The 143,067-nt window shown below is 44.7% G+C and overlaps 23 protein-coding genes and 1 non-coding gene across 24 annotated transcripts; 9 read left to right on the forward strand and 15 right to left on the reverse strand.

Moving 5' to 3' along the window:
- Window positions 1-2,565: 2,565 nt before the first annotated feature.
- On the reverse strand, window positions 2,566-4,659 carry EV420DRAFT_1500783 (cytochrome P450; the record flags this gene model as incomplete). Its single annotated transcript, XM_060471029.1, has 9 exons — window positions 4,284-4,659; window positions 4,196-4,224; window positions 3,930-4,139; window positions 3,456-3,875; window positions 3,223-3,399; window positions 3,063-3,170; window positions 2,850-3,010; window positions 2,718-2,792; window positions 2,566-2,659 (listed from the first exon to the last, which is right to left on the reverse strand). Exons 1-9 carry the CDS (start codon window positions 4,468-4,470, stop codon window positions 2,566-2,568), a joined length of 1,461 nt encoding a protein of 486 aa, XP_060340245.1. The 5' UTR covers window positions 4,471-4,659.
- A 6,337-nt stretch (window positions 4,660-10,996) lies between these two features.
- EV420DRAFT_t18 lies at window positions 10,997-11,066 on the reverse strand. Its single transcript has one exon. It is a non-coding gene; the product is annotated as a tRNA-Asp (tRNA).
- A 3,102-nt stretch (window positions 11,067-14,168) lies between these two features.
- On the forward strand, window positions 14,169-14,366 carry EV420DRAFT_1241562 (uncharacterized protein; the record flags this gene model as incomplete). The annotated part of the gene is made up of 1 exon (XM_060466641.1): window positions 14,169-14,366. A coding segment is annotated over one exon (198 nt), but the record flags the coding sequence as incomplete, so codon positions are not given.
- A 5-nt stretch (window positions 14,367-14,371) lies between these two features.
- EV420DRAFT_1298878 (uncharacterized protein) lies at window positions 14,372-14,998 on the forward strand (the record flags this gene model as incomplete). The annotated part of the gene is made up of 3 exons (XM_060468362.1): window positions 14,372-14,378; window positions 14,437-14,517; window positions 14,570-14,998. The coding sequence occupies exons 2-3, from the start codon at window positions 14,452-14,454 to the stop codon at window positions 14,996-14,998; spliced, it is 495 nt and encodes a 164-aa protein (XP_060340247.1). The 5' UTR covers window positions 14,372-14,378; window positions 14,437-14,451.
- Window positions 14,999-15,139: 141 nt separating this feature from the next.
- On the reverse strand, window positions 15,140-16,738 carry EV420DRAFT_1757971 (uncharacterized protein; the record flags this gene model as incomplete). The annotated part of the gene is made up of 6 exons (XM_060480532.1): window positions 15,140-15,626; window positions 15,680-15,749; window positions 16,034-16,267; window positions 16,320-16,500; window positions 16,549-16,578; window positions 16,648-16,738. 6 exons carry the CDS (start codon window positions 16,736-16,738, stop codon window positions 15,603-15,605), a joined length of 630 nt encoding a protein of 209 aa, XP_060340248.1. The 3' UTR covers window positions 15,140-15,602.
- Window positions 16,739-19,003: 2,265 nt separating this feature from the next.
- EV420DRAFT_1473515 (uncharacterized protein) lies at window positions 19,004-19,926 on the reverse strand (the record flags this gene model as incomplete). Its single annotated transcript, XM_060469143.1, has 5 exons — window positions 19,004-19,083; window positions 19,135-19,202; window positions 19,232-19,528; window positions 19,584-19,626; window positions 19,656-19,926. The coding sequence occupies 5 exons, from the start codon at window positions 19,924-19,926 to the stop codon at window positions 19,004-19,006; spliced, it is 759 nt and encodes a 252-aa protein (XP_060340249.1).
- Window positions 19,927-24,258: 4,332 nt separating this feature from the next.
- Window positions 24,259-26,488, reverse strand: EV420DRAFT_1298880 (carbohydrate esterase family 16 protein; the record flags this gene model as incomplete). Its single annotated transcript, XM_060468363.1, has 4 exons — window positions 24,259-24,364; window positions 24,418-24,785; window positions 24,841-25,145; window positions 26,296-26,488. The coding sequence occupies 4 exons, from the start codon at window positions 26,486-26,488 to the stop codon at window positions 24,259-24,261; spliced, it is 972 nt and encodes a 323-aa protein (XP_060340250.1).
- A 5,917-nt stretch (window positions 26,489-32,405) lies between these two features.
- On the forward strand, window positions 32,406-33,759 carry EV420DRAFT_1664293 (uncharacterized protein; the record flags this gene model as incomplete). The annotated part of the gene is made up of 5 exons (XM_060478956.1): window positions 32,406-32,562; window positions 32,609-32,985; window positions 33,036-33,113; window positions 33,165-33,344; window positions 33,392-33,759. The coding sequence occupies 5 exons, from the start codon at window positions 32,406-32,408 to the stop codon at window positions 33,587-33,589; spliced, it is 990 nt and encodes a 329-aa protein (XP_060340251.1). The 3' UTR covers window positions 33,590-33,759.
- Window positions 33,760-34,883: 1,124 nt separating this feature from the next.
- EV420DRAFT_1258601 (uncharacterized protein) lies at window positions 34,884-35,324 on the reverse strand (the record flags this gene model as incomplete). The annotated part of the gene is made up of 1 exon (XM_060466901.1): window positions 34,884-35,324. The coding sequence occupies one exon, from the start codon at window positions 35,322-35,324 to the stop codon at window positions 34,884-34,886; it is 441 nt and encodes a 146-aa protein (XP_060340252.1).
- A 6,950-nt stretch (window positions 35,325-42,274) lies between these two features.
- Window positions 42,275-42,757, reverse strand: EV420DRAFT_1473518 (uncharacterized protein; the record flags this gene model as incomplete). The annotated part of the gene is made up of 2 exons (XM_060469144.1): window positions 42,275-42,468; window positions 42,511-42,757. The coding sequence occupies 2 exons, from the start codon at window positions 42,755-42,757 to the stop codon at window positions 42,275-42,277; spliced, it is 441 nt and encodes a 146-aa protein (XP_060340253.1).
- A 12,489-nt stretch (window positions 42,758-55,246) lies between these two features.
- Window positions 55,247-55,627, forward strand: EV420DRAFT_1634885 (uncharacterized protein; the record flags this gene model as incomplete). The annotated part of the gene is made up of 1 exon (XM_060476381.1): window positions 55,247-55,627. The coding sequence occupies one exon, from the start codon at window positions 55,247-55,249 to the stop codon at window positions 55,625-55,627; it is 381 nt and encodes a 126-aa protein (XP_060340254.1).
- A 7,661-nt stretch (window positions 55,628-63,288) lies between these two features.
- On the reverse strand, window positions 63,289-63,981 carry EV420DRAFT_1634886 (uncharacterized protein; the record flags this gene model as incomplete). Its single annotated transcript, XM_060476382.1, has 1 exon — window positions 63,289-63,981. One exon carries the CDS (start codon window positions 63,979-63,981, stop codon window positions 63,289-63,291), a length of 693 nt encoding a protein of 230 aa, XP_060340255.1.
- A 229-nt stretch (window positions 63,982-64,210) lies between these two features.
- EV420DRAFT_1634887 (uncharacterized protein) lies at window positions 64,211-64,972 on the reverse strand (the record flags this gene model as incomplete). Its single annotated transcript, XM_060476383.1, has 1 exon — window positions 64,211-64,972. One exon carries the CDS (start codon window positions 64,970-64,972, stop codon window positions 64,211-64,213), a length of 762 nt encoding a protein of 253 aa, XP_060340256.1.
- Window positions 64,973-66,172: 1,200 nt separating this feature from the next.
- Window positions 66,173-67,508, forward strand: EV420DRAFT_1473521 (uncharacterized protein; the record flags this gene model as incomplete). The annotated part of the gene is made up of 5 exons (XM_060469145.1): window positions 66,173-66,482; window positions 66,540-66,674; window positions 66,939-66,999; window positions 67,054-67,324; window positions 67,410-67,508. The coding sequence occupies 5 exons, from the start codon at window positions 66,173-66,175 to the stop codon at window positions 67,506-67,508; spliced, it is 876 nt and encodes a 291-aa protein (XP_060340257.1).
- Window positions 67,509-70,553: 3,045 nt separating this feature from the next.
- On the reverse strand, window positions 70,554-70,832 carry EV420DRAFT_1256790 (uncharacterized protein; the record flags this gene model as incomplete). Its single annotated transcript, XM_060466790.1, has 1 exon — window positions 70,554-70,832. One exon carries the CDS (start codon window positions 70,830-70,832, stop codon window positions 70,554-70,556), a length of 279 nt encoding a protein of 92 aa, XP_060340258.1.
- A 2,772-nt stretch (window positions 70,833-73,604) lies between these two features.
- On the reverse strand, window positions 73,605-73,988 carry EV420DRAFT_1634891 (uncharacterized protein; the record flags this gene model as incomplete). The annotated part of the gene is made up of 1 exon (XM_060476384.1): window positions 73,605-73,988. The coding sequence occupies one exon, from the start codon at window positions 73,986-73,988 to the stop codon at window positions 73,605-73,607; it is 384 nt and encodes a 127-aa protein (XP_060340259.1).
- A 7,761-nt stretch (window positions 73,989-81,749) lies between these two features.
- On the forward strand, window positions 81,750-83,021 carry EV420DRAFT_1473523 (uncharacterized protein; the record flags this gene model as incomplete). The annotated part of the gene is made up of 3 exons (XM_060469146.1): window positions 81,750-81,903; window positions 81,942-82,617; window positions 82,646-83,021. 3 exons carry the CDS (start codon window positions 81,750-81,752, stop codon window positions 83,019-83,021), a joined length of 1,206 nt encoding a protein of 401 aa, XP_060340260.1.
- A 9,123-nt stretch (window positions 83,022-92,144) lies between these two features.
- EV420DRAFT_1473524 (uncharacterized protein) lies at window positions 92,145-92,750 on the reverse strand (the record flags this gene model as incomplete). Its single annotated transcript, XM_060469147.1, has 1 exon — window positions 92,145-92,750. One exon carries the CDS (start codon window positions 92,748-92,750, stop codon window positions 92,145-92,147), a length of 606 nt encoding a protein of 201 aa, XP_060340261.1.
- A 1,829-nt stretch (window positions 92,751-94,579) lies between these two features.
- EV420DRAFT_1616583 (uncharacterized protein) lies at window positions 94,580-96,077 on the reverse strand (the record flags this gene model as incomplete). The annotated part of the gene is made up of 4 exons (XM_060475133.1): window positions 94,580-94,819; window positions 95,009-95,268; window positions 95,334-95,620; window positions 95,674-96,077. 4 exons carry the CDS (start codon window positions 96,075-96,077, stop codon window positions 94,580-94,582), a joined length of 1,191 nt encoding a protein of 396 aa, XP_060340262.1.
- A 4,109-nt stretch (window positions 96,078-100,186) lies between these two features.
- Window positions 100,187-101,276, forward strand: EV420DRAFT_1473526 (uncharacterized protein; the record flags this gene model as incomplete). The annotated part of the gene is made up of 4 exons (XM_060469148.1): window positions 100,187-100,248; window positions 100,308-100,659; window positions 100,733-100,828; window positions 100,875-101,276. 4 exons carry the CDS (start codon window positions 100,187-100,189, stop codon window positions 101,274-101,276), a joined length of 912 nt encoding a protein of 303 aa, XP_060340263.1.
- A 3,259-nt stretch (window positions 101,277-104,535) lies between these two features.
- On the reverse strand, window positions 104,536-105,224 carry EV420DRAFT_1473527 (uncharacterized protein; the record flags this gene model as incomplete). Its single annotated transcript, XM_060469149.1, has 5 exons — window positions 104,536-104,667; window positions 104,758-104,843; window positions 104,882-104,940; window positions 105,005-105,026; window positions 105,158-105,224. The coding sequence occupies 5 exons, from the start codon at window positions 105,222-105,224 to the stop codon at window positions 104,536-104,538; spliced, it is 366 nt and encodes a 121-aa protein (XP_060340264.1).
- Window positions 105,225-105,681: 457 nt separating this feature from the next.
- EV420DRAFT_1473528 (uncharacterized protein) lies at window positions 105,682-107,200 on the forward strand (the record flags this gene model as incomplete). The annotated part of the gene is made up of 2 exons (XM_060469150.1): window positions 105,682-106,815; window positions 106,850-107,200. The coding sequence occupies 2 exons, from the start codon at window positions 105,682-105,684 to the stop codon at window positions 107,198-107,200; spliced, it is 1,485 nt and encodes a 494-aa protein (XP_060340265.1).
- A 13,453-nt stretch (window positions 107,201-120,653) lies between these two features.
- EV420DRAFT_1473530 (uncharacterized protein) lies at window positions 120,654-122,289 on the forward strand (the record flags this gene model as incomplete). The annotated part of the gene is made up of 5 exons (XM_060469151.1): window positions 120,654-120,747; window positions 121,115-121,315; window positions 121,377-121,500; window positions 121,557-121,810; window positions 121,928-122,289. The coding sequence occupies 5 exons, from the start codon at window positions 120,654-120,656 to the stop codon at window positions 122,287-122,289; spliced, it is 1,035 nt and encodes a 344-aa protein (XP_060340266.1).
- A 6,156-nt stretch (window positions 122,290-128,445) lies between these two features.
- EV420DRAFT_1227917 (uncharacterized protein) lies at window positions 128,446-128,787 on the reverse strand (the record flags this gene model as incomplete). Its single annotated transcript, XM_060466520.1, has 1 exon — window positions 128,446-128,787. A coding segment is annotated over one exon (342 nt), but the record flags the coding sequence as incomplete, so codon positions are not given.
- Window positions 128,788-143,067: the final 14,280 nt, after the last annotated feature.

Consider the following 143,067-nt stretch of genomic DNA (forward strand, 5'->3'; position numbering starts at 1 on the left):
AAAAAATAGGCTCTCATTCCTCTACAATGAGTGGTGTCACTGAGAATCGAACCCACCTTGAATTTTCCAAAGTTAACCGATAAGCAGCCAGAGATCTGTGGGTCTGCTTCTTCAGACACGGTTTGTCCGTTTGCCTCGTAATTTAGCATTGAGAAAATCTTGAAGTTTCTTCACCCTCAGTAGAGCGGAAACGTACAGGAATGATGCTACAATCATATCGTAAACATGCTGAAGGAATTACCCACAATTAGCATCGAAAAAGAATCACAATCCCTCGATACAATCATACCCTTGTGGGAGTCGAACCCGTGCTATACGAGCTCCATTACCAAGCTTGACAACTTGATGCTGAGTAACTCGTGAGATTTCCATAAGGGTAACACCTACCAGGGTCGTGTTCCGCGCTGAGGGCAAAGTCGTAATATGGAGAGAGTACGTGCTGTAAAGACTCGTGTTGTGTAGTAAATATACACGACATTGAATGAATACTCACTGTATATTGGGACAAGGTCGTATAATTTGAAGATGAGAAAGCTCCAAATATTCCGACTCTTTTTTGAGATCAGCCATAGTACAAAAAGGAAAGACGAAACCCACTAGATGTGGGGCTTTATTCAGTAAATAGCACCGTCACACGGGGCCCAATGTGGCTCAGGTGAGGTACAAGAACAACGCTAAAGGTTGTCGACGAAGTTACGAAGCATCGTGGGGGTCCTAGATCTGGCCACCGTATCTAGGAGCATCCCCTCTATCATACCTGAAGAGAATTGGCGTATGGGACCCATAGAAGACAGTATCGTGTCGGTAAATTTAAGTAGAGTGTAAAATTATTCCGCGGTTAATGCGGCAGCTGTTCATGGAAATCAGATTGACGTATCCTGCCTCTCTCTCTCATTGAAATAGACACGCTGATGGGTGTAGTCCCGGAGTCAAAGCGTCGCCGATCTCTATGAGTCGATAAATGCTGGCGTTGTGGAGGTGCGCATTAACGGACTGGGTTCATTGAGTTAGCCGTAACCGTCTACCCTTGCGATAACAGATGACGACAATTCGTCTCGTCTGGATCACCGAAATCAACCATGCAATGACTTATCGCAGGATTCAACCTCCTCGTCGCAAATTGGGAAAGAAGTGCATGGGAGGCATGCATTGAAACCGTATTGGGTGGGGAATATATTGCACGAAGTAGTTGGATGCGATGATGCGACCATAATTAATGGAACGCGGTAAGGTATTCCCGGGGATTCAGAAGGATTTCCGCGAATGTGGTGTCCTACAGACAAATGAGATCTGTGTACAATAATACGAATGAATATGGATGCATCTTTACTTAAATCATGTTATTCTCTGATTTGAGATTCGGCGGCGATGTGAAGAGCAGATTCAGAGCTCCTGATAGCCTTTCTCTTGGAGTTTTGGATGAACGAGCGTATCGTCGTCTCGTCACTCTCCCCGAATTTTCCTCCCTGTGGAATCCACAAAGAAAAGAACCCCGAGGCAAGTGACGACAGATGCAGACACGGGAGAGATGGAGAGAAAGTCGCGCTAGATGTAGACGTAGTATTTGTTGGTAGATACACATTGCCGTGGATACTCGGTAATGACCCAGAGCAGGGTGTAAAACATGAAAGTGCACGCGCGCGGTGGACGGAAAACACGTAAAAGGGACCCCAGAAGCCCTAGATAAACGACTACATATCCATCTTCCCGAATGACGCGTAGGTTCCAACATGGATAGGAAGTATGAGCACGGATGGTTGTGGTTGTGAAGAGAACATGAATGGTATCTCAGTTGTCGCTTCTTTTGCTGTGTTCTCTCCCTTTTCCTGTCCCACCCTAGGGCCTGGGCCTGAACGATAAGTAATTGTCCCGCATTCGCATTCACACGCATCACAAAAATATTCTACGAGGAGATAGAACTGTACGAGGAACAGAACTTTGCGATAGTTCGGTTGCGTAGGGAGCTTCGTTCGTTGGTGAGTCTTGGTATTCTCTCGTGTTTTCCAAGGTTATCAGTTATTGATGGATTTTTGCTAGATACGTCTTATTCCATTTCCTCGCCTATGTATTACAAGGGCCGATAATATTACCTATATGTACACAATCCTAATATGTATCTCGCTACCTTATGTCTGTTCTCACCTTAAATGATGTATGATAGATAGTTCTGATACCGCCAATGAAAATAGTTGTCTTATTCTTTGACAGTGCTGCTCTGAACTTTAAATGGTGCGATGCCACTGTTATCTCTCGGATATGGACAGTTCCCTTCTACATGGGGTTTCATTCCGCGAGAACTGATCGTGTGCTCGAATAGCGATGACCGTGATAGACGGTGGTATTGACTCAATGCGAAGCAGCCTGCCGATAAGAAAGAAATGAACATAACAAGGATTTGAGATAAGAAAATCAATGTTATAATGATGCCAAAAGATGTTGAAACTAGAAGATAAAGTTTCTGGATTCCGACGATCCTATGCGTTTCTGATGGTTCTTACTGATGATCCGTAACGCCTCAATTTTCAGACGGTTTTCAAGACGACTATATAACAACACGCAGGCAAATCAACCCAGCTCCTGATATTCTCGAACGGTAGCATGTAAATGTCGTCCACAAAAGATGGGCAAGAAGTGTGAGCGGTAAGTTAAATCTTTCGGGCTGTGCATGGTAATATTCAGCGACAGAACTGAGGAAACGAAAGGAGAAAAGGGTGTACCTTGTCTCATACATTTCCATATCAAGCTTTCGAAAAAGGTTCCCGAACACAAGGTACAGTTCGCACCACGCAAGGCTGAGAAGACGAAAATAAGATTCAATACCTCTGATAATGGCCCATCATTGTACTCACTTCACGCCCAAGCATGACCGAGGACCTTTTGAGAATGGTATGAGATACTTATCCAGCGAGGGCAAATCAGTTTGAGTCCACCGATCAGGGTTGAAGGTCTCTGGCTGAGGAAAGATATCCTCGTTCATCAACATGAAATAACTCCCCACTCCGACGATAGTCTACGAGATATTCAGTCCATATCTTCTTCAAAGAAAGTACAAGGCAACCCACCCCTGCAGGAACTGAAACCCCATCAATATCCATATCCGTGCGCAACAGCCTCGGAAGGGAAACCGGCACACCAATACTCATCCTCAGCGATTCTTTCACTACCCCTGTCTGATGCCAAGGTTGATGAATAGTTATCCTTGGGAAAAGTACAACGACATACCAGGTAGGGTAATTTCTCGAGAGAATCATATGACATGGGTGATCCCTTTTCCGGCCACATAGCTTTCAACTCTGCAATGAGCTTCGCTCGGACAGAAGTGTCGTTGAGAACATAGAAGAAACCAACACTCATTGCATTGCTTGTAGTATCAGTTCCCGCAATGATGAGCGTTTGTGCCTAGGAAATAAGATCCGAAAAGTCAGTTACCGACCAGTAACACAGCATAGGCTTACCTCAGCCAACAATGCCTTCCTCGAAGGTATCTCCTCGTCGTCCAACAAATGATGATAAATCGTGTCATGGACAGCGTCAAGCACCCCAGGATCGGCTAGGATCCCATCGACTTGTTTCCCGAGCACAGTTTGCAGTCGGAAGAAGCCTACTGACTCTGGGTTCATCTTTGTCATCAGCCATTCAGGTAGATGGTGCAAAAGCACGAGGATAGGGAAGTGTCGTACTGCACTCATGGTGGCTGTGGCACCCTCCATTCCCTGGAGAATGGGATGGGCGAAGCCTGGGTAGTGGAGCGCATCAAATGATTCAGCGAAGCAGTATGCGGTGATGATGTCCATAGTCGTGGCTTTGAAGGCTTGGTGTAGATCAACAGGTCTACCGCGATATTCTTCGGCGAAGATACCCGTCAGCGTATCGACCTTGCAAAAACTGTTAAGCTAGAGTTCAGTCAGACCATCGAAAAAGAGACATACCTTCGCCTGGATAACACTTTCCAGTTTGAGAATCGACCGCCGCGAGAAGAGAGGGTTGAGGATCTCCCGTCTCTTTTTCGCCAAAGTGGGATCAGTGAATCCAAACACGGATTCATCAACGTTGAAGCACCAGTAAAAGTTCGGGTCTTTGATCACGTTTGAATGACCAGAATATATGGAAAAATATGCCTGTGGAGTGTTGAAGTGTAGCTTAAAATGATATCGATGAGTCTTTTGCATTATTTCAGGTAATGGCAGACGCTAACCTCGTTAGGCGATATGCGGACCACCGGACCTTCAATATCTTAGCATCAGGAAAATACCCTAGACAGAGAAGGTTTTTAACCACCTCACCATAAATCTGATGTAGACGCTCCAATTCTTTGACGAACATCCCATCTCGAATTGTCTCCCAGTACGTTACATACCACGACGTGAGTGCAGCAATTTTCGGTCCGGGAAACCCTCTGAGGGGATGAAACACGAGCTTGGATAGGACACGATAGATGCACCAAATCACTGTTGCAGCAAGTAGAAACATGACTGTGGGAGATATCCGACATCGTCCAGCTTTATAGCAACCGATTCAACAAGTTTCTCCGAATACCACCGTTCGCACCAAAGCTGTCTCCATCTGTGTTCAGATACGGGAGAAGCATCTGAAATAGATGATGAAGGTCGCGTGAGTGTTGAATCAGTGGACGCGTGAACCACAGTTCAAAGTCAGCAATGGTAGGCAATGATAGTCATGTGCAAGGCAGTGACGTAAGAGCAGACCGATGATCAGAACCATGATAGCGTTTTCCGGGAGATGCCGGGGCAACCTTTCGCTCCTCGATGATTGCAACTAAGCAATGTATAGGCGCTTTCACAAGCACTTGAGGAAAAACTTGGATATTTCTCCCTCATAGTTCCAGGACCATTTGGTCCCTTATTTCCATCATATCTTCTGTTCAAGCTGGGATCTCTCTCTTTCTTACCGGCGGTTATCGCATGACTTTTACTGTTCCGAGCCTGTCGCAAATGGAGTGCGCCCATCGGACCAGATTATTCGCCCAGCTGATCTGGGAAGTCATGCGGTGCGATTGCTTCCTGTGCAAAAGAAACCTATTTATATAAGTGTCTATAATGTGCTCCCCGACGAGCGCACATTCCAAGGACTGTTCGACTTACGGTAGACTTAGTGTTACTTAGAGCGAGACTTTTTGATATAACATTTTGTTTGGGTCTCGTTTAGTTAAAGTTCAGTGTATGACAAAACGAGCACTTTGTGGTTTGGGCATGGGCCAGATGTCCAGCAGCATTTGTTCTTAAAAGGAAGGAAGAAACACAATGCCGAAACGTCGACAGTTGTTTGGTTTCAGGGAAATGCCGGGGATACATAGGCTAGTGGTGAACCATATTCAGGAAAGCCGTAAGACTAAAGGTAGAGCATTCGAATTCATGATGCGAAGAAGTCAGAGAGACATGATACGTACTACAAGGCCGTACTGCAGCTCAAACACACCAGGCCGAAGGGAAATGGCATCGTTCGCGATAGCTCAAATAGGTCATTTTACCGGTACATAGAACATGCATGATAATACCGGCGGGATCCCAGTTAAGTGGTGACGCGCCCCATACAATAGACCCCCTCCACCACATCGTCAAATGAATATCCACGCTTCTTTGCAACGGCGGTCGATTGGGCGAGGACACGCATAAGGGCTCGAAGCAGAGTCCGCGCATCATAGCATCATAGCATCGACTTTATAGCTTCGTGCTAATATTTCAAACGATCAGACATGCGCAAGGACGCTGATTCGTACACAAACGTTCCTTTACATAGAATTACCCTGACTGCCCATATCCCGCCGGTTTTCTTCCTTTTGTCAAGGGGGACTTGTAAACAAATGACTTGCAGTGTACGGAAGTGAGATTTTCTACCTGTGTTCCTCTCAATGCTTAGATTCGTTTGAGATTCGTCCCTATTCTAAGTATCATAAGACAAGGTACCGCACAATAGCCGAGGGCGACGCTCGACAAGGTAGACATCCATCTATTGTTTGCCACCTGACGTACACCTTTCTTCCTTGTCTTTCAACTGAGAATTGTATTCAAATCCCAGAATTGCGGACCCTAGCTCGCGCACACGTTCCTGCCGCTCGGTGCATAACATCCTGATAGTTACAGTACGTTCTTTCTTCTCCCTTTCGGGTATCTTTGCTCCCTTATCATACAGGATTATACACCTCCGTCTATCTAAGGCTCAGCTGGGAATCGAACCCATATTGAGCTCACCCAAGTTAACCGATAAGCAGCCAGAGATCTGTACTTTTCCTTCATCAGAAACGAGTTTGTTCATTAGACTTGATGAAATCGCGCAGTTTCTTCGCCCTCCTTACAGCGGAACTGTACAATGGCGATATTGCAACCATATCGTACACTCAAGGTGAACGAAATATCCACCTATGTATGGCATTGAAAAATAATCAAGGTGATTCAGAACATTCAACAGCCATATCCTTGTGGGGGTCGAACCCGCACCATAGGACCTCAACAAGCTTGACAACCTGGTGTTGAGTAACTCATGAGATTTCCCTAAGGATAACACTCCCCGGCCGTGTGCTCCGAGTTGAGGATAAGGCCATAATTTGCAGAGAAACACATGCCGGAAAGACCGACAATATGTATTAAATCCAAAACGACGTCGAAAGTTCATTCACTAGGCAGGAAATTAGCGAGATCTCAACGTCTCGTCTGTCGTCCGAGATCAGCACCGTACGAAAGGAAAAGAGGAAAGGCACCAGATATGAATTCTTTCTTCAGTAAACTGTACCATCACACATAGAAGAACCTGTTCTGGGTTAGGTCCACCCATCCACGCGCGCATGGTGTACAACAACAATGCCGAAGTTCTTGATGGGCTCGCACGGGCCACGGTGGGAGCGTTGGTACGGTTCCCCCGAGATCACGTGCACCATTTCTGTACATTCGCAGCTAGACCCGCGACTATCACCAGCGATTCCACATTCTCTCTATCGGTCCTAGAGATACGGTTCCAACGGCATCGACATTAGTTGTAGATCCGGTCACCGTCTCTAGGTGCATCCTCGTCATCATACATGAAGAAAACTTGCGTATGGAACGCATAGAGGAAAGTATCGCATCGGGAGATTCAAAGCGAGTGTAGGGTTATTCCGCGGTCAATGTGGTAGTCGTTCGTGGAAATCGGGTAGACATAACCTGTTTCGTCGAGATGGACACGGTGTAATCCCGGAGTACAAGCGTGATATAACTCTATGAATAGATGAAGGTTGGTGTTGCAGAGAGACGGACTGGACGTAACAAAATTGACCTAGGAGTAACCGTTCACATTACATGGCCAAACTCCTCTGACAGACGACGATAATTCGTCTCATCCGGGTCACCAAAATGCCACGCCATGATCCATCGCGGAGTTCTACCTCCTTGTCGCACACCTGGAAAGTACTGCATGCATTGAAACCAGATGAGGTGCGCAAGATATTGGACGAAGCGGTATGCAGCAATGATGTGATTGTCATTGGTGGAGCTCAGCGGTGTTCTCGGGCAAGAATTTCCACGAACGGGTTGCCCTGTTGACAGATTAGGCGTGTACAAGAAAGAACGAAAATGAGTATAAACGCACCTTTACTAAGATGTGTTACTCCCTGAGTTGAGAGTCGGCGTCCCTGAGAGGACTCAGGAGCAGGTTCCTGATGGCCAGTCTTCTTCGAGCCGTGTGTGAACGTCTGCATACTAGATTCCTCGCTTTCATAGGGAGCGCATAACTAGTTATCTTCCTTACGGCCCTTTGAAATAGAGGAATCCCCATGGCAAGCGACAACTGATGCAAACTACCTCTTTTCACACCAAAGGAGGACGCAGAGCATCGAAGGGCGGAGAGAAGTAATGCTGGAGGCAGACGTAGCGTTCCTTGGTGGATAAGCATAGGCATAGCATCTCCGGTCAGGCCGAAGCTAAAGTTAGCATGTGGGTAAGCCGCGAAAGGGTGTCGAAACATGAAAGCGCACGCGCGCGATGGACGGAAAACACATGAAAGGGGCCCCAGGAGCCACAAATGAACGGCTGCATATCCATCTTCTTGAATGATGCGTGGGTTCCAACACGGATGGGAAGTATGAGCGCGGATGGTCGTGGTTGTGAAGACGTGAAAGGTAACGTGCGTGCGGGCCGAATACTCCGTCGTCGCTTCTTTTGCCGTGCTCCCCGAGTCCCGTCCTCACCTTAAGGAATAAGTGTTCTGCGTCCAGACCAGATCCACCGTCCACATCCACATGCATCACAAAGAGACTGCATCGGCTTTGTCATATCTTCAGGGAGGATATACAACCATGTGACGATAGAAACATAGCGTACAGCACTCGAAGGACAGAATTTATCGTGATATGCAGGTACTTCAACAGTGTACATTGCCACATCTGAATTTCGAGAAATGGCACGCTGTCCGAACTAATTGCAGCAGGCCTTGAGAACCCATGCAAAATAATACCAGAGGGCTAGGAATCGAACCCAGATTCAATGCTGACAAGCACGCATTAACCGATGTGCTACCAGACGCCGGTAAAAGGGCATCGGTATATGTTCAAGATCTGATGTAGTTTGGTGCATGTCGCTGGTGAGGTTCGTGTCACGCATCGTCAGATCACTGAGGTGAAATCAAACATGAATTCTTCGATGCAGAAGTAATGAAGAATACTTGGACTGTATTGAAGTGTACAGGCAAGCAAGGAGGGTATCCGTCTCCAGTTACAGTGCCACCGCTCGGACAGACAGTCGTACTTTTTGTGATATGGGTTGGCTGAATAAATTCTATAATCCAAAGATCTGATATGCATAAACTTACCTCGAATTGCCGCATATGGCCCCAAATGATGCAAAATTACTCATTCATCCTCCTCACATGCCTGGGGAACTCCAACAGCGTGTATAGCGACCATGGTTTACTTCATACGACAGTGCACTGGGCGCCCAAAGTGGAAGGTAGAGCGTCGAAGGATTAGCTGAACGCGACAATATGGATTTGAAGGCGCTTTGAAGTCTCAGCGGAGATCGACGACTCGACGTGGTGGTATTCGGTGAGTACTTGAGTATGTCCAGTAGCATATTGACCTTTTGACAATTAAGGAGGATAAGAGGACCCGAACACAAATAAACTTGAACACGCCTTGGCCTGCATGATAATTCCCAATTTGCGCTTTGAGGTTTACAACCAGAACGCCAATGGTGTCGATATTCTATCTCTTTTTCACCAAAGGGCGGTCTGCGAAGCTGAGTATGAATGCCTCGAGGCAGTAGCAGTCCGGGTCCTTGCAGTTATCAATGCACCCACGGGTTGGACAAGCTAGTGGACATTCTTCAGGCGTAATCAAGCCATTTTTGACCTATGAGTTGTCAAAAAGAAAGGATATCTATCCAGCGAGCAAGGCCGGAACGCAGGGCCAGAAATCCCATGCAACGCCTCAATCCATCATCGACATCCATTACAATAGTACGGAATCCTTGAGACGGTACAAGTCCTTGGAACATTATATATATCCGTCTTCCAAAATGACCCGGAGATTCTCGTGTGGAACAGCCGTGGTTTTGGTGTTGGTGGTTGTGCAGAGAGAGGCAAAATGTATATTGGTGATCCCAATACGGGCCGGTTCCGTCTTGCTTTCGTCCTTACTACTTGTCCAGAGTTCATCCTATGCCCAGGACTCATAATCAATAACGAACATAAAATCATGTGCATAAATCTATGCCACGTTAAATTTGAACTTGCACGCAAGATAAAAATGAAAAAAAAGAATGTTGTTGGTATGCATACCCTCTGGCTGGGAGTCGAACCTAGTTTTCGCACGTCAGACTCCAGAGAGATGAAAGATGGATGATACACACGCGTACTAACTAATACACTATCAGAGACTTCCTAAATGTGTACCATAGGTTAATGGCAGAAGCGAAATAGAATTCCATACTTACCTGGGAGTTATGTATTCAATAGAAAATACTTAAGATGATTCCTACGGATACAGAACGCGCAGAGTCTCACTTCGTTCCCAGTCTACTCTATTCCTCTCTCGGTGAGAAGAATCCAAGCAAAGTTTTCTCTAAGGTTTGTCTGGTATACGATACCTTGCACCATTTGCCTAGCTTCAGAGGCCCGTTCATTTTTCTGCGCGGCTTTCACCGTGGGCCAGTAAACCAGGATTAAAAAACAACTCACCGAACCGTCTTTTCCTAGGTAAAAACGAAACCTTGATGGTATGCAAAGCACCGTCTGGGAATCGAACCCATCTTAACCAAGTTAACCGATAAACAATCGGTGATTTGTGCTTCTACAAGAGTTTGCTGCTTCGCCTTGCAGATTAGCATTGAGGAAATCGCGTAGTTTCTTCATTTTCATTATCCTGAAGGGAGCGGACCATACAGCAGTGAAGTTACATTCGTATCTTAAACTCAGGGTGAACCAATTATCCGTCCTTTGTATCAAAAAGAAAAAGAAAATTAGAAAAATTTCCGCTTATATGTGAGTGGGAGTCGAACCCATACCATAGTACATTACTCAACTTGGTGTCGAGTGACTGGTGATATTTCCTTAAACAGGTTCCTCGTGGTGACATGATGTGTACTTCCTTTTATGCGATTCACATGTACTGTCTATGTGCATGATAAAGCCGGAAGCGGAGTATCGGTGATGGAGAAAGTAACGCTGGAGGTCGATCTGGTGTTTATCAGTGGACAACCACCAACGTGGGTCCCCGGTCAGGCTGGCGCTAAAGTTAGCGTGCGAGTGTTGCTTGACGAGCTACAGTGGAGAGTCAAAAAAAAATGAATTCTCGCATGCTCCAAAGAAAGAAGGACCATGGGAGCGTTGGATGAATATCTGCATATACATCTCTCTTAATGACGCGTAGGTTCCAACATGTATAAGAATTATGAGCGCGGATGGTCGTGGTTGAGAACGTCAATCATAACCGGTATGTGGGCTGAATACTCCGTCGTCATTTGAGCTGCATTCGTTTGGGATGCGTAAAAAATAGTACCTGACACTGGGAACACTCTCTGGCTAGGAATCGAACCCAGATTCAATCGCTGACAACCGCGCGCTAGCCGATACGCTACCAGAGACTGGTAAAAGGGCAGCGATATATTTTCAAGACCTGATGTAGTTTGGTGCATGTCACTGGTGAGGTTCGTGTCACATATCGTCGGATCGCTGTCTCTTTTCGCTGAGGTAAGGTCAAACATGGATTGTTTGATGCGGAAGCAACGAAGAGTTCTTGGACTGCATTGAAGTGTATGCGAGCGAGGGGGGTATCCGTCTCCAGCTACAGTGTTCCGCTCGGACAGACAGTCATGCTCCTTGTGAGCCAAAATGGCTGAATAAGTTCCACAACCCACACCTGTAATACACGTAGACTTACTTTGAACAAACGACCACATATCTGCCCCAAAGACGATAAGTCATCTCATTCCAAACAACAAAGTCTGTTATACAGTCGCCCAATCTCTCGGGATTCATCCTCCTTGTCATATGCTCAGGGAATTCCAATGGCGTGCATAGTGGCCGTGTACTCCCCGATATGATGGCAGACTGGGCGTGCGAAGATTTGGAGTGAAGCATCGAGAGTGTGAGCAGCAGTAGTAATGAGTGAGAGAGTAATTGGATAATCTAAGTATATAGCAGTACAAATGCGAGGCTTTTATACCTTTACAAGTATTCTAGTATGTTCTAAGAGTGTCCTAAAATTGTAGCTAAGTTAGTAAGATAGAAACTTCGAGTATATACTTAATATTTCATGGTGGTGTGGGTAAGGTCTGGTGACCGGTCAAAGGCACGTGTGCCGATGGGTGTTGGCTTGCTCTGCTAACAGAGAGGCTAGCTGAATGTGATGACAGGGTTTTGAAGGCTCGGCATAACCCATAATGGACATTGTCGAGGAATATCAAGGCCATGTTTGGTCCTATAAGCTGTCAAAAGAAAGAAAGGCAAGTGCACGAGGCAAGAATGCACAAGAAACCTGATGTAGCACCTCAATCCATCAGCGATCACGCATCATGGTGGGAAACCTTGAGGCAACAAAGTCCATTGGAATAGATAAACAGCCAGGTAATAGTCTCCCACAGTGGTGCGAAGATCCTTATGTCGAATAGTGAGTGTCGGTGGTTGTTGTGGAGAGAGAGGTAAAAAGTATATTGGACATCGGCGTGCGGCCCGGTTCCGTCTAGTGTTCAATCGAGAATACCACTTATTGGGATTCTGTCCTACTTCCGTAGCATTCATGAGCAATAGATGTACAGCTAACAAAGAGCAAGGTGCATCAATTGTTGGAGTATCAAGTGTCGCGCATCGCAGCGCAGTTGACGTCGAGGACTTCAGTTGTCAGGCAAGGAAACCGTTCTTCTCTGTGACCTTGTTTACTATGTAGTATTACTACTTCTATTAGGTGTACAGTTGTAGATAAATAGACAGACAAATGATGATGACCCTCGCCTGTTTGTGAGGGTTCCCTGCTATATCCGGGTGAGCGGCTGGAGAATTACCGCTTATCTCAACATCAAAATCTAAGGCAGGCATTCTCACCAAAATAAAGTGAAAAGATGCGAGACTTTGCAGCATTAATCTCTCTGGGTGGGAGTCAAACCCAGCTTTCGCACCTACCCCTGGAAAATTGGAATACCCTGATATGACAGGTGGGTGTAGTAACCGATAGACTACCAAAGATTTGTCTACGGGCCTAAGTGGAGAATTGAGATGTCGATAGGGGCCCATAACAGCCTGAGATTCCGGGCAGGCATGGATGCAATGTGACTCTCCGACGAGAGAAGATTATTCCTATGGATACCGCGTGTCTGGAGCCTCAGTTTTCTCCCAGTCTACTTGATACCTCTCTCTCACTGCCAAGCAAGAAGAAGACGGATCGGATTTCAGGCATATTTTTTCGGCATTGATCGGCAGTCAGTATAAGACTTTCTGTACCATTTGCCTAGCTTGTTCCTCTTCCCGTGCTTCACACCCATGACCACTACATGACTTCAGACAAACAGGATAGAAGACAACTCAGTGACATAAAAACGCTCACGCTTGACGTATAAAGCTCCGGCGAGGGATCGAACCCGGCCTGTGTTTAAGCTAGTAGATAAGCTATCAGATCAGCACTTCGTCCCGCTCCTTTGCTCCTTTCAACGCTCATCTGGAACCGTGCCTCCCCAACCTATGCCCATAGAGGCGTTTGCATCCTCCTCGAATCAGTTACTCAATACTATCGCAGTTTCATTCCTTTGAGCTTGTCGTACCAAAGGAAAGCTGGCCTAGAACGCAGAATGGAACTGATATCGCGTGCAATAAGATGTCGCGGTGTAGATCATACTTTGACAAAAATTGTTCATGTGGACTACTTCTTTCGCTAGGAACTAATAACCAAAATGCCGAATACGAAAAAGGACCAAACATATTGTTCTAGACACAATATTATCCTGTGGGGAATCGAACCTGACAGTTACCACAAGACCGCATCTTCACCGATCCACGTACATACCGCATTTTTCTACTCATAATCCAATTACTCACTGCTGAGGACGATAGAAATCGGATCGATGGCCTACTCGGAATCTGTGTTTGCATGTTGAAGAAGATGAACCTCGCTTCGCTCCGGACCTTACGCAATCCGGATATTCCTTCCAATGCAACTAAAGAGAGTTGAACCTGACAATCGTGGAAGCCTTAGTAGACGAGACACATTACGTCATAAAATCGACGGGTTTGGTTGCCTTCTAAGCATGAATGGAGCAGGACATGAAAGAACAAAGAAAGAACTAGACCTGTGACCGGTCCCTACATGAGCAAGCGTCGATGGTAGGGACCTGTACGGCTGAGTTTGAATTCCCTTTGATAAATTTAGGGAATTGCCGGATCCCAAAAAGGTCAGAGAAGGGGCTTCCATATTTAGGTTTTACTGGTGATCGTAGTGATCTCGACGCGTTTTGACGCGTTTTCTTTGTTTACCACCATCTCGTCTCTTTGTTGAATGCACTGTTACCATAAATCACCAAATGGGAACAATATCTGGTTCTAAAACTATCTTTGAATCTCTCGACGACATCAGGAATGCTGGCTTTGATGATCTCTCTCAGTACATCACCCATTTTGTTGATGCGGATCGCGTTCCATCAACGTACATCTCTACGCTTTCACGAGACCAACAGATCATCTGCTACCGTCTCTTTCTCTTGGCTTACCTTGTGACCTGTGGAAGGGAGGCACCTAGAGAGATGCAGCTTCGAGCAGCATTAGCCTCGTATGAAAGAAGGGACTCGGCGGTTATTGCAGGGACAGGGTCGGGAAAAACCCTTATCATCGCTCTTCTTATCTTGTCGGACCACCCTTCGAATGGTGTCAGCATCACGATATCCCCTCTGAAGCGCCTTCAATTGACCCAGGTACGTAACATTAGCTGCTTGGCAACCGTAATTGGAGCTCATATTGCGGACTACGTAGGCGAGAGACTTTGTTATGAAGTACAAGATCAATACTATTGCAATAAATGATGATACGTCACGGAATCAGTCATTCTGGGATGTACGGTGACCTTCTGTTACGTTTATATACTCAAATTTACGATGTTCGACAGAATATGATATTTAATGGCAAAACCAAGACGCTGGGAACTGTCAAGCACTTCATTGTAACTACGGAACAAATGTTCAAATCCAAGGAAGGATATCTCACACGATTTGGTCATCTCATCCGGACGCTGGCGTTTCGGAAAACAATCAGGCGTGTTTTCGTAGACGAGGCTCACTTCATTTATTTCACTGGTACTCCACAGTACAACGTTCCCGCATTCCGACCATCCTCGGGTCGCTTGAATGAGATAAAAATACTCCCCTCCATTCCTTGGCAGGTATTAACAGCGACGTCGCCACTTCATGTTCTCTCGGTCATTGAGAGTGCTGTCCTTCGCTTGGAGTTTGAAGTTGAGAGGACATGTCCAATGAAAGAGGGGTGTAAAATACACCAGAGAAGGACTTGGATCGATTTCTATGGCTGGCAGACATGACGGACAGGGAAAATACACGAAAACGCGTCGAAACGCGTCGAGATCACTACGATCACCAGTAAAACCTAAATATGGAAGCCCCTTCTCTGACCTTTTTGGGATCCGGCAATTCCCTAAATTTATCAAAGGGAATTCAAACTCAGCCGTACAGGTCCCTACCATCGACGCTTGCTCATGTAGGGACCGGTCACAGGTCTAAGAAAGAACGGAAAACGAGGCCCGTATTTCTTGGCCGGAATTGAACCCATACCACGCTGATAAGACAGATCAGCTATTGGCCCTTGATGAGCGCAAAGAGTATGCAACCTTGACTACGTTTTCGGGAGAGAGCATCCTGGGAAGACAGCAGATCCGAATTCGTAAAACCTCCGTCGAGAAATCACACGATGCCACAGGAAAGAAACATATCCAGTTTCATACGAAGAAGCTATCAAATGGAGGTCTAAAATGCTACGCTGAGAACGTCTGCTCCATTATGCGCAAGAAGACGAGCTCTTGACGATCTTGTTTGTGTTGGAGGATCTGGTTAGTCAATCATTAGAAGGAAAAGCGGAAACATAATGAATACGGCAGATTTGTCCAAAGACTATCGCACGATCTGGGCCTATGTTGTATCCCTCTCAGCAGCCTTATGAACCGAATTAGATTCACAATCCATTCACGCACGCAATAGGGACTCACCAAACCGGCCTCTTTCCACTCGTCGTCTCTAGGATCATCCTTCTCGCCGTACTTGGAGGAAGGTAACCAACTACAGAAGTGAGAACGATGCGATATGCCAAGTCTAGGATTCGGGAAGCATATTAATGCGTGACAGAGCTCCAAGGCCTGCGGAGGTCGACGTAGTATTCGTTATTAGGGAGTGTGAACAGCAGGATGACATATGTAACACGTCTGCGGTCAGGGAGGCGCTTTCCGCTGAGATGTGACATCTGAATACGTGTATATTGACGCTGACATTATCTAGGAAATGATACGTCAGTTACCCACAACACCTACACGCAATACGCGTGGACATACCTCCGAAAAACGCACCTCACTCCTCCAAAAGATGACGATAATTCAAATACCCTAACTCCAACCGCCCTGGTATTAACGTTCATTCTCCTCATCACATGCGAGGGAAGAAATGCATCTTCTTTAACAGGACAGTGGACCAGGAGCGCAAGAGCGGAGAGTCGATCGAGGGATTGGGCGAACGTAGCGATGTTATTCAGGCCTGGGGTTGGTGGAGATGATATTCCCAGACGGGAATTCGGTGAGTCGAACCTGAGACAGGTCAGGCGCATATATGAATGCGTACATACACGCACGAACGCACCTTGTATCGTACTTCCGAGTTCCAAAGACTGACACCACAAGAAGAGAAAAACGCCATCTTCGGCCCAGGCCCCAGAGTGAGGTCTCTGAACTCGAAAGATCCATCCTGACATAGAAGTGTAGACACTCTGATGTCTGGGACACGTAAGTAGAGTCGTTGAGGGATATCCGGTTCGCCTGACCTGCAATTCATCAGTGGGAGCAAGAACATGGAGAGAACATGAACGCACAATAAACCTGTCTCACATATGCTAATCCAGCTTCTCAAGGTTTCACACGCACGCGTCAAGTCGTCAATCGCTATCGCGAGCCGTAGTAATGGTGTGCACCGGAAAACGCGTCCAGTATGCTTTCAGGGCTGTCATAGAATAGCTGCGGAGGGGTCTCATCGATGACGATATTGCGTAGAGGAAACGACATGTTGTGGACGGTGGTGGTCGCGAAGCAAAGGGCGGGCGGCGCCTCAAACGGATTGGTCATCGGCACCCGGGCCGTTTATCCTTCCTCTTTCGCCACCCTATATCATGTCGTCCGTTTTCATCTTCAGCTCACTTTTCTCACTTTTTTAAAAACCTCGCTTCTGTCAAACATTCATTTGCATAATTATTGTAGACGACATGGATACTAAATGATTTTTGTTTCAATGCATTAAAAATACATCAGTAGTCCTCACGACAAGCCCAGATGGGAATCAAACCCATCATGCGTATGGCATGCTTACCGATACGCTACCAGAGCCCTGTTCTGGTAGTGAGAGTAATTTCTACTTGGTGGGACGAAAGCTTGAGACTCGTGCAATAATATCTTCGCTACTCTATGTGTTCATTGGTTTCCGCCAAGACTTGCTAACTTTTAGGTAGTAAATGTCATGACATTCCTCGAAAACTGGTACATTAGACTTATTTTTGTGAAAAATGATGCTGCCCTGTATCAATAATCATCCCGTGAGGCGTCGAACCTCGTAGTCTGGTCTTCGCTAATGTGTCATCGCCTCACATGCTTGTATGCCGATCAAATTCACAAAATTAGGTGGGGAGGGAATAGGAAAGAGATTAACAAACTTTAGCCAGATCTTGTGAGAACTCCGTCACTTATAAACATATCAATTCGGATCGATCACCGTAGGGGGTCGAGATTAACAACTCTATCTGAAAAGGCGCACGGCAAAAATATAATATCTAAACTTGCACCAAAGATAAAATGGAACACTTTTCCTGCGCTTCTACCTCTCTTGATGGGAGTCGAACCCAGCTTTTGTATGTCAAGGGAAGGAAGGCCGAATGACTGGCCCGTGTCCTCATCAATACACTACAAAAGAGCTTCCAAGTGGTTTAAGGTGACTTAGAAGTTCAAGTCATCGACACGAGCTGCAAGGGAAGAGAAGATTATTCCCATGGATATGGCGTGCCCCTGGCCTCGACTTCTTCCCAGTCTACTCGATACCTCTCTCTCGTATTGCTAAGCGAGAAGAAGACTGACCGAGTTCGAGTCTTGACTAAGCAGTTCAGGTAGATCACTTCGCCATTGGTCGGCGGTCAATATATTATTTCCTGTACCATTCGCCTATCTTTTGAGGTATGTTATTCTTCCCATGCTTTACAAGTACCGACTTCAGAGAAATAGGATAGAAAATAACTTAGTGACGCAAAAAAAACCCCGCATAACAGCTAAAGCTCCGGCCAGGAATCGAACCCAGCTTGTGTTCAAGTTTCCTGATAAGCTACCTGATCGGGACCTATTTCCTCTCCTTCGATCCTCTCAGCACTCATCCGGCACCATGTGTTTCCTGCCTATGATCATAGATGTACTCACAACGACATCCATTAAGTACTCGATAATATAACAGTTTGTTCCTTGAACTCGTCATTCCGAAAGAAAGCACGGCCGGATCTCAGACTGGGACCCATTTTGCACGAAATAAGCCACCATTGCGCATATAATACCTCTATGAGAATTATGCATGAATCTTTGCATGGATTACCTCTTTCACCGGGAACCACTCATCAGAATGTCGAATACAAAAAAAAAGACTTGCCCTCGGCACATTATCCTATGGGGAATCGAACCCGATAGTTACCACAAGACCATGTATTAACCGACCCGCATACATATTGCACTGTTTCTCATTCATTATTCAATTGCTTACTGGCGAGTGCGATAGTCATCGTATCGACGGCCTACTCTGAATCTATGTTAGAATGTGTACGCGCGCACTCCGGAACTTACTCAATCCGGATACTCCTTCCATTGTCCTGAAGAGAGTTAAACCCGATAATCTTGGACGCGCTAGTCAATCTACTCCATCATACGGAAGAAGCTCTTTCACCGTCTTTCCATAGACTAGACACATTCTGTCATAGAATCGACAGGTTTGGCTGTCTTCTAAGCCCTCAGAGCGAATGGAGCATGGCCTCCAAAGAAAAAAAAAGATGAAAGAACACCTGTATCTCTTGATGGGAATCGAACCCATGTCACAGTCGTGAGACAGATGTGCTACCAACCTTTTATTGGCGCAAAGAGACGCGACTTTGATTCCAGACCGGCTTGCATAGGAGATTCTGACAACGTTTTCTAGAGAGAGCGTCCTCGGAAGAAAGCGGAACCGAATTTGTAAACCTCCGTCGAGAAATTATAAGGGAGAAGTCCTATTTCGTATGGAAAAGCTATCAAATGTAGGCAAAAATACTATGCTATGCTGCGAATATCTGCTTCATCATGCGCAGAAACGCATGCTCCTTCACCGTCTTTCTTGATTTGCGAGGGATCTGGTTAGTCAATTTTAAAATAATTTAGGAGAAGGAAAAGAGGAGACGTACTGGATACAGCAGATATCTCATGTATCACACGATCTGGATGTACTATGCCTTCCTGCTGGTAGATGTGCCTCTGAACAAACTAAGATTTGAAACCCACCAACACGCGCAATAGAGATTCACCAAGCCTGCCTTATGCAGCCGGTCATCGGGGATCATTTTGCCATACTTCGAAGGATGTAATGAGATAGTCCAACGAGAAGTGATCCAGACGATCGTACGAGATCGTTCGCATGCGTAACTACGATCACGTTCCAAGTGCCGTGAAACGCCCAGGAGGTTGATGTAGTATCCTGCATTAGGAAAAATGCGTAGTGGGTCGACCCATCTGTGGTCACGGAAGCACTTTGCGTGGAGATTTAGCGCCAGATTCCGTGTATCGTTGATCTGACACGATCTAAGAAAGGCCAATTCAGTCCTCAGGACACCAACATAAATACACGTGGGCGTACCCCGATAAAACGCCTTGCTCCTCCAAAAGACGGCGATAAATGACTATAAATCGTTTAACAATATGCTACTACCAACGGCAGGTCGCCGTCGGGTTAAGAACCATTTTCCTCGTCGGAGGCACGGAAGGTGGACACGAGAGGGAGACAATGCAGATGGAGTACAGCATGCGTGCATGCCTCCCTTGACCGGATGGTGAATCAGGATCAGGAGCGCAAGAGTGGAGAGTCGGTCGTCGAGGGATTGGGCGAATGTAATGGTGTGATTCAAGCCTGGGCTCAGTGGAGATGATATTCCCAGATGGGAACTTAGTGAGTCGACCTTGAGACAGGCCAGGCGCGTCATGTATGTACACACGAGCGCACCTTCGCCTAGTATTCTTCAATTCGAGAGTTGACCATTACGAGAAGAGCAGAATGTACTCTTTTGCCCAAAGCGACATCCATAAACTCCGGTTACTGGGACACGTATTTGCAGTAGTTGAGGGATATCCGATTCGCCTGACCTGCAATTCATCAGCGGGAGCAAGGACATGGAGAGAACATGAACGCACAATAAACCTGCTCTCACACATCGTAACCCAGATCCTCAAAGCCTCACGCATACACGTCAAGTCGTCAGTCGCTATCGCGAGCCATAGTAATGGCGTGCACCGGAAAACGCATCTAATAGGCTTTGGGGGCTAGCCATGGAGTCGTCTCACCGATGATTTATGGCATGTAGGGGAAACGAAGTGTGCTGCGTGCGGGCGGTCGTGGTCGCGAAGAGAACAGCGGATTGGTCATCGGCACACGGGCCGGTTAAGTATCCTTCCTCTTTCGTCACCTCGTCAACTCTCTTTTCGTTCGTAGCTTATCTCTCTCGTTTTGTACACTCTCTTACTTATTTGGATAGCATTTTCACCAATTTTCCCTTTTCCAAGGTGCACAGCGTTCTTGTTCGCATTACTTTGACATTTCACCGGTCTTCAAATATCATGGTAACGATTCAAGGACAGGCTTTCTTTGCAATCATTCCGTGTATTTGACTGAAAATTGTTACCGTCATTTCACCACAGCACTTGTCACTGACAGAGAAACAAAATGAGCTTAATCCTTCTCGACAAAACATCGAGGACCTCAAGAAGTATTAGCTGGGGATCGAACCCTGAGCTTGCACGTGGGACTGATGAAGACCATTAGGCATCCGTGCCATCGTCACCGGATAGAGGAGTCTCTCGGTGCATTGTTCCATCATCCCTTATGCCTCACGTCATCCTACATCATGACATGTACCATCAATCTTGTTCTTGCATTTGTCACACCTACTTGTCGAAGACATGGATACTAAGTGACATTTCTTGTTCTCATCCACAGATTCAATAAAATGATACACGATCCTCGTACAAGCTCACCTGGGAATCGAACCCATTGTTCGTATTGCATAGTTACCGATACACTACCAGAACTTTGGTTTTTGCCTTGCGATCCATCTCTACTTGTTGCCAGAGTGAAATCCTCCGAAATATATAAGATTATCCTTACTCCTCTGCATGTTCATCTGCTAGTAGCAAAAATTAATACCTGTTACCTCTCGAGTAAGAGACATCGCTCTCCTCAGACGTCGGTGTGAAAACAATAGCGAGACCACAGTGTCATTTTCCTGCAGGGAGTCGAGCAGTGCTGTTTTGTCTTAGCCAATGCACCACTGCCTCTGAAAGGTACTAAACTATGCTAAGGAATGCGAAGTGCTACACACACACACCCTAACACACTCAATAATTGCGGTTCAAAGGGGTAAGTTACACCGGGTTGATACTTGTACTGTGGATACTAGTTCCGGGTTGACAATGAATATAATTTGTTTGATTGCAATATTCTGAAGCGACACAAATCTGAACTTTCTGTGTTACCGAACACAATCTGATACCAACGGGCTGCCTGGTGCAGTTTCCTGAATGCGTACTAACTGCCTGGTGCGGTGTCTGAACTGATACTGTCTGCCTGGTTGCAGTTTTACTGGTACTAACACGGATTCTGGACTGTACTTCTGACTTTCTGAATGGTTCTTGCACACAAAATGTGACCAGGTCACTAAATACTATTCCAGGTGAGTCTAGGACTCGAAGCTCTTAACCAAAGCCCATACTAATTTGCTTGGTAGCGTTCCGGGGGCCAGAAACCTGCCTTCCCGCTAGTTACATGGACAGTATTTATACTATTCTACCCTATCTATATTTCCAATCTTTCCAGGTACTATTACTGCACTTGCTGATGGAGCCGGGTGGATATGAGCTCATATCCCGGCTCCCAGGTGAACCCGATCATGATCTTGTGCCACAACCTGGTGTCCTGGCTCATGATACTAAGTTTTACCTGTACCGGGGCAGAGCCCCTGGTGTTACGGTTCTTGTTTCTCATCTACCCGGTGAGCCAACCGTCCACCTGAGAGACTAGGGAAGCTGCCAGGTAAGTAAAGCCGTACGCGATCGTTCTTTGTTTTGTTATTCTTACTTTCGGACCGATGCCATCAGGCGGCCATCAGTGCCGGGATGCCAGGTCGGCTGGTACCATGTGCATCGACCCGCCTGGACCTTCGGTTACTCGGGCTGAGTCATCGGGTCACCAGCTCGTCACCCGAGGCATAGATATTGTATGGCTAAGTCCCAATGGTTTACTACGCTGGTTACTTCCCGATTTCTTGTCTTTTCTTACTAGTATAGGTAGAGATACAACTTGTAATGTTGTAAAATTGAATTTTACATGCCTTTTACAAGTGTGTACGCCCTGTAGGCATATCACCTCACATGAATGCATAAGAGATAAACATCCTCTAGATAAGGTCCTAGACTGTGTGACAACTCCAGCACTTGTATACATATCACGTACAATTGATGGGGTCGAGCTCAACAGCTCTATATAAACTAGCGCACAGCATGGATTTTATATTTTATTTTCGGAAGAATAAGATAGGATACCAGGGAGATGAGTACACATCGAGATAAAACAACAAAAACAGCTGTGTTTCTTCGATCAATTACTGGCTGGGAGTCGAACCAATACATGCAGAGCCGTACGGATACACAACCAGATGTTCTCTTTATGCAGCCCCAGTTGCACCTTAACGAGAACAGGGCGTCAGCATGGAAATTTGCATTGTGAACCGTTCCCGCCCTCACTTTCTAAACGAAATGGAAGCAGCTGCGCAAAACCAACTGAAATAAGAACGGTATAACTACGGTGACAATTGCTCCTAATTATCATGGATTACGGAGCGGTGAGGAGTCCTTAAAGGAAGGATACAATATTCTTTTCACGAAAAAATACCGCCTACACGCATCTTTCATTCCGCGCGCAGGGAATCGAACCCCGCAGTTTTGCCTCGCATGCTTGTATGCCAACCCGACGTGCAATTACAAGGGAACGGAATGTGCAACGTGATGAAAAGAAAGAGCCAGTGGCGGTTCAGTAAAATCATCCTCGCTATTCTCGAGCCTTCCGAATCATAAGGAAAAGACCACTCGGTTATACTCGTCTATTGTTTCTGTAGGGAGTCGAACCCGACAGTTACGCGTTAACAAATGTACAATGGCGGAGGTTATCATACATTCAATTCCGGACACTAACAGGGACTGAACATTCGGAGCGAACCCAAAAGATGACGGAGTTATTTTTACAGTATGCGTCTGGTTGGGGAATTGAGCCCATAGGCACCAAGTAATACTAATGCACTACCAGATCTGCCCTCGATACGAAGGTTTGCCATTCCAAAACAACCCTTCATCCATTTTTGTTCTGTCATATTATACCTTATACTTTATCTCTTTCGTTTACAAAGGAACCAGATGAATCCTAGAAGCCATGGTACATCCCTGCCGAATATTTATTCCCCGGAGGAGGTAACAAGACGACCTGAGGTTCACTTATCTCCTCAGTAACACATCGGCTATTACACAACAACGCTATGTTCGATTCTTAGTGTGAGAATACTGGATTGTTTCAATGTGCATTTTTACTCTTCAAATTTCCAAGCTAGGTGCAAACAAAAGCATGGAAGAGGCGAAATTCGTTGGATTCATCACTGTGGGAATGAAACATACCTAGGTAGATATACGACCAACCGGTGTGCTATCAGAAACGTATCTTCTATGTACCTACTCACAGCCGGAATACAATTGCAGATCGTGTAATGTGGGGCTTGCGATAGATGCCTTTGCCTTAATATTACCGTTCTTCCTTTCTAAGATCTTCTCTCGTTTTATATTGTTATACATACAGCTATCGACTATCAGATCTTCTCTTTGCACAGCCCCTGGCAGCACTGTGTTGATTGGATCGTGATTTAGATTGAGACTTCCTGCTTCTCTTGTATGGGAATATCGACCTACAGTGTTGACATCCATATACTACTTTTTTCGGGAAAAAAACAATTCCACCCTGGATCACTATTATCCTGCAGGGAGTCGAACCCGACAGTGTGAAATTAACCGTTCCCTGGAACACGCCTTGATACCAACCCGACTTGCACATGTACGTACAATGGAACGGGATATGTAAGATAACAAAAATAACGATCTGTAGACCGGTCATCCTCGATAACCCTTACCCCTTTGCCTTAAATTTACCATACCTTCTTTCCGAAATCTTCTCTCCTTTTATATTGCCATACAGACAGCTATCGAACCTCGTATCTCCCACATCATGAAATCCACGTAGCCCATTTGCTCTCTTGCCCTCTCGCAACCTTCGCAATCTCCCTCGCCACGATCCTATCCGCTTGCTCACTCGGATGCAACTCGTCGTACCTACACCGGTCATACGCGTGAAACCCAGGAAATAAAACATAGAAACAGGATACACCCACCACAGATAACTATCCCGATCTGTCCCAAACACCGTCGTGCACTGTAAACTCCCAGCCTGACCTTCCTCCGGAGCTATGCAGGATAACACCGCACCCGTCACGTTGAACGGCGCAGTCCCGTTCAAGTACTCTGCTGGATTATCGTGTATGTCTTGGAACAGTCCGTGCAAGTCAAAAATCCCGATGTGAGCGCCTGGAACCTCTGGTACTACCGCTCGGAGCATCGCACGAGACAGTGCGTTCCCACTCAATACTAGCTCGCGAATAAACACGCTCCATTCGGTTGTGTTGCGCGGTCCATTGAAATAATGGTTCGGGTACGAGTTTGGAGCATACAAGATTGCTTCGTTCAGTGGTACCATCTACACACGGTATGTCAGTTTTTCGGTATCCGTGATGGTAGTTACAGTTACCCACATTCTGGAGCAAAAAAATCCTCGCTCCATCCTTATACAAGACCCGAACCCAATCCAACATACAGCCTACCACGTCAACTATCGACGCATTATTGCTCCCTGTAACCAAAGAATACACTCCGATATCATTCGTCCCGATCCATTGCGTATAGAGCGTCTCCTCCGGGTCCAAAACAATCGACCCGTTGTGCTTTTCCGCGAAATACAACGGGAGCTGACTCTCGAATATGGAGGGAAAGGGGCGGAAGGGGGCAAGAAGAATTCGACGTGGTCGCCTGCGTGATTGCGTGGTTGCGTGGTGCGTGGCTGCGTGGTTGACAAATTAAGGGACTTCGATCAAAAGTTGATCAAGTCCATCAAACGCGACTTGAGTCGACGCGTTCCGTTCTTTTCTGTTAGTACTTGCATAGGATTAGCTGGATTGTGAATTCCTGAATGTTTAAATATGACAGCTTTAGTGTGATATTGAAATGCTTCAAAATATGGTCAATATCATGAAAATATCATTCAAACTGGATTGCTAAGTTTAAGAACATCAAAAGTATTGTAGCTGAAGTAAATAATTTTATGAGTATCCTAACAGTATAAAAAGGCCTTAGAGGTGATCTGCCAAGCTAGAAGCAATAAGGTACACAATGTGGGGTTCCCAGTTGAGCGGACATGATGAGAAGAATACGGAGTTCTACACTTGATATGAACAACACCAAAGAAACAAGCGAATTAAGAGGCAATTATACAAATGATACACTTTCTGAGGGCAAACTTATATGGGTTAGCGTGGTGCCTGCGAGGTGCCTGCGTGGTCTGCGTGGTTGCGTGGTTTGTCAGCGTGGCGGTGCGTGGTCAGCCTGCGTGGTGTGCCTGCGTGGCTGCGTGGTTGCATGGCTGCGTGGTACGCCAGCGTGGTTACTTGCGTGGTCAAGGTATATTAGTACATAAGGAACGAAAATTCTAGGGAGAATTAAATGACCAATTTGGTTAGTATTAGAGCATTCAAGGAGTAATTGACGTGATGTCAACGTTGAATTAATGTTCATAGTGTCATAACATCTTTGGATTAACGACTTGATGCAGGAAAAATGAGAGAGTAGCTAAGTTTTGATATTTATCCTTCTCATAATCATAGATACATGCATTGAAGATGCAATGGCACCTACAAATCCGAGATTTGAAGGTTTAAAACCTTTAATGGGCAACAATTGAGCATTGAAACATTTTCGAACAAAGGTCTGTTTCTTGCAGACAATTTACCAATGAATAAGAAATACATACAAGTATATGTTTAATGAAGCATTCTTATCATTGCGCAGTATATATGTACAGTCAAGGCAAGTTCAACTCAAGTTCAACTACGGACTTTGCGTGGCCCACGTGGCCATGCACCATGCACGCGTGGTACCACGCAGGTGACCACGCTGAATTTCTAGTGCCCGGCGGAAGGTTATATTGTTGGAACATGTTGCGCCGGCACGTGCGAAGGGGAACAGTTGGAGGTTGGCGTACCCTGCAGCGTAGACAGGCCACATTGTTCCCCCGTCGCCCATGGTGGTGATGTCAGTGTAGCTGTCGCCGAAGGTGACGAGGTTCTTGACTTGGATTGTGAAGGAGAGAAGGGGAAGAGAGAGAAGGAGGGGGACTTGGAAAGACATTGGATACTGGTCGTGGGTTGGTTGAATGAAAGGAGGTGTTTATGAGGGGAAGTTTCTCCGAGATTGTACCCATGACCATCGCGAGCTCTTCTTCTGCGGTCCGTCGTCGCAAGTATTCCGGAGAGCCAGTGAAGAGTTATTATTGTGTTGTACCACGAGAATACATATTCAAAGGGAAGAACAGGTTCAGAAATAGGTTCAACAGCCAAGCGACGGTAATCCGCATACACCAATCCGTGCAGTTTTAAGGGCACCTCATGTTCCGTACCGTCGAAGGACTCTGGTTCCTGTGGCATGGTCATGACAGGTATCAAGCGACTTTCCTGAACACGAAGATGCGATAGCATCAACAACCTGCGTGATGGATATCAGCTTGGCCTTATACAGCACTTTTTACGAGGGTGAATAATGGCGCGTGGGTTTAGTTGGTGTCGGAGTGTGAATGGGAGGTAGGGGCTGTGGATTAGCATAGAGAAATGAGTCGACAAACTCGTCGTCTGATACTATCATTTAGGAGTAGTTATAGATGGAAAAAAGTGCGAGTTGACTTACCCTAAATTTCCTTTGTTCCCTCGAAATGCTAATACCAAGTGTATGGTCGACGAAGCAGAAGAGTGAGCTACTGGATTCGCCATGGAAGAACAATTTTCCTTCCGAGATCTGAGCATCCAGTTTGTCAGTCGTTACATGCACTGTGTAGGAGAAGGAACTAGAGCGAAACCATAGAGTGTCGTGTCTGCGTGTGAAGCAAGGCATTACAAGCGAGAGCAAAGATGCTGCTTGCTTATACATCATGGTGAATTGTGACGAAGAGATGCGGCTGACATAATGTTGTGGATTACCTCTCCGGTGGTGTAGTGACCTGGGTTCGACTCCCTGCGAGAGCATGCTTTATTCTTTCATCCCTGTTTTTATTCTCTAGTTTTATGAGCACTTACTTTGTGGATCAGCGAGCAGTCTTATTCTAAGGGGTAAAAAACACGAACACCCATCCTCTGGATGCGGCCATGGCCTTTCTTTCCAGACATGAATTTCAGTACACAAGACAGCAATAAGATAGTTCCTGAGTAACGTATTGGCTAGGCGTGCGATATTCTGGGTTTGAGTCCCAAAAGGATAATCAGATATTATCCAGTTTCTTTATATTTTTAAATGTTATGTGCCATGATCTGGCGTGTTCCATGCGCTTGGAGGAATGTAGTGCTGTGAAGGATGGGGTGCAAGGCCGCAGTTCATTCAAAATTGGTTTCATTCAGCATGTTCAGAGATATTCGTAATGATTTCGATTTTGAGGGTGTATTTTTACTTATTGTCTTGCCAATAATCCAAGCCAACAGCAGATTCGTGTACTCTTCTCATGCGGAAACAAAAGAGCTGAAAAAAAGCAGCACAAAACAACTTGAATGCATGCAAAAATTAATGAATATTGAGTACAAAAGCAGGATGCATCCTTAGCCTTTCCCCTCATTGATTTGTGATCTAAGTGACGATATAGATGATATGTGCACTCTCCTGAACACGAGGTTTTATCTAAGTAAATTCGCACTTCCCTGATAGGCCCATAGTAATGCGGCACAAGTTCTTCTCCCTAATCTACATAAACGGAATCAGGGTGCAATTCCAAGCGGGAGAGCCGCCAAGATCGGTCCATGTCATCCATTGTTATTCTTTGCGTGACCTATGCTACTTTTATTAAATAATTCGAAGGAAAATAAAATTTCACGCTTTCCCATCATAGAAATCTCTGTATGGGAGTCGAACCCATCCATGTGCACTAACCAATATGCTACAAGAGACACTTTACATTACGCCCATATCTTCTTTCACCATTGAAAATGTTCAGACTGTCCATACTGGAAAGGAAGTGTACCATAATCAAGGAAAAGGAAACGATGGAGAACGCACTTTCTAGAGTATAATGATCAGCCATGCAGTGAATGATAGATAATAACTTACCTGGGATGCTCGACTCATGAGTCTCGCTCAATTAAATAACTGCGACTTCCCCACAGAGTAGGCCTGAGGCGAGTATTCACTTTCGCCCCACTAAATGCTAATCCACATTCTCCAGTAGGCCGTGGAAGATAACAGCATTTTGTCGGCAATAATAGAGGGATTTCGTGCGGTTTGGTTCCTGGTATACCATTCACAGAGTCATCGATGGTCAGAGTACTCAGTAGTCGCCGAGGAAGGAGCAGCCAGATATGTTGGAATAACGACATTGTTTACCTTTCTCTTGTCGTAGCAAAAAAAGGTTCCTATTTCCGTTAAGATGGTATGCATCCGTTGGGGAGTCGAACCCCACAGTTATACGGAGGTGTTAACAAATGTACTAGTCCACATTACATATCCTATGATTTTCCGTCCCTCAAATAGCAATAATAATTGAAATACTAGTTTCTCTTTGCAAGCATGTATTCGGGTTTGTAACCGGGGAGGGGGGGAGCGAGAAAATGGAAAGTAAAGAATAGGAATACCTCCTTATGTTCCAACTCCATGTCTACTGATGAAAACAAAACGACATCATTACAGAGAGGAACACAGATGAGAAAACTTCCGGACAAGAACGGAAGACTACGCATTCAAGATGAAGAACCCATTCATTGCAAGACAGTCAAAACGTATACCTTACCTATGGAGAAATTCCCTGTACTTTAACGTTCGCTAGAAGCAGGTGAGGCCGGATGAGGAGAACGAGCAGCTCTGGGTCGACATACATTTTCTGACACAAGTACCGAACGATCGATTCGAGTTGTCATCATTATTGATGAGAGTAATACATGCCATTCCATTGATTGTCTTCGCAAGGAAGAGACCGCCTTGTTGAAATTGCGGCTTTTCAAAAGATAACATCCCAAGAAAGCGGTTCTACAACAAAAAAGATTGCACCAGGCGAGGACACCGCATGATAAAGACATAGTACAGAGGGATTCAAGGTCAGGGGCCATGTAGATGAACTGGAATCACTGCGACGAGAATATTGCTATAAGTTAGGGATTGTAGAACGCAGGTCAGCCTACCTAGGAGGCTATTGGCCCTTTCCCTGATTGAGAGATTCTTCTCGGATGGTCACATCAATCCCCAACCCACTCCCATCACAAGAGACTTGGTAACTCTCCTCTAGCCAGTAGAGGGAGGATATCATTACCTCCATGACCCGATCCAAGCTCTGTAGTGTCTGCTACTATTGATAAGCCATATTACACTGATAGAGAGAGATAACATACTTGACATCGTAGCAAAAACAAGTCAGAGATATACAGGTAGCTCTCTTTGACTCGGCGGACATTTCAGCGGTCTGGAAGGGCTTGCAATTGTGTAGGATGGTGATTCATTCCTTTGAGTACCTGCTGTTAATGTTATGGATAATAGGCATGTAGCGTTAGTCAACACTCACCGACTATTTACCTTACTAAGCATCACGTAGGCTATAGAAATTTCTTGCATTTTCTTTCCTTTTCCTTTTCCTTCCTTCGATACTCTTCTAGTATATTCCTTAGTTATTTACCTTCTAGAATCTTCATCTCGTAGAATATATATATTGAGTATCGTAGTATGCCTGATTAGCATCTAATTTTACTTCTTGAATTCCTCAACCCAGTGTGAACTTAAGTAAAGAAGTCGGTTATGCTAAGCGCTTGCCGAACGTCTTGCTTACCGACTACGCCAAGTGCTTTTCGGATCTCTTTAGCTATGCCTAGCGCTTGCTAACTCTTGGTTGGAGACTTCTTGGTAAAGTTGAACTCGTTATATTCTTCATTCTCTTTGGCATGGATTTTTATTAAGTACTACTGCTTCGTACTTAGTCGGAATTAGCCATAATCCTAACAGTTAACAATGATGCTCACTTGAAGAAAACGAGCAGCACAAGCCAACATACACACAATTTTCATTTCATCTCATACACATAGGTGCCAGGTGGATGATGCTAGCGGTGTGGACCAAGAGGCGGTAATTGAAGGCACATACAGAGAGGCTGGTAGCATATATGCGGTCGCATTACTCTGGAAAAGGTGAATCAGAAGGAAATTATACTGGAAGTGTATGGAGTTGCCGATACACCCATAAGCCATGAGAGACATTAACACCGCCGTCCGTGTCTTTTGATATTTCTCCAGATGGTATCCAATCAGTGGCCTTCCACCGGTTGTGAGAGTAAAGAGCGAAGATATTCCCCATGCACAAAGGAATCATTGAGACCCGGCGCAGAGGAACAGAGATGGAAGAGCTCATATACATGGAGCTGTCAAGATGTGGGAGAAGGGACTGCGAGAGGCAAACATCGAGGGAAGGACAATGTTAAAACACTGGTATTTAATACGAGGGAGTGAGAAACAGATGAGATTACAAAGATAGGAGTTTTTGGCTGCATACAGGAGGGTAGAATGCACATGCTATAGGGAGTTGATTAGCCATGTAGCTAATTATAGACAATGACCTACCTGGGATGCTTGACTCACTCATGTTATCTATCGTTCCAAGCTGACATCGACTTGGTGACATGCCCAAAAGAAACATTTCTGAGGGAAGCGAGCACTTTTACCTCTCCACATCGCATCTAGCTTTGGTTTGAATAGGACCCATCATCTTCATTTGAGGACCATGCTATCCCACCCTCGACGTGATGGAGGACGCATTAACCAAAGCTTCGAGTGTGGCCATAGAAAGTTGCCTGGCACGTTCGAACTGAGAGTGAACAGTGCCTGATTACATGCACCTCTTCTAGCTTCCATGACCTCTTATCACGTTCATGATGGGAAATGGGTATATGCATGCAGTCTTGTTGGATTCGCATCTTGAGGTCAGCGGGGTTGTTACAGAGGCGAGCCCATGGAGGAATGTTGGAGTAGAAGAAGCAATTCGATTGACTTTGGGTGTCGGTGCAGATCGGGACACATGCAGTAGGGGGTGTGCAGGATGTTGCCGACAGAAATTGCCTCAGAAATCCAAGGTGGTTCAGATTAGCCATAGAGCATAATCGTCATCAGTTATGTGTGCAGATATGAAGAGAGGATTACATACCTAGGCACCAAGACCCTCCTTTCCATATAAGAAGCTGAGTCGACAAATGTTGACAAAGTATGCATACACCATCAACGAAAGATCTCCTCTTCTTCCCTTCCCCTTCACTCCTGGCATGTTTCATTTCCCCATCATCCTAATGCAAGACAATGCATGACAACAAGTAGAAGTGCATGATGTGAAGCAATACTTGTCTCGTGAAAACATGACACCCTCTGCAGCGCATAATACGATGTTCTGCAAAAATGGTTGGATTTTGTTTGCTGGGAAGATTCCTCATGCTGGTGTTATGTTCAGATGGTGGTGATAGTAGCAGAGAAGCATGATATGCTGATGTAACGATATCTGATACCTCTCCATTGGTGGAACAGTTAATATACACTGTTCAAGGCGGGTTCGACTCCCAATGAGAATATGTACCTCTTTCATCCTCTTTTATCGGTAATATGTACTTGTACTCAAATTCATCCTTACTGCTCACTTCTAGTTATGAGCTGACGACATCAGTTACCTCTCCAATGGTGTAGCAGTTAGTGCAGGTGCTATTCAAGTCAGGTTCGACTCCCCCATGAGAGTATGAATGTGTTGTCTTTCATTCCGTTTTGTGGCATAGGTGAGTAGTGCAGGACCTGTCTGATTCCTGGATTTGTATTTTATTACAGTTCTTGTACCTAAACCACCCAAGTACAAGGTTATTCTAGGTGAAAATGTTCTTACCTATGACTATATGTGTCACAGGATGGCCTCATCTCTTGAGTAGTAAGTAGTAGTATGTAAGTCTCAGTCTAAGATCTAAATAATAGTTTTTTATTCTTCCATGTCATTATTGTCATTTTTGAAAATGATGACAGTAGCAAAAAAAATAAAAGTTTAGTTTCAGCCATGTGAGGCAATGATGTCATCAGGGCAAAGGGCACCAAGAGGCGATGTTCCGACTCTCTCTTTCTCCCTTCTTTCATCCCTCCTCTGTCAATTCTCCCCTGTGTATGCAATTTCTGATACAAGCTCTCGGCACTCTACTGAACATGAAGATGATGATAATGAATACCCTAGTGAGTCCTTATATCTGCTTGAATCTAATTTACTAACCATGACCAGCATCTGCCTACAATGACGGATGCGGCATTCACTACAAGGTCAAACTCATACCAAAATTTCCTCCTCTGAGGGCTGGCAAAAAGCGACGGTCAAATGCAGTATGCAAGCCTGTCAATGCAACTTTCTATGCCCATGAACTCTCAGTCTTGGGTGAAATCCTTGGCTATGCTATCCAGTCTGTGAAGCGTGATGAAAGGACTCTTGATTTCAAGGTTGTTGCTGGTGAATTATATGCAAAGAACTTTATGGCTACATGGATGGTGCCCTGCTCAGCAGACAAGGATATGCCTCTCGATTCCATTGACACCTTTGAAGATATGGTCAAGCAGGTGGAAAAGAAGGTGAAACTGGAAGTCACCTTGGAATTGGTTGAAGATGTACGTTACTTTATTCTTGTAGCGCATATATTCACTTTCTACTACTAGAGAATGGTGAGGATGATGGAGACAGTTCTGACAATGAGGAAGAAACTAGCAGATCAAAGAAGAAGAAGACAGGCAAATCTGTGAGTACATACTGTTCTACTGTATTCCTTGCCTCACCAGGACTTTATTAGAGGCCTGAATGCACAGCACACGAGCTCGAGATTGAGGACAAAATTGTGAACTTGCAGATGGCACACCTGTGTCATGATGTTGAATGCTGTAACTATAGGAAGCTTTGCTGGCCAGATGCGATAAGTGGGAAGCATATCTTTCTCACTGCTATGCACCTTGATACTTGGGCTGCTGCTATAGTGAGCCCTCACCCCAATTCTCGCAATGATGCTTTCATATTGTACAGGTCGAAAAGGTTGCTCAAGTTGATATCGACCATGTGCTAGACACCAGAATGTTCCAGCTCGGCTGTACTGCTGTGGATGATGCCCTTCTTCAGTGTCGCAAGGTGACCTATGCTCCTGCCTCTGCTCCTCCTGTGACACCGCCGATGAATTTTTACTTCCTGAACTTCCCTGACATCCTTGGAGCTCCAGCACAATGACTTCAACCTCTAGAGCCATCCCAGAAAGTCAACTTTGCACCAAAAATCGATCTCGCTACATTCTGTGCTTGCTATACACTTTCTGAGGATATTTATGACAAGTTATCTATGTACCAGGTTACCGGACCACACATGCTAGCCTATCTGTCAGATGAGATATTGGCAATGGAGGCATTCTTACATCCTGCTCAGTTAGGTGATATCCACAATGCAGAAAATTGGTGGAAGCATTCAGTAAACCATTAGTTATCATTATGTACATGCTTCAGTCAATGTAATAACCTGAATGTATAAAGAATTCTTGTGCTATATCACTGGTAATGATGTCACAAGCTTGATACAGTTCAAAGTACTGCACTCTTAACTGGTAGAAGCTGATACCTTGATGATGGAGATGTGACTTGATTACTGACCATGCCTGCTTGATGGGATTGTATTCAGAGGAGTAGGGTGGAAGGAACTCAATCCTGCAGCCTGATAGCACAGTTAACATCATGGCAACAGTCTAATGAACAGATATCTCACCATATGTGTTAAGGATTAGAGTAATTTGAGCTAATACACAAGGTAATGATTACTCAAGTAAACCCGAGTCTGAGCAAGGATGTCTGAAAGCCAAGTTCCAACCACCAAGAGGGATCCATAAGGGTGCTAACAAGCGCTAGGCATAGTTAACGGGGGTGTCAGCAAGCACTAGGCATAACTGATCAGGGTTGCTTATATCGCACAGTTAAGTGGACATTCAAAGATGAGTAAAATTAGCATAAGATCCTAATACAATGGCAAGTATGATAGTTATATACCACTAGTAAGGAAATGAGTCATTATTATTCTAGTATTGGCAAGAAGAAAGGAGAAAGTAAGAGAAAGTAAGAGAAAATGGGAGAAAATACCAGTAGGCCAAGGTCAAGGCCGAGAGTAGGCATGTGTTGACTCATGTACCAACCAGAAAAGACATGAAATCCATGACAATATGCCCTAACCAAATTTTCAATCTCTTCGGAATGATGAATACAAGCATTATCAAGAATTAGGACACTTCGAGGACCAGGATAGGGAGTCATGAGTGGAAGCTAATCATGCAAGGATAAGCTGAGATAGTAAACATGCAAAAAGCAAGACAAACCATGCTTTCATGGAGATATGAGATGAACTTCTCATGGTCAAAAGAGCCTTCTACCACCTTTGTAGTGATAATACCATCATTTAGTGTCAATGCCCCACAAATACTGAAGCACTTGTTGTGAACAAATGGCTGAGTGACAGGCACATGCTTTCCCTGGGAGGCCCTGGCTCACATCCGAGAATATGTGCAGTCATCCTTTGATGCCTCATCCATTGCCACAAGATATGAAGCTGGATACTTGGTGATGCGTTGTATGAAGCTAGCACATTTGTCAGGACACTTTTCCTTCACCATCTTTGTGATTTTTTTGACACTATAGCTAGCATCTTCAAATGCATGGTGGATGGTAGTAAGACAGACAGTGATGTTGCAATAGCATTGAAGACGTTCTTGATATTCATTGAGGAATTTTGAAGGATTGTGCTGGGCTAGAGAGAGAAGGTATGCTATATCTGCAGCAAGAAGCTTTTGAGGATGCCCACAACTGAGAGCTTGTTCCTTTGCAACATCTCCAGTGAGTTGGAAATGACACTGAGTGCGATAGAGTGTTGATAATGAGAACCCTGTCATGCATAGGATTTCCTCAGCAGGATCTCCTCTTGCTCTCATGCAGAGAGCAGTTCACTTGAGATCATCACTGATATGGCAGTAGACCATGCAGTACAAGGCTAGGGGGCTGAGTATAATGATGATGGTCAGAGGGCAAAGTGTGCGCTAGTATGCATGACATCATTGCTTTACATGGCCAAAACTAAACTTTTATTTTTTTCACTACTATCATCATTTTCAAAAATGGCAATAATCCCCTCGAGGGTAGATTAAAAGTAGACCACGGTTATTACTTTCATATCCCTCCACAGGGAGTCAAACCAAACTAAGTATGTGCACTAACCGGTGCACTATCAGAGATGCATTGATATCAACATGTAACTACTTCTGGTAAGTCCCATCCCATTTATAGCTATAAGTGAGTATATGCATGAGGTCTAGCAATTTGATCGATGTTGGGTGTTTGCATGGGAGCAGGACATGTGCAGGAGGTGTCGTGCAGGATGTTGTCATGAGAGAACTGCTCAGAAATCAAAGGCAGTTTGAATGAGCCATATGCATGCAGATATGAAGGAATATTACATACTTAGGCACTATGAAACTCCTTTCCATGCAACAAACCAAGTCAACTATACCATCAATAGTCATATACTCATTGACAAAAGCTCTCTTCCTCCTCTCTTCCTAGCTCCTCACATGTTCTGTTTGCCTATCATCCAGATGCAGGTCAATGTGTAAGGCAGCCACAATATGGATGGAATAAGTAGCTCTTTAAGCATGCACCAATGTGCCAAATGTCCAGACACCTTCTCCACCATGCCTCATGAGATTTCAGTGAATGCTCAGCAAAGATAGCAGGATTTTTCTTCATGGTTAAATTCTCAGTGCAGTTGTCACATTCAGAGCATTGTTGACAGTCATAGGAGTGGCGGGAAGATGAACAAGCCTGATTGACTGATGTGACAAATATCGGTTGTTATCTCTCTGATGGTGTAATAGCTAATACACAGACCTTTCAGGCCCAGGTTCGACTCCTGATGAGAGTATCAATGTATTTTCTCTACATTTTTATTTGTGATACTGCACTCAAACCCATCCTTACTGTCCACTACTAATTTCTTATTTCCTGCTCGCAACCAGCCCTTGTTCGTGGTATTTACAAAACAATGATAAGTAGGCACTTAAAATAATAGGTTGCATACTGGATTCAGACATGCTCTGACAATGCATGAGTGGTGTGGGGGGACTAGCTTGCACACTCATTAATCTACTGCCTCATTAGTATACACAATGAATACTAGGAAATATTCCATTTTTATTCTTCCAAGTTGCATTCATTGGTAGCATTCCTCTACTAAGGAAGAACAAAAGTGTATGTGTATGGAGCATGCTACATCTCTGTGTGGGAGTCGAACCCACCTGTGTGTACTGACCACTGACCAGTGCACTACCAGAGATGGTTAATACATAGGCAACCAACACACATTTAATAGCAGGACAGAATTCAGTAGGTGAAAGGAACAGAGACATGAAAAAATGCTAGAATCAGTACCAGACTTAAGCTCGAAGCAATCAGCCTTTACAAATCAGTCTAAATATCGACCCTAAGGTCAGATACACCTACTAACATAGTCAGTGAGTTAATAATTCTTTTGTGATGCCAGCTCACAGAGCAATGCAATTCTTAACGATACCTGCAATTTGAGTTTTAGAACAACAATCCTCATACAATTAAAGGCATTTGACTGTGACAGCAAGATTTCAGTTGGACAAACACCCTTTCTTCTGTAGGTTGGGAGTGGGTCTCCTAGACTGACATATTCCCTTGCCAATCACCTCTCCTGCAATGTAGCAGTTAGCTCATGCACTGCACCAGCTGGGTTCAAATCCCAGCAGGTGCTTAGTTGTTTCTCATTATCAGATCTCACTTTTATTTTTTAATTTTCTGAATTTGCCCCGGCTTCAATTAGGGTAGTCCATATTCTGACTAAGAGCCAATGCATCAGGTAAGCAGGAGGCAATATCTTAACTACCTTCAACTCCACAATGGTGCCACCCATGCTGGATGTATTGACAGGAATTCTTAGAGATGCTACAAAGAATAATCCATTGGTGGCTTATTAGCAATGTATATGATGTGTGGGTTTGAATCCCAACAGTGGAATAAGCATGTTCTTTCATGTTAACATTTTTGGATGACACGGAGGATTGAATGGCACTGCAGCTTTTCCAGAAATAAGCAGACATTGTATTGTTGAGAAGATACTAAAAAGTACATTACTCACATCCCAACTGAAAGATTCTATTGAAGCATACCTGTGAGGTGCATACACATAAAGAGCTGCTATCCAGAGTGAAAGCTCAGGAACTCATGACATGTACGTCGCAAATGTAAATTTATATCCTGCAGGTATTGATCTCACGTTGGATGTGCACCAGCAGGAGAGTATGTGTTGTGATGGATTAGATGTACTGGTAGGAAGCAAGGAGTATTACACTATGACAAGTTTTATGAGTACTTTGTTGAGTGTCGAGCAGTTTTATTATATTATTATGAGGGATAAAAATAACTAACCATCTGTTGCATGTCATTGTGGCCTTTCTTTCCAGACATGAATTCAAGTACACAACAAAGACAGCCTTTTTGTAGTGTATCAGATGAGCATGCGATATTCTAGGTTTGAGTCCCAAAATGATAATCGGATACTATCCAGTTCCTGTATATTTTTAAACAATATGCACTTTGTTTCATGTGATGCACCCTCAGCTTTCCCCCCCATTCATTTATGAACTGAGCAATGCACAGAGGATCTGTATGCCACCCAAACATGATGTTTGTCTCTGAATGGCTACAAACATTCCTGGTGAGCCTGTGGTACTTTGATATAATGTTGTCTCTCTAGTAGCACATCGGTCTACACAACAAATGCTCAGTTTGATTCCAAGTGGGAGAGTTGTAAGGGTGAGTTACAAATTTTTAGTCTTTGCATGAGCTTTTCTATGTTGCTTTTATTAGCGGAATGAAAATAAAAGCAGAGTGGTCTCATATATTGTATATTATGGAATCCTTCATGTTCACTACCTACCAAACTCAAGCTTGAAGAAAGTTAGTATTTCCTTTGCGATGCCACTGATTTTGATATACCATGACAAGAGAATAAGAAGCTAATGGAAAAACACCATAAATTCTGTAACAATGTGAAGCTAGGTAGGAGTCAAACCTATGCATTAGGGCACAAGTTTGTCATCAATATGAGAGGTGCATTCATGAACTTGGACCACTGACTACTGGTGTTGAAGAAGAAAACAAGACAAAAATTGCCATCAACAAACAAGGGAGGGACCACACCAGCTATCATGATGAAGTCAAAGGCATAAACAGAAAAGCTTGTGAGGAAAGGAATTTGTTCATTGAAAGGTGGTATAGGAGGGTGATTTTCCTCTGACCACCCCTTAGCTGCCATCCTGAACAAAAGCCATTGGAAATATGTTGTGAACGGGCATTCAATTGTCATTGGTATTGATCTCATGCTGGATGCACATCAGTGGGAAGATATGAGCTGTGGCCAATTAGATGTACCAGTAGGAAGAACTATAACAATCCTCAACATTGATGATGGACAGCAGGGCATGTGATTAAGAGAAGTGATGCCAAGCTTGGAGATTCCTTCCCACCTTATTATGATGATGGCATCTGCTCCCTCTCAAGTATTCTATCAGGACTACAAAGGAAATCCCTATCAGATGAGCAAAGAAATGCTGAAAATCACATACTGGTACGATATGAGCTCGCCATTAATATTAGTTTGAGATGATGTAAGCTGTGGGTGAGGGAGGACATGGATTCCTAGGGTGGTGAATTAAGAGAGTCGAGGTAAATTCTACCAATCTAATTGGGGAATGAGTGACATACTGAACATATGCAATTTCACTACCTGTTGAAAGGCAGATATATGTGTGCTACATATAAACTAGGATGTTGGAGAGATGCAAAACGTCCTGAACATTTGAGAGAACTGGGTGACGAAGCAACTAGAAGATAGCTTGTCTTCCTCCTCAAAGAATAGTACAGGGTCTGGGCTGTATGGTGATCCATCCGCATCAACCTCTTCAGCTTGACACCATCCTGCCCTCAACAATAAGCTAGACTTGATGTGGTGTTGTAAATAACATGGCCATGGAAGAGAGATACATGCAGTGCAAGGTGTATGCATATGGAGGGATTGTAGCATATGTGAAGGATGTTGGCTCTGGCCTAGCACAACCATCAATGCCCCCATAACCATCTCTGCCAGATAAGAGATCCATGCATATGGTGATAGTGAATGTTCTATGAAGAACAGCCTCTAGCAATGGTGAATGTGCTTGTATCCCACTGTGGACCAGAAGTGTTAATGGAGAGTACATCATAAAGGATGAGGAAAAAACTAGAGAGACATAGGTAGTTTGAGAGCATGTGGAGATGATGCAACAGTGATATTCCATGGAGAGGGAGAAGCATAGGGTTTACAGCTACCTCCTTATCAAGAGACATCCCATCATCAGTGATATGCAAGCATCCATGATCAAAGCTTTGATGCGCTGATGTGCTCAGTAATGGTGAGTGACAAAAGGCTAGTGAATGGATATGAACACCACAACACCAAAACCCTCTACTACTCTACATTAATCACCAATTATATTGAGTTCAGGTGTTTCAAGTATGATAGAAGCACTCTGCAGACTTCAATAAATCAGGGAAAGGTTGTTTAAAGATGTATATTTGGTACTAGTGAGCTACAAAAGATGTAATACTCACACTAGCAGAGTTTTAAGACATGATTGGATGAATAGTGACTTGGGTTGAGCAACTGCACTCGGTCTAACTCTGATACTTTGAAACTAGTGGCACCCTGGGCCAAATACTGGGTCTCACAAGCAGTCTACACTTGACTAGTGGCACCCTAGGCTCGACTAGTGGCACTCTTAGCCTAAGAACAAATACTTTAACTCTGAGAAAATACTTTAACTAACTTCGAAATGCTCTGAGTCACTCCAAGATGGAATAGCAACTTTAAGACACTTCAATTCATTCAATACTATAGGTGATGAAGCAACTAGTAGACATTTCGTCGAGGTTAAGCACAAAAGCCTTTAATTGGGACACTAGAATACTGACTAGTAGGTCACAATCATGGGGATGGCTTGCCTGCTTGCTAGGCCACCCCTTCTACTACTTATATACTACAGAGAAAGGTACAGGATAAATATAAATAGATTCATAGGAGTAATATTGATAAGAATATCTTGGCTAGTCATGAATAATGGTGAATAGTCATGCCATAGTCAGCCTAGGCTGGTCTTTCTGTTGGATAGTGGGTCTAGAGACTCTGCTATTGGTCTTTTCCATACCCTTTGCCCAACCATGCTCCACTAGTGACATGGCTAAACAAATAGTCAGGCAACCATGCTTGTAGGAACTGCTTGATCATGATTGGAACACAGCCTGGCTATACTAGTACCAATTGTATTAGATCTGTATCACACTAGCTGGATCTGGGCTAAGGGTTATGTCTTTACTCATTTGTTTCTAAGTCCCATCTGAAGTGCTCACGTGACTAGCTATCTTGACTTAGGCATTCATGCCCAGATTGGTCCACTAGTGACTGAATGGTCGAGGTCTGTGTGGGTTCTTACTTCTTGTTTGGGCACTAGCAGCTGCACTCATTACTAGTGACCATATTTTACTGAGTCTCACTAGTTCAGAGGCACTAGTCTGGTCAGCTAGTAGGTCTGACCCACTATTGGTGTCATTCCTAAGTCCTGACTCAACTAGTAGCATGCTAACTTGACTATTAGTTCGAAGCCTCAACTATAGCCCTTGTTGTTTAACTAGTATTGGATAGACATGCAATAGTATTGTTATAAAATCACAAAATCTAGGTGTGAACACATAGATGGCATATCAACATCAAGGTGTTCTGCTTTTGCTACTTTCCCCTTGTTACAATTTTTCCTTTTTATCTTTTCAGGGCTTGTCTTTATCTTATCAGTGCATCCAAGTGCTTGGGTCATTGTATGATTCTCTTTATTTCACGCATGGTTACTGAATGATAGTAGTCTATTATTAGTATACTCCAAGTGTATTTAAGTAGAGCCTCAGCTGGCCTAAACCCCAGCTTCAGCTAAGGTTTAAACACTCAGTCCTATTTGCTCCCTGCTCCATGACTATCTAAGTTGGTTACCTGCTCATTCCAGCAGGCAACGCAGACATTGTGAGTGACCACCAAAGTGCGAGTGGCATTCTCTTGTTTGACCTTGTTTGTAGAGTTGGTTGCTAACATTTAGCCAAAGCTTGCTTCGCACGTCCTTCATTGTTGTCAAATGATGGTGACTGATGAATGCCCCTTTTATTGCTTAACCAAACCATCACTGTTACTATAGCCTTCGGGCTCTTCTGTGCAGGCACCCTGTTGTACTGGATTGGTAGGATATTCTCCTGCTGCCGACGCAGAGACTGTGCACAACTTCCATTACAACCCATCCCTCACTTTCCCATCCCATACTACATCTACCCATATCCCCATATCCTAGCACCTCCCCAACCAACCCTTCACAATGGAAGACCCATCACACCCATCCTAACCACAAACTCCAGTCGATCAGGATCTGTCAACATCGCAGAGTCCATACCAGGATCCCAACACTCCAGTGCAGGATTCATGCCTTTCCGTCCAAACTCAGGGCTCCCAGGCAGATCAAGAGAAGAAGAAGAAGGGGATCTTGTGGACCTTTACAGAGGCAGTGGATCCATTGACAATTTTGTCATGTCATTGGGGGACAAAGAGAACCCTGATCCCCATCCTGGAAGCTTCTACCTCTCAGTGCTCCAAGCACATGAAGAGGCAGTCGCAAGAATCCATAACTGTAGAAACTCAGATGGAGGATCTTACCATCCTCAGTCCCTGGACTGCTCAACATGGAGTGGTACCAAGCCTCAGCATCCTTCTCAGGGGAGATGGACCTGAGAATTACCCCCGAGCAATGTTGACAGCTAGATTGACTACCTCACTGCCTGAGGCCCTTCCCCTGAGCCCTATATGCCCCCTGATTCCCCCACCAGTGAGGATGAGCAGCAACAAGCCATCTGGGATTGGATCGAGGCCAACAATGACCTCCTCCCCCTCCCAGAAACCATTGCAGGGCCCTCTCAAGGTGTCCCCACCTACCCCCAATATTCCAGTCCCCTTAGACCAGATTCACCGACCCTTGGAGACCCTGAGTGACCTTTTGTTGCCAAGAACCAATGAGTCACAGAGGCCCACATGCTTGCCTCCCCCATCGTCCCATTTGAGTGACCTTGGACACATGTCCATCTCATGCTCATTGAGTCGGGCTTCAACATTGAGTCTGCCTGGCTCCCCCCAGAAGTCAAGGCCCATCTGGAGGCTGGAGGAGAGGCAGCAGCACTCCAAATAAGAGTCAGAGAGCAGGGAGAGGCCCAGTGGCCACATGCTTTGGATGGCACCATACCCCACTGATCCCCTAGCCCAACCTGGGTCACCCATGCAGGACACCCAGAAGCCAACTTCGTACAAGGAGGGTACAGGGTTGGAGAACCTGAGATGGTGGCCACCTACCAAGGATGCGACACCACCAATATCATATTTGTTGAGACCTATTGTTTGACAGCCAATGTCTGGAACAAAATCCACCCTGAAGATCCGAGATAGCCAGGTGCTCCTTACTGATGGCTGGCACCACTTCTGCTCTCTCCTGGATTCAAACTCCGAGCCATGGCACAAGGAGCTGATGATGGCCACAAGGATGCCAACATGGCTGATACCTCTACGAAGAAGCCATCCCAGTTGCTGCCACCTCCCATCAACCATTGAAGTCGGCCTAGAGGGTACTCAAGCCCCCATCACAACCATAACTTGCAGTCTCTACCCAGACCACCGAACCCCACGTTACTGCCAGGACCACCTGGCGGGAAACCCCCAAACACCCCCCCTGCGATGGGAACTCATGCTGGCAGACCCAAATCCATGGGGCTTGGTGAAGCCCAAATTGATCAACAAACCTGAGCAGTTCCACAGGAAGTCCACTGAAATAAGGCAATTCTTTAACCAGTGCGAAGCCTATTTCGCCATCTTTGCCTCCCACTACTCCCTTAATGACTATGGACACAACCCGTACCAGGTAGCCTTTGCTACCTTGTACTTCAAGGACAAGGCCCAAGAATGGTGGGACCAACAAGAGCACATATACTGAGACCCCGTGTGCTCTCACTGGAGGTACCCTAACTGGGAGGATTTCCACAATTGAGTCACAAACTGATTCTGGGAAATCACGAAGTTGGCCATCAAGTGCCAAAAGTGGAAGAAGCTACGACAGGCTAACTTTTCCTCGGCCATCAAGTTCTTCGCTTGCTTCGAAGAGTTGGCCCTTGAATGCAACGAGTTTGGGGACAAAAAATCAATGTTCACAACAGTAGAAGATGTGGTATGACCCACTGTCAAGAACACCATCATGCATGGGGACAACAACTGACCAATAACATATGCTGAATGAAAGGCCCAAATTGAGCGCATCAATGCCAACTACCGCTATAATGTTGCCAATCAGGGTGGTAACCTTAGTAAGTCCTCCCAGAACAATTCTGGTCAAGGCAATCAAAACAGCAGAAGATCGTCTGGAAAAGCCAGCAGTTCTGGGAATTCCAGCAACAAGAAAGATGTGTTAGGAATGACATACAGAGGAGCAGGACAGCTCATGGAGATCGACGAACTCCAGAACAAGAAGCTTTGCTTCCGCTGCAGGCTTCGCAACCACATATCGCACGACAACAAGTGCTCTCCTGACAAATCAGAGTGGAAGAAGGTAAAGATGCTGCCCAGGAAGAAACCAGATGCAGCCAGACTTTGACAACTACTCGCTGAGGCAGAGAAGGAGGAGGTCAACAGGGCCAAGACAAAGATTGAGGAGGTAAAAGAGGAGGCCACCAAGAAGTAAGTGATTCATCTCAGGCAGCCAAGGACTTAGTTTCTTCTACATCTAATGCTGGACAGACTCATCGTGTTTCTGTAGATACATTATGCAATCATAATCATTTTGCTGTGCTCAATGTCGAAGAAAGTAAGGAAGAATTGCCAAACTCAAATGGGGTAGAATCCCCACCTCTTCAGAGGCAATGAACCTGGAGGGTCTAGTGCCAAAGGACGGTGGTTGCAAGAGTGGCCTCGGAACCATTATGAGTCAGCACCTGTGGGATGCTGGTGAACTGCTTGAGAAGGCTGGTGCAGAGCCAGCAGGAATGGTGGAGGCCTGTAGCGTAACAGTGCTCCTGGATGAAGGTTTGACAGTAACTGACACTGTTTCTGGAAGCAGGAGCAACACCAAGCCTCGGATCAAGCTCCCAGGTGGTGGGAAGACCAAATGAGGCACCCCTGACAGGGTTGTCACTGGCAGAGCCGTCCCAGTATTGCAGAACGCATTCGCAACAGAGAACGGACATCCCCAGTCTGGGTGCCCTGGTCAAGAAACAGGGGCAAACATCATCATCAAGCCCAATGGAGAAATTCAAGTGTTTCAGGTGCACCTTCCCTCTTCACATAATGGCACTGGGGGCTCGTGTCCCTCAGTGGGTGTTGTAGAATAGGATGTAATGAAGGTGGTACATGCAGTGGTAAACTGAGAGACTCAACCATTTGAGAGAGATTAAGTTAATAGGTCCTAAAGCAATGAATATTGGAGGCTAAGATCCCCGGTATATATACTACAAGGTATGTACTTCTAGAATATACTACTACCTACTGGTGTCCATGTCTGACTCATTGCTGAGTGAGCAGACGAATGAATGACTCGAGGAGAAGAGACGTGAAGGTTCTCATGTGGCTTCAACTCTAATCCGATTGCCGGATTGCCACATGTGGCTGGCACATCTTCGACACTCCCCCTCAAGATGGCAATAGGCCCAGTTCATGGACAAACTTCTCATGCTTGGGTCTCGGCAGCACTTTTGTAAAGATGTCAGCAACCATCTCATCTGTGGGGCAGTACACTAGATCGATGATTCCAGATTCCACCTTTTCTCGAACAAAATAGTTCTGCACATCAAAGTGCTTCGATTGTGCATGGTACTGTGGATCCCTTGCGATGGCAATAGTAGACTGGTTGTCCTCGAATATCAGAGTAGGTTCTTCCTGGATAAACCCTAATTCCGCTAAGAAGTTGTGATTCCAGATGGCTTGGCATGCTGCATGTGCTAGCGTGGTGTATTCTGCTTCTGTGGATGATAAAGCCACAGTCGACTGCTTCTTGGATGACAAAGAGAACGCTGCACTGCCTAGGAGGTATGCATAGCCAGAAGTGGATCACTGGTCATCGGGATTGGATGCATAGTCTGCGTCTGTGTAGCCGGCACTGAGAACTTTGTGTTCTTCATTTACTCGGAAGGTGAGTTTTAAGTTCTTTGTTCTGGATAGATACCTAAACACTCACTTCACAGCTGCCCAGTGTTCAGGTCCTGGGTTGTTTGAGAACTGGCTCAACAACTGCACAGCATATGCGATGTCAGAGCATGTACAAATCGCAGCATACATCAATGAACCAATTGCAGATTGGTAGCCACTGCAGACATTGGGGTTGGCTCCTTTGTGGATACGTTGCTTGTGTAGGATAATGTTTGGGTTGAGTGGAGTTGTGACAGGTGATGCATTGTGGAGACCAAAGCATGTGAGTATTCCATCGATGTATTGTTGCTGGGATAATGAGATTGAGCCATTATCATGGTCCCTCTCTATTTCAATCCCAATGATCTTCTTTGGCTTTCCTATGTCCTTGATGTTGAACAGCCCTGCTAACTCCCTTTTTATTCTGTCTAGATCCTTGGGTGTTTCAGCAAAGATTAACAAGTCATCAACCCATGCAGTCAGGAACACTGTCCTGCTGTCTCGGACACGTTTATAGATGCAGTGGTCGACTTCGAGCTTTGAGAATCTGATGGAGGTGAGTTTCCTATCAAATTCACGGTTCCACTCGCGTCCTGACTGTTTTAGTCCATACAGGGTCTTGTACAATCTGCAGACATGTCCAGATCCATCATTGTAGCCTGGAGGCTGGCACATGTATATTTCTTCCTCGAGTTCTCCATTGAGGTAAGCCCCTTTGATGTCCATCTGACCAATTTCGAGGTTGTTGATGGTGGCTATACCTAGTGCAGCATGAACAGATTCGAGACGAACAACTGGTGCAAATGTTTCAGTAAAATCGACTCTGGGCATCTGCGAGTAGCCTTGTGCTGCGAGATGGGCTTTATAGCATGACACGTTACCATGCTCATCATATTTCTTCACATAGGTTCATCTGCAGCCTATGGTCTCACATCCCTCTGGTAGATCCTTGAGCTTGTAAGTTCCCATCTCTCCAATCATTGACATTTCCTCTTCCATGGCCTTTTTCCATTCAGGCCATTCTGCTGATGCTTGTGTCTCTGCAAGGCTTTGTGGGAAGTCATCACGATTAATGTGCTCGCCATCACCAGTGAGATAACTTTGGATCACGGCAACATTGGCTGATTCTGGAGGGTGCTTGGATGGGACTGATGGAGTTTGTGGTGGTGCTGCCTTTCGAGCATTGGTGTTATTGAGCTTATGGTAGTCATGATTACCAGTGATATGTGAGGTGCATCGTAGTGTTTCTGGTGCTGGATCAGGAGTCTTTTCAGTTTCAAGCTGTGGTGGTGTGGTTTGCTGACTTTCTTCTTCAGCTCCCTTTGGCAATGGCGGATTGTCCATCTTCACTGCCTCCCCCTCAAGCCGCACATTGTCTGTGCTCTGTTCTATGGCCTTGGGCTCAGCAAACTCATAATTCCAGGATTCACAGATCTTTTGCAATTCAGGATCATAGTATTTGATGACAATTGGGTCCTCAGTGAATCCCATGAAGGTATATTTCCTTGCCTTGCTCGAGTTTCTGCCGAGTTTTGACAGGCTCTGTCCTTCCCTTTTGATCCAGACATCACATCCAAACTCCCGGAGGTGGGAAACATCAGGTTTCTTTCCCATCCATGCTTCCTCCGGTGTTTTACCATCAAGGGCCCTTGTTGGTGCATGATTTCTGATATATGCTGCATACTCTATGGCTGTTTCCCACAGGAACGAAGGTATGCCTTTGGCAATCATCATAGCACGTGCAAGCTCAATGAGTGTGCGATTGAAGTGTTCAGCTATGCCATTAGATGAGTGTGCGTATGGTGCTGGTGTGAGTAGTCAGATCCCTTTCTTCTTCAGCCATTGTTTGACCTCCCCACTAGTGAGTTCCTTTGTGTTGTCGACATGTAGTATCTTCGGCATGAACCCATGCTGTGTTTCGATGAAGGTGACATATTCTTTAATCTTCTGGAATGCTACTGACTTCAGTTTCATGAATTCAGGTGTACATCACTGGGTTGCATTGTCCGTGAGCGTGATGTTGTATTTAGACTTCTGCAGGGACTCAACTTGGGCTGGTCCCCAAATATCACCATGTGTGGTTTCCCCTGGTTTCTTGCTTCGATGCTTTGCTTCTTGTGGGAATGGACGAAGGGCCATCTTGGCTTGAATACAAGCTTCGCATTGACTGAGGAGAGGTGAGTCATCATCAACTGTGAATCCTTCCACCAATCCCTCTCTCTTCAATCGCTCTAACCCTGACTTTCCCAGATGTCCCATGCATTTGTGCCAAGCATCCCATGTGTTCTCAGTTTTGACATTGGCAATGTTTGACTGCTCACATACAGCTTCGCGTGCTCAGGCATCCATCAAATACAAACAGCGTGTCTTCTTTCCTTCTGCCAGGATCTTCCTGTCCTTACAGAGGAACTGGACTATGCCATCCTTGAATGAAGCTTCCATGCCAGCATCATCAAGCCTGCTGATGGAAATGAGATTGTTTATGGTGTTTGGTGCATAGAGTGTGTCTTTAAGTTGGTGAGTAACGGTTTTCCCATTTACTTTGCAGTCTAACAGGACTGTCTCTCGGCCTAGTGCTAGAACAGATGCATTTCCAATGCCTGCAATGGATGTGGCCTCAAGTGGTTTGAAGTCTACGAAGGTTTCTTGGCGATTGGAGATATGCCAGGTTGTTCTGGAGTCAGATAGCCAACTGTAAGTGGAAAAATGCAAGTCAAATTGGGGTTTAGACTCCACATGGTAAGCTGCTTCGATGACATCATCCTTCACATTTCCTGAATCCTTTGCCTGATTAGATCTTTCCCTCTTCTTTCCCTGCTTCCTGCCTGGGCCTTTCCCTTCTTGACTGCCACCCTTGGACCAACACTGTGCTGACATGTGGCCTCGCTTGTGGCAGTTCCAACACTCAACATCATCAGAGACCTTCCCTGATGTGGAGTTCCCTTGACTGTTTCCACTGCCAGTCTTTCCATTACTGTGCCCATACATGGCAGCTTCACTCCCTCTGGATTTCTCAATCCGTCGACAGTTCTCTTCAAGAATGATGGTGATGAACTCATGTGACATGACTGTTGGGTTGTTCCCAGTGGATCCTAGGTACGCCAATGTAAACTGGTCCCAGGATTCTGGTAGTGATGATACAAGCAGCATCAGGAAGTCTTCATCAGTGACAGTACTCCCCAACATGCCAAGCTCTTCCTGGATCCGGCGCATTTCTGTGGTGTGCTCTACGATGTCTGTTGACTCATCAGCAATGGTGTGGTAAAGTCGGCAGTGGTGCACTAGTATTCCCAATTTCCCTCTAGCTTCCTTTACTAATTTAAGCTGCATCCACATCTCGGCCAACGTCTTTGCTCCTGCGATGTGTATCATCTGTGAGTCGCTCAGCGTGAGCTTGATTTGGGTCTGCGCTTGTCCATCTCCCTCTTCCCACTTCGTGATCTTCTCCGATTCTTCAGCTGTCAGTGCTTTGGCATCTGCCGGAATTGGTTTCTTTGATGTCCCATCAGCGTACTTCAACAGGGCTCATTCTCACAGGATTGCAGTGATGCGATGCTTCCACAGAACCCAGTTATGCTCCTGGAGTAGCTCGATGCGGAATAATGATGAGGGTGTAGTGTCAGACATGATGTATGTGGATGGATTGTAATTTGGTGAGGTAATTGATTACGGTGAGTCTTCTGTAGTTTAGTTATGACCAGGGCCCATAACCTGTTGTAGAATAGGATGTAATGAAGGTGGTACATGCAGTGGTAAACTGAGAGACTCAACCATTTGAGAGAGATTAAGTTAATAGGTCCTAAAGCAATGAATATTGGAGGCTAAGATCCCCGGTATATATACTACAAGGTATGTACTTCTAGAATATACTACTACCTACTGGTGTCCATGTCTGACTCATTGCTGAGTGAGCAGACGAATGAATGACTTGAGGAGAAGAGACGCGAAGGTTCTCGTGTGGCTTCAACTCTAATCCGACTGCCGGATTGCCATGTGTGGCTGGCACATCTTCGACAGTGAGCAGGCAGGAGGGACCATTATGTTCTTCCATTCCTTCTCACTGCCCAGTCACGCTCGAAGAAGTGCCAGACAAAGAAGACAACTTTAGTTACCAACAAAGCCTGAAGAAGGGACAACTAAGTGAAGTACGACCAGCCTCAGAAGGGATTCAAGAACCACAGAAGACCCAGGCGAAGCCTGTGGAGTACGTGGATTTCTGGCTCGAGCTGTTCGGACACCTATGGACTCATCAAGCATTACAATTAGCACCAACTATGTCTCAAAAGCTCGCCATCTTGAATGGCTGGGTGCACCCAAAGCAGAGACCCGAGGTTAACCCAGAACTAGCCTTAGAACTAAGTGTGAAAGCCGGGGAGAGCCTAGAGGAGTATCATGACAAGTGAGAGTGGCTAGATGAGTTGAAGACTCCGCCAGTGTACATATGCAGCAGGAAGGGCAGGAATGTGTCAATCAAGCTACAGCTTGAAACCCTCAACATTCATGACACCCATCTTGTAGATGCCCTTGTTGACAGCAGCTGTACCAGGAGTGCAATTGACCAAGCCTGGGTACAGAAGCGGGGAATCAAGGTGTGAAAAGTGGCCAGACCCACTGCAGTATACAATGCAGATAGTACCTGCAACAAAGGAGGAGACATCATGGAGTATGTGGACATTCACCTCACCATCGGGGACCACCACGAGCGAATCGAGTTAGCCGTAGTAGACCTCAGCACCACTCCAATATTTCTCAGACATGATTGGCTTTGAAGACATAATCCAATCATAGACTGGAAGGCTGGGACAGTAGTGTTGGCCCTATGCAAATGTTGAAAACTGGCATTCTGGTTGCCGGATGCAGATCCAGAACAGAAGTGGGGAACGGAGTATGAGGAAGGGGACACTCTTCTTGTCATCAACTTCGAAGAAGCCTTCCACATTAGAGCCATGGGCAGCAAAGCCAATGAGCTAGCTGCCAAGGCCAACAAGGACAAGAAGGAGAAGATGTTTGAGGAGATAGTTCCTGAGGAATACTGGGAGTTCATAGACGTATTCACCAAGGAAAACTTTGATGAACTACCACTGCATAAACCATGGGACCATGCCATTGAACTAATTCCCAATGCCAACGTGAGCCTAGATTGTAAAGTTTATCCTCTCAATCCCACTGAACAAGAGGAGCTCAATAAGTTCTTGGACGAGAACTTAAAGACCGGTTGCATTCAACCATCAAAATCTCCTATGGCTTCACCCTTCTTGTTCATCAAAAAGAAGGATGGCAAACTTTGACCAGTCCAAGATTACCGAAAGCTCAACGAGATGATGATCAAAAATTGATATCCATTACTACTCATCTCAGAGCTCATGGACAAACTGAAGGGTGCCAAGTACTTCACCAAGATGGATGTAAGGTGGGGGTACAACAATGTATGCATCAAACAGGGAGATGAGTGGAAAGCCACATTCTGAACCAACCGAGGACTATACAAACAAACCCCTGGTAATGTTCTTCAGACTAACCAATTCCCCGGCCACCTTCCAGTGGATGATGAATGATATTTTCAAAGACCTGATAGCGGAAGGAAAAGTAACTGTGTATCTGGACGATATCCTCATCGCCACCAAAGATAAGATGGAACATGGACATCTAGTCAAGGAGGTACTCAAACAACTGTGGGAGAACAAGTTGTTCTTAAAAGCCAAAAAATGCGAATTTGAGGTGGAAGAAACAGAATACCTAGGAGTTATCATCAGCGAAGGCTCCATTCACATGGACCCTATCAAAATTGTGAGAATCCTGGACTGGCCCACTCCTCGCAAAAAGCAGGAATTACAATCGTTCCTGGGCTTTTGCAACTTCTACTGATGGTTCATTTGGCATTATAGCAAACATGTCAAACCCCTCACCCAGTTGATGGGAAAGACGGAGTGGAAGTGGGGCGAAGCGCAAGATAAAGCCTTTCAGGCCATCAAATGACAATTCTGAGAAGAGGTAGTCCTAGCAATTCCCCTAGATGAAGGAAAATTCTGAGTCAAGGCCAACTCCAGTGATGGCATGGTAGGAGCAGTACTGTCTCAAGAACAAGATGGAAAGTGGTGACCAGTTGCCTTTATGTCTAAATCTCTCTCCATAACAGAGCATAACTACGAGATCTATGACAAAGAACTGCTGGCGATCATGCTCGCTTTAGAAGACTGGTGACACTACCTAATGGGTGCCCGAGAGGACTTTGAGATTTGGACGGATCATTCCAATCTCCAATATTTCTGCAAACCCCAGAAGCTCAACCGATAACAAGCATGGTGGGTAACAGAGTTAGCAGAATATCAATTCACTCTCCACCACAAGCCCAGAGTGCAGAATCGCAAAGCAGATGTGCGGACCACCCTCAGGGGAAGGATGACAATCAAGACATCATCCTACTTAAACCCGAAGTATTCCAGGTGTCAATCATGCCAACAGAGGAGGAATTACACCAACAGATTCGACACCACTGCAAAGACCAATGCAAGTGGGACGCTGGGATCACTACCTCCATTAACCATGAACAAGGCATTTATCACCAAGACAGATTACTCTACCATAATGGTCGCATATACGTGCTCAAGGTATCCCAATTATGGGGCTCCATCATCACACAACAACATGATCACATCACCACCAGACATCCCAGGATAGAAAAGACAAAGGAGCTCATTCTACAAGACTATTGGTGGCCAAAGATGAAGAAGGAGGTAGAAGCTTATGTGAAGGGATGCGAAGCATGTCAGAGGATGAAAGTCAATTGACAAAGCAAAAGGACACCATTACATCTGAACAAAGTACCTGCACAGCCCTGGGAGCATATTTCAGTAGACATGATAACCAAACTACTGAACTCTAAAGGGTATGACTCCATCTTAGTCATTGTGGACCGGTTCTCCAAGGCAATAATCCCAATCGCATGCACTGAGCACCTGATGTCATCTGGCTATGCTAAAATCCTACTCCAACATGTCTATGTCCCATATGGAGTTATGCCCAAGAAAGTTATCTCTGACCAAGGATCAGTGTTTGTGTCCAAGTTTATGAAGGAATTTTATGCCTTGGTTCAAATACAAGGAAATCTGTCAACCACTTATCATCCCCAGATGGACAGACAGACTGAATGAGTAAATCAGGAAGTAGAGCAGTACCTGAAACTCTTTGTAAACTCCCACCACAATGACTGGAGTGATTGGCTACCATTAGCAGCCTTCGCACACAATAATAGAGTTCACTTGGTGATAGGGTTCTCCCCCTACAAGATAAACTTTAGAAGGAACAGACAAATGGTACCTGGCAAAACGAGTTGGGGAAATGTCCTGGAGGTGGATCAATATTTCCAGAAATTGCAGGAAATGCAGGAGAAAGCAAGGAGAGCACTGAAAAAGGTGGCAGAGCAGATGAAGAAGAATCATGACCGGCATGCAAGGAAACCCATGGAATACCAACCTAGAGACCTCGTCTGGTTGGACTCCACCAATCTGCATCTACCTATGCCCATTCGAAAGCTAGGAGATAGACAGGTCAGACCATTCCAGGTAGTGGCAAAATCAGGAGCTTCAGCCTATGAGCTAAAGTTGCCAATGAACTGGAAGGTCCATAACTGGTTCAACGAGGCCCTGTTGTCCACATACACCAAACCCATATTCCTAGGACAACCCTGCTATGAACGACCACTGTTGAATCTCATCAGCAACGAAGAACAGTACAAGATAGAGGAAATAGTAGGAGAAAGAGAGAGAGCAACCAGGTGAGGCTGAAACTGCAAGACAGTAATGGACTACCTAGTCAAGTGGAAGGGATACCCCCCGAAGAGAATTCCTGGGTGACACGAGCAAATCTTGCTAACATGGAGGAGTTGGTAAAGGAGTATGAAGAATGAATCCAGAAGGTGCAGTGGACTAAAGGGAAAAATGGCAAGATGATCAGAGTCGACAACAAGATTCCCAACCCGTTGACATGCGTGCAATGCATTCATACATGTAATTTTGCGAATTCTGTGAATCCAAACATGTGTCAATCCACTAAGTAATATTAGAGTGCATACCCGGCATGGAGCAACACCTGTTGAGGCAGAAGCAGCATATAATAAAATAATCCGAGTGGAGTGCATGGCTTAGACTTAGAGCAGCACACTGGTGTCATTTAAGTGTGAAGTCTCAGTGCCCTGACTTCACACCCTATGCATCCCTCAGCAGCGTCTTGCTCAAATAAAATACACTGAGAAGATAATATATTTATGGAGCTCCGTGCAACATTGATCTATGATGCATGAACCCTGCCAATCTGGCAATCACCGAGAAACATCATTCAGAACTGAGGACCACCCAGTCTGAGCCCCTGAGAGGGCTTCAGCCGACACGAGAGAAACCCTGTACCCAGAATGAAATATTGAACTAAGAAAAGGTTGTGCAGCAACCAAATAAAAATACCAGCTCACGAGTGATGTGCACAACAGAGGAATTAAAAACAAGGAGCCAATTAGGAGAAATATTCTGCATGATGTGGCAACTCTATACCTTGCCAAGAAGAAAGAGCAGCATGTTACCAAGCACTAACTCGGATGACTGACTCAGAATATTAATTAGTGACCATGTGTTTGACATGTCATGGAGGGGAAATGACTCCGGGATGGGGTGTATCTATTCTCCATTATTTCTATTTATACATTTAGCTGTAAATAAAAGCACGGTAGTTAGGAGTAGGTAGCAAGCTTTCAGACCCCCACAGTTGTGACACAAAGCAGAGAGCCTAGTGTGCAGCCAAAGGACTTGTGTTTGTAGCTTTGAGCAAGAGAATATTATTGGATCTAGAATTATTTTGAAATGCTTGAGAGGTTGGGAGGCATGCCTTGCTCGTGCATGATGCCTAGCTTGATTCTGGACAGTATTTGATTGTGCTCAACTCGGAGAAATATTGTATTGTGATAACTTGAATGTGCATTTGTGTTTGCAGAACGTGTTTGTGAATTCTGAGTTGTTGCAAGTGGCAGAGGTTCGAACCCTTTGGCTTGTCAATACTCTTTGAGGGTTTTGGTTTATTCCCAAGTAGCATAGGCTCAAACCCTGTGGCTTGTGGATGTGTTTCGGTGTTTCTGTGTCTCTGGATCGCATAGGTTTGAACCCTGTGGATCTACGAAAGGTTTCTGAAGTGTTTTCTGCTTAGAGCACAAAGCTTTAAGTTGTGTGTAGTTTGTTTGACAGGTTGTGGCCACCTGTGTGTCACGTGCAACATCAATTGAGGGTTGTACGTTCTTGTGGGACATTTGTGGGCTTGGGAAATATTACTTTTGCCTCAAGGCCGAGCAATACATATCACTCACCTCCTGTCCTAAAAGCATTTGGACTTAGAGAATTCTTTTGAGCTAGCATGCTATTATATCTTGAAGAGTGCAAGACATCTTTTAATTCTACTGTTATTGTGTGCTTGCATCACACATCTCCCCCAAACTACTGAGATTCTGTGTGTGTGAGTGTGAGAGTGGGTGTGTTTAGTGTGTCTAGGCTATCGCATTTCGAGCTTGGCATGCACAGAGCCTCTTCACCGTATGATGTACCCGACAGCTTTCAAGAATTGCCATGGGACATCGAGACTCCACATGGATCCACCACAGAAACCGTAAATCCTCCATCCTGGATGTCAGCCTCCAATCTCTGTGAACACCTAGCCCCAGTAGCTGATGCTCGAGGCTCTGAAGGGAAAACTTGTGCATCATCACCAATGCCCTCCATTACCTCCTCATTCCTACATCGCATAAAAATGACAGCTGAACAAATGGACTGGGAACTAAAGGAACAAAATGCCCAGTACCTCAAGGACAACAATCTCCAGGACGATAAGGAATGGAAGTACAAGCCGTACATTGATGAACCTATATACTCCTGTGGGCGGAAACACAAAACCTAAGTGCGGTATGTGCTAACAGACATGGAATCTGAAGGATGGTTCTAGTGAGTCTAGTTGGGGCACCTCCATGCGGTGACTAAAGCCTCCTAAGTTCGGAAAGATAAAGGAATTTCTCTACTAGTAGTGTAGAGGGCTGTAGCAAACTATAAAATTCGCAGGAAGGGAAGTAATTGGGAAAGGGATCCTAGAAGAGGCCCTAAAACGAATCAGTAAATGTACAAGGACTATACCTTGTTCTTGTTACAACTCTAGCTGCGAGTGCAATGAATAAGAGCTCTAAAGAGGCTGTCCAAGTTCTAGCTGCGAACTCAGAGGCTGTAGCAAATTATTAAACTCGCACGGTAAGGTTGAATCGAAGTGATGAGGATTGGTCTGATACTCGACGAGACTTTCTCTGGCTGTGAGAAAGAGAAGGCGTTGATGGGAGGGATGAAAATGCTGTCTCCTAGCTGCGGAAGCAAGCGAATTTGTTTGCGAAGCAAAGCAATAAAAGAGTTTCCTAGTGGCGGGACTCCTAATTACTTTGCATAGAAGAGAGGGATGGGTTGTAGGCACAAGTAACCATTAAAGGTTCACCGTTGCTTAGAGAAATAAAGGTTCAAGACGAAGTTCTAGCAGCAAAAATGTCTTTATTGTGCTACTTCAAGGGTGTATGTTGTATGGTGTAGGTGTTAGAGATCGAAGGTAAGCGTAGAGAATAATCTGGGGTCTCCCTTATTCGCTCTCTCAGGCTACCAACTTGCGAGCTTAAATACTCGTTACACTGGCTAACTAAGCTACCTTACTCTAGCACTAATATTACTATGGCATAGATTATTCAAGTACTTACTTAGCAAAGGTTGGTAAGTATGCACAGTTACTGTGCCTAAGACTATACTAATGTGACTAAGAGTTCTCACTAACCAGATCTCCAATACTTCGATGAATAATTTTCTACGGCTGCGGCTGACTTGCCGTAGTTTTAGCTATGCGACGCGTTTTGCAAGGCTGCATGTGGATAATTCGTGACCGCAGGGATGTTTCATGTGTGGTGGCAGTGCTAGTTCTAGACTACAAGGCACAACGTCCGTGGGGAGAAGGGAAGGATCGATAGGGCCGATGCCGATGACATCATACGCAAATCACTAACTTCGCATGCTGAACACCAATTGACTTGGTTTAAATTGCATCTTGCTTGCAATCATTGAATTAGGGAAAGTCCGCTATAGGGACAAAGGTGATAAATTGTAGGTTGTGTCTGCAATTTCAGAGCGCACAGAGCCTAGAGGCTCATCAACGTTCCAGACCCAAAATTTGACAATGACCGAGTCTGCAACTCCTTCCTCAAACATTACAGGGAGGAGATCAAAAATTCAAGAGCAGAAGGGCGACAGTTTGTGGAACCCCCCATACTTTTTGACCCACCCTCAGAAGAGGAAGAGGAAATGGATGTCGAAAATCTTCAAAAGGTAGTTGAAAATTGGTTCAGTGATGCGGAAAGCATTGAGGAAATGGACAGGTACAAGTCTGATGGCTCATTCAGGATGAATGAGTCGTAAGGAGGGGGTAATGTTATGATTTTCCCTTTTTATCTTTTCAGGGCTTGTCTTTATCTTATCAGCACATCCAAGCGCTCAGACACTTCACACGTTGTCAACGCTCAACTCTCGCATTGTAGCTGCAACACCTGGTCATCGTATGATTCTCTTTGTTTCACGCATGGTTACTGAATGATAGTAGTCTATTATTAGTATACTCCAAGTGTATTTAAGTAGAGCCTCAGCTGGCCTAAACCCCAGCTTCGGCTAAGGTTTAAACACCCAGTCCTATTTGCTCCCTGCTCCATGACTATCTAAGTTGGTTACCTGCTCATTCCAGCAGGCAACGCAGACATTGTGAGTGACCACCAAAGTGCGAGTGGCATTCTCTTGTTTGACCTTGTTTGTAGAGTTGGTCGCTAACACCCCTGTCATTCTAAAAAGAAAATTAACATCGTGGATAACCTCTGAATTCACCTGTTGGGATTCGAACCCCCCAGTGTGTGCACTATGGATAGCTGATATGCTAGGAAAGGTGTAATCAAACTCACAGTATAGTAAGATTATTTTGACTCATGTGATTTGGAGCATTGATCTTGGATCATACAGTTCTTGAGTCTTTGGGACTGTCTGTAGTCATAGAGAAATCAAAAATACAGCTTTCTGTCATATAGTCATATGCAGGGTATACATGGTGATGTGCTCAGTAATGGGCAGTGTGCAAAATGAGACAAGTGTCTAGATCATCAATCTAAATACTAAATCACACACACACACACACTATCACCAATGTATATAAGTTTGAGGGTGAGTACAATAGAAGCACTCGCGATATACTTAGATTTAGACAATCAAGTGGGTTTTTGTTTGAAAACAACTTCAATTCTTCTATCGATGTATTTTACACAAAATACACTAGTCTGCGACAGCGGGTTTTATGAACGTGTTTTGCAAGATATAGATGAGCAAGTTATACTCCTTTTAACGTCATCTAGAGGAGGTTCTAGTGGACACTTTAAATATTCAAACAACCAAAGACCCAGAGGTCTACAAAGAGCACAAAATCACTCTGCGAAGAATGCACAGGTTCTGACTTCAAGTACATGACTTGCAAAGAGTACACAGGCTCTAGAGTTCCTTGAACTCAACCATTGTTCAAACTTAAAGTGTTCTAGGGCTTATTTCACTTCAACTAGATGATGTCTTTTGACTTAAGGTCAACTCAGCATGTCTAGATCGCTAATCTCGGAGAGGAAGAGCATGAGGCCTTTGTCCACAGAGCAGTTCAAATAACTAGCAAGGTGCAAATGTGGGGAGGACTCTACTTCCTACTTAACTCTTCTAGATTACTGGAGTGACCCTTATGGGTTGACTTTGGTAACTTAATTCACTTCAGTTGAGGATATGCAATAAAACCAGTGATTGATTAGGTAGCTATACAGGCCACTGGCACAAATGCAGGGGAATGCTTTCCTGCTGTTATGTGTCTAGTTGCAGCTAATTTATATGATTCATGTTCTAGGTATAGGAGCCCATATCTACAGTAATTATGGTACGAGCTGTGGAATTAATACAAATGGTGAGTCACTATTCCACAAGTATCACGTGATTCCATAGTTTCTATTCAGTTTGACACGACTGCACCACATTATTCTCTCATCAAGGAGTGCCCTACTGGTCCATGGGTGCTCCTTCTACCATCTGCAAGGCTTGCCACACCCCATATGTATTGAATACTGCAGTTTGCACAGGATCTCGAGGCTGTAACCACTGATCATGATTGACTGCAGGTCCGAGATTATGTTCTGTTGATCACTGTGTGATCAAGGTCAGTCATCTCAGTACCCAACATGTAACGCACTAACTTGGATTGAACAACGTTTGCCTCTAAACTGTCACTCGCGTTCGGTGATTCAGTGTGATAGAGGGTGTTGCAATCGCTAGGTTATGAACAATAGTTCTTAGGCACGAAACAGGGAGTTTCTGCGTGAAAAGTTAGGAGTGTATAACTTTAGCCGAAGCTGGGGTGTAAGACCACAGCGAGGCTTGTTTAAATACATTGTGGTATTTACTAGTATGTACCGCTCCTGTGTCTCGGTGCGTGCAGTCCCAATGCAGCACTATCTTCTATGTCCTCTGTATTGTATGGCGCTTGGTATAGGAGAAGCCCTCCTGTGAGTAAGGAGACTAGTGTCCATAGGACGCGGTCTTCTGAGGAGTGTACGTGGTGGCTTGTCCATCCTAGGGCGTGATCACAGATGACCTAAAGAAGCGTGACTGGGTGAAGAAGGATCTGGCCCATAGAGTGTGATCGGTCTATGGGCCATCAAACGGATCATGCATGTGAGCGGTAGATCCAGGGACCTATCAGAGAAGACTGATGGTTATGTTGTGGCAATGCTCCGATGATGCGGTGTGAGCGTGATGATGCCAGAAGCGCTCCTGCAAGAAGGACAGCATCTGTGTGATGCTGCCTTCTACAACGTATGGTAGCGGAGCCCACGACAGAGTCCCAGTGATGTGGTCCATGGCACGAGATGATGCTGTGGGGGCATGTGACCAAGTGGGTCATGAATGATACAGGTCAGGTACGAGGAATGATGATGAGAGTCGAATGACGAGTTGCTGACTTGCCATGATAAGATAAGATAAGCGAAAAATAGGGGTGAATTCATGACACAACATGGCTATTGATTCTTCCAAGGTTATTCTTTTCATAGACTGAGTTCATCTTGAAAGCTGATCTGGTTCTTGACTTAGCAATTCTTATGGATAGGTTCTTTCCACTCATTGAGGTGATGAGGCATCTAGTTCATTCAGTTCTTCAGCTTCTTGGTTTTTATACTTCACACCGATGAGTCTCTGAGATTTGACTGTAATAGTCTTGTTTAGGTAGGGCTTGGCTTGGCATATTGACAGCTGGTAGAATTGACTCATCGAGATGTCATTTCTAAGTTCATTCTGTACTGCCATGCGCTCTATCTTTATGTAGTATTTAACTACCAGTGCGAAGCCTCCACTGTAGCTCTCTGTACTGCTTGTAGACTGCATAAATTAATGTAAAATCACAAAATCTATGGGTAGCCTGATACCAGGCATATCAATGGGTATCTCTACATGTCAGAAACATACATTCATCTGTCACCCATTAAATTATAATAAATAAACTCAAAAAAACATGTATAAATGCTCTGCCATGCTTTCCCTGGGACTCGAACCCATGTCACTGAACCACCATAACCACTGGACCATTGGGAGAACAACAAAATGGGTACTTATTTCCCTGTAAAGTGTCCACCAGAATGCAAAAAGATGATGGTACTACCACTGGGGTTGTACACTTTCAGTGAGGATCAAACCCAGCTGACACAGTGCATGTATTAACTGTTATACCACCAGAGAGTTGACAATTGGCAATGATGTCACCCCCACAGGCTCTTCTCTTAGCTTCCAGCATTGACATGGCTGCATCATCTTCCAAACTCCCCAGTGCTTGTTGTCCTTGTGCACATCCACTAGCCCAGTCCTGTGTTGATGGGTTTTGATGTCACCAACATCCCTTGATCTTGACTGCTAGTGCCTGTGTTGTCAATTCCACATAATCATCGCATATTGATGGGAAGGACCCCAGGTGTGTTATCCAGTGCTGTTAGTTATCCATCAGGATGCCTGATTGACACCAGTATGTGACACTCTTAGTCTGTTCCTGATTACTGAGCCTGTTCATATCAGGAAGGGAGCATGCATATGGGACCATTCACAGATGAGGAGTGAGGATGCTAGACTCTGATCGAATTGTCCTCAACTCCATTTCACCCATGTTGCTTTCATCCAAGCTGAAATTCTCATGGTCTAAGAGGACAACACACTCTCAATCCTCAATTCTACTGGCTCAGCATCGGCATTCCAAGGAAGAGCTATGCTGTTGGGTGAGAGAAAGGTTGGAGTGCCTAGGTATGTTATCCTCACTCCCATCAATTCATTTGCTGATAGTAGCAGGTGATCTGCTATATTCAATGTTAATGATGCTGTGTCCCTATCTGGAGCAACATGAGGAGAATCGAATCAGTGTTGGGGACATCCTGTGCAATTAGCTTGATGCCACATGTCCAGTTGCTCCTTCAACATCAACATTCTCAGATGGACTTGTCTCTACTATAATCCTTATTTGCATGTCCACCATACCACAAGTACACACCCACCCATCTCAGTGTTTTCCCTCCTCCATATGTCATTCTGCACTGAATGTTCAGACTCCTCAAATAAAGCCCAATCCTGTTTGATCACAGTGTGGGGGTAGGAATGTTTTGGATGTTGGATCAAACATAAATGCAACCTGCTGCACACTCACTATATCTCCATGGCCTCTCCCACCTCTACAACATTTGCAGTTCCCCTCCAAGTTCAATGCCACCCTATCAACTCACACTGATGCATCATCCATTGGTGGCTCACTGCACCTTCAACATTAAATCATTCTGTTGCCTTCTCAAGCCAATGGTATGTGATCTTTTGCCATCATATAGTTGCCACCAGCCACATCTCCTGACTTTCTTTATGCTGCTTCATCTCCATGCCATCCCACTGTGCACACAACTCTCAGCCCTCTTCCACAGGCATATATCCACATTTGTTCATAGGGTATGCCCATGTGTGCCTCACATCCTTCTGCACTTATTGAAGTTGGGAACTATTCTCCCCATGCTCTCAGGTGTGGCATTTCCAATGACTACCTGAAATAGCAGTCTGCATGCAGTATTTGGCATTGTCCCTTGGCTGCTCCAGGTGGCACTCCATAATGCACCAAATGCCCATTTCTTTGCCATCTTTGCACAATCCTTTATTTATTATCCATTAAAAGCTACCTTAATTCTGTGGCATAACTTGTTATTTATCCTGGTGGCTCCTCCCCAATTTATCCCACTGTTTCTTGTGATTTCTTCGTGATACACTCATATCCTGTGTATAAATTATATCCATGTATGCTATCATTTGTGAGAAAGACATCGATCTTATTTAAAACCAGTAATTAGAACATTGGGGGACATGATGGTGCTGTATAAAGTGAATGAACCACATCCACATCTGATCTATTGGTCAATGGAACACCATAGAGCTGGCAAAGATCATCAAGCCTAGCACAGGGTAGCAAAAGAAGAGCATTGAGATCATGGACATTAAATCTCTTGGCATCAAACTCATCAGCCGGTGCCTCTGAAGTAGTAACATGTTGCAGTTCTGTGTCTGTGTCCATTGGTAGATTGACCAGAAGGGCAGGATTGACAATTGACATTGAGGTATTCCATGATGAACTGGACTCAGGCATAGCATCCAGGCATATTTGCAATGATTGTGTCCTGTCATATATAAAAAGAAGATCAATGATTATGATGACATGTGAGTGATATATGAACCTTTTTTCTCAAGCATCTGGCTTTGCCTTTTTACCAGGCTGCTCTCCTCCTGAATATGGATCACTGTGTGTCTTCTTTCACTTGCTTTTGATTGGTACTTGTATGACTGCAGCAGTTTCTGTCCATGAATGATGATTTGTTGCGATTAGTGTTGCCACGGCTTGGCTCGAAGTCGTCGAGCCATTGAGCAGAGTCGAAAATGTACTGAGCCAAGTCATGGCAATGACTCAGGCCCAGAATGGCTCCGCTGGGCTACAACTTGACTTTTGGTGGCTCGAAGCCAGTCGAGTCATTGGCTGTACCCAATTAGAAAATATATTTCATATTCTCTCTCTTTTGGCTTCAGTGAAGGATATAAAGCAGGTTGAGGCTTATAAGGATCATATTTAAATGTATCAACTCAAGAATGACAATTAAGTTATATAAATGATCTCTAAACTGTACACAAAAGCATAAAAGTGAAAGTTTACTCCCATTTTGAGATATCAGCATGTACATTGGGCATTGAGGTTTGCCCTTGAATATGTGGTGTAGGGATGAATGAAGTGCAAGGATTATGTGGAAGATAGTGTGGAAGCACTGGTGGCCAGCTGAAATGAAGAAAGAACGTATCAACATAGTATTCAGTCATCTCCTTCTCTAGCTGCCGAATCTCGGTCTCAGTCCAAAGCCAAGTCATTCTATTCTTTGCTATAATTTCCAGCTTCTGTCCCACCCAGGTCTGCATCAGTCAGCGCAATGAACATAGATATGGAGCACCATCAAACCAATTCAGATGAGCAAAACCCATATTTGCACTTCTGACATCAGCAACCATGATGGGACCAGCAAAGCAGCATGATACAGCAGTTTCACAAGCAGTGTCATGATTAGGTGCAGCAACTTGCATCATATGGTCCAGCTCTGCAAGCTCCAAATGGAATTCCAGCTCTGAAATCTCCCATACAATCTCTTGATGGTCTGCAGCTGTCAACTTGACAAATGGCTTTCCTCTCCAGAAGATGGATTCTTTTTCTGTGGTTCCTAAGTCCATTTCAATCTCATCACAGCATCCTTTGAGAAACTCCCTCATTTTGTCCTGCTGTTTAGCAGCTTTAGTGTCACTGCTTTCTTGTTGGGATGCCATGCCAAGGTAGTCAAGTGATATGAGAGTCTTCCAGCTATTCTGATCCATAAGAGCAGGAGTGTAGAAGGTCGATGAAAGGTGAGCAATCATGGGAACGTGAATATGTAGCCAGAACTTGAACATCATCTGTATTTTATGGGGATTCTCGGCAGTAGTAAGACAAGAAGGAGGAGGCAAGGCATATCCACATGGTTTTATGCCGACAGATCCAATGCAACAAGATTTATCAAACACAAGAGTGGATAAGCCATGACCCCAAACAGCCACAACAGGTGGAAGGAATGAATGTGCAGGCATCTGATCAACAAAACGCTTTGAAGAATATGACAAGTTATTATTCAGTGATTGCTGAGAGTCTAGAAAGATGTTAAATTTGTGTGCAGAAGACTGAAATGCAGAGAAACTAACAAGGTGACATCTTTCAGCCTTTTCTTGATGATATGGGAGACAATGTTGGTGCAGGGATGGGAGGATTAATTAATGGAAGTGAGCCAGTGCTTTGTGTCCAAGTAAAAACATTTGGGAATCAGACATGGCTATGTGTAAACCTGTCAAAGGCATAGTATTTTTTGGCAGTCAATCCATGACCTTTGAAGATAGGGCAGAACTTAGCATGATGCTGGTCAAGGGGCATGAAGAAATGCAGCTCTCGGAAATGATCTGTCTTGTCGATACGGATGTTTGGAAGTTGATCAATGTGCTGAATGATCCACACTGGAATCCCTGCATGGAAAAAGCTCTGCACAATCTGAGCATCATTCGTAAATGCTCCCATCAGCTCAGGATCTGCTTTTTGTGGCACTGAACTGTCTGCTGCAGTATCCATATGGGGTTTATAGATCAACATATAATCTATCAGCACCTGCAAATAGAGTACAACATGCTGAGTCTCCTGCACACTTAATTGCACCTTTTCAAGAGACATGGGAAGGTGCTGAAGGTGTTCCAGAAGGTCATGGAGCAACACCATATAGCCATGCTTTAAATCCTCAGCCCCTTCAGAAAATGTTGCTCCCTTCCCACATTCTATGGTTTTATCTACCCATTTTTGGAACCAGACAAACTTATGATGGAGTAGGAATCTGGGACCCCTACATTCACCAGCAGAATCAGCTTCGTAGAAGTCAGTCTTGCCTGGAAGCCAGTATAGCAGAGCATCGGGATGGGAATCAGATGGGTTCAATAGTGCAGAACGAATAATGGGGAAATGACAATGTTGAGAGATGTATGGTTGAGGCCAAGACAGAGGGTCATCGTCCCCATAGCAGAGATCCAAATGAAGATACATGACTCAATTGCTTCCAAGTGGCAGGGCGCATAATGCACTAGCATTCGGTGTGGTAACAATGAATTTATCATACAAGCTGCCCAAAGCTCCATCGAAAGCCAACACTTCTGTAAGACAGATCAAATATCATCAGTTTAGGGTTGAACAAGAGGGTGAGAGTCGGACAAACTTGCATTGGGGTTCCTCTTGTGGAGTAACAGCTCTGGATACAGTTTAAGATTTTGAAGAGAAACATCAGGCATAATTCTAGAGGTAGCAATGTTATAAAGTGAAATGAAATAAAAGAGAGTATACTCACGAACAATCTAGGGTACTGAAGATGAAGTTAATACCAATCAGTCAATCCTTCTGTAGCTGAGAAGACCATTATAAGGAGGCCTATCAATGGGCCAATGGTGGATATCACACCCTCGCCTAGCAGTTACATGTATCACTGAAAAGAAGAGCATCAGACTAAAGAAAAGTAAAATCCACCGATGCCTGGTACAAGTGGAAGTGGCGACAATATATACAGCCACAGATAAAATAGAAGAAAAAAGATACACATACCAAGACTTGAAAAATTTGAGCGTTTCATTCAGAATACGTGGGATCGAAGTCTTGAGATGAAAGAGCAGGTCAAACATGACGTGCATGTGATAAAATGCTTTGATAAACAAAGTCACATCATTGGTGAACAAACAATGAAACACATCGACTTGTCACTCACCATCAATACCATTCACCCTCAGGACTGTACATACTGTCATCCCTACAGTCTGTACTTTGCATTGAATGCTTGATGCTTCCTTCTCCACCATCAAGGTTTCTGTTTCTTTCAAGCATTGTACTGACCGCCACAAGTCCGAAAGATTGTGACACCATACTGTCCAATGTCCATCCCCATACTTCCTCGGTGAGTCTTATGGTGCATGTTCAAAATTTTTTTAATTCCTCACCTTCTCTGAGTAGCCACAGCTTGTGTTGCACATAACCGAGGGTATCCAATGCCATATAATAAGCTCGTGAAGGTTGGTTGTCAGTGTTTAGGAAGATGGTATGTGATGTGATTTATGCTTGTTCGGAGAATGTACACTCACTGTTCTAGTTATTATTGTTTATCATAGAAGTGTTTTTTTTGGCCTAAGTCGATTTTACAACCCCAATTTTGCATATATAAGGCTGTATAGGATTGAAGAAAACGGCATCCCTTACCTACCCATGGCTACTAGCAGAAAACGAAGTGCACCAAGTACCAATGCTGGATCTTCCCAGAACACGTGTCATACTAGAAGTTCACATAGGGAGCCTCATGTTGAGCCGGCACCTTTGTTGGGTGCAGCCGACACACAGATGTCTGCACCTTCTGGATCTCATACTTATTCCTCTGGTTCATCCGATGGACCTGTTCATTCTGATACTTCCTCGCATCCAGAGCTTTGTTCTGTACTCCTGCCAGTGCCTGAGCAGCCACCTACAACTTTGCAGGTACCACCCATGCCTAGCATGCAAACAACGTTTCGCATTCAAGGTGAGTACATCCATGTCTTACACTTCTCGTATTCATTATTATCATTCAATACATTAGGGTATAATCACTGTCAGCCAGCTCCAACAGCACCCATGCAGTCACTTGCACTGGCACCTCCTCACTCTCCTATGCAACCTCCCAACCCCCAAGCTTTTGAGCATTGTCGTCCCACTGAATCCATGCCAGTCCCAGGTCCTTGACATGGGCATTTTGAAGATGATCAGAAAAGTTCTGACGAAGATTTCCCTGAGCCACCACTGCCACCATCATCCTCAGAAGACAAAGATGATCATCCTGAAACCCCTTGATGACCATCAGCATCTTGCCAAACACCACGGACACCTACATCTCGATGTCTCCCATTAGCCACAGCACATTGACTCTCTAGAACTCCAGGCACCCCTTGACAGCTTGCTCATGCTGCTGCTGATCAGAACAATAAAAACTGTCATGCAGCTTGTGATATCTGGTCTTTCTATGTGAAGACAGGGGACCGCCATCATTGCGCATCTTGCATGTACGTATGATGCCATTTAGTATTATCAACAGCACAGTAACTCTTTCTTTTCAGCACCGAAGACTTTGAAGACAGTGATAACATTGCAAAGCAATCTGATTTTGGGCTGAAAACTAGCACCAATATCCTACAGTGTCACTTACTCGACTTCCATGTTACTGCATGGTTGACAAAGTGTGAACAACTGGGCATTGAAGTTTGTACAAAGCAGAAAGCATACCGGGATGCCATTAACAACTTTCAAATTGAACAAGGCAAGCAACTACCATCATCCGGTGGCACTACACAGCATCCATATTCAAAAGAGTCATTCATCGATGCACTGGTCAGTTCAGTTGGATTGTTGCTGATGACCAAGTCTGTAAATATTTCTTTCTCTGATTGCCTGTATGCCACTGACAAAATCCCAGTCCATCAATGTTATTGAGAATCCACACCTTCATGCCATATTCTTGATGCTACACGAAGGTCTTAAAGAGTCTGACATTCCACATCGCTATTCCCCATGAGCCCGTATCCTTCAAATATGGGATGAATATATAGATAACCTGTCATCGGAATTGAAGGTAACTATTTATGGGCTCTAAGAACTGACACTGTCTCAACTAACTTCTTTTCAATGTTAGGGATCTATGGGACGCATTTCTTTCATGACTGATCTTTGGACAGACCTTAATATGCATCCCTTTATGGCAATCACCTGCCACTGGATTGAGAACAAGATTGTCAATGGTCGAGCTATGCTTCACCTATGTTCAGATTTGATAGGTTTCCATCATGTTCCTGGGCATCATTCAGGGGAACACCTTGCCAAGGTATTTGTATACATTCTGGATCACCTTCACATCATGTCCAGGATTGGCTGGATTACTTGTGATAATGCGACAAACAACAATACGATGATGGACCATCTGGAGTTACTGTTGCTATGGTGGTTTCCAGATATGCACTTTGAATGGGTGGATAATCGAATTCAGTGGGCATTTTCCATTGTATGTCAGGGTTGTTTCTCAACTATCTTGGACAGGTGTTTTCCTCACATTGTGAATCTTGCTTGTCATGATGTCAAGTGAGCAATTGATCAAATGCAGTATGGGTCTGGAACTAGGGGTGCTTTAGTTAATGTGACTCAGAATCCTATTGCCACCCTGTGCACACTAATTAAAGCAGTAAGTAGATTGTCATTCTTCCATGGCAAAGATGCTAAAGTAAACAATTTAGGTTTGTTCATCATTGCTTCATTGTGAGGCCTTTTCCAAGAAAGTTGCCCAAGCAAAACTTGGTTCTCTTCAGTTGCTTCATGATGTCGATGTTCAATGGTGTTCCACAGATATCATGATTGAGTGAGCACTCCTTCTGCATCAGGTATGATACTGTATATTGCTTCATTTCTGCTACTGAATATATGTATCTGCAGCCTATCCTTATGTTTCTGCAGTGTCGAGAGCAATGTGATCTTCAAAAACATCAGCTGAGTGACAATGAATGGACAGTTCTTCAACTTTTCCATGAAATATTATGTGTAAGGCCTATTTATTTGCCTCATTGATCTTTCTGACATGGACATCAAGGTTCCTCATGCTTTCCAACAAAGGCTGTCAGCTGAGAAAACACTGACACTTTGTGATGCCCTTCCATCCTTCTCTGCATTTGTTTTGTGATGGCATTCACTTCAAGAACAGATGCCCAAAATGAAGGATATTATTCAGGCCAGTCTCGAAAAGCTGGAAGACTATTTTCTCAAGGTTATGCATATCCCCGCATATAACTTTGCTATGAGTAAGTCTCATTTCCAATTGTCATTATATTCTAACATGTCTTGCAGTCTTGAATCCAAAGATGAAGTTACATTGGTACGAGTGCCATGAACCGCATAAATTGGAGTGGGCAAAAAATCTATTTATGCAAGAGGTATTCTTTTGATGTTCTTGTTTTGATATCAGACTGATGTCTAGTATAGCTTCAGCGCTATTCCTCGGCTCCTCTGATGTCTGCTATCCCTTCACAAACATGTGACTGGACAGATGACATTCTTGAGTTCAACATCCCAACTGGAAACTCGATGCAGAATATGCTTCAACAAGAGTTTGATGCATACCTTCTTGATCTGCAAGTTTTATCAAGCACGTTATTATTTTAGCAGGTATGTATGCTGCTACGCTCCCTGTTTCTTTGCCCTACTTATATGTTCACACAGGAAAACTATACATATTATCCAACCATGTTTTTGATGGCTATGGATATCCTCCCAGTCCAAGGATCATCTGTGCCTTGTGAGTGAGTTTTCTCATCGAGAAAGCAGACAACTATGGATCGCTGATCCTGTATCATGCCAGAACTCATGGAAGCACTGCAAATGCTGAAATTTGGCATGAAGCACAATGTATCAGCACTCAATTTTACATGACAGTATGATAAAGAGGCACAGACAGCTGCTTTGGAGGCATTAATGGAAGATGAAACAACAGTTCCTGTTGAAATTAATGAGTTTGTATGCTCTCTGGACATCTTCAAGGAAGTAATTGATGTTGTGTAGTAATTGTAATATATATGTTTCCTAATTTAGTATAAGCCAATGACTCGGTAAAAGTAAATGGCTCAGAGCCAAGCCAAGCCAAAATCATTAAATTGTTTTGACTCTGAAGCTGATCCAGAGCCAAGTTGCATTGAGTCAAGCTGAGTTGAGCTGAGTTGAGCCATGGCAACACTAGTTGCGATCTTGACCTTCTTTAATGGAATCATTGTTGAACTTGTTGCTGTAATTCCTGATGTCTGTGTAAAATCGGAAACTTGCTGGCTTAACATCTGGAGATGGGTTGTATACTGAGATGAGCTGCTAGTTTTTAGGTGTGTGGCAAGTATCTGGAGCTGGTTCACAACTTGTCATGCAAATTCCTTCTCTGCTGTTGGAGGAAATGAATCAGAAATGATTCCTGAAGTTTTTTCAACTGCATCAGCATGGAGTGATGGCACAGATGAAGCCTGAATGGACAGTGAGAATGATGGCTCAGCCACTATGGCAGCCTCTGAGAAGTGTACTTGCATGGTGCAAATATGCTTGCAGTATCTGATAAAGGGAAAGGCATGGCAGGTACATTGATAGGCATCCAGGTCGACAGTATAGTGAGTAGCACAATCAGTTTGGGACCAGACAAAGAATATGTGGTTGAGATCAGGATCAAGAGTCATTTTGGTGATATCAGACTTTAGAATCAATTGAGTGCAGTCTTCAATGCTTTTTCATTCCTTCAATTCAAGGCTAAGATCATCAAAACCAGCCTTCTGTTGCAAAGTGGTGGTCACTCCTGCTTTGCTTCGATTGGGATTGTAGCGTAGTTCCTTTGAGCAATTGAACTAGATTGATGTTGGCTAAGAACTTGAAAGAGAAACTCGTGAGTGAGCTTATACAAAAGCGAAGAGCAATTTCCTTTAATCAATTCAGCACTCACTCAGTCCAAATGCAGTACCAATACTGAGAGCAAGCACTAGTTAGATAAGAGTAAAAGGATGTCATTTACATGCAGCAGCCATGCAATGATAGCTCTGCATCTAATCTAATCATACAGGTAATCATTATCATAATGCATCATAATCATGATGATGTAAAAAAGAAGAAAACAAGACCATGGAAGAGTACCTTCTTGAACTGCCCTTCCCACCTGTTGCTGGTGACACTGAATAAAGTATGGAATAGTGCACTTAACAAAAATGTATATCAGATGGTCGAGTCTCCGATTCTGTTTATTCTCAAGGAATTTTCCTTTGAGAAAATGGTGCCATCTGCCAGAAGAACAGTCACATGTGTTATAATAGAAATGTATAAAAAAATCCATACACTTCAACCAGCATATTAGTATTGCAGTCATCAAAGATACTTCAGCCCTGATGATGTACTGTGGAACACAGCTCTGTTTCCCCCATCCAGTTTGTCTTGAAATATTCAATCATTGATGGCAGGCATTCATCTGATGACAAATGCAGAATTTCACTCCAGATTTGATCAAATCAAGCTTGTGTTGGTGCATGGAGTAAGCTCTTGAGGAAAGACCAGAGATCAGGGAAATGAGTCAGAGTGAAGTGTGCTTGCCATGCATGTAGCACATGCTACCAGCAGAGAAAGAGATCAGCCTTGGGATATACAGCTTGAATTGCATTCATCTGTCCTCGATCTTTATCAGACATGAATTCCTTCAGGAGAACTTCTGGACTTTGATCACATATCAATTGAAGGTAGAACTTGATTGTATCTTGAGTCCTGTTTGATGGTAGCATCCATGCTGTAGGCATACCTAGACATGCAAAATACAAGTTAGAACATGACCAGATACTAAAAATGTAGAGCAATGCACCATGTTCCCAGTCATCATGAACAAGCAGTGTGAATAGGTTCATATTCTTGTACTGGTTTGTGCAGTGTGTTCTGTCAATAGCTGCAAATCTACCATTCCCATATTTGCACCAGCAAGCATGCTGATATAGGGTCTAAATAATCAAAAAGAAGCCACATGGATCTAAGCTAAATCTAAAAGGCATAACATCTAGGCTAGTCTTTAAAAAACACAAAGCATCCTTCAGTTTGAAGCATGCTAACCCACTTGACAAGTGATTGGCCATCATCTGGATCAAGATGCATGATTTCATTCAAGACTTTCTTCTGGATACATTGAGCATCATGAGAAGAAAAGTGCTCATCATGACTAAGAACCTTTTCTCAGAGTCAGAGCTTTGGATATAATTTGATTCAGCAAATGCATTACCATGAATATGTTTGAGCTAGGCAAGTGCATATCAAGATGTGTTCTGAACTTAAATACGGTAGTGATCTCTTACCACTTCAGTGACATTCATCCACTGCAGACCATTTCCTCAGCTTCATGTCATGTCTCTCAGGAGATATTGGTGTACAAAATGTTCTCCTTCCCAGTCTCATGGGAATGCATCTCATTGTACTTGTCATGTAATAGATTTGTATCTGGATATCACTTGACCTGAAGTCAGGAAGGGCCACCATCAAGAAGCTGTTTAACAGGCAACCTCCAATCCCAGTTAGCAGCTTTTGCTGATTTCAGACAGTTTTTCTTAGCATCCCCACCTCCTTCTCATGCACAGACATACATCCATGTGTCAATCCAAGCTCAGTCTTTGATAGGCTTCTTGTTGCAATGTGTTTTCTTGAGATTAAATTTGATCTATTTTGCCTTTATCTTGCTGTTCAACCATGCCTGAAACTCAATTTCTGAGGCACACTCGAGTGAATAGCCATGGGATTTGTCAAATTTGAAGTTATGAACAGTTCCATGATGACATGATAGCTTGTGAGGACCCCCAGTTTCATTACTTGGTTCATCGGAGACATAGAAGAGTCTAATCGGACTCAAGTTTGCAGGTGACTGATCAACAGTATGGGTCAGACTGATAGGATCAGGAGTCTGCAGGGTGGCAGAGAATGATTGCAAAGTGGCTTTGGTTTCAATCAGTGGGGTGATATCAGGTGTCGATGCATTGATAGAAGGCAGCAGAGGAGGCACAGTGTGATCAAGCTGAAATTGCCCTAAGAACATGATAGCAGGGTAACAGAGTCTAGCAGAGCTGACAGACATAGTGAAAATATTCAGAATATTCAAATAATACCTTTATTAACATGTTGGAAAGACAATGAAATAAGGAATATACAGGAAACTATTGTCTTGAGGCTGGTGTTGCAACTGCAGCCTATTTATGCATGTAATTTTGCAATCTAACACGTTTTACATGCACACTGAGATATAGTGAGTGAGCAGACTAAAAATCTGCATCGACACTGATGCTAGACAGTGCACTGATATGGAATATAACTTATGGCATAGGAAGCAATGGGATTCTAAACAGGACCAAGTGAAGCTATGGAACTAACGAGAGATCTAAATATAATGTAAGGACAAGAAATCCTTGATTTCTTGGTTTGGGGGGGAGAGAACTTGGCTTTGAGCAAACTGTGAGTTGAGCAGAAGTGAGACTGGCAATGAAACCAGTCCTGAGATGAATACCAGGATGTAGAGATGCGGGAAGCTCAAACTCATAGCGGTGGAAGCCGAGAACTCAGTTGTTCAGGGAAACCTGAAATCTGAGCAGCTGAAAAGATGTAGCTGCAGTGTCAGACCAGGCGCTACCCATCTCAAAGTGAAGCTCCCAATGAGATGGGATGGTGTGCAGCAAGTACTGGAACCCCCAAACCAGAGCTGAAGCTCGGGATACTTCAAAGAGATTCATTTTGTAAGTAACAAGCTAAGTTTGACAGTAAGAGTACATTATTCTATGGATATGGATGCAGGCAAGCAGTGTCTAATACAAAACTGTTCAAAGGAGTTCTTCAGTTCAGCTATGCAAGTGGGATTGTATGACTTTGTGATCATGGCAGGAATAAGGTCCTCTAGCTTATGCCAATAGATTAAGAATGCTAGAGATTTCCAATGGCCCTGCTTGGCTACCATCTCTGGAGGAACGCCTGCCAGTAAGAGCTCTGTAGCCCCACCTGGCATGAAGCTATGGCCATGGATGAAGTCCAGATTCAGTGGTTCCCAAATTTTGTGACATCAGTCAAGAAACCAATCCTTAGTCATGGGTGCCTATGATGAGTCTGAGGTCTTGAAAGTGAAGAGTGGAGCATTGTCCAGGACATCTTTGTTGGACTTCAGATGAGCACGAAGGGCTTCAACTGGGCATAGGTTCTCCCTGGAGGTAAAGATGAGGTCCACACCTTCCTGCTGTTCCATATTGGCCCAAGGAATATGGAACTGTGCAGACTCTGCACCTCCAAAGTGTCTGCAGAAGGAGATTTGGACTGATTTGGCAATGTGGAGCCATTCATCAAAGGCATTCCAGGAAGGGATAGTCAATTCTCCTAGATGGCAGCAGCCCCAGAAGGCACATAGTGCTACTGCCCAGATGGCAACATCAAAGGAGTTTGACATGTGCAAGCCTTCACAAAGGGCAAAAAGATGTTCGAGCATGACATGATGGTGTTTAGGATGAGATGGGCAGGCTCCACATTTGGCAGCAGCTGTTTTGATATGAACCACAAATTCTTCACCACCTGACCACTCTGCAGAGTTAATTTCATGCCAGGCTCAAAGGCCTGACATCCAGGCACTGATAGTCTTGCCCAGGGTTTTGGAAACTGAAGCATCAGCCACAAAGGCTGCAAGAAGAAGATAAGAAGTGGGCATGCATTCTGATTCTGGGATGTTATGTTTGTCAGCAAATTGGTGAAACCAATGATGAGCCTAAACTTCCATGGCAATGGCAAAAACCAAAACTCTAGAGGAGTTTGTGGCAAATGGCGTGTAGCAGCAATAAAGGCTTTGTTGTTGTGTGAGTGTTTTGGTGCACCTCTGTGTGATGAATTCCTCAAGAATGCAAGTATACACTGTGACTTTGCAGTCAGTGGAGTAGTACCCTTAATGAACGAGTACTAGAAAGCATTGGCTGTAAGCCAGGAAGGGTCTCAATGTATGAGAAGGAACAGAATCTGGTATAACTGGGAATACTGGCAAACCATGAATGAAGCGATGGCAATTAACTAGTAAAAGCCGTGGGCAGAATTGGCAGAATGAATGGAAATGCCATCAAAGAGAAATACTGTTGGCAAGATAACAAATACCATGATGGCAAGAGACAAAGACTGTAGTCAAGAAACTGGCAGTAAAATGAAGTCAGACTGACTGGTGGAAATATGAAAGGGAACTAGTGGCGGCAAATGATGAACAGAACTGAGTGATGATGAAACTAAAACTGGGCTGAGGTTAACTGTGGTAAAATGAAACTGATCCTGATCCTGAGTCTACATGGATACTGAAGCTGACAGCAAGATAACAAATACTGAGACTGGTGATCCTATGCTGAAACTGATGGCAAGATAACAAATACCATGACTGAAGGTCCTATACTGAAACTGTTGACTGAAATTCTGTGACAGACACTGCTGGCAGCAATAACAATCCTAATCTGTGTCCACATGGGGACATAACTGTACTGAGCTGAACTGGGGTGAAATGATGGCGATGTAGAAAGTGAAGGCTGGTAAAACAATGCTGGCTGGTGAAAGTGAAACAATGCTGGTGGAATAAAAGATAAAAGCAAGTTGTGGACATGAAATTCCGTGTATTGGTGCAATATGATCGTACACCAATACCGTTAGAAGAAAAGCCATGACAGAGAGTATAACTTGGAGTGACTATGTTGTTATTGTCTATCTCCTAGCAAGTACAAGTGATAACGGTGGTCGATAACGTGGATGATGGCTAGTGTCCAGTAACTTGTGTCTAGCAACTACCTATTTTCCATGGTGTATACTAGCTTTTATACTACAATTCCGGAATAAATTTAAAATACTTGAAGCGAGTCCTTAGTAAGTCCGTAGTACATAGATTGGTAAGAAATGATGCCAAACACATGTTCCCAAGGTTCTAAAGTAACAGCACCCACATGGTTTTACTGTGTACTGTGGTGCGAAAGTAACAGCACCCATATGGATTTACCGCATATAGATGAAGTGATTAGCAAGAATGCCACTGATCTCCGGAATTTTGAGCTGCTGTGTTGCTGCGGCAAAGTACATTGAAGCAAGTGTACTGAAGTAGATGCTTGTGGCAATCTCTTGGCAGTAGAACAGCCTTAGTAAAGACTGAGGAAAGGTCATGGCATTAGAGCTAATGCCACGGAATTGCTATCTGAGCTGCGGAATTGCAGCTGTGCTAGGCAATCAGATGGGATTCTAAATCCATGAGATCGACAATCAGGTGCCTGGCAGAATTAATGAAAGGGGCACGTAATTGATGTGGGGTACAAGTGGGGAAGGATAATTGGCGGCATTAAGCAATATTGCTGGGATTGAAATAGTAGGTTTGTGTGGTGGCTGGAGAATTAAATATCTGGTAAAATCCATGAATTCTGAGTGTACAGAGCCTGGAGGCTCATCAGCGCCTGATACACATGGGCACTGGCCCAATTTTTGCTTTGTGCCATCACATCCTTGTTTCTCGTTTCAAAGTTATTTCACTTATCCTTCTGCATTTCAAACCAATTGCCTATTGCATACGCATTGTATTTTGCCAGGATTGAAATAGTAGGTTTGTGTGGTGGCTGGGGAATTAAATATCTGGTAAAATCCACGAATTCTGAGCATACAGAGCCTGGAGGCTCATCACCGAAGTAGACCAGCACCATAATTTTGGAGAGTTGAGACTTCATGTGTTGTGTGAATTAAGGACTGGATAATAGCAGTATCGTGAGGAACCTCATCGTAAAGCTTTTGGTCAAATGAAATAGAATGGGGTGATGTCCAACAGAAGAGCCTATCCTCCGCTAGGACAAAGGGGTGGTATACATTATATTCAATTTCACAGCCTTCACGAGGCTTTCTTGCTTTTGTTCGGTCAGATGGTAGACACGGAGGAATCACCAGGGGTGGTGGTTCCCTACTGCTAGCCTCAATAGGACGTACTGCTGGAAGGGTAGTGGACCTGAATCTAATGAGAGTTAGCAAATTGAAGGGGGGGAAGAGTGCAAGTCAGGTCTAACCTAAACATGGCAAATGAAAGGTGTGAGCTCATCTGGGAGCTGGAAGTACATTCTAAGCCTCATTTCTGGTGGGCCCAGATCTCTGTGTGAGATTGGGTCTGCCAGGTTCTTGGCAGATTCAATGTAGGAGAGAGAAATGTTGAGCATGGTGAGTGTTAACTGCAAGCCATGGACTATATTTAGATTACTGGTACATACCTGATTAGTCTATTTTTTTCATCACGGCATCTCAGTGTTCAACCAACATCTTCACACTGAGATGTATGTGTATACTCACTATATTTCTATTATACTATTGCTAATTGTACCTATAGATATACTTCATACTCATACATATTCTATAGAATCCTTTTCCTCTCACAACTGTGCCTTCCCTTCACATACACCCCGGTCCACTGCTCAAGAGGTTATAGGCCCCAGTGATATGAATACCACCTCCACAGTGAAGCTTCTCAACCTGCCCTGGCTCAAAGATGATGGGAGCAATTGGATCCTCTACAAAGAGCAAATACCCAATGCAGCAACCTCAAAGGGACTAAAACATCACCTCACTGGAACCGCAAAGAAGCCAGCTGAACTTTCTGAAAGGAATGGGGACTATTACAAGCTGGGAGAACTTGCACCACTGTCCGACGACGAGCTTGAAAAACACCTAAAGCTCCAGGATGAGTATGACCAGAAGCAGGCCTTGATGTGAGAGATCTTTTACGAGACAGTCTCAAACTCTACATTCATGCAAATAAAGAACCAACCGAGTGCAGCACATGTATGGGCTGCACTCATAGCCATCTTCGAGACAAAAGGGGACCTCATACAGCAAGATCTCCTCTCGCAGTTGCAAAACACATGATGCCCAGAGGATGGTGACATTCATGCACACCTCTCAAACATGGAATGCATGGGTGAGGAACTTGCTGGCATGGGCACTGTCATCACTGATCAGTCATTCTGCATGTACATTCAACAATCTCTTCCCCCCCAGTTACCATCCAGTCCTGAAAATGCTCAGCATAGCAGCTAAGCTAACAAGCAAACCCATAACAAGCACCGTGCTCATCCAAGAAGTCTTGGAAGCTGCCGACGAGATGAAAGTTGAAAAGAATATCGACGAAGGAGTACAGAACTCCGCTCTCGCAGCAAGTGCTAGGGCTGCAAAGGACAAGGGAAAGGGAAAGAAGAAGGGAAAGGAATCAAAAGAGAAGAAAAAGAAGCACTGCATGAACTGTGGCATGGACAACCACATCTTCGATGACTGCTTCCGTGAGGGAGGAGGCAAAGAGGGCCAAGCACCTTGGGACTTGAAGAAGAAGAAAGATGGCAACTCGGCCAACATTGCAGGCCAGTCCTCAAGCTCTGAAGTCAAGAGCTATGGCTTCACTACAATAATTGACGATGAGAACATGGAGCTTAGCACCACGTCTGACTCTCACGCCCATGCTGAAGCATTAGCTGCCTTGCGCATATGCTATGACAGTGAACTCGTTGACATGGGAGCCAGCCACCACTTCTCACCTGCCCAAAGTAAAATGATCAACTTCATGGATATCAAGCCAACACCCATCCGCACCACTGATGGACATTCATTCAATGCTATTGGCAGAGGAGACTACATCACATACCTGCCAATGGGCCATGGCAAGCCAGCAACCAAGGTCACCCTCTACAACATGTACTACTCCCTGCACCTAGTATTTATGCTAATATCAGTCAGCTGTCTTGATACAGCAGGCTATTCACTTACAGTTGAAGATGGAAACTGTTATATGAAAACCCCAAAACCCGACAGACACGTCATTGGGATCATGCCCAAAATCAATGGACTCTACCATGTACAAGGCTCCACCAACCATCACCATAGCAAATCCCCCACAGCAGCTGCTGCTACCCCTCAAATCAGTATCTCGCAGTTCCACCACATGACAGGACATGCAAGCCATGAATCCCTGAAGCAGAGCATATGTAACAGGGAGATTATCACCCCCAACGTTGACCTAAACTCCAAACCGGAGTTCTGCTCAGCATGTGTGCAAGCTAAAGCTGTGATGAAACCTTTCCCAAAGCATAGTGACAATGAGTCAGCCAAGAAATATGGTGACAAGGTCATGGGAGACATATGGGGACCAGCCAAAGTCAAGTCCCTTGGTGGTTCAAAGTATTTTGCACTATTCAAAGATGTCACAACGAGGGAGTGCCTACCATACTTCATGAAGAAGAAATCGGAGACATTGCACTGCTACAAGGAGCACGAGGCCTGGATGAAAGCCCAACACAGAGTAGACATTGTGAAGATATTCGGGTGTGACCATGGAGGAGAGTTTATGAGCAAAGAGTTCAAATGACACCTTAAATCTGCAGGGACAATACATCACCTCAATGTCCATGACTCGCCATCCTCAAATGGAATGATGGAACAAGAAATGCACACTGTGCTTGAAGGTGCCTGAGCCATGATAATTGCAGCTGGGCTGCCCAACTATCTGTGGGCTGAAGCCATAGCCTACAACTGCTGGCTGAGAAACCGGCTCCACCACAGCACTCTCGCTGATGAAAAGACAACCCCACATAAAAAGGCTACACAAAAGAAGCCCAACATGTCCAATCTGCACAAATTTGGGTGCACCATGTGGGTGAAGCAACTTGGACAGGGGAAACTACAGCCTCGTGCTGATCCTGGCCAATTTGTAGGCGTTGATGAAGAGTCAAAGGGTATCTGGGTCTATTGGCCTGGAAAACATTGTGTCAGTGTTGAGAGAAACATCTACTTCAATAAAGATGAAGACCTGAGCAAAGAAACCATCAAAATTGAGGGGGAGTACAAAACAATTGTCAATCCTGATGGATTCCATGCTACAAATGACACTTGTGACAGCCCAAAAGGGACCAAAAACAAGGGAGACGAACCTGCTGCACCTCAAACACCCCCTACAGACACTCAAGACACTCCAGAAAACCCGCTGTCACCACTAACACCTCTATCAACCCCACCATCAAGCCCAAATCTTGCACCACACCAACACAGGGTCCAAATTGAGGACATTCCTGACAAAGATGACCCCCCAGCCTGACCCCAATGAGGCTCATGCAAGCCAGAGGGTTTCTACAACATCAACCGAATGTCAAAGGCTGCTGGTGTCACTGCATGTGTCCTTGAAGATGATGGGAGCCTTGAACCTGGCAGAATGGACTATGATATGAGTGAGGAAGAATGGTTTGCCAACCTAGTCGAGTCAGCACCAGCCACAACCAACAGAGAGCCAGATTCCATACAGGAGGCACTGAAGAGACCACAAAAACAGGAATGGAAGGACGCCATCAAGAGGGAGCTAAGCCAAGTCAAAGGCTTACATATGTATAACATAATCCCCACTCCACCCGGGGTCAACATTGCTAAAAACAGATATATGTTTCATCTCAAGAAGGATGATCAAGGCTGTATTGTATGATACAAGGCCTGGCTCATCCTAAAGGGGTTCTCTCAAATTTACGGTGTTGATTTCCATGAAACATTCACTCCAACAGTCCGTCTAACTACCCTACATGCATTACTATCTGTAGCTGCTCAGAAGGATGCCAAAATACACCAAGCAGACATCAAAAATGCCTACCTCCAGGCCGACCTCCATGAAACCTTGTATATGGAATTGCTGCCGATGTATAAGGAATTCAGGGAGATCCCCAACAGACTCAAGGGAAAGGAGCTATGCTGTAAACTGCATAAGCCACTGTATGGAAGTAAACAGGGCATGCATGAGTGGTACCAGAAGCTGAGACAAGTATTCCTCATTCTTGGATACTCCATATGCCAGGCTGATGAAGCAGTGTTCTATAAATTCAGCAAGGACAAGTACACCATTGTCACCGCTGCTACAGATGACTTCACAATCATTGCCGACTCCAAAAATGCAATAAACCTCATCAAGAAGCAGCTCAGAGAGCACTTCGAGATGACTGATCATGGCAAGATCAAATGGCTGCTCAGTATCAGCATACACCACAACTGTGAGGCCAGGACCATCACCCTAGGCCAACACGTGTATGTTGACAGCATCATTGAATGGGCTGGCCAAAGCAAAGCTAGAGAAGTTGTTACACCAATGGAACCAGGAATCGATCTGAGCTATGACTCACCTTTGGTATCCACCACCGTACTTCCCAAGGCAGAGCATTCCCTCTATTGTGAGGCAATCGGCCATCTTATGTATGCCTCCTTCACCACATGACCTGATATTTCCTATGCCATGTCAACGCTGTCCTGTTACATGCAGGAGCCAAGGACTACCCACTGGCATGCCATCCTGTGAGTATTCAAATACCTGAAAGGAACCCAGGACTACAGCCTTACTCTAGGAGGGAAGAACATGCACATATCAGGCTATTCCGATGCAGACTGGGCTCAGCAGATGCATAGGCACTCAATTTCGGGCTATGCCTTCTTCATAGGGAACAGAATCATATCCTGGAGCTCTAAGAAGCAGCCAGTCATCACTCTATCCAGTACCAATGATGAGCCTCCAGGCTCTGTATGCTCAGAATTCGTGGATTTCACCAGATAGCTAATTCCCCAGCCACCACACAAACCTACTATTTCAATCCCGGCAATATTGCTTAATGCTGCCACTTATCCTTCCCCACTTGTACCCCACATCAATTACGCACCCCTTTCATTAATTCTGCCAGTCTTCTTTCATTAATTCTGCCAGGCACCTGATTGTTGATCTCACGGATTTAGAATCCCATCTGATTGCCTAGCACAGCTGCAATTCCACAGCTCAGATCGCAATTCCATGGCATTAGCTCTAATGCCATGACCTTTCCTCAGTCTTTACTAAGGCTGTTATACCACCAAGAGATTGCCGGAGCCTGCTCATTGTATGCTTGACTGAAGTGTGAGTCACATCATGAGTTTGACCTTGTTTGTTGTACTAGTGGCTTACATTTAGCCAAAGCTTCTCTCAAGGATCTTCATTGTCAACCATGACAGTGAACATCACCTATGAGCAGTACAGCATCTAACACATTTAACATCTTCGCTGGTTTCCTAACTGCCATCATCATACTCGTATTCTGTTTCCTATATGGATACCTCCGATATAAGCGATGACACCATGCCAGAGTCCCGCAGACCCCTGCTCCTGGGAGAGTATACTACGGGCTCAACGGACAACCTAGACGCACCCCATTCCACTATCGAAATGCCAGCACCTTCAGATTCAGACACAGCACTTCGACGTCAAGGAACGAGAACGTCCACACCAACATCCCAGTCCAGTGAGATGAAGAAGATGTGGAAGGAGAGGTTTGGATTGGCGGAGTCGAAGAGCAAGACGATGCCAACAGAAGGGAGCAGTGGGTCCTCACAGATGGGATTCTTCAGGCATCTGCAGACCCCTCAGATGAAGAATACGGGATCACTGAAACCAGGGTCGACCTCAGCACCGGCGGAACCATCGTCGGCCCAGGAACTCATCCCCATTCCACCTGCCTCTACCTCAGTACCGAGCGAGGGGAAGAAGTTGTTATGGCCTACCACGGATTCTCCCCTCATGCCCCTGATCCAGACGAGATCCCACAGCCAGAAGAGTTCTACTCACAGCAGCAGCATGACTGGGCGATCATGGATGCATGGCACCAAGCCAACCGGCTCCTCCCACTCGAGGATGGGGAGATACCAGAGTTCGATCTCCAGTACCCAGACCTCAGTATCGCAACCGGGAGAAGCAACACCGTGACAAAAGGGGGAAGCCCAGCACCTGACCCTGGAGAAATATCCGATGTTGATCCCAGGGATACCTCCGGCCCTGACTCTTATGACTCATGGGTCACAGATAACGGAGAACATAACCCCTACACCCTCCGAGACGAGATCGCCGACCACCACCTCAGCCCATATGGAGAGTGCCGTGGAGACTTATGCTGCCGGCTTCAAGCCATTGCTGAAGACCAGAGGCAAGACTGGGAGACCCCCAAGCCCCTCGTTCCCTATGTCAGGTGGACCCTCGGAGAATATGGAGAAGAGCCAGAATTGGCCAACTTCTTCTTCGACAACCCGGTCCATTCGGAGTGGGACATACTCTATAGAAGATTCCAGGACTTCGCCCATGGAATACGAAACCAGAACCATGCCCTCACCAGAAGGGGAGGTGCCCACGTACCAGAGGGACAAGAGTTCCCCGTACTATCGTGACCCGAGGACCAGCCCCTCTATTTCTGGCCTCGCAATACTGAGACCCGCATCTGGAACTGCTGGTACCTGTGGGAGCACGCTGCCCTCACCGACTACCGATACTGGCTCCCAGAACCCGACACAGAGGAGTCCACTCCATATCCCCAATCAACTCCCAAACCTTGCAATGCAGAAACTGGTAGCTGAAATGGGATGGCTGGAGCTTCTGGAATGGCAGGGAAGCTCCCTGGCCAATGAAGGATCTTGGTTGATCATGGAAGCCGCAAAATTTATGTACTGAACTAACCTGCCAAATGAAATCCGAGATGCCATCTACGAAGACGAAGTCCAGTATCACGCAGCAAATCTATGGAACCAATTACATAATGACCACACCACCATACTATGACCATTTGAACAACGAAGTTACCCACCATACCACTGGGCAACGATTCCTAAAGTGCCCGAACTGAAAGAACCCTCATTACCCCTGGGGAGCAGACTTCTAGGAGGGATGCCAACCGAAGAAGGGGAAGCCCTGCAGGAGCCCCTCCCAGATGTGTCCCAACACACCACAAAGAAGTCCCGGCCCCATCGACCACCGCCTACGCCCCCCCCTCCACCAACGCCCCCATACAACCCCCATCATGACTACGACCTATGATCACTACCGGAGCTGATAGATTTGGAACTACTGCCTGACCCGCCGGGACCACCTCCAGACAGCCCAGAGCTGTGGGAGCTAGAATCAGCCGAGCTCCCGTGGGGGGCAGTCAGGCCAAAAATGATGAAAACCCTGGCCCCCTTCTCAGGGGTCTCTAGCGATGTGAAAAGGTTCCTATCCGGATGCTGTTAGGATCGTGCCAATAGGATTGCGGCAGTAAGTGCACATAGCGGAATGCCACGGGATGCATCGGGCATAGGTGAAGCTATTAGCAATGTCACCCCTGAGCCGAAGCCCTAAGATGGATACGGATGGAAGTCCGCAGCGTGGCAGAGACGAGGTAAGAGATAAGTCCAACGGATCGGAGTTCCGCAGACTGGAGAACGAGAGTTAGACTTAGAGTCAGAGAGAGAGAGATTGGGCTGAACCAAGTTGATATTTGAACTGAGTATCTACAGTGTAATTCTAAGGCTTATATACTAGTTAGGAGTCCGATCTAGTTCCTACTCAGAGTGGTCTACATTCTAGGGTTGTCGGAGGATGTATTCTACCGGTCGGTAGCCGATGGGGTCCGATGACATGTTCACTACCGATGTCGGGCTATTGATAAATTAATATGGAGAAGTGAAATATAAAAAGGAATATGAAATGGAATATGAAATAGAAACTGGGAATCGGAATCCATAGGATTCCGGGCTGTGGCTTGTTGGGTTGAGTGGGAGTCGGGTTTCTGTCGGCATGCTCATTACAGATGCGAAGACTACTTCAACATATTCCCTCGGGAATTTCCAATGAGTGCGAGGGGATACGCACCATCCCAAATAGTATTCGCCACCTCGTTGATGGAAGGGAAGGCACTGGAATGGTGGATTCAGAAACAGGAACGCCTGTACAATCCCATGCGCTGTCACACCCGATACCCCCAGTGGCCGAGCTTCGATGCAGAAGTCAGGGAAAGGTTCAGGGAAGCGGCAGAAATAGAACTGAAGAAAGTCAAATGGAAGGCGTTACATCAGGTGAACTACAAAAATGCCATCAAATTTTTCCAAGACTTTGAGATGCTTGCTATCGAAGCCAAGAAGTTCGGGAATGAAGAAGAAATGACGGACACCATAAAGAAGGCCATTTGCACTAAAACCAAGGACATCATCATGCACAGAGATAACAATCGACCCCGCAACTACGAGGAATGGAAATGGAGGGTGAAAAGGATTGATGAGAACTATCACGTTCACATGGCTGAAGAAGGAGGAAAACGACCATCGCCGAAGACATACGCCTCGAAGGCCAGTAACCCCAGCACCATAGACCACAAGAAGGATGCCACCGGCACCACCTACAGAGGGCAGAGACTCCTGATGGAGATAGACCAGCTGAAACAGGCTGGGCTATGCTTCCGATGCGGAGGCCCCAGCCACATGGCTAGGGACAACAAATGCGACCCCAACCCCTCCAAATGGAAGATCCCGCCAAAGTCCAATCTATTGAAGCCTAACCCTAAAGCCAGGCAGTACAAATTATCCAAATCAATGATTTGCGCCATGTTGAACGACCTGAACCGACCAGAAGACTTGGCAGATATGACTCGGGTGGAGGAGGTAAAAGACAAGCCGGCAGGGAAGTAAGCGATTCAGTCATGCCGGCAAGGACTTCAGTTTCTACTACACATGTACGTCTCACAGCACATTTGAATATACCCCTGTTGCCGTTAAAGACTACAGAAACTAAGCAAGAATCGCACAACAAAGATGGCATAGAAGGGGATTACCGCCATCCAGAGGACAATGAACCCCAAGGACCTTTGGGTCCGATGTTGCGACTGCAGCCTATTTACGCATGTAATTTTGCAATCTAGAGTGTTTTACATGCATACTGAGAAATAGTGAGCGAGCGGATTAAAACTACGCGTCGACACTAATGCTATGCGGTGCAATGATATGGAATATAACTTATGGCATAAGAAGCAATGGGATTCTAAACAGGACTTAGTCACAGCACTGTACCTGACGGGCATGCGTGATGAGAAGGCCAAACCATATACCCAATGCCTTAGGCTCTAACTTACAAGCACACTTGTGGGAGCTAGATAAAACCTTGAAGATTGCACTGACACTGAGAACACTTAGCGCGCTCGCTAACTGTGACATGCCATACCTGAAAATCTGGGGAAATCCTTAAGCGAGCTGACAGATATCACCGGCATGAGCTTGGGCAATGGGCTTTGGCCGAAGTCCGCAAGCCTGCGTTCCATTGTTCTGAGTCCCATTGTTCGAAGACTCACTTGTTGCCGTGTCTACGAGAAGCCTCTGTGAATCCAAGAAAGAAGTCCTGAACAACATACGCCAGAACTGATAGTTCCGTGTGCCTAGACCTGTCGGTCGCTAGAGAACAAGCCCACGGGTGTCGGGAGAGCACCTCTTGGCACGCGTTTAGCGAGCTCACTATAGAAATGAGACTAAAACTGGGAAGCCTGACTCGGATGCTCAGTAAGGCAGTGGTGGCAACATGCTACGCATGTAGGAGTCTGGGTACTGCATGACGTTTGTAATTCTAATTCCCCTGTAGTATAAGTAGACTGGTTACAGTAGGTAGAGGCGAAGTTTCGAGCCCCCGAGTTCCCGTGCACGCGTTGAAGGCGGTACTGTAACAAAGGATCAGTTTGTGACTTCGAGCTGTGCATAGAATTAGCGAGCTCACTCAGAGAAATACGAGATACCCTTTTGATAAGACTTTTGAGAACTTAATCAGAGTGAATACGAATCAGTGATGCTGTTTCTGTTCTGTTGAGTGTGATAAGTCTGTTCAGAGAATGTGTTGAAGTGGAAATCTGAGATCTGTTCTGTTCTGTTCTGTTCTGTTTCAGTCTGTTCCATGTCAGTTCTGTCGAAGTTCCGTTTCTGAATCTGTTTTCCGAGCACTTCTGAAGTGTTCTTGAGTCGAGATAACCTGCTGGAGTTAGTTGGAGAACCCCTGCATACAGTTGTGTAGCGAGCGGGCTAAGTCAGTGCTTGCCTGTGGTGTTCTTTTAGCGAGCTCACTAAATTTTCGGCATGTATTGCCTCTGTTTCTGTTGGGATCAGTGTCCCTTGTGTATTATAACGCAAATCTGCCTTGAAGGTTGTGTCGCGCCAGTGAACGACCTTCCTGTAAAAAGTTCCTAGACTTAGGAAGTCATTAGAGAAAGCTTAGCTTCACTAAGAGCGCTGAGAATAAGAGAAACTCTTCAAGATATTGAAGTATAGTTGGATCGCATTAGAAATAATCGCTCCCCCTAGAACTTACGAGGGTGATTGTAGTTTGTGTAGTTGTGTGAGTGTGTGTGTGGGTTTTTGAGGTTCACCCTTTAGCCCACTCACTATTCCACAGGTGCCCACAGCCAGCCTCTTCAGCGCTAAGTACTCTCAGTGTCACTGCAATCTTCAAGGTTTTATCTAGCTCCCATGAGTGTGCTTGTAAGTTAGAGCCTAAGGCATTGGGTATAGGGTTTGGCCTTCTCATCATGCATGCCTGTCAGGTACAGTGTGGTGACTAAGTCCTGTTTAGAATCCCGTTGCTTCTTATGTCATAAGTTATATTCCATATCATTGCACCACCTAGCATTAGTGTCGACGCATAGTTTTAGTCCGCTCGCTCACTATATCTCAGTATGCATGTAAAACACTTTAGATTGCAAAATTACATGCGTAAATAGGCTGCAGTCGCAACACTGTCACAGTATTTGTTATCTTGCCAATGGTATTTCTCTTTGACAGCATTTCCATTAATTCCGCCCATGGCTTTTACTAGTTAATTGCCATCACTTTGTTCACGGCTTGCCGGTATTCCCAGTTATACCAGATTCCGTTCCTTCTTGTCTATCAAGACCCTTCCCAGCTTACAGCCAACACTTTCTAGTACTTGATCATTAAGGGTACTACTTCGCTGACTGAAAAGTCGCAGTGTATACTTGCATTCTTGAGGAATTCATCACACAGAGGTGCACCAAAACACTCACACAACAACAAAGCCTTTATTGCCACTACACGCCATTTGCCATGAACTCCTCTAGATTTTTGGTTTTTGCTATTGCCATGGAAGTTTAGGCTCATCACCAAGTCAGAATACATCACCCTAACACATGCATCAAAGGAGCTCATATGGATAAGAAAGCTATTCACCAAATTGATCCACCCACTTGCCCAGCCAACCACACTGTTCTGCGACAACCAAGGAGCCATTGTGTTCTCCAAAGACTCCACATTTCATGCATGAATGAAGCACATCCACATCCAGTTCCACTTTGTCAGGCAGACTGTATCAAAATCCCAAAGCCTGATCAAGTACTGCCCAACAGATGATATGATTGTGGATGCGTTCACCAAGCCCACCCTTGAAATGGGTCAAGCTTGCTAAATTTCATGCATTGATGGGTCTGGCTCCTTCGGATGGCTAGTGATTAGGCTTGAGGGGGAGTGTTGAGCATGGTGAGCATTAACCGCAAGCCATGGACTATATTTAGATTACCAGTACATACCTGATTAGTCTATTTTTTCGTCACAGCATCTCAGTGTTCAACCAACATCTTCACGCTGAGATGTACATGTATACTCACTATATTTCTATTATACTATTGCTAATTGTACCTATAGATATACTTCACACTCATACATATTCTATAGGTACAGTACAGCATTCAACCAATGTCTTCATGCTGAGATATATACTTTATACTCATACATATTCTATAGAATCCTTTTCCTCTCGCAACTGTGCCTTCCCTTCATGTACACCCCAGTCCACTGCTCAAGAAGAAAGCATAATGCTTCTTGTTGTCAGAATGACAGCACTGCATTGAATAGAGAGATTGACTGAAGTGCTTCGACTGCGACCCTTCTCAAAGGTGCCAATGACTCCTTGGTTGTCCAAGTTAGCCAAGACAGTGACGTCCCTCAGATCGTTAGCTTCAAGAATGTATACAAGGAATTCGACTGCTAAAGCCTCAAGCCACCCGATGTTCCTGCCTTCTGATTTCCAGCCTGGACATAAGCTCCAAGCATCCCATCTTCCATTGACTACTACCCCAATACCCCAGTCTGTCGAGGCATCTACTGAGATGTCCCAGTCCAGCTGTGGGCCTTTGGGATCAAACAAGCAAAAGAGGCCTGGCATGGAGAGGGTTGATTCCCACCACTTGAGATCATGAATCATCAGGCTTGTTGGGTAGTGATGAGAGTAACAATTCTCATTAAAACTGGATGCGAAGGAGAAAATTGAAGGAAGGTGGGAACTACCAAGAGGGTAGACAAAGGCAATATGTACTAAGGATCCCTGCAGGGAGAGGGTAGGTGCAAGCAAGGCTGGGTGATTGGAGTACAAGTCGATGAATTGGTGCACATGGTGCAAGAACTTGAGCCTCTTGTGCTCAGGAAGAGAAGCACATTTGTTTTGAACGTCCCATTGAATGCTGATGTAAATGAATGTGGGGGCAAAATCAGACCACTTGGTTTTATGCTAAGGAATGCTAAGCAGTTCAATAAGCTTCTTAGCTGAGGCTATGTTGTAATGCACTAACTTGGATTGCTTGACGTTTACCTCCAAACTGTCACTCACATTTGGTGATTCAGTATGATGGAGGGCATTGCAAACACTAGGTTAGGGACGATAGTCCTTAGTCTTGGAAGCAGGGAGTTTCTGCATGAAAAGTTAGGAGTGTATAACTTTAGCCAAAGCTGGGGTGTAAGACCACAGCAAGGCTCGTTTAAATACATTGTGGTATTTACTAGTATGTACCACTCCTGCGTCTCAGTGCACAGTGTCCCAATGCATCGCTGTCTTCTGGTCGTATGGGACTTGGTATAGGAGAAGCATATCTGCAAGTCAGAGGGATGGTGCTATCCTCAGATGAGCATACGTGGATCCCTGTCATCCTAGGAGAAGCCTTCCTGCGAATAAGAAGACTGGCATCCATATGGCGCCATCCTCTGAGGAGCATACGTGGTGGCTTATCCATCCTAGGATGTGATCAGAGTCAACCTAAAGAAGCGTGACTAGGTAAAGGAGGGTCGGGCCTATAGGAGTGTGATCGGACCCGTGGGCCATCAAACGGATCATGCATGTGATCAATCAGGTCATGAATGGTGTGGATCAGGTATGAGGAATGATGACGAGAGTCGAATGATGAGTTGGTGAGATAAGATAAGATAAGTGAAAAATAGGGGTGAATTCATGACATATGTTATAAGGGTAGTCAAAGCCTGAAGCCTCATCCCCAGCCAAAGAGAAATGAAAAATGTTAAGATCATCGACCCATTTGACCATGGGAGCAACCTTCTCCATTTCCCAAATGTCCATGACTGCATTTGTGATGGTGCCAGCATTGCCCTCTGATGATGCACAGCCAAAAGGGCAGCCATGGTCTATGAAAAAGCCCTTTGAACCTTGGACTATGAAGTATGGCTTGTGTGCCAGTAGGATAGGGCAAGTGCGATGAAATTTGGCAATATCCAGGGTCATAGCCTGGGTGCCTGGGGGAGCATGTGAGATCTAAGGGACTTAATGTCAGAAGACGAAAATTAAATCAAGCAGTTGTTGGGGAAAGAAGTTTGCTAATGATGCTGTGCCATAATGGATAATGGCATGTCCAAATGGACATGTACAAATGTAAAGGCAGTACTAATGTACCACTGACACGTGTGCAACACATTCATATGTGTAATTTTGCGAATCCTGTGAATCCAAATGTGTGTCAATCCACTAAGTAATATTAGAGTGCATACCTGGCATGGAGCAACACCTGTTGAGGCAGAAGCAGCATATAATAAAATAATCCGAGTGGAGCACATGGCTTAGACTTAGAGTGGCACACTGGTGTCATTTAAGTGTGGAGTCTCAGTGCCCTGACTCACACCCTATGCATCCCTCAGCAGCATCTCGCTCAAATAAAATACACTGAAAAGATAATATATTTACGGAGCTTCACGCAACATTGATCTATGATGCGCAAACCCTGCTGATCCGGCAATCACCGAGAGACGTCATTCAGAACTGAGGACCACCCAGTCCGAGCCTCCTGAGAGGGCTTCGGCTGACACGAGAGAAACCCTGTACCCAGAATGAAATATTGAACTAAGAAAAGGTTGTGCAGCAACCAAATATAAATACCAACTTGCTAGCGATGTGCGTGACAGAGGAATTAAAAACAAGGAGCCAATTAGGAGAAATATTCCGCATGATGTGGCAACTCTAGACCTTGCCAAGAAGAAAGAACAGCATGTTATCGAGCACTAACTCAGATGACTGACTCAGGATATTAATTAGTGACCATGTGGACTTAGAGAATTCTTTTGAGCTAGCATGCTATTACATCTTGAAGAGCACAAGACATCTTTTAATTCTATTGTTATTGTGTGCTTGCATCGCACATCTCCCCCGAACTACTGAGATTCTGTGTGTGTGTGAGTGTGAGAGTGGGTGTGTTTAGTGTGTCTATGCTATTGCATTTTGAGCTTGGCGTGCACAGAGCCTCTTCACCGCATATGAATGTATTCAAGGAAGTGCAAATGCGACAGGAAGTACGAATGTATGAGGGAAAGTATGAATGTACAGGGGGAAAGTAAGCAGTAAAAGAGACTCACGATATCAGCCACCTGCGCCGCAGAGCCAAAATGCATTGGGAATTTCTCCATGTCAATGTAGTTATTGGTGGATGGAATGTCCTTGGTGCCCTTGGACAAGTTCCTGACCACATGGAGTTTTGGTTCTTCTCCTGGACCTTGCTCCAGGATGTTTACCAAGAGGGGGGAACACTGAAAGGGACCCAGAATCTCCTCCACCTCAGAACAAGAAAAAGGGCCTGACATTCACCCGGCATCTGCTTCCTCCTGGAGGTATTCATCTATGTAAGCCTTGTGTTCAGAGGAGGAAGTTCAGTTTGGGAAGATAATAGTGTGTTGGAGAGGTGGAAAGTCACCCATGGGAAAGCCATTGCATAGTCTGTATACTAAGTTGGGGTGGAGATGAGAAATGCTATGCTTTTTGAGGAAGAAATCGAAGGCATCAGGATTATACAGTGTAACAATACGGTTTCAGATTGGTGAAGGATCAAGCTGAGGAAGAGACTGATTTAGGCTCTGAGATGCATCACCATGCAAAAGCATGATGGTCAGAACCCTGGCAGAAGGAACAGATGTGGACTGGGGAGGAGCCATGGGAGCAATGGGTGCCTCTTTCTGGTGAGATGTTCCAGGAGATGCAAATCCTCTGGTTCTGGTTCCCCACCTTTGGAGCGATACTACCTCTGTCTCCTGGGACAAAGACAGCCTTGGTGGGCTGGCCTGACTCAAAGGAGCTGAACTTGCATTGATGGATGTGATGTCCCCTTCTGGCACATATAAGGCAGATCACGATGTTGGGCGAAGGGATGCTGGTGTCACTCCTCTGAAAGGACAACATGATCCTTCCTGTGCCTTGGCAGAAAGATGAGGCCAGGGAGCAGGAGCTTTGCTGAGAGGCAAGCTGGTTGTGCATATGGATGTATTCCTCCTCATGTTTGCAATCCCTCTCATCATGGAGTCATTCCTTGGTCTGAGAGAGTCCTGAAGCATAATAAGCTTGAGAGAACTTGAAACCCTTGTCCGAGTTGTGGTAGTTGACTTGGAGCTTTATGTCTGTAGCCAAGATCACCTCAAAGATGAGTGAGAAGTCAATAAGGTTGTGGAAGAAAAGAAAGTGGTCATCCCAGCATTTGGTCCAAGCTTCGTCATGGATGCCACTTTGGGAGGTTCACAATGAAGACATGAAATCAACAAAGTGGGGGGCAGCATCTTGCCATTGCAGCTCCATAAGGTCCACCTCCTTCCTGAACCTAGGGTTAGAGATGTCAAGCACCATGATTTTACCATGGCCACAGTCCTGGATCTTCTTCATGGGCAGGGTATCTTCCTCTCTCTGGATTATGGTGATGTTAGCGAGGGTGAAAAGATACAAGGGGATGTACTGCTTAGCATCTGCTAGGTGGTAGAGCTCTGAGTGATAGCCATCGAAGTGGAATGAAGAGCCTGGCTGATGTTCCACCTCGCTGCAATTGAAGATCTTCTTGCACTTTTCAATGATGTCTTCTGGGGAGTCATCTCCTGCATCTCTCAATCTCTTCTTCAGGCCCAGAATCCCTGAGAACAGCTCCTTCAACTTCAGAGTTATCTTGGCAAGTGCCTGTAGGAATGAAGAAGAGCCTTTGGGGGAAATGGGTGGAGTGGGTGAATGCTGCAAGCCTTCTGTAGTCAGCAGGGAGGCAAGCGATGATGTGGGCAAGCATTCTGGGTCACCATGCTTCTCCAACCTGTCCTTGTTATCAGCCTTTACCAAGACATTTAGAGCTCTCTTGCACATGAGCGACCAGGATGTGAATCATGCCCTAGAATTGTCGCTTCCATGGGTCTTGTCCTTTCTCTGCTTGAGAGGGCTGGTGGGAGGTGAATCTTGCTGAGTATCGAAGCCAGGAGGTGCTAACATTGAAGACTAATATCAAAAGAGAGCAAAGAAGTGATGGAGCGACCAGGATGGAGAAAGCAGAGAGAGAACAAAGCAAAAATACTCTTGCACTGAATGGTGCAGAACAATCACATTGTTTGGCTTCCTCTGTTGAGCCAAACATCTGGCAAAATGCGACAGAATGCTGGGGCAAAGATCTCTCTGTTCGCTACACTTTACTTGGCTGAACACAGAGTTTGAGCTGTTTGTTCCTCATGTCAAACTTGTGTAGCACTTAGTCACAGCACTGTACCTGATGGGCATGCATGATGAGAAGGCCAAACTCTATACCCAATGCATGCCCATCAGGTACAGTGCTGTGACTAAGTCCTGTTTAGAATCCCATTGCTTCCTATGCCATAAGTTATATTCCACATCAGTGCACTGTCTAGCATCAGTGTCGATGCAGATTTTTAGTCTGCTTGCTCACTACATCTCAGTGTGCATGTAAAATGTGTTAGATTACAAAATTACATGCATAAATAGGCTGTAATCACAACAACAGATGCAGAGAGACAATGACAGACCTGGATCAAATTGTCTTTGATTTCATTATGTGCAATTGGCTTCCACTCAAGTGTAAATTCTCACACTGCAGTGTATGAGAGGGCTACATGCTCACTATGAAGGTAGGTCAGGTCAAAAATCAGTGGCCTCCCTTAAACAGGTTGATGATAGGTCAATCTCAGTAGAACCTACCTTTCGTAGGTCATTTGTTTTGACCTAATACAGGGTTGCATTTTTTGATCATATTGGGCCCTTTTTTGTAGGTTGTTTATAGGTCGAAATTAGGTACCTAGGTATATATGTGTCTGATTCGGCATGCACACAGATAGCCTGATGTTAGCACTCCTATATATATTTCAATTGTGGCTTGCTTACACACTACATCGTTGATCTCCCAAGTTCGCACATTGATATCATGTATGCTAAGTGACTACCCTATGTCACAGTCTGGCCCCAGGCCAGGTTGAAGCCAGCTACAGTCAATTTGTAAGCATGGGACTATTTATTTATATTTCATCCCGAATCCTCATAATTGGCATGTTGCGACACATAGTCCTCAAGATGACAGTGTCACGGCTGCAGCAGGCAAAGGCCTGACACTTATACAGGGTCTGCATTGTCCTGAGGCTCCATACATCTAGCATTTTAGGTGATGACTTCAAATTTTAATTAACCTCACCATTGCTCAGCTACAGTGGGCTGGCAATGGCACTTTGATCCAGCCCTGAAACTGGTGATGCATACCACCTAGCCCCACTGACGTTGCAGCCAGTTCACACAGATGTGTCCAACAGAGAAATCATCAGTGATTCAGAAGCTGAAGATGAATACCGAGGGCTTTCCACTATGGAACTGATGTCCCTCGATCTTGACTTCTCATGGAGCTTCCATATGCTTCTCCTCGAGCTGGATGAATATGCATTCGAGTTCAATCCTGCCACCTTGAACACATCTGCCTTATGACAGGGTCTGAAGGGAGCACATGAGTCACTGGCCATGCCAGAGAAATTGGCGAGCTGGATCGAAGCTGGTGATATGATGCAATGGAATACAGCCATGAGAGAGCATAAGATATGGACCTCCTGGTGCAGACGAACTAGGGAAGATGTCAGTGCATGCCATTGTACATGTCATAAGGAATGATTGACATTTATTATACAACATGGTTCTATCCTGTCCTATCAGTCTAAATCTCTATCATCTTCAGAATATACCGCTCGAGCTAAAGAGCCACTTCGATCCATGATAGCCCACTTGGTCTGTCCACAGGGTACTCTTCCGACCAGACATTGCACTGTGGTGATATCTGTAACATGCTGCTGACCCAGCGCAGTATAGAAATGGATGTCGAGACCATCTATTTTCTCGGATTCTATACACTTACAGCTCCTGATGGATGCCATAATAAATGATGATTCAGGCTCCAGCAGACCAAGTTCAGGACATGGAATGGGAAAATGCACAATGTAAATGTGTTCCAGTCAGCCATAAAATGTCTTGCTCTGAAACTCGGTAGGAAGATTGCGCCGTGGAGCGTTCTTGTCAACAAGCATCTTGTACTGTAGCTGTTAGTTAGCCAATGAGAAATCTATACTTTGAATAAAGCCTACCTGAACCCAAGAGGCATCTCGGCTGTCATCGTGAACAACACCTAATTCAGATGCTCTCATTGTATCACCGGCATCCAAGTCAATACATTGAACCTGTCCCCATTCCATGACATTGGCCTGCTGAAGATGTCGTTTGACTGTACCAAGGGGGCACTTCAGGCGAGTAACCAGTGCCCCCTGCAGTGCAGTAAGGGATGAGGCTGAGGGCCACTCTGAGGCTTTTGGTGGGAGAAGCTGACATGTTGGATCTGCCGTACTCTCTTTGTCAAAGATCTCATCACATGATAAGCCACAGTTTACTCACAGGCCAGTAGGTGAAGGGAACCCATTGGTGCATGTTGAGAATGCCATAAGGACAACTTCTCCGCTACATCATAATAAGCTTTGATCTGGGTGAGTTGTGCATCTTCGAGAACATGCCATGCAAGCGAAGCAAAGGGATACCGATGGCTGTGAATAGCCGGTTGTAATGCACCACAATACCATTCCATTGGAAAGGCCCAATAACACCAGACAGGCCCAGTTGCACTGATGCTATCAGCGATATGTAAGAGCACATGGATGGTCAGTGGACATGTTGACAGGCGGTCAACATTATACTGATAATAAATTCTAAAGATTATCCATTAGCGAGTGAGCATAGTAGTCATGCAGCAAAGATTTACTTCTCATAGTCTTCAACCCAGCTTGCAAAGCCAGTCCATATATACTCAATCTCGGTGTGCAAGATCTCGAATTGTAAGCAGACATTGAGCAGTTGGACAAGACGTATGAAATGATTGTAGTAGCACTCTGCTTTGAAGCACCGTTGAAGGAGAACTGGCCCAAGGTATAGCACCCAAAATGACCACATCTCAGCAGATATGTACACACCATCACCAGCAATATTAGGCACACGTGCCCCATAAGCTGAGGGTACAGTTGATCCTGCCTTTGCAGTAGCCTCACCAATAGCCTTCCATATGCTCTTGTCCAACTCGTAAGACTCTGTCCCCTCGTCAAGACCCTTAAACTTGCCAGTCCAATGAAGGACCAGATTTTTAAGGAGATTCTCCCAAATCAGATGCATGAAATTGTAAGGGAACGCCAGAGGGAACTGCAATGAGCAGAGAAAAAAGAGTATAGATGGGCCCTTTATTCCTGAGGCCTTCGACTGCCGGTCTGCTTCAGCATTTGTCGATGCAGACTCAGCAGATTTTGCCTGCTCATACATCTCATCATGCGAGCGAAGTGGAAGTTTGAGCGGGTCATACTCTTTGGTGGCTGAGGGTGAATCCATCACATCCGGGTGATTGGCATGGTACAATGGCACATAATGTGTGTTTGCAGATGAGTTGGGTACTTTCAAACCAGTGATCTTACACATGCGACACAGTGAGAAACCATTATGATCCTTCATGCACATAACCATGGAAACAGCAGGTATGTCCCCAAATACAAGGATCAAGTGTGCACAGAGACAGAACATCGATCCTGAGAGAACATCGAATATGGGAATTCCAACTGCTAGCCGTAACATCTCCTGGACAAATGGTCATAGAAATGAGCAGGAATCCTTTGGCTTTTTGGGACCAGGGATGACACCAAGGGAGAGAATGTTCTCGAGATGAAAGCGGATATCATGAGGGAGATTATAATTGAAGAGGATGAGAGGCCAGCATGTATGCTTTTGATGCTTGAATGGCCCAAAGTCATCAGTGGACAGGCCTAGGGCTATGTCTCGCCAGTCACCAAAATACCGATGGCAGTAAATGCGTTCACCAACCTGGACAAACTGGCACAGCAAGTTGCAGTAAATGCTACCATCAAACATGTCCTCAACGTTTCCCAACTTATGCTGGTGGCCCTTTGCACGATACTGCATCGCTTCAGCCATCTTTTGATTCATGGCAAAGGCATGAAGTCAGGGGATGAGAGGAATATACGTAAACTTCTTGCGAGCCTTGCCATCTGCATGATAACGAGGTTCTTGACAAAATGGACACTCTGTTCATTTCTCATGGGACCCTGTATAGCAGATGCACGAGTTTGGGCAGCAGTCATACATCTCAGGTTCAAAACCTGCCAGGAAGGCAACATGAGAGCAAACACTATCCAATTTTGGCAGTGGTGGGTTAGAGGGAAATGCGAAGGGAAGCTTTGCAAAGTCTCAGTCTGTCGTGTGTGTCTGAACCTTGTAAGAAAAGGCTCAACAGATGGCGAGGTCATATGCATCAAGTTTCTCTGCTAAACACAGGTCTATGAGAAAACGAAGCTGGGTGCTATCAAGATACATACCTATGCTTGCAAATTGCTGGTAATAGCCTGCTCGAAGCTCATCCCAAGCAGACAAATGGCTGTCTTTACCAAACCCACAAAACTTGTCCCAGTCAATCCTCCCAATATTGTCGAAGTCATCATCCTTGTCAATGGCATGGTTGTCCTCTCATGGCAAGATTTCCTCATCCTCAGCAATGTCCTCATCATACTCGTCGAGATCATCTAGGACCTCCCAGGCAGCTTCATGCAAATTTGCAAGTCTCTCTGTATCCAAAAATCCTAGTGACTCAAAATCCAAATCCAGCCCGACACCAAAATCCTCTCCGAGTTCCAGGGAATCATCTCCATCATCCTCAACATTTCCTGTGAGCCCATGAACATCCTCCAAGCAGCTGTCACTTTCTCTTTCATTCCCATGCAGAGTTCCAGCATCACTACTGGTATCAGGAGCAGTATCAGCAAAACCTAGGTCGTCGTATTCTGCTGCCTGATTGCCTGAGGTCAAGTCCATGTCAGACTCATCCTCGCTGGTTGTAGTCTGTTCATCATCACCGCTGTCAGTCACTGCCTGGACTCTATGTTGTGAATGTGGGGATGTAGCTGGATAGGGGGTGTAACGAGAGCTTCGGTGCTCATGCTCATGCCTACAAGATGTGCTTTTCTGGCAGATGTTGCACCAAACTGTGTTTTGTTGGGAGGATTTTTTGGGACCCATACTTTTGGAGGAGATGAGACAGGCTAGAAAACAGAGAGAAGCACATGACTTACACAGAATTTGAGATGTATGTCTCAGAGTTCAGCCAGTGCCCAAGTCACGTTTGGTTGGTTGGTTTGTTGATTGGTCTTCAACATTGACTCTCTCGCTGTTCATCTCCATCAATATGGCTAACCGCCCACTCCAGGATAAGACTAACCAATCTCAAGGGCACAAAACAAGAAGTAAAGTCTCTAAAGTGCCCACTAACACCCAGACATCTGCTAGGACATCCACTGGAATGGACGATGCTGCCAGGCCTACCCGCAACAAGAAAGATGCTACTGTGCAGCTAATGCTGGAGAGGATGGCTAGGCTGGAAGGTGAGTAATGGCTGCAGTTGATCATCTGAGTATGCTTACTCTCTCAAATATCAGCTCAAAGTTCTGACATGGCCACAGAGAATGTTAGACTCTGACAGCAGCTGAATGAAGCAGGAATAGGCAGGGTCAGCAACAACATTGATGAGCCTCAAGGCTCTGTATGCTCAGAATTCATGGATTTTAGCATTATAATAAATGCCTTGTCCACTTAGCAGACTTTCACTAAGTCAACGATTGCAATCACGGCAATATCCACTCTTACCGCCAACTATCCTTCCCAGCTCGTATTCCGTATCAATCTGCGCCACTTCATTAATGCTGCCAGGCACCTGATTGCAGATCTCACGGATTTAGGACCATCATTGATCGCCCAGCACAGCCATCAATGACATCAGCATCAAGCATCATTTAGAAGAATGCCACAGTCAAAGTACCAACTCCATGGCAAAAGACCTAATACCGTGACCTTTCCACTCACTTTACTAAGGCTGTTACAATGCCAAGATAATGCCGCACACATCTACTTCAGTGTACTACCTTCAGTGTACCTTGCCGCAGCAACACAGCAGCCCAAGAGTCCATATGTCAGGGGAATTCTTTCTGATCATTAAGTCTATATGCGGTAAAACCATGTGGGGGCTGTTACTTTAGAACTCTGGGAGCACATGTGTTTGGCATCATTTCTTACCAATCTATGTACTACGGACTTACTAAGGACTCGCTTCAAGTATTCTAAATTTATTCCGGAATTGTAGTATAAAAGCTAGTATACACCATGGAAAATAGGTAGTTGCTAGACACAAGTTACTGGACACTAGCCATCATCCACGTTATCGACCACCGTTATCACTTGTACTTGCTAGGAGATAGACAATAACAACATAGTCACTCCAAGTTATACTCTCTGTCATGGCTTTTCTTCTAACGGTATTGGTGTACGATCATATTGCACCAATACATGGAATTTCATGTCCACAACTTGCTTTTATCTTTTATTCCACCAGCATTGTTTCACTTTCACCAGCCAGCATTGTTTTACCAGCCTTCACTTTCTACATCGCCATCATTTCACCCCAGTTCAGCTCAGTACAGTTATGTCCCCATGTGGACACAGATTAGGATTGTTATTGCTGCCAGCAGTGTCTGTCACAGAATTTCAGTCAACAGCTTCAGTATAGGATCATCAGTCATGGTATTTGGTATCTTGCCGTCAGTTTCAGTATAGGATAGTCTCCGTGTAGACTCAGGATTAGTATCAGTTTCGTTTTGCCGTCGTTAACCTCAGTATAGTTTCAGTCTCAGTCCAGCCTGGTCCCAGCCATCGTTTTGCCATCACTAGTTCCCCCTCATATCATCGCCAGTCGTCTTATCTTCGTTTTACCACCAGTTTCTCATTTCTCAACTACAGTCTTTGTCTCTTGCTGTCACGGTATTTGTTATCTTGCCAATGGTATTTCTCTTTGATGGCATTTTCTCTAATTCCGTCAACATCGCCCACGGCTTTTACTAGTTAAATTGCCATCACTTCATTCATGGTTTGCCGGTATTCCCAGTTATACCGGATTCCGTTCCTTCTCGTCTATTGAGACCCTTCCCGGCTTACAGCCAACGTTTTCTAGTACTCGATCGTTAAGGGTACTACTTCGCTGACTGAAAAGTCGCAGTGTATACTTGTGTTCTTGAGGAATTCATCACACGGAGGTGCACCGAAACACTCGCACAACAACAAAGCCTTTATTGCCGCTACGCACCATTTGCCGTGAACTCCTCTAGAGTTTTGGTTTTTGCCGTTGCCACGGAAGTTTAGGCTCATCAACGTTGATCACAGTGAGAGCAATCCTGATGAATCTGCTGGCGCACAACATCGTGGTGGGCAAGACGAGAGTGTACCAGGCATTGGAATGGTGCGTACTAGCACAGAAGGTCAGATATGATACTATTGCGAAACACATGGTACTAACAGCCAAACAATATATCTATCAACATCATCAGGTCACCGTACTGTGGACCTGTTTGATGATGATTCCAGTGTCAATCTGGAAGGCTCTTCACATGTTCATAATGCTGATGGAGCTCAGAATACCCCAACATCTGGTGCAGCCACTGAGATTGGAGCAATTAGAGCTCCTGCGCACCCTATGCACAGCGTGCCTGTCAACTCTGGTCGCAAGGGAGGAGGCCAGCCAGCCCTGAAAACTGGATCGGAAAAGAAGGTACCTAAACCTCATGGACAGGCAGGAAAGGACTTCTTGATTGCAGAGAAAATGGGCTTAGCAGGGTCGAGGAAAAAACGAGATCGCTACAATGCCCTGCTGGTGAGTGACCAATATATTTGCTGACAGATAACTCACCATGTTTGATCCATCTACACCAAACGTGCCGAATCAGAGAAGTGCACGGGATCTGACACTGAACGCGCATCTCCCTTTTGAGCGCAGCTGGTGTGATATCCCTGCAGCTTCAAAGGCAACTCTTTTTGCAGTTGTGAGTGACTTTCTGCCTCACAATAATCATGCTTACCACTGCTCAGGCCCAAGATGTCCACCCTTTCCTCAGTCATTTCGAAAATGATTGGGCAACCGAGGCAATTGTCCACCAGTATATGAAGAATAAGCGCAAGACCCTTTACAAGGCTGGTAGCCTCGAAAAGCCCAAAGGATACAAGTATCTCAAAGAGAATGCTGCCAAGCGAGACCAGTCGAAATCACACAAGAAAACAGCCACCAAGAACTATGAGGCCAACAAGTTGGAACACAAGAAGGCCAAAGAGTACCAGAGGCACTTGAAGCGGATCTCTAGGAAGGTCATGGAGGATGAGGAGAATGAACAGGAGAAGGGAGATGAATTTATTCAAGGATCATCCAGAGATGGAGATGAAGATGTCGACATGGCTGATGAGGAGAATGACAATGACATCGAAGGTGGAAATTGATCCCACGGCACCAATCAATGATGTCACATGTGACCCATGGTGAGCTTCATTTTGTCACAGTCCTGTGTCACACCAGACAGCTCACTTCCTTATCTTGCTTCTTGTATCGTTTAGCTCACTGCACCCTGAGTCCACACACAACAATAGAGGAATCCATTATGCACTCCATTTACTCCAGATTCTAAGTCTCATTTTAGTCCCATGTACTTGCAGTCTTCAGGGAATGTGATATATATATATGCTATACATGATTGCATGCTATTTACCCACCTAGAAAACCCAGAAAGGAGACAATAAACAACCAAGTAAATTGACCAGTAAGAGGTTATCTTCAAATGACCTGAGGATCAACCTGATTCGGGGTTTTATTGCAGAAATTTTTAATGCAAATGGTCATAGGTCAAATGTGACCAAGATAGGTCACTTCACAACCTACCAATGCCTAGGTCAGTATTCAACCTGGCTAGGTTGTTAATGCACCATTGTCAGGTTTAAAAAGCGCAATCATCAGGTTGGAATGGGATATGATTTTCAACCTAGGCAGAGCGCTCAGAGGCTCTCATCTGGCTCAGCATTAGCTTTCCTGGAAAATCAAGAGAAGCATGCTGCAGGATGAGTGCAGGGTTGAAGCTGAAGTGCCTAGGTGTGTTATCCTCTGTTCCATTGCTGTGCTTAATTGATAGGAGTAGACAATCCTCTATGCCATGTGTGGAGCAACACAAGGATAATAGAGTCACTGTCAACCTTCATCCTACCCAATTTGCTTGATGTCCACACATTCAGTCATCTCTTCAGCATTCTCACATGGACTCATCTCTAGACTCTGCTACAATCCTTATTTGCATGTTGAACATACCACAAGCATATATCCACCCATCCCAGCATTTTTTCTCCTATATATGTCCCCCTGCATAGCGTGTTCCCTATAATCCATACTGCTGAACAACAGTAACAAATCATTTGATGGCCTCCACTCATCAGCATTTGCAGTTGTTGGATTGAGTATACATGCAGGTGCTACATCATATTATTGTCAAGACTAGAGGGTGAGTTATGAAGAAAGAGGATTAATTACTGTCTCCTGCAGAGACTCTACTCATATTTATACAGTTTGAAATTATTCTAGAACTGTCTACTTTACTAAGCATTAGTCCTTTGAGTACCTTCTCCAGCTTTCTATGCACGAGTTATTGAGTTCAATGGTTATTCCAGATATTGCCAGAATGCTGAGAGGTGACTGACTCATCACTGTGTCATGGACTTGGTGGTTGGTCATGTCACACTCAGAATTGATTTCCTTCAACACTCCCCCTCAATTTCAAGGGTATGCACCTAAGATGTTTTGACTTAGATGTTCATGCAGAGGCATTTTTGCCAGTTTGCAGTCCTTCATTCCCATTCTTTCAAGGACTTTCTCTAGGTATGCCTTCTGGGTTAAGGTAATAGTGCCTTTCTCCCAGTTCCTTTCTATCTTCATGCCTAAAATGTGATTTATTTCACCTATGTCTGTCACATTTAGCTTTGACTTGAGTTCTTCTTTTATTTGGGTCATGATGTCATTGCTCAGAGCCAAAATTGTCATATCATCAATGTGCATGGCAATTATAATTGGTCCCTTGACAGTCCATTTTAGATACACACATTGATCATTGAGTAAGTGATTGTATCCAAGCCCCAAAAAGGTGTTGTTCAGCTTGATGTTCCAGACACATCCAGATTGTTTTAATCTGTACAGGGTGAGTTGGAGTCTGGCTGATTGTACAGTTCCATCTGAATATTCTAGTGGCTGTAACATGTAAATGGTTTTATCAAGTTTGCTGTTTAGGTATGCACCAGCTACATCTGTGCCATGCATGATCAGGTTATTTTGGGTGGCTATGGCTAATAATAGCTTAAAGGTGTCAAGTCTGACAATGGGTGCGAATGTCTCAAAAAAGTCAACTCCAGGTATTTGTGGATACCCTTTTGCCACTAGTCTGGCTTTGTACTTGACTATCCTAAGCTTGGCCTCTTCTAAGGTTAAAGGCTCATCACTGAAATTCTCCACAGATTCTAGCAACAAGGCATAGTCTCAGTGCTTTGTTATAGCAACATTAGCACTGTCAAGTGTAATGTTTTCTGTTTTCTGTTTCTGCCCTTGTGACTGGTTGCTTCAAGGTGATAAATTGTTAAGTAAGCAAGAATCAGGCATATTTGATACTGATTTAATTTGCTCTGACTTTTCATGTGGTTCTATGAGCTTTCCACACCATGTAAGTGCTTTTGTTTTAGGTGGTGATAGGGATTCAGGAGTGATATCATTATTTTGATCATTTTGATTGCTCGGATCAGTGGCTATTTTTAGTGTTTCCATTTCTATGCCTCTGCTCTGATACAGCTTGACTTCACTAGTATTTTCTCCCTCAAGCTGCATAGAGGATGGTACAAAGTATTCCTCTTCTGTTATGTCAGCTGTATTGTAGAGTGGGAATAATATATTTCTTGAAGTCTGGATTATCTTAGAACCTGGGTACCAATATCTGTAGGCTTTAGATTCATCACTGAGCCCCACAAATATACATTTTCATGACTTCAGGTCAAGTTTTTGCTGTTTTGCATCCCGCTGTAATACCCGGCATGCAGAGCCAAATTCCTGTAGTGTGGAAATATCTCACTTCCTGTTCCAAAATGATTCTTCTGGAGTGATGTCATCTTCTGATGCTCATGTCAGTGATCACTGATATGCCTGCCAAGTGTACACTCTTGAACATGTGTCTAAAATTCAATTCTAACTACTATACAAGCTGTATTTGTAACTTTCGTAGCAAGTAAGTATAGACAAGGTAACCAGAAAGCAACACAAAGGGGAACAGTGGGACTTAGACAGGGAATGTTTAAGGCTCAGGCAACAGACCTGGTGACCTGATGACTCAGCCTGAGTGACCAAAGGTCCAGGCAGGCTGATGCACATGGCTCCAGCTGAACCCAGCATCATGGCAGTAATGGCTGTTTGATGGTACTGGTCTGAAAGTAAGACAAGAGAGATCACATATGGTGTTACTTACCTGGTAGCCTCCCTAGTCTCCCAGACTAGCAGTTGATTTGCCAGAAAGGCAAGAAACATGAATTATGGAACCAGGGGCTCTGCCCTGGCCTAGAGTGTCATGAATTCACCCCTATTTTTTGCTTATCTTATCTTATCATGGCAAGTCAGCAACTCGTCATTCGACTCTCATTGTCATTCCTCATACCTGATCCGCATCATTCATGACCCGCTCGGTCACATTGCCCACACGGCATTACCTCGCGCCAGGGACTGCATCACCAGGACTCTGTCAATGGGCTCTGCTACCAGACCTCGTAGAAGGCAGCGCCATATGGACGCTGCCCTTCTTACTCGCAGGAGCACTTCCTGCATCATCACGCTCACACTGCATCACCGGGGCATTGCCACAACACAACCATCAGTTCCATCTGATAGGTCCCTGGATTCACCACTCACACGCATGATCCATTTGATGGCCCATAGACCGATCACACTCCTATGGGCCAGATCCTTCTTCACCCAGTCACACTTCTTTAGGTCGACTGTGATCACATCCTAGGATGGACAAGCCGCCATGTACGCTCCTCAGAAGACCGCGCCCTATAGATGCTAGTCTTCTCACTCGCAGGAGGGCTTCTCCTATATCAAGCACCATATGATACAGAGGACATAGAAGACAGCGCTGCATTGGGACAGCACGCACCGAGACACAGGAGCGGTACATACTAGTAAATACCACAATGTATTTAAACGAGCCTTGCTGTGGTCTTACACCCCAGCTTTGGCTAAAGTTATACACTCCTAACTTTTCACGCAGAAACTCCCTGTTTCGTGCCTAAGGACTATCGTACCTTACCTAGCGATTGCAACGCCCTCTTCACAACTGAATCACTGAACGCGAGTGACAGTTTAGAGGCAACCATTGTTCAATCCAAGTTAGTGCGTTACAATTAGCCGAAGCTTGTATTAATACCCCCATCGTTGTTCAACAACGGTGACCATATTGTCTTGCTTGATTGCTGTCACAAGCTCGTCAGCAACAACACTTCTAAAAAGCTACACCCCACAGAGAGCACCGACCCTCACTACCCCATTAGTGAGCGAGTAACGAGCTCTACCTCAACTGCACTTGTCGTTTTCATTAACAGAAGGACCGCAGAATCCGGAGCATTCAAATAAGGAACCTTTGTCGTTATACGACGAATCCTCGGGGTTGCTCACCCCTACAGAAATATTTTGTACTCTCATCATCACTCAACGATGGTGACTGTATGAATCCAATAGGCTCTATCACAAGCCGTACCCCCACTCTAGAAACCTTACTATCCCTAGTAAGGCACCCCTTGTACCGCAGCACTCGATCCTATCCACAACCACGAAATGGATCAACTCCCATTTGCCCCAACACCAGGGACAACCTCCAGACCCAATACCCCGGAAGTCCCCAAGTCACAAGCGAATACTGGGAGAATGTCGAAGGATCCTGGGATGATCCTGATACCCCCATCGCCTCCGACGTCCAACAGTTCTACACCGACGAGTACAACTGACTCATCGAGGAACAAACTCTGGAAGAGGGTAGTGGAAGCAATGGTGGCAAGGGACGTGCGACAGAAAGAACAAAGTGGCGAAGAACCACCTTCGAAGGAATCGTTACCCCTTTCCTCTCTGCCTGGGGAAAGGAACGAGGAGGTGGACAAACCACAGTCGGGAAAACCGACGCAGGAGGACATCGAAGAGATGAATCTCCAGAGTCATTTGGAGATGCTGGACCAATGCTCTACGCCTCAGAGCTCGACGGGGGAATCTACTCCTCCACCAGTACTCCAAGAGAGGCATGGGGAGTCCACACTTGGCCGGACGTTCCCTCCCAAAACTCATGTGTCAAGGAAGAAGTCTCCAGTTGGAGCCCAGACACCGGTTCCTCCTATGAGACAGAAGTCATCCGGCTCGAATCCGAAGTCGCCTCAAAGAGATCCGCTTGCCTCTGTAGCCAGGTATATCAATGGTATCACCAAGTCACTCTACAACTCGCACGAAGAATCCATCAATTGGCCAGGAAAGAAAGAGGAGTGGCCAAGGAAAAAGGGATACTGGATTGGGGATCGCTTATTCCAGTGGATTCCTGGATCACCCCTGAAGAGGGATCCTGGGACCTACCCCCCATGCACTCCGACTCAACCGCCAATGACACCTGGCACTCAGTTGCCAGGGATGGCTGGGAATTCCCCTGGCCAGACACCTTGTACGAGGCCATATGGCCCAATCCCATGGCTCGAACGGCCATCAACGAAGACCTATGGGACTCATTTTCCACCCCCATACTCCTGGGAAGGGAATACCGAACAATCCCAGAAGAAGAAGAAGAAAGTGAAGATAGTGGTACCTCCACCGACACCCCCTCTGACACGGACGAAACCGTCCATGTCTTTGGTGCTGAATTTCAGCACTGAAGACATCTTCAATACAAAGAAACCCGGGGGAGACTGGACCAAACCACACCTACCATCGGAGGTGTTTTGGACCACGTCTCTGGACCCCGAACTAGGAAGGAGAGTCCCCTCCCCTTCCCAATACAGAGGCGCGTTGTGCCCTAAAGCAGCAAATGAAGAAATGGAGAGGGATCGTCTCAAACGAGAAAGACGATGTTTCCGGTGTGGACACACTGGACATGTATGGAGGAACCGCAAATGTGACCCACAAAAGGAGTGGCTCGTCAAAAACTGGGAAGGGCGGAAGAGCCGCTTCACACGACAACAAATGGAATCCATGGAGGAACAATGTGTTCGCTGCGGATTCCCTGGACATACTAGATGGGATAACAAATGCCCCTCTGACAGGTCCCAATGGCGCTCTGCTTGAAAAAGCAGAGCCGAAACCCCTTGACAACAAGTGCTGAGGGGAAGGCGTTGGCAAAGGACTAGGCAATTTGCCTAGGTCAACCAGGACTAGTGCGTTTTCAGCAGGAAACAAGAAAGGAGTCGATGACGGACCAGGCAATTCGCCCTTGTACAACAGGATTCAATTTTCTCTCAGGTAAAACCCTACTCAAAAAATTTGTATTAAAAATTATGCTTGTAGGTACCCATACGGACAATAAATCCCTTTTGTTGCAGTTATACAGGGAAGGAGACAACCTTTAAAAACAAAAGAACTCCGAGGATTCAAACGAATCCCGACACCATCGCTATGGATATGTTGTGCATCCAAAGCGACAAACCCAATCAAGAGTCGATTGATCAATTGATCCAAAGGATCGATGATCAGGACCCTGATCGAATTGATCAAAGGTCCATGAAGGGACTGGAAATCCCAGCCAACCTACCAAGATGGAGAGACCGACCTCCGCCATAGGGGACGCTGGATTCCCAGACTGCAGGACTGATCAACCTCGAAAGGTTGACAGTCAAGAGCCATGACCAATCTGGTCGACTTGACAGAAACCCATCCATGCAAGTTGGAATCTCTACGAACGGTGAAGAGGCAGTACACCACTACAAAGGGAACTCTGGTCGACATGCCCAAGTGAAGGAATTAGTGAAGCGTAGGAGCAACACCTCAACGTCATCCGCCATAATGTCAAAAAGAGATGACTCCCCCACTAAACCTTCATGGCAAAATCCACCAACCGAACCCACAAAACATCATTACGGACGACCTCAATTGGACAAATCTGGAATGGCGGTGGGGATCTAAACAAGATTATTCGCATCATTCATGACCCGCTTAATCCCACCGATCACACTGCATCATCATTACCCTCGTCCGATGATCCATTTGATGGCCCAATAGATCCGATCATACTTCTATGGGCCTGATCCTCTTCTACCAAGTCACACTTCTTAAGAAGCTGACGGTGACACACCCAGTGGGGTACGGAAACGAAATCATATACATTGGGATGCCTCTCGCATACTAACACAACCAATCCGGAAGGAAGCAATGCATTGTAACACAAAAGAGGACTCCCACCAGAACAGACAGACACTTCCGAACCCACCGGACGTCAATGGGGTACGAGGGATTTCCCCTGCCGCCAAATCAGCAATGAACCCCAACCGTTAGGACATGCCGCCTTGCAGTGGCACTAACGACACGAGAGGTCAAAACGAAGGCTGAACTGGGGCCAGACTCTCGGAAAAGCGCGACTTGTGTGCAACTTCAGAAACGAGCAAGCGAAGTATTGCTGCTGGCAGTACGGGATCAAGAACGAGTAGGCCCCTCTGTGATGGCAGGGAACCCCTCAGATAAGCTACCACTTCGGTAGCAGGACGATGGGGGCCTGTAGCGAAACAGAGCTCCAAAGGTTTGACAGTAACCCCCCTCGTCCTCGGGAGTAAGAGCAAGGGCGACCAACTCCCGCTTAGGACCCATAGCGGTCTGGCGACCAAATGCCATCACCCTGAGTGGTAACCATCAAAACCCCTTGGTGCGGGGAAAGTTCCGGATGCAATGGAGAGGCCTCCGCATCAGGGACAGGCTGCGCCCAGCCATCCCGGTAAAGAACATCGGCTGACAACCTGGGCCACCGCTCCTACCCCAATTGTAGCAACGGCTCACATTGGAAAAGCAGCTGAGGCGAGGAACCAGGGGAATCCTGCATCTGCAGAACCCTCTGGTGAGCCAACATGTGTGCATCCACGAAGGGTTACCAAGTGTACCGCCGGGATCAAGGACCGGGGTAAGGACCCCTCAAGACAAAAGACCTTGCAGGGCGAAAGCCATACTGCTCAAGGCAGAGACAAGGAGTCTCTGGGGAGTAAGTCCTCAGGGGGTCGGCTCTCCCTTCGAGGCCACCAAGCAATCAAAACCGGGTAACTATCGTTGAAATACCTAACGACGAGGGGTACTGGAGTTAGTTGGTGCTCATTTTCCGAGGCTCTTCATTTAATTACAGTTACCAACGGAAGAGTTTACAGAACTCTTAAAAAATCCGGACTGTGCAGGCCATCCCCGAGTGGAAAAGACCTCAGTAGCGCAAGCGAACAGGCAGGAAGCTAAGTAACTGCAGAAGCACAACGGGCCACAAAACCTGCAGTGAACAGCGGCAGGGAGAAGTCCCCAATGCCGAAAGAGGGAAACCTCGAGTACTCATTGGAGGAGTACCCTTCGGACTCAAGAAGTTTTAGTCAAACTTATCCAAGAGGAGGAACTCATGAAGCGTAGGAGTAACGCTCAAACTCTACAAACCCTGTTAAAAACAGTAACTGACACTCTGCTCGTGACTGATAAAACAGCTGGTAAAGAGGAGAGGCGACTCACCCATGAAACCTCCCCGATGAGAAAGACCAGACACATCCTATCCTGACCGATTGACCAGTGGACCTGCAAAACGTGAAAATCAGAACTCACGTATGAAGTGGTCTCTACCCCACAGTCGTCGGTTAGCACGAATAGTACTCAAGAAGGGAGTTATTGGCCATAATAACTACCCCAGACGATCATACCACTATGGAATAGATGCAGTACCGAAGGATTTGGACAGTAAATCATCCAAATTCCCTGCATTCCTAACCCCGACGAACTTTGGAAAGTAGCAAACCGATAAATGACACCAAGTTCCCGGACTACAGAGCCATGCTAAAGGATTGGTTGGCGACACACTCCTTGCATCTGAGTTGCTGAATATCAGCACCAGATTGGAGCCCTACGTGTGAACAAACAACCTTAGCATATGCCATAGTCAAAACTTCAAGATGCCACCTCGTTAACTACACCCCCAAGGAACAGTCCAAATCAGGAGCCATTGGCTCAAACATCGGACGATAAATTCCTTTCATCCAGAAATACAGGGAAGGAAGTAAACCTTTAAAAACAAATAGCTACAACTCATAGAGGAGGAGAAAACCTTCGAACAAATCAAACGGCTAAACCAAAAGGCTCCACTGCGACAAAACAGATGAACCATCATCGAACGTTGAGGAACCTCCCGGGATAACCAAGTCAAAGGATGATAAATCCCTTTCATCCCGATCAATAGGGGAAGGACAAAACCTTCACAAAAAATCAACGAGAACTACCTTGTATGAGAAATACCTCGTTCAAAGATCGATGACTGAGAACAGTCAACCAATATTCTATAGCTGGACACCCCCTATCGGTCTCCAATTAATTAACCAGAGTTATTGGATCCCCAATCTATGGGTACTGCCAATCCCTTTCGCTGGGAAATACGAGGCTGCAGAAGCCACACAACCGTACTCAATGAGGACTCCAACCAAATTTACCACCAAGGAGAAGCCCCTTCACTAGGGAACTCTGTGGCAAGATATGTTGGATGAATCATTACGAATAGTAAATCCCTTCTATCCAGAAACATAGGAAAGGAGAAAACCTTTAAAAACAATGGTTACGCATATTTATTCCCCTTTCGCCGGGACATGCAAGGCTATCAAAGCCTTTCATCGGCAAACGCGAGGCTATGGTAGCCACACAACCAATAGACCAGAAATCTATCCAGATCTCCAACCTGAGGAGTAAACCTCATAAAAAATCGCATATTTATGATGAAGCATGGTCAATACCACCCACACGAGGGTTGGGATGGTATGTGACCCTGAAGGATGAGAACTACCTCGCCCAAAGACCAATGACTGAGAACGGTCAACCGTTACTTATCAGCAACAGTTGCAGATAAACAGTGCCCATGCACAACCTACCAAGGTGGAGAGACTGACCTCTACCGTAGATGGAGCACCAACAAGAACCCCACCGAAGGAATTCATCCCCAAGGGATCACCTCACTCAACCCAGCGATTGCAAGGGTCTCCGATATCCAAATCACCCAACGAGTGTTGATATTGATGCAAGACAAACCTTGTTCAATCCAAGTTGAGGATCAATAATCCAAAAAGGACCACCAATGCCATCAGAGACGGACCTGATAGCATCTCTTCACCACTTGAGAACTACCTCATCAAAGATCGCTAGCTGAGAACAGCCGCAAAGGCCAGACCAAGACGCAACCCTTGGCTGGGACAGAACCAACCGATCCCGATCGGAAGATCGAGGATCAGGGCCATGATCGATACTGATATCAAGGCCCAAAGAGGAGGACAACCTCCTCTTGTCAAAAGATCACTGCATAAGAAAATGCAAACCATACTAATCAGTGGTGTTATTCTCTGTAGAGAAACCACAGATTACCTCGTGGAAGCCAAGGCTCCTTAAATCCATATCTACCCTGACAACCCATCAAAAATCTGGACTCGAGCAACATCTATGATCAAACAGGAGGAGTCTCTGAGAAGTAAAGTCCTCGGGGAGCTGGTTCTCCCCTCGAGGAGACTTCTTCAATGAACTACGTCTCTATTCAAAGACTAGTGATGCTCAAAAGAAAAGATCATGATGGTATATCAGGAAAAGAGATCGGAACAAGAACAAGGGAGCCATTAGGTTCAAAACGGAGGAATTTGTCCCCAAGGGATCACCTCACTCAACCCAGCAATTGCAAGGGTCTCCGATATCCAAATCACCCAACGAGTGTTGATATCTATATGAGACAAACCTTGTTCAATCCAAGTTAAGGATTGATGATCTAAAGTCCCAAATTCCAAACCACCGAAATCACTACACCCCGACCACAGGTGTATCACACAGAAGTTACACTAGGAGCGAAGCTCCAGTGTGAGGGTGCAATCCGCACCACACCACCACATTGAAACAAGCTCTGCTTGATGTCGTGCTTGCCATCCCAAACGACAAAGAAAAAGTTCCACCTGAAAGTGGAATTTAGCAGAGGCGCAAGTGGCGCCATAACAAGGATCGAGACCACCCATCATTGAATGATAAGTGTCTCCATCACTACCCCGACAAGGAGCCTATGCCATCGATGAAAGACGACCACGATTTGCAACACTTGAAGCAGCAGAGGGATAACGCCATATCATCTCCTGGCTCTTCAAAGAATTGACAATCGTTTACCGAATGGCTACAAAGGTTTATTTGCTGCCCAAAAGAAGGGGCAGTTACTCTCATGGAAGGACTCCATAAAAACCACCAAACCCGGTGGAATGGAGAATCCACAAATTGATTCAATAAGTCTACCGGAGCTTATTGAAAAAAGAGGAAGACGACAGACCTCCATGGCGAGACGCACTAGAAGAAAGCCCTTCAGTTCAGAAGGCGAACCCAATACTTCAGGGGACCGAGAGCTCAATACTCTACCCGGATTCCCTGGGTCCAGCTTCAGATGCAGCCAAGCATTCTGTATCCCCTCTGTCAAACATCGAAAAGGAAGGTGAACCTTACACTGACTCAGTCAGGATGACCGAGTCTTAGTGAGGGGGTAATGTCATGAATTCACCCCTATTTTTCGCTTATCTTATCTTATCATGGCAAGTCGGCAACTCGTCATTCGACTCTCATTGTCATTCCTCGTACCTGATCCGCATCATTCATGACCCGCTCGGTCACATCGCCCACACGGCATTACCTTGCGCCAGGGACTGCATCACCAGGACTCTGTCAATGGGCTCTGCTACCAGACCTCGTAGAAGGCAGCGCCATACGGACGCTGCCCTTCTTACTCGCAGGAGCACTTCCTGCATCATCACGCTCACACTGCATCACCGGGGCATTGCCACAACACAACCATCAGTTCCATCTGATAGGTCCCTGGATTCACCACTCACACGCATGATCCATTTGATGGCCCATAGACCGATCACACTCCTATGGGCCAGATCCTTCTTCACCCAGTCACACTTCTTTAGGTCGACTGTGATCACATCCTAGGATGGACAAGCCGCCATGTACGCTCCTCAGAAGACCGCGCCCTATAGATGCTAGTCTTCTCACTCGCAGGAGGGCTTCTCCTATATCAAGCACCATATGATACAGAGGACATAGAAGACAGCGCTGCATTGGGACAGCACGCACCGAGACACAGGAGCGGTACATACTAGTAAATACCACAATGTATTTAAACGAGCCTTGCTGTGGTCTTACACCCCAGCTTTGGCTAAAGTTATACACTCCTAACTTTTCACGCAGAAACTCCCTGTTTCGTGCCTAAGGACTATCGTACCTTACCTAGCGATTGCAACGCCCTCTTCACAACTGAATCACTGAACGCGAGTGACAGTTTAGAGGCAACCATTGTTCAATCCAAGTTAGTGCGTTACATAGAGAGTAACCCGAAGTCATGATCCAGATTGCCAGGCTGCAGCAAAAGGTCATGATCAGTTTGCCTGATAGCTGGAATATGAGCTCATACCTACTTGGCTGTGTCAGCAAGGATCGTAGTAATACCTGGGGGATTGGAAACTGTAGAAAGAGTAGGATAGTATAAATACAATGCATGTATGAGTGGGAGATCAGGTTTTCTGGCCCTCAGAATGCTACTAAGCAATTAGTATGGGTTTATTGTGTTATGTACTAACTCAATAAGCAAGGTCAAGCTCTGATCTTATCACTTGCGCTTCAGTGATGTAGAGTCAGAGTAGCAATACAGACCATGTTGAGAGTTGCATAGATTCTTAGTCACGAAACCTGGAGTTCAGGTAAGAGTTAGGAGTGTATAACTTTAGCTGAAGCTGGGGTTGAGGCCACAGCTGAGGCTACTTAAATACATCTTTGGTACTTTACTAATAGCTATGCTACAAATGTTCTGTGATACAGAATAATTGTGAGTCCAATGGTGAGTGTACAGTGAGACAGTGTGCTTCTGGAATCATGGCAACCTTGTGGGCAGGAGCCAATGACAAGTAGACAGTGAAAGCAGACTAGAGGCTCATCAGAGCAAGGCAGAAAGGATTGTGACATTGAAGTGAGCTGTCAGTGATCAGAACAACAATGCATGATTTGCAGATGATGGGAGATCAAAGAATGATGTGAGGGATATGGAGCAGGTTAAGGAAGGAGCAAAGCAGGTCACAGATGAACCGGATAAGATACAAGGAGGGATGACAAGAATTGAATGATGAGTTTGATAAGATAAAGCAAAAAATAGAGGTGAATTTGTGACATATTGGCTAAGAGCTTTGAGTCCTAGACTCACCTGAAATAGTATTGAGTGACCTGGTCACATTTTGTGTGCAAGAACAGTTCAGAAAGATACAGACAGAAAGCCAGAGATACAGACCAGAATCTGTGTCAGTACCAGTAAAACTGCACCAGGCAGCCCATTAGTATCAGATTGTGTTCAGTAACACAGAAAGTACAGATTTGTGTTGCTTCAGAGTATTTCAATCACATAACATATATTCTATTGCAACCAGGCAACTATTATTTACAGTACAAGTATTCTACAAGGTGTATCTTACCCCTTTGAACTGCATTTGTTGAGTGTGTGTGTTTGTGTATTGTGTTTAGCACATTGCACTCTCATATACAGTCACTACCTTTCATCAGTTTTTAAGGTATGTTGCATAAGCTACTGCTTCTGGTGATAGGAACAAAGGAAGCTTATGCTCAATCAACATCACATGTGCATGCTCCATGATCATCTAGTTTAATTATTCTACAACTCTGTTTTGAGATGGTGAGTAAGCGGCTGTGAGCTGGAGCTGTATACCACAATCCTTTAGGTATTCCTTTAGCTCTTGGCTCAAATATTCCTTCCCATTGTCTATCCTAAAGAACTTCAGGTCATTGCTTGTCTGGTTCTTTATATATGCTTGGTACTGTTTTACTTTCTGCAGTACTTCTGCATTTCTCTTTCCCTTTAGGAAATAGATCATTGATCTCCATGTTCTTCTGTCCATAAAGCTGATATAATATCTGTCACCTCAGATTCCTTTGGTCTGGGCAGACCCTCATAAGTCCAAAAAGATCATTTCCCCAATACAGGTATATTTTGTTTTGGATTCTGATGGGAATGGTTCTACATGCTGCTTGGCCTGAATACAGGTTTCGCAAATAGGGAGGTTGTTAGTAAAATTTTCTACTTTCATACCCTTGACCATTTTCCTGTTAAATAGATGCTTTATGCTTTTGAAATTTAGATGTCCTAGTGCTTTGTGCCATTCATGAGAAGTCTAGCCACTTGATTTGGCTGTGTATGCATGATCAGATTCAGGAACAAAGATGTCACGCATGTACATCCCTGAGATCTTGTTTCCTTGGCCAAATGCGGCACCTTTCAGGGATCTAATGAGTAATTTATCACCCAAAAAGGTCAATTTCATCCTTGCATTAGTCATGCAGCTTAGTAAAATTAAATTGAATGGTGCATCTGGACAGTATATTGCATCCTTCAGGGTGGCTGTTGAGAATTTGCAGCCTTCCCTGAATATGACTTTGACTGTGCCTCTTCCCAGGCCTTTCGAGTCTCCTATTCCCTTAATTATGTGTCCAGGTGTTTCAATCTAGTCAATGAATAAGCTTTTATCCTTGACAATGTGACTTGTGCAAGCTGAATCAGCCAACCATAAGGATGAGTCTAAGGCAGCAAATGCTAGATCATTTGCAATGAAGGCAAAATCATTTTTGAACTCTTTATTTGCAATATTGGCATAGGTTTGATCCTTGCCCTTCCATTTGGAATTCCCTTTCCATTTTGATTTTCCAGCATCATCCTTCCCTGATTGACAATCAGCCACCACATGGCCACATTTTCCACATCCAAAACAGGTGATATTCAGATTGTACTTCTTCTTCTGTGATCAGGCTGCTAGAGCTGTGTCTGCCTCAGGATTTTTGTCACTTCACCATATATCCTCCTGTAGTACTCATGAAATTAATTTGTATGAGTCTTGAAGGTCTGCAGTGTTTATTCACTGCTGGGATGTGTCAGTGTTTCTGCCTCAAAGATGACAGGTAAACACCAGCATGTATTTGTGTAGATGTTTCTGCAAGTAAACACCAGATTGTAATTACATGAAGAAATACTATCAGTTTTTCCTACCATTCCTATTTTCATATTCATGCCAGTGTTTTTGCAGTAAAATACCCAAATAAGTACATGACATCATTTGGTCCATGTTTCCTCGCCTGTGTTTTTGTGTAAATGACATGTTGTATTTCATACATGTGTTTCCAAAGTGTTCTTTGTCCCAGAAATACCCAAGCAACAACACCATGTGTTATGATTGGTGTTTCTTGTGGTGTTTATGGTGAGAAATACCTGGTCTTTCCTTTGTTCTGCAGGTGTTTCCTACTATAAACACCTCAAAGATACTGTATGTAATAAGTCACTAGGTGTTCAAAGTTGGCTCTACATGAATAGGGGTTATATGTGTAGTAGTAAGTAATCAAGTAGGTTTTCTGTTAGGGCCAGGGCCTATAACCTATTGTAAAGACTAGAGGGCAAGTTATGAAGAAAGAGGATTAATTACTGTCTCCTGCAGAGACTCTACTCATATTTATACAGTTTGAAATTATTCTAGAACTTTCTACTTTACTAAGCATTAGTCCTCTGAGTACCTTCTCCAGCTTTCTATGCATGAGTTATCGAGTTCAATGGTTATTCTGGATACTGCTGGAATGCCAGGAGGTGACTGACTCATCACTGTGTCAGAGACTTGGTGGTCAGTCACATCACACTCAGAATTGATTTCCTTCAACACATATGAATTCAACCTTCTGTACACTCACTGTATTTCCATGCCCTCTTCTATCTTCTGCTACAATCACAGTTCCCTACACAGCCCCTCATCAATATTGGTGGCCTCTGTTACCTTAACCATTTCAAACATGAAGAGGATAAGACTGCGCCATATACTGTAGAGCCATATCCTTGGAGGGACTCATCCTCTGCTATGATCCTGGTTTCACCTTTTGCCATCACTGGCACTATAAGCAAGCACCCACATTTTTGTACTCTAGCATGTCATTCTACCTGGCTCATTCTCTATATCTTGGGCTGATTAAAAACAGCAGGAAAATGTTCTATGGCCTCTTGATTCCAAGGGGCTACCATTATGAAATAAAAAGACAGTGGGTTGATTACAGTGCTTCCGGAAAATAATGAGAATTGACAGAAATGACATTGTCATGTTTGCTGTGTGAAACCACCTTGTAAATACTCTTTTGAGTATATACATTGTTGAACCATTAGCCCCTGAGCTGTCTAAGAAGAAGAGATGTCACCAAATGTGTCGAAGGGTTATGACCAAACTGAGTAAATATATCAGACTAATTGGTCGATGTAACTGATGATACCATTTTCTGCCATTCCCATTATTTTTCGGAAGCACTGTAAAAAATTTTGTGCCCTTCTGGTGGACCTACCTACCTCCATGTGACCAAAATGACATCATACCTTCCAAATTGAGCTAATTTGAGGGAGAAAATGACAAATTTAGTCACATTTATACTCTAGTAATCAACTAAGTATCATTTTGAGGACAATTTAACTGCTTTTCTCCTGTGCAACAAATTTGGATGTACAATATCATATGAACTGACTCATAGTGGCAGTGTCATCAAGGCCCAGTCCATTTCAATGTGGTGTCGCAAACAAGTAGCCAAGGTACGATAAACATCAAAGGCACTTTGTATTACTTACTGGTATATAGATTTATTGACTATTTACATTAGGAAGGCATTTTGATGCCCTCCAGAGTGAGGTCAACTTTTTTTTTCAGGCCTGTTGGCCCAACCTAGCTACCTACCCCATGTTCTGGGCTGGAATTCCAGTAGCCCCTTGCTTGATTCAAGACTCAGTCCTTTGTTGGTGTGCATGTCAGAATATAATGTGGGTATTGGAGTGAATACAGAATAGTCAGAACTTACTGATTCTCCCAATTTCCTGTACACTATGTTGTCTCCATGCTATCCCATCATGTACACACCTCTCAGCTCATTTCTGCATGCAAACATCCACCTTTCATACAGTAGCGAAAGAAGAAATATCGACCTACAGGGCTGTCCAATGGCAGGACACAATTGTAGCCATCCATACCACCACAAGAGGTCATCCTTCATTGCATGTCCACATATACTTCTTTGTTGGTTTAGCAATAGAAGTGAGGACAATGATTGTGCTGATGTTATGCATGTCCACATCCCAATACTGCATAATCCCCACTGCTCCCTCCCTGGTAGTGCTGATATGCCATCTACATATTCACACCTAGATTTTGTGATTTTATAACAATACTATTGCATGTCTATCCAATACTAGTTAAACAACAAGGGCTATAGTTGAGGCTTCGAACTGATAGTCAAGTTAGCATGCTACTAGTCAAGTCAGGACTTAGGAATGACACTAATAGTGGGTCAGACCTACTAGCTGACCAGACTAGTGCCCCTGAACTAGTGAGACTCAGTAAAATACGGTCACTAGTAATGAGTGCAGCTGCTAGCACCCAAACAAGAAGCAAGAACCCACACAGACCTCGACCATTCAGTCACTAGTGGACCAATCTGGGCATGAACATCTAAGTCAAGAATAGCTAGTCACATGAGCACTTCCAATGGGACTTAGAAATGAATGAGTAAAGACATAACCCTTAGCCCAGATCCAGCTAGTGCGATACAGATCTAATATGATCAGTACTAGTATAGCTGGGCTGCATTCTGATCATGATCGAGCAGTTGCTACAGGCACAGTTACCTGACTATTCATTTAGCCATGTCGCTAGTGGAGCATGGTGGGGCAAAGGGTATGGAAAGACCAATAGTGGAGTCCCTAGACCTGCTATCCAACAGAAAGACCAGCCTAGGCTGACTATGGCATGACTATTCACCATTATTCATGACTAGCCAAGATATTCTTACCAATATTACTCCTATGAATCTATTTATATTTATCCTGTACCTTGCTCCATAGTATATAAGTAGTAGAAGGGGCAGCCTAGCAAGCCATCCCCACAATTGTGACCTACTAGTCAGTATTCTAGTGCCCCAATTAAAGGCTTTTGCACTTAACCTCGATGAAGTGTCTACTAGTCGCTTAGTCACCTATAGTATTGAATGAATTGAAGTGTCTTAAAGTTGCTATTTCGCCTTGGAGTGACTCAGAGTGTTTCGAAGTTAGTTAAAGTATTTGTTCTTAGGCCAAGAGTGCCACTAGTCGAGCCTAGGGTGCTGCTAGTCAAGTGTAGACCACTTGTGAGACCCAGTATTTGGCCCAGAGTGCCACTAGTTTCGAAGTATCAGAGTTAGACCGAGTGCAGTTGCTCAACCCAAGTCACTATTCATCCAATCATGTTTTAAAACTCTGCTAGTGCGAGTATTACATCTTGTGTAGCTCACTAGTACCAAATATACATCTTTAAACAACCTTTCCCTGATTTATTGAAGTCTGCAGAGTGCTTCTATCATACTTGAAACACCTGAACTCAATATAATTGGTGATCTGTGTAGAGTAGTAGAGAGTTTTGGTGTTGTGGTGTTCATATCCATTCACTTGTCTTTTGTCACTCGCCGTTACTGAGATAAAACCTGACAAAATTATCTTGAGATTAGATGAATAAAATCATTTTGAGATAAGTTGAGACAAGATTGGATTAAGTCCATCTTGAGTATCATTGCATGTACATCCAATTTTGCATCTTAAGTAGGTGTCTTAAGATCGTATTAAGCCATACTATGAGGTGAATTAAGTTGAGGTAAGATTGGATTAAGTCAATCTTGAGTACCATTGCATCACACCTTAAGCAGGTGTCTTAAGATCGTATTAAGCCACACTACAAAGTGAATTAAGTGACATGAAATAACCACTTACTGGCAGTATGAGATCAACTTGAGATTGGCTTGAGAGATACCCTAGAATAATGACAAATATACCATTGCATCAAAATATACATGAATTTATGTATTAGAACTGCTGATCTTATGCTCTGCCATGAAACCAAGTCATTACCTTCATGAAATTTTCAGTAATGCAGAAACATTACTTCACTTTCTTGCCCTTTGGCTGTTCTGACTTGTCATCAAGTTTTCTTGCATGTTTCTTTGAGGATGCAGGCTTCATGGGTGACTTGCCAATCTTGTTCACAGATGTGATTCTTGTTGATGCTTTGTGGTCACATCCTCCTCAGTGTATTTCAAGAACTACAGCAGTTGTGGGTTTCACTTTGGGCTGGTGACTCTTCATGACATGCTTCTGGGGGTTCACCTTGTCAGTTTCATCCTCTTCACACACTTCGTCAAGGCCTTTGACTGCATTGGACTTGTTCTTGACTTGCTTCTGCTTGGATGAGCTTGTTTTTCAATGTACATTCTTCACAGCAGGTTTGGGAGGCTGGTAAGATTCTTCCTTGGAAGTGCCATGCAACAATCATAAGGCCGTTACCAGTCAGAATGCTCGATTCTAAAATTGTGAGTACACAGGAGTTGCCCAAGTGCAATGCAGTCATGTCTTTGTCAGAGCTACAGCTGACTTTTTGAAAGGAGAGGAGTATGTATCTTTTTCTTCATCATCTGTACCACCAATAATTTCTGATATTATCAGCCAACAAATGATGGATCATGCACTTCATCATGCTCTGCAGCTTGCTAATCTGGCCTCAGATCAAAAGAACAGTGTTGACATTGTCTTTTCATATGACATTAACTGTCAGTACTGTGTACACATTGCAGAACATTTCGAGGCACAGGCACTCCGGGCTTTGAAAGACTATGCTGTATGATCTATCAAGATGATTCCCCTTTGTCACATCAAGGGCACCACAATAAGTGCAATGAAGACTTCAATCTGATATATCTCTTTTGCATCAGTCATTTCCATGGCAAAACAGCCAAGCAGTTTTGGGCCTTTTCCAATGGTCTGGATCCCCAGATTCATCAGATGAACCTTGAACATGGACACAAGATATACTTCCATCAAGCAAATGATTGGAATTACTGCAAGCTCATTAATATTCATATGTGTTGGCTGGACATTTTCATGGGTTTGGAGCACATAACTCACTTTATTATACAGCTCATGAACTTACAAAGGATATATTGTATGCATGGAAGCAGCTCACACAACATGAAAGCTATTTTCATCATCTGGTGGCAAGCTTACCTGCAGAACAAGTCCAGAGTTGGGAGAAGCTACCTCGGGAGCTGCCTGTGCAAGGCTCCAGGACTGGTGCAGATAAAGGCTATGTCAGCCCATATTGGCACCACAAGCAGAAAGGTATGACCATTCATTGAACCAGGCCATTAAAACATGAAGGATCTCATTCACCTTTTTGTAGTATCATCTATGGATGGCACAATTGAAACACTCTTGTTAAACCCTTGCAAACTAGTCGCAATAGGTGCCAATTCTGATGAGGCAGCAGAATTCATAAGCGAGAGTATAAACCTTGAGCAACAACAGTATGCACTTTTTTAATGGGTTTCATTATGCTACTGACATTCCTTGTATGCAATAGGCATCATCTCCAAATGCTAATCGAAAAAGAGAAGGCTTATCCTAACAAGACTGACCAAGAAATGATCAAGCACAAGCGTACTTCGCTAGAAAAATCCATCAGGCACTGGTTTGAGCTAAGACTCAAGTTCATGGGCATAGCATCCAAGTTTTCCTTACCTGCTGAGAACGATTCAGAAGAAATACCTACAAAGTTGACGAAGAAGAAGAAAAAGAAAAAGTTCACACCAAGTAATGCTGAAGCATGGCCACTTGGTCTGCCATCATCATTGTCACAGGAGGATGATAAAGCATAACTGAAGCCACTCTTGGAGTATGAAACTACACTGCAGGAGGGGGCAGCATTTTACTCCTTGCATGCTGTTCTCTTAGTGGCAGACCAGCTGCAAGCACTTGGGTATGACAAAAGCAAGAACATTCATGGCTACAAACCCAATACAAAGGCTCAGGAAAAATTATGCCAAGTGAAATTTCAACAGAATCTTGGTATAGCAGATTGGAATGCTCATCAAAATGCTCTCCTGGTGATGGGTACCATGGACAATGTCAATACTCAGATGAAAGGCCTTTCCAGGCTTAAAAAGGAGGACACAGCCAGGAAATCTGTGGATGAATATTGCCACCCTGACACATCAAGGATTGTTGATGGCATGGCATACACCTGGTTCTGGAAAGCCTCTATCCAGTCATCTGCTAAAGGTCTGGCTCTGCAGGGGATGCACAAACATATATGAGATGTCAATGATATGGGCTTTGCACCACCACCATCTGGTAAATGACCAAAAAAGCTAAATGAGAAGACTAGGAAGAAAACAAACACAAAGGTAGCAATAAAAGGTAAGTATTGTATTGATACAGTTCTTGATCAATGCTGACATTAGTCTATACAAGAAAATGAAACCGTCAAGCCTAGTGATGATGTGACTGATATTAATGACATTAACAAAGAGGTCAAGTCATCTTGGATATATGAGCTCCATGAGTGCAGTAACATCAACACCGCCGATCTCCAAGCTTGGATTTATGAAGGTACAGGTATTGCATTATGGATGTTATGTGCTCTAATTGTCTTCCCAGGAAATCGTGTACAATGGTTCCATGCTGAAGCAGAAATGCTGTGATAGTGGAAGCATTATGAAATCAAGCAGGCTGAGTTTCTGTGAGTTCTGCAAAGCTTCAAAGCTCAGAAGAACAGTTGGCTTAGCTGTTACGATTTTGCCTTATTTTTTCATTCTCTTTTCTTTAGCGCTTATCTTTATCTTATCAGTGCATCTAAGCGCTAGGACATTTCACACATTGTCAACGCTCGACTCTCACGTTGTAGCTGTGACACATGGACATCATACGATTCCCTTTGTTTCATGCATGGTTACCATTCTGTAGTGTACTATTATTAGCATACCAGAACTGTATTTAAGTAGAGCCTCAGCTGGCCTAAACCCCAGCTTCAGCTAAGGTTTAATCCACCCAAGTCTACCTGCTCCTCGCTCTGCAACTATCTAAGCTAGTTATCTGCTTGTCACAGCAGGCAATGCAGACATTGTGAGTGACCACTGAAGTGCGAGTGGCATTCTCTTGTTTGACCTTGTTTGAAGAGTTGGTTGCTAACATTAGCGCAGCAGAATTGATTCAAGCCAGAGACCTATCAAAAATTGGTTACATCACATATGCTAGAGAGCATGCTGCCATGCTTAAAGATATGATCAAGAGGACACGACAATGTTTCAAGGAGGCCAGATATTCTCACATTCTTTACCAGCCTGAAGGGAAGCTTCTCGCAGACCATCTGATGTATGTCCATAATGGCAAGGCCACAATGTATGTGCCTATGACTGTGTGATCTGATGATAAGGTGATAGGGACTGGTGAACAGGTGGAGAGATGATAGCCTTTCTCAGAGTGTAAGGTATCTTAAGTTGGCTTAAGATCTCTAACTTAAGGTGTGGACTTAAGATAGGGATCTCAGATAGGGAGACTTAAGATGTCTTAAGATGCTGGTGTTGAGTACCATAGATATATATTTAAAAGTACATCTTATGTTGTACTTCAGATGATCCTATCTCAACTTATCTTAAAATGATTGTTTTCATTTGTCTTAAGAAAAGTTGGTCAGGCTACAGTGCTGAGCACATCCACATGAAAGGAGTTCTAACAGGAAGATCTACTCCTACCTAGGATCACCTGCCCCACCCTGGAAACACATTGCCAAGCTGTAACATCAAGAGGACTGCCAAAGTTCCCTAATTCTCCCAATGTCAGGCTGGTCCACATTCCATACAGGATACATTGTGGGCTACTCATAATAATACCCACCATGAAATGGTAAAACTGTTAGAGTGTGATGTAGATATCTATACAAAAGATAACTCAGACAAGCACTTGGAATGTGAGAGACACGTCTATTCACCTATACAAAAGATAACTATGAGTGAAATGTAAGTAAAGTATAGAACAAGGTAAATAAAAGATAGCTCACCTCAGACAAGCACTTGGAATGTGAGAGACACGTCTGAGGCACAAGGTACAACTATGGTGGATATATACTGTACAGTAGACAGCGCAAATGTATGTAGATAGGTAGAATGAAGTAAAATGAAGTGTAAATACGCATAAGTCCATGGAGAAATAAGGGTCTGACTACAGGCACACTTGCAACTCCAACACTCTCCCTCAAGCGGCACGTAGTCCCAATTCCTTCATGAAGTGTTTTGCCTTGGTGCTGGCCAACGGCTTGGTAAGGGTATCGGTGATCATATCATCGGTGGGGCAGTAGATAAGATGCATGGATCCGTTTTCGATGATCCAGCGAATGAAGTGATACTGGATGTCAATATGCTTGGTGTGCACATGATAGTGGTGTTCCTTGGCAAGGGAAATCGCAGACTGATTGTCAGAGAATAGCATTGTAGGACCATCAATAAGGGAACCAAAGACTTCAGAAATGAGTGAGCGAAGCCATAGGCCTTCCTTGGCAGCATGCGTTGCCACAATCTACTCCCCCTCAGTGGTGGAAAGAATGACGAGTTCTTGCTGCTTTGAGCTCCATGTGACTGCACTGCTATCGATGATGTAAGCATAACCCGAAATCATGCGCCATTCCTCTTCTTGACTACCATCTGCATCCACCCATCCAGCTAGCTCCCTCTCCACTTCACCAAACATTAGCTTCCACTCAAGAGTGCTCTTCAAGTACCTGAAAACATGCTTGACAGCCTCCCAAAGGGCCATACCGGGATTTTGCAAGAACTTGGACAATTTGGTCACTGCAAATGTGATATCTGGCCTTGTATCTTGCGACACATACATTAAGGATCCAACGGCTTCCAAATATGGAATATTGCACATGCTGGCGATGTCCTCAAGGGTAGCAGGAGACTGGGCAGACGAGAGGTTTGCACTGGGGTTCATAGGTGTGGACAGAGGTTTGAGGTCTTCAAGATAGAAACAGCGGATTATGGACTCGATGTAGGAACGCTGGGATAAAGAAATGGTGCATCATTCACGGTCTCGACTGATCTCGATGCCTAGAAGCCAGTGGATAGGTCCCATATCAACAACTTCAATGCGCATACCAATTTTCTTTTTTACTTCCGCCATCAACTCGATACTTGATGCAACAATAGTACAATCATCAATGTGGACAGCCAATACAATGATGGACTCCCCCTCATGACAATAAAAGACTGCCTGGTCTATGCTGCACCATTTCAAGCCAAGTGTTTCATCACAGATCCTCATGAATGCCTGGTACCACCGACGCCCGCTCTGCTTCAAGCCATAAATCGTTTTGCGAAGATGAAGTACTTTGCCAGTGGCGTTGGGAAGGGGAAAACCAGGTGGCTGTCGCATGTATATCTTTTCATCATTGGTGAGTTCACCATTGAGGTATGCGCCTTTGATATCAATCTGATGGATTTCAAGATCTAGTCAAGCAGCAAGGGCGAGGATCGTCCGGATGGATGTGAACTTGGCAACAGGGGCATAAGTATCAAAGTAGTCCACTCCTTCAACCTGCAAGAAGCCCTGGGTGATGAGCCTGGCCTTGTAACGTACCACTCTCCCCAATGCATCCTTTTTTAACTGAAAAACCCACTTTGACCCCACAACATTTGCATCTTTCGGTGCCTCAACAATCTCCCAAGTCCAAGCCTCTACCAAGGTATGGATTTCCTCCTCAATAGCACCTTTCCAACTATCCCAGTCTGGACGATGCTTCACTTCAGCCAATGACAATGGATCAAGACCCAGTGCTGCACTAGAATCCGCAACCAAGGAATACTCAAGCTCGCCTTCAACTTCTTCAACTGGATTTGCGGTATCATGAAGGGGTTGGACAGGGTGTAGCTCCCGGCTTTTGTATTGCATAGGGCAGGCAGCATGAGGAATATTTCACCTTGACTTGGGCTGAGTTGGCGATGGCTCAGGGTCACTGTCGTTGGTTCGAGAAGGCGTAACAGGTGTGTTCAGCAGATTTTTGGGAGTAGGAGGTGACTTGACTGACTGCTCTTTATCCTCCCCCTCAAGTTCCTCCATGACATCCTTCTTAGGCTCATCGTCAACCTCAACTGTCACTTCAGGCTTCCGAAAAACGATGTTCCATTCGACAGTAACCTTCCACTCCCCTGGCCAATAAATCCGAAAACCCTGGCTCTCATCGTCAATCCCAATCCACTGTGCCTCCTTTGCTCTCGGGTCCAATTTGGACTGGTTTTGTGCCTGATGCACATAGCACACACAGCCCCATTCGTGAACCTGCGACAGATCCAGTTTCTGATCCATGAGCATTTCGTATGGCGTCTTCCCATCTGGCAGTGCCTTAGTTGTTGTACGATTTTTCAACCAGACAACATGACGGAGGGCCTCCCCCCATAGAAAATTTGGCAACCCACTCATGTGAAGCAAGGCATGTGTGCGCTCAAGTCCAACACCATTGCAATGTTTGGCCATGCCATTTTCCTCTGGGGTATCATGCACGGTACGTTTTGATGTTGTGCCATGATTTTCGAGGTGATTGATAATTCCTTACTCAGATATTCACCACCCTGGTCAGAGTGGATGGTACTGATATCAGCCTTCATGTGATTCTTGACCCAAGCCTCAAATTTTTTGTAGGAGGCAAAGGTGTCCGATTTATTGCGAAGAAAATAAAGGTGTGTCAGACAGGAGTAGTCATCAATAAAGGTGATGAAGTATCTCCATCCACTGATTGTTTCAACATGCGATGGGCCCCAGACATCGGAATGCACTTCCTGACCAAAGGTAGATGCTCCACAGCCTTTTCAGACCTTAGGTATGGACTGACACTTCGTTTTTGCATAGATGCATGCTTCACAGAAGAAGGGGTCACCAGAAGGGGTTTTTTCGAGTTGGAGGCTGGTAACGAAGCCATGGGTGACAAGATGCTTGGTGGTGGTGAGGAACATATGACCTAGGAACCAGTGTAGTTCAGTCTTAGAGAGTTTGACAGGTGATGCTGCATTCACAACACCTTTATCTCCTGACTCACGCAATACATGGTATAGGCCCTTTTGCGAGCAGGGGATGGCACCGACATGGTTTCCATCCAGATCGTCAATGTGGCACTTTCCCTGACCAAATGTCAGGGTGTACCCAGCTTGGTCTAGACGGCCAACAGATATGAGGGTATAGCCAATCTCTGGGAAATAGAGCACCTCAGTTAGGTGTATCTTCGATGTATCTGTGCCATCAGGCACATCAACGAGAATGTCCCCTTGACTGACAGCATTAAAATCTTGCTTGTTTGCAGTCGTGAACCGTTTGGGCAGAATTTCTTTGTAAGTCAGAAACTCATCATGATAAGGGGATAAATGCTGACTGCAACCAGAATTATATAGTTCAGCACAGATCGAAGAATTTGGAGTGGGGGCAGATCCAGCTGGACACACAACATCATCTTCATCATCTTCAGCACTCTCATCCTCCTCCTCCCACTCATCCTTGCTGTCTGACACGGACTCGAGATTGGGAAGCCCAGAGCACTCTGAATCAGATTCAAACATGCTCTCCTCCTCGCTATCAGAGACATCTTTTAGATCTGGTAAGGATTCATTGTCACTCCCATCAAATTCGGAAGCTGACAACAGATTCAACTCGGGAATCTCATCCCACGTATCATCAAACAATGATGACACATCAAAAATTGAGCCCTGCCCCGGTTGCAATCCCAGCAGCATAACGGCACTCGACAGCGCAGCAATAGCTGCCCAGACACCATCATCCTCCCAGTCCATAATGGCATTCACAGAACCGGAGGACTTTTGGTCAGATTTGCCTTTCTCACTTCCCTCCTTCGAAAGTTTAGGGCTCAGACATTTCGATTGAACATGCCCACGTCCTCCGCAGTTCCAGCATACCCCTTTTGGTCACTTCTCCTTCCCCTTCCACTTTGCACCACTGCTAGAGGGCGCAGCAGGTGCAACACCCGTATCTTTTGCCGCCACTTTTTCTTGGGATCCTTTTCTACCCAAACAAACCTGGTCATACTCCTCAACGGCGAGTTGCAAGATATATGCAGGGTCTAGAGATATAGCTTGTGATGTAGCTAGTGATCCTGAGGTGATGGTAAAGCTGGTGGTGGGATTCCCAGAAGCGGTAGTAGCTGCTGCAGCTGCAGCACGGGCAGCATTGTTGGCAAAGAGAGCTGCTTTGGCAGCAGATGTGATGGTGGAAAGGTACCATTGATAATGGTAGGGAAGGGAGCTGATAATACAAGTTGAATATTCATTGTCTGACAAGGTAACACCAACACCGCAGAGCTCTTCATATTTGGTGTGAAGCTCAGCTAAGTGTGTGCGAATGTTGCCATTGTTCAGACACTTCATGCTGTCAAACTTGGCCTGCATGTCTGCAATGATGTGGGTACTGAGGGCAGTAAACTTTTCAGTCAGGACATTCCACATCCATTCGACAGTGGGACAGCGAAGGAGCTCAGTGAGTGTGGAGTCCTCCAGCTTTTGAACAAGGTAGTGACATGCTTTCTTCTCCTTTTTCTGCCACTCAACAACTTCAGCTCTAGCTGCCACTGCAGTAGCAGCATCATCGCCTTGTTGAGGGCCAGGAGGAGTAGGATCGGAACCGTCAAAATGGCCCCAGATGCCCTTGGATTTGACAGCAATCTCAAAGCGGTGGTGAAAGATAAGCCAGTTCATACCCGATACATGTAGCTTTGGGATGTTTGACAGTGTGGTAAAATCAGCAGTGATGGTAGACATGATGGGGATGGGACTCAGAGTCAAAATAGCAGCAACAGGATTCAGCAGCAGGGTGAGATGCAGGGCCTAATGACCTGTTAGAGTGCGATGTAGATATCTATACAAAAGATAACTCAGACAAGCACTTGGAATGTGAGAGACATGTCTATTCACCTATACAAAAGATAACTACGAGTGAAATGTAAGTAAAGTATAGAACAAGGTAAATAAAAGATAGCTCACCTCAGACAAGCACTTGGAATGCGAGAGACACGTCTGAGGCACAAGGTACAACTATGGTGGATATATACTGTACAGTAGACAGCGCAAATGTATGTAGATAGGTAGAATGAAGTAAAATGAAGTGTAAATACACAAAAGTCCATGGAGAAATAAGGGTCCAACTACAGGCACACTTGCAACTCCAACAAAAACTATTGCTAATATCCTCAAATTCACATTCTATTTTGATGCTCTTTCATGAATCTAGATATGGTCCAACAGTGAGTCTTCCCTAGAAGGTTTCCTGGGGTTCAATTCCTTAGGGTACCAATGATGATGTCTGTGATTCTGTTTTTTTAAATGTAGAATGAGTACATGTGTTACTTGTATTGATTCTCTGAAAACTCTTGACAATGTTTGTCCTGTTGCTTGTCCAGCATTCATATCTTCCTTCATTGTTCTCTCAGCAGTTGGTGTCTGAAAACAAACCAGTATATTCTCTTTCTATGAGACTGAATGTTGGATGCCATGTACTGAGATCACAAGAGTTATCCATGACAGACATGCATAGTCATTGAATTCCTAGTGTTGACTCATGTACAGCCTTGAAGTTGTCTTAGAAGTCAACAAGAATGAACTGAGGAAACACCTTCTATTACATCTCTAGTAACCAACAGGGTTACTATGCAAGCTGGGTTTGATTCCTAGCAAGAGCCTGAGTAACTCCTGATCCACATTTTCTTTATAATCCAGGCAATGTAACAAGGTACAAACCAAGCTTATCATTTCATTGGTATATCAAATCTGTGGTGATATAGTGGTTAGTAGAGGTGTGATGGAAGCTAAGTTCAAATCTTAGTAAGAGAATTGAGACAAAGACCTGAAGTAAAGTTTTTGATAATGCTAAACAAGTACCTGTTGAATATTCAGCAGCCAGCTGTGGTGAGTTTGATGAGATGCACCTGTTTGGAAAATGCCCTCCCTTTGATAGTCCTCTGTATTGTTCAAAATCTGGGACCTTTGTTGCATGACACAGTTGAAAAGATGGTAAGTAGACTTTAACCATGTGTGATTGTGATTCCTGGAAGCCCCTGGTAGTGTATCAGTTAGGACATGATATAATAATCACACTGGGTTCAAATCCCAATGGGAAAGTAGTGATATGAATGTTGACTTTTGTTTTTCTTCCTTTTATGCTCAAGCTGGAAACCTAGGTCCTCTGTCCAATAATTTCCACAATCCACAACCATATCACTGTCCTCTGCATGTGAGACAATAGTAATAAATGTTGAAGCATAAGAGAGAATAACCAGAATTTTCAAGTCATAGATGCTGAACCCAACAAGTTCAAGCACAAGATGTATGAATTGAATTTCACTAAACCCTTGGTATGAGCAAAAAACCAATCTCTAGGATCATCCTCATACTGGGAGTTGAACCCATGCATGCTGAGTGAGACATGTGCACTACCACTGTGCAAGGATCATTGATAGGGAGGTGTATTCTAGAACTTGGACTGATGGTATCAAGGGGAAAAGAAAGCAGATCAATACCCCAAAGTATTCTGTTTTTTAATGCACAATGAGCATATTGTATTGGTTTTCTGAAAACCCTTGCAAAAGTCTATCCTATTGCTTGCCTGGTGCTCATATCTTGTCAATGGCCAGTGTCTGAGAACAATACTAGCATATTCTCTTGCTGTATACCAAGATCTGCAAGAGTTATCCAGTCTGAATCATGTAGTCATTGGATTCCTGGTGTTGAGTCATGTACAGTCTTCAAGTGAATGAGAAAGAGCTGATGAACACACCTTCTCTTATCTTTCTAGTAACCAAGAGAGTTACTGTGCAATGCTGGATTTGATTCCCAGTGAGAGCATAAGCATTGCAAGTGTGAGTCTATTTTTCCTGTACTTTATGCATGCAGTGAGGTATAAAGCATGATATTTTGTTCGTATCTCAACTCTATGATGAATAGACACAGCTGGCATGGAAGCTGGATCTGAGTCCTAAGAGGAAAATAGAGTCTGACTCACTAAGGTGAACTTTTTTGTTATCTCAAATAACTGCATGGTGGAATATCAAGCAGCCAGCTGATGTGGTATGGCACTCATTTTGGAGAATGCCCTTGCAGTGGTTGAAATCTGGGACCTTCATCACAATACACATGAATAACTCCTCAAAAGATGATAATAAGCTGACAGCAAGCAATGAGGAGTCATGCCATTCTGGACCCTAGTAGAAGTGTAGATTATATTCTGTGAACCCAAATATTTATGGTTTGCATAGCATACTAGTTATACATGGCGCATACATTGAGTTCAACTCCCAACTGATGAATTCTAGTTATGTCAAATTTTTTAAAGGATGGGAAAAAGGACCTACTACTGCATGGAGATGTTTGTGACTCATTCTGGAAAATATATACTCATAATTTGGCTTATACAATAAGTTTCATACTGATCCACAATTGATGCAGGATGCATTATGATAAGAACTGTGGCAATGGATGGCATGTTCATGTTCAGATATGGGTGAATGGTAAGTCTTCTATGGCAAGACACTTGGGGTTCAGCTCCTCAAGGTACCCATACATGTTCCACCATCCTGTTTTATTTTTTCTTCACATAAGCACTTGTCCTAGATGCTCTTACTGTCAATGTGTTGATGAGAAAGAGATGAGGTAACACTTTGAGCAGTTAAACTTGCTTGCTGGATTTGACTATGAGTAAATAAATGAGAACCTATTTTTGTTATATTATGTGCAATGTAATGACATACAATATCTTGACCCTATGGTTGCTACATTCCAAGACCTAGGAACAGAATTAGTCCACCAACTTCTTAAAATGCTTTTTTTATAATCCATGAGTCAGTCGGAGCCAGTTCAGTGAGATAGAACTTGCTTTGAAAAATGTCAGGTAGTAGGGAGGGCCAGTGAAAGACATTTGTCAGGCTAACTCCAACATGAATGGCAGCAGAATGCTTTCTTTCTTGCTTGGATAAGTAAATGTAAACACTTGCATGGTAAATGATTTTTTGGTAGAATAGTGGTATAACCATGCTGTGTTCCAAACCCAACTGGGAGGTACTATATTATTAGACAAGCATTTCTTTTTAATCAAATGCAATATTATGGATCCAGCCCTGAGGGCAATGAACAGCATTGGATTAAACATAATCCCCAACCAGTGTGGTCTGACTATCCACAAAAACACTGAGTATGCAAGACTATATGCCTCTGGTAGCACACCAGCAGCCAAGGGCATAATGTCTGGGTTCGAATCCCTAATACATCTGACTTGTAATTGACCCATAGTCATCAAGCAATACTAATGCACTACCAGATCTTCCCTCGACACCACCCTCAGGGCCTACCATTCCAAAAGAGCTCTTCACTGATTTTAGTATGCCTATATAATACTTTGTGCTTTATCTTGTTTGCTTACAAAGAAATGATTGGCTCCCAGCAGTCATGCTACATTCCTGCTGAAGATTTCCATAGGTAGTGAGATGACCTCAGATTAACCCATCTCCTTGGTACTGCACTGGCCATTACACAATCAAGCTATGTTCAATTCTTAGCAAGAGAATATTCAAGTTGTTCGACAACTATTTTTACTCTTTAAATTTTCTAAGCTGGTTAGCAGAAACTAAAGCATGAACCTAGTGGTATTCCTTGTATCTCTCTGTATGGGAATCAAACCCAGCAAGGTAGGCATACTACTTCCTGATGTGCTACCAGAGACATATCTTCTGTGTATCAACTCACAGCTGGAATGCAATAGCAGATGGTGTAATGTGAGTTCTCAATAGATGCCCTTGCCTGAATGTTACCATGCTTCATTTCTAAAATCTTCTCTTTTCATATTGTTACATGTACAGCTATCAAACTTCATGTCTCCCACATCATGAGAGCCATAATGCCCATCTACTCTCCTCCCCTCTCGCAACTTTCACAATCTCCCTGACACCACGATCCTATCTGCCTGCTCACTCAGATACAGTTTATCATATCTACACCAGTCATATGTGTCCAACCCAGGCAATAAAACATAGAAATGGAATACTGTACCATTTCACTCAATTCAAACATCATGCATCACAGTGAAAAAAATCTGAGGGCAGAAACAAATTTTTCTCAATTATTCCAATTTCTTTTAAATTTTTTTTGGATGAAAGTTCTTAGATCACATTCAAATTAATTGAAATGGTACAATACACCTACCACAGATAACTATCCCAATCTGTCCCAAGCACCATCATACACTGTAGACTCTCAGTCTGACCCTCCTGTGGAAATACATGTGACAACACTGCTTCTGTCACATTGAATGGTGCAGTCCCATTCAAGTATGCTCCTGGGTCATCAAGAATATCTTAGAACAGTCCATGAGAGTCAAAGATCCCAATATGTGCACCTAGAACCTCTGCTATCAATGCTTGGAGCATTGCACAAGAAAAATGCATTCCCACTCAATGCTAGCTCATGATGAATATGCTCCATTCTGTGGTATTGCACAGTCCATTGAGGTAGAAGTTGAAATAGGAATTTGGGGCATACAGAATTGCCTCATTCAGTGATATCATATACACACAGCATATCAATTTTTTCATATCCATAGTGGTAGTTACATGTATCCACATTCTGGAGCAAGAAATTCCTTGCTCTGTCCTTGTATAGAACCCATACCTAATCCACCATCCATGATCAATGCATGATTGCTCCCCATAACCAGTGAATACACCCCAATATCATTCATCCCAATCCACAGCCTATAGAGCATCTCCTCAGGGTCTAAAACAATCGAGCCATTGTGTTTTTTCTTGAAATACAATAGGATCTGGCTCTCAAATATCAAGATAAAAGGGGCAGAAGGTTATGTTGTTGGAACATGTTGTGCCAGCATATGCAAAGGGGAATAGTTTGAGATTAGCATACCCAGCTGTGTAGACTGGCCACATTGTCTCCCCATCACTCATGGTGGTGATGTCGGTATAGCTTTCTCTGAAGGTGACAAGATTCTTGACTTGGATTGCCAGGGAGAGCAGGGAAAGGGAGAGAAGGGATAGGATTCAGAGACATTGAAGGTCATGGGTTGTTGAATGAAAGATGCTGTTTTATTTATAAGAATAAAGTTTCTCTTAGATAATACCCATGACCGTTGTGAGCTCTTCTTCTATGATCCATTGTCACAAGTATTCTGAGGGCCTCATCACTGGTTACACACATGATGTCAGATAAGGAACTAGAGCCAAACTATTGAGTGTCATGGATGCATGTGAAGCAAGGTGTTACAAGTAAGAGCAAAGATGCTGATTGCTTATAGCCATCGTGGTGTATTGTAACAAAGAGGCATGGCTGACATAACACCATGGATTACCTCTACGGTGGTATAGTGACCTGGGTTCGACTCTCAGAGAACACACTTAAATAATCTGAAATCTTTGTTTTTGTTTTATTCTCTAGTTTTATGAGTACTTAGTTGAGTGCCAAGTGATGAGTTGTCTTATTTCATAATTATGAGGGATGAAAATGCCTAATACCCATCTGTTGCATGCTATTGTGGTTTTTCTTTCCAGAGATGAATTCAAGTACACAACACAGCAAAGTATATCAGCTGAGCGAGCGATGTTCTGTGTTTGAGTCTCAAAAGGATAATCAGATACTATCCAGTTCCTGTATATTTTTAAATGATATATGCTATGAACTGCTTTATTCCATGTGATGCACCCTCTGTTTTCTCCCTCACTTATGAACTAAGCAACATGCAGAGGATGTGTATGCCTCCCAAACATGAGGTTTGTCTCCAAATAGCTTTACACATTCCTGATGAACCTGTGCTAATTTAGCATAACATTGTCTCTCTAGTAGCACATTGGTCTACACAACAAATGCTTGGTTCAATTCCTAGTGGGAGAGTTGTCAAGGCCGAATTATAAGCATAATCCTTTTTTATTCTTTGCATGAAAATTGCTACCTTGCTTTTATTAGCAGACTTAAATAAAAGTAGAACGATTTCATATATTGTATATTATGGAATTCTTGGTGTTTACTACCTACCAGACTCAAGCTCAATGTTAGTATTTCCTTTGCAGTGCCACAAATAATCTTGTTCAATATACTACAATGAGAGAAAGAGAAGCTAACCAATCAGTGGAACTGACAGAAGTTACTCTTCATCAAACCTATTCTGATTGCCCTGAATCATAGCACAATTTAATTCTTACAGGATTTCTACAAAATAATGAGAATTGATTGAACTTTTTTTTGGCTGCCCAATATATTAATTCATAGTTACTGGTTTTCTTTCAACAGTGACTCGACACCAAGAACAATGATAATGATAGAATAAACACTTTAGTATTGATTCATGAAGCAGTACACAATGTTTTGGTGTCATCAAGTCATGCAATGGAGCAAAGAAAATACCACTGATTTGGGATTTAACATAACAGATTAGTGGATTCATGAGGATCACAAACCAAGGCCCAGGTGGTGATATCAGAGACTTTGATAGATAATTTAGAGGAATATAGCCCAGTTGGACATCAGGAAGGTATAATTCGCAGTGCTCATGCATTTGGTGGAATCCAAGATGGGGAATTACTATATTGGGCAGCAAAAAAAAATTTCAACTAATTCTCATTATTTTGTAGAAACCTTGTAATGATACATACTCAACATGTTTCACAATGACAAGGCTTGCACTGTTAAAGATGATTAAGAGCCATGGTGACAATTAAATTTGAGCTGGGCTATCACCCTTTGTTCAATGGGTTTGGAGTGAGTCTCCCAGGCTGATATATTATATAATCCCTTGCCAATCACCTCTCCGGCAGTGTAGTGGTTGGCCTATGCACTGCACAAGCTGGGTTTGACTCCCAGCAAGAGATTAACCAATTATCATTTTTTTATATTTTATTTTTTGAACTGGGATAGTCCATATCCATATTCCGACTAAGGGCCAACACGTCCAGTGAGTAGGAGGTAATATCTTAACTACCATTCATACCTTCAACTCCACAATGGTGCCACTCATGCTGCACAGATTTTTAGGAATCCTCAGAGATATGACAAAGAATAATCCATTGGTGGCTTATTGGCAACATATATGATGTGTGGGTTCAAATTCCAACAGTAGAATAAGCATGCTCCCTTGTGTTAACATTTTTGGGTGACACGGAAGATTAAATGGCCCCATGGCTTTTCCAGAAATAAGCAGACATCATATTGTCGAGAAGATACCAAAAGGTATATTACCCGCATCCCATCTGGTAGGTAGTATCTATGATCTAGCTACCCATGAGGATGACTGACTACATGAATACGGCCTCGAAGATGATAAGCTTCTGGTAGCATTCCAGTCCAGGGCACGATATCTGGGTTTGAATCAGCATAAGGAAGAGTAACTGATCCTTTTTAGTGAGGAAATGTCCTTTTGGTACAAGGGTGGTCGATACAAGAGGTGTATTCATGAACTTTGACTACTTGTATCGAACAGGAAAACTAGACAAAAATTGCCATCAACAAATAAGGGAGGGAGTATACTCGGAGAGACTGTCCATCATGAGAAATCAAAACCGACACATAAGGTATAAGCAGAAAAGATTGCAAGGAAAGAAATTCATTCATTGGAAGGTAACCGGGATACATCCTTAGCTATGGCATAGAAGAGCAAGCGCCATATGAAGGATTCCATACTCTCCTTCTAGCGAGTTGCATCTGTGAAGGATGATAGCTCTCTGGCATGGATGAAGAGAGCATCGAGTATATCAGCCAGGCAACTAAGTGTAGGGGATGATGGAGCAGACATAGAAGAGGAGTGTGACAATGCGACTTATCTGCCCAACGTCTCATTGTTATGCAGATCGAATGTCCGAGGTGACATAAGCCACTAATGAGATAGGAGGGATTCTTTTTATAATGTGCATCCTCACATGTATGTGCACGATGATGGTATCTGGACACGATCCATGATCATAGCGAATGCAAAGATAATTATGCCTCAGCATCGCTGCTGACAATATGGAGCAAGTAACATGCCTCGTGAATACCTTTCAATTCGCTAACACTTCACGCAGATAGATATACGCAGTGAAATGAACTGAAATCGTAGGAAACTGCAGAGGATACGAAACACTCCGTACATCTAAGAAGGTGCCAAGGTCGTGGGAGATGGCTTTCTTCCTCCAAGAAGAACAGCAGACAAGATCTGTGCAGCAGAGCGTGTATGGTGACCTGTCACCCTCACTGGCCTGATGCCATTCCATCCTAAATGGTCTGCAGGGCTTTCGTGATCAAAGGTTTGATGCAGCGATACAAGCCTCCAGGCCCAGGGAGACAGCAGCAAGGGGTATGCACAGTGCTGGGTCTATGCGTGTGGAAGGATTATAGCATATGCGAGAAACGCTGGCTCCTTCCATGATTGTGTAATTGTGCAATGGCCTAGGATGAAAAAGGTCCGTCCACACGACCATTGACAGTACCGTGACTGCCACTATGCTGGCAAAGAGATCCATGCACAGTGAATGTACTGTGAAGGATGGCGTCTAGCAATGGTGAATATGCTTGTATTCTACTGTCAACTGGCCACGCTAATGGAGAGCGAACAGTGCCATAGATCATGGTGTAAGCGGAAGAAATTGGAGAGAAGCGAGTGGTTTGAGAGGGCGTGGAAATGACGCGAGAGTGATACTCCTGGGAGAGGGAGAAGGAGAGGGTTTGTATCGACTTCAGTAGCAAGATGCCTTTCCACTACCAGCGATGTGAAGATCTCGGTGATGAAATGTTCGAGCGCCACTAGAGAGGGACTGTCGATGAATGCAGGATGACGTGACACACGCACGGGCGTCAGGATGTGAACGTGCATCGATCCGCATGACTATCATCCCCCAGATCATGGTCCCACCCCTCTAAACAACAAAGAAGTCTACGCAGGACGTGCGATGGAGAACGATCTTACGCATTGATGGGGATGGATACAGTCGCATCCTGTCATTGGACAGCCCTGCTGGACAATACTCTCCTATTGCTACCCTATGAATAAGGGTAGATATATGCGTGCGGAAGAGAGGTGAGAGGCATCTGCACGATGGGATGGCATGGAGATGAAGTAGTGTACAGGAGGTCAGGTGACGCAGCAGATAGCGACCATTCCCTGTTCGCTCCAACACCTTCACCGCATCCATACCTCCACAGCCGCAGGCAATCCTTGGGATTTATTTGAAGAGTCCAGAGAGCGATCTCCTGTTCTTGTTGTTGATTAACCTCAACAAGCTGCACAGGATGACATACCTGGGTGCGAAAATGTAGGTCCCTGCTTATCGTCTTGATGGTGTTGCAAGGTAAACTGGGATCGTAGCAGAGGATGAAGACACAACTATAGCCCAACCTGATACTATATCCTGTAATACGATCCTCTTCCTGGGGCTAATGTTTGAGGTGACCTACGCCATCGATGTAATGAGCAGCGCACAATGATGTATGCATGTACAAGGCATTGCGATGGTGTAGGGCAATGCTTGTAGTCCTGTCGGAACGTGAATCACAACTATAGTGAGTCGCGTGCGAGAATATTGAAGAGACTGCAGGACATGTGAACATCGAGAAAATTGCGCAGGATGGAGTCGATGGCCACATACACACAGATGTAGTACCATCGAGCATAGATCGCCTGCTGCTATCAGCCAAGTGCAATGATAAGAGGGAGGACAACACACCTAGGCTGCACACACTGTAACCCTCTTCTCATCCTACAGCATGGATCTCTCCCTCCCTTGAAGGTTCCAGGAATGCCATCGCCGAATTGAGCATGCCATCCTTTCACACCACAAGATTTTGGGCTTAAACAGAAGTGAACTGCATACGATGCATCCTGCTAACATTCTCCTTGGTCGCTAGTGATCCTATACGTTCGCGTGCTTCATGACTGCTCCAGGTCAGTAATTGGAGGCAGACTATGAGCATCGCATGCTTATATCAATCAGGCATCCTGATGCGTTTCTGATATAACATACCTGGGTGCTCCTCTCATTGATGTGCGGTGATTAAACAGAATCGACGACGCTGGTACTAGCAGTTGGAGTTGGAGATGCGTGATTTCCTGTTGATGGAGCCTGTGATGGTGATGTTACTGCCCACAGTCACCTCTCCGGTGGTGTAACAGTTAGAACATGCGCCGCATCAGATGGGTTCGATCCCCACTGAGAGTCTACAATCTCAGTGGTTGTACCGTCACCTTTTTGCGTTCCGGTGAACGGTTCAGAGTGAAATAAATAACCGTTTTGCTGTTTTCCGGTCGTCTTGTGGTTGTAGTCCTTCAGTGACATGGAGTTGAGTCCCAGTGAGAGCATGGTAGTGGATTGAATTCATGTTTTTGAGTTTATTGACTATAATTCAATGGAGGATGGACAAATGTATGTTTACTGACTTTTCAATGAATACCCTATGCTGACCATGGATATTCCTGATTCCCCAAGAGAACCATACGAACCAAGATAAAAAATACTCCAAATTGGGAGATTGCAAGTAATTTTACCATACTGTGAACTCGATTACACCTTTCCTAGCATATCATGGTGCACACACAATGGACAAATTTGGAGATGTCTGGAAATGCATCACTGTGCCTTCAAACAAAGACTGCAAACTTCCCACTAGTTTGGATTCCACATCTAATAATACCCATTGCCAACATACTCAAATTCATGTTCTTCCACTAATATGGGTAGGGTCCAATGGGGGAGTCTTCTATGGCAGGCCTCCTGGGGTTCAATTCTTTAGGGTGCCAATGACACTATCTTGTTATTCCATTTTTTTAAATGTAGAATGAGTGCATTGTACTGAAACTCTTAAAACTCCTGCCAACTTATTTCTCGCTCAGTATTCATATCTTCCTTCATCATTTTGTCAACAGCCAATGTCAGAAAAAAAAATCAACATCTTCTCTCACTGTGACATGTGTACCAATATCGGCAAGAGATATCCATGCTGAATCATGTAGTTGCTGGATTTCTTGTGTACAGCATTCAAGTTGTTGTAGAAGTCAATGAGAAAAGGCTGAAGGACACACCTTCTCTTACCTCTCTAGTAACCAAGAGGGTTACTATGCAAGGCTGGGTTCGATTCCCAGTAAGAGCATAAATGATGGTTGATCCATATTTTCTTGATGCTTCAGGTAATGTAACAAGGTATAAAGCATATCATTTCATTGATACCTCAACTCTGTGGTAGTATAGCAGTGAGCAAGGTCACTATGAAAGCCAGGTTCGACTCCTATGAAGAGAAAGAAAAAAGAGGCCTGGAGTAATGTTTTTAATAATACTGAAATAGATACCTGTCGAAATATTCAGCAGCTAGCTGAAACATCTTCTGTGAGATGGCACTCGTTTTGTACAATATCTTACATGGAAAGGTCTGCCTTGCCACTCAACATCTTGCATCTCAATATGCACTAGTGGCTCCTCATAAGGTGGTAAATAATGACTGCCACGTGAATGTGAGCAATGTGTGATTCCTGCCAACTGTTAAGCACTAACTCGAACCTTCGCCAAGGCTGATCTCTATCCTGTCACTCGTGTTCGGTGATTCAGTGTTAGAGAGGCGTTGGTAGATTGCGAGAAGTTAGGCGTCACTTTATAGCGAAAGCAGGGAGCTTGTAAGAGTTAGGAGTATATAACCTTAGCCAAAGCTGGGGTCTAAGGCCACAGCGTAGGCTAGCTTAAATACATGTTAGGCTCGTACTAAGAATAGTGTCTACAAGGGCACGTGCAGCGAGAAGGGTGTCTTTCAACGAATGAGGAGGGAGGACACTAAAAGAAGTGTACTCCCGACGAATGAGAGTAAAGAGCGCATATCACCTGCATCTGCGCGGGACTCCATCTGAATAGGCTGCATCCCGTAGACCGCCCTCGACTGGCGGTCGACTCTCGTCCAACTACTAAGAAGCATGATGCCATCAAGGGAAGCATGATGGCACATGCGGGTCATTGGTCATATGGGAGGCGGCAGCGTGAACTGGGGTGATGGCAGCCAGGTAACCGGGTAAAGAAGGTGCCGGTGGAATATCATGGGTCTGAGAGATAAGATAGGTAGGTCCGGGGTTCCGATGGATAAGGATAAGATAAGATAGGCAAAATAGGGGTAAAATCGTAATAATACCTCCCGACTAAGACTGTCATCCCGACAGTCCTTTAGATGTACTCACTCCCCGAGTCGAGGGAGTTAGTGGATTCCATATCCCATTTGTAGTCCTTGTTTTGTTCCCAAGTAGACATGCCCCGTTCTTCTAAGAGGAAGCTAGGGTCGGTCTGAGTCATTAGAGGAGACATGGGGCATTCGTCTTCGAAGACGTCTTCATCCGTGTCCGATGAATAAAAGCCCTGCTCATCAAAGGATAATGGATCGGTATGATTCCTGCTGGCAGTTGGAAAGAGTGTTGAGCTCTCGGTTGCTGAAGAGCTAGGAGATGATATGGTTATACATCCCCCTTCGTTTTCCAAGTGTCGCAAATCGTGATCCTGTATGCGGTCTTCCTTGTTCTCGTATTCCTTGACGAGTTCTTTGGCATTGGCGAGATTGCTCCTCTTGACCCAGGTAGCCTCCTCCACTGGGTATCCCTTCCATTTGATCAAATATTCCGTTATGGTCTTTTGGCTGTGTCCTCGACCGATGACGCGGTCACGGTCCTGAAGTAGTTCTTCTACTTCATATTCTTCCTCGCCCTCCACGAGTTCCAGCTTGGGTGGCGGAGGTTTCTCCTGGTTGGAAAACTCCGGGGGGACGTATGGAGTTAGGTATCGTTCATTGAACTTGTTGTGGACCCTCCATCCTGGTGGCAGCTTTAGTTCATATGTGGAGGGTCCCTTTTTGGAAATTATTTCAAAGGGACCGACGTGTTTGTCGCCTAGCTTTTTTGCCGGTCGGGGGAGGTGAAGGTTGGTTGAGTCCAACCAGACTTTATCTCCTGGTTGGTACTCCTGCACAGGACGAGTGTGTTTGTCGTAAGCCTTTCTCATAACTTCGTTGGCTTTATTCAAAGAGTCTTCCGCTTGTTTGCGTACTCTTTGGAGGCTTTCAACGAAGTCAGTTACTGATGGTGTTTCCGACTGCCTCACCGCAGTTGGGCGAATTTCCCCATCTCGTCCGTAGACTACTTTGATGGGAGAAAAGCCCGTTGCAGAGTGTCGGTGGTTGTTGTGAGCGAATGCTGCCCAGTGCAGCCATTCACTCCAGTCGTCCTGTTTGTGGTTGACGAAGACTCAAAGGTATTTTTCAAGTTCTTGGTTAACCCGTTCCGTTTGTCCATCCGTCTGAGGGTGATAGGCTGTTGACAGATTTCCTTGAATATTCATCATTGCGTATAGCTCGGTGATGAATTTCGAGACAAATTGTGGGCCTTGATCCGAGATGACTTTGGAGGGGGTGACTCCAAATCGACAAATAATTTTGTCGCGTAGGATTTTGGCCCACCCACTGGATGAGAGTTCCTTCGTGCATGGGATCAGCACAATGTATTTCGAGAATCGGTCTACGATGACTAGCACTGCATCGTAGCCTTTGGATTCTGGAAATCCGGTAATCATGTCGACAGATATGTTCCCAAGGTCGAGATGGTACAGCATTGGGATGTAGCGGAGCTGCTTTCTGCTGCATATCAGTTTTCGTCCTCTGACATGCCTCGCATCCTCGTACGTAGGTCTCCACGTCTCTTCACATTTTAGGCCACCAGTAGTCTCTTAGGACTAGCTCTTTGGTTTTTTCGATGCCTGGGTGTCCTGCGGAGATGTGATCATGGTGATGGGAGATAAGTTCTCCCCGTAGGGTGTGATCATGGGGAACATAGATACGTCCATCGTAGAATAGTAGGTGGTCTTTCTCGATGACCCCCTTCTCATGGTTGAGGCTTGAAGCGATCCCTCGGTCCCACCGTTGGTGATCGCTTATTGCTCTCTGAATTTCTTCTTCCGTTGGCATTATTAAGGCACGGAAGAATTCTGGCTTCAAGAGGACAATATCGTCATTGTCCTTCTTGCCCTGGTCATGGTTGGCCTTCCTATTAGACGCTTCTGGCTTGTG

Source organism: Desarmillaria tabescens, assembly GCF_030435595.1.
Source record: "Desarmillaria tabescens strain CCBAS 213 chromosome Unknown EV420scaffold_1, whole genome shotgun sequence".
Taxonomy (NCBI): domain Eukaryota; kingdom Fungi; phylum Basidiomycota; class Agaricomycetes; order Agaricales; family Physalacriaceae; genus Desarmillaria; species Desarmillaria tabescens.